This window comes from Dryobates pubescens, chromosome 20 (genome assembly GCF_014839835.1).
Source record: "Dryobates pubescens isolate bDryPub1 chromosome 20, bDryPub1.pri, whole genome shotgun sequence".
NCBI lineage: Eukaryota > Metazoa > Chordata > Aves > Piciformes > Picidae > Dryobates > Dryobates pubescens.
The window spans coordinates 3474275-3612495 of NC_071631.1; the positions used below are offsets into that span (position 1 = coordinate 3474275).

Consider the following 138221-nt stretch of genomic DNA (forward strand, 5'->3'; position numbering starts at 1 on the left):
TTCCTAGCAACAAGTGATAGGACAAGAGGAAATGGGCTCAAGTTGCACCAGGGCAGGTTTAGGTTGGACATTGGAAGAAGCTTCTTCACTGAAAGGGTTCTCAAAGGCTGGAACAGGCTGCCCAGGGAGGTGGTGGAATCCTCATCCCTAGAGGTGTTTCAAAGCCACAGAGTTGTGGTGCTGAGAGACGTGGTTTAGTACCAGCCTTGGCAGTGTTAGAGAATGCTTGGACTCAGTGATCTTAAAGGGCTTGTCCAACCACAATGATTCTATGGCTCTATGATGTGGTCTACAGGCAAGGAGCTGTGGTGGCTCTGAGGTGCTGTGGGAGTCAGCTCTGAGCTGTGGGTGGAAGAAGAGGAGCTGTGACCTGCTGTAGCTGTTCCCGTCCAGGGCTCAGGGGCTGTGTCTCGGTGCAGAGCAGAGCTGCTCCTCTCCCACAGCACCTCAGAGCTTTTGCTGACTGCAGGAAGGAGCTTTTGGGCATAGCATGGTGGGCCTGTGCCACGGAGCCATGGCAGGAAGGGGAAGGTGAGACAGGGAGGCTGGGAAAGGACTTGGCTGCGCTCAAGGAAAGGGCAAAATCAGAGCCTGGGAAACAGCCTCGGCTGGCCAGGCCAGGGGAGGGAGCAGACATCCCGGGGACTGCGGGGGACGAGCAGGGAGGACATGCCACTTGCTCTCCAGTGAGGCAGGGAGAGTGCCCCAGGGTGCCTGCACTGCTCCGGGATGGGACGCAGGAGCACGAATCCTCCGTGAGCCACCGCTGCTGCTCAGCCCAGCACTCTCCGGCTCCTATTCCTGTCCCGCCGGCGCTTCCCAGGCAGCAGCACATTGTTGGGATTCAATGGGAGGAAGGGTGGGATTACAGCACCGAGGCCTTAGCAGAAAGGCAACCAGGCTCTGGGAAGCAGCTTCACCCCTGCCCCAGCGCCTGCAGGGAACCACAGCCCCGCAGCACTGCTGGAGATGGGGACGGCCAGGAGACTCCAGACACACGGAAAGCAGCTGGGAATGCAGCTGGACCAGCAGGGCAGGGGCTGCCTAGCCAGGTGCCGGCAGCACCGGCACAGCCTCTCTTAGGGCTCAGTCCTTCCATTGCTTCCCCCAGCCGACACGGTGTGGGCCCAGGGGAGGAAACAGGGCAGCGAGGTCCTGACAAAGCCCAATTGTGCCCAGGCAGGCCTGGGAACGGGGATCAATGAGCTATAAACAGCCCCGGGAGCCGCTCCGGCGCGGGGCGAACAATGGCGGCTCCAAAGAGGCTTCCGAGCTGGGCCCTGGCTGGGGGAAGGGATGGAACCATTCCCACCCTGCCGCACAATAGGGAGCAGCCATGGCTCAGCATTGCCCCACAGCCAGGCTGGGAAAGCGAGGAGCTCGGGGGGTAGTGCCAGCATGCAGGGTGGTGGCATGGAAGGTGCTAGGCTGGGGCAGTCCTTGGCATCAGTCCAGGCTGGGGGATGATGAGATTGAGAGCAGCCCTGCAGAAAGGGACTTGGGGGTGCTGATGGACAAGCTGGACGTAAGCCAGCAACGGGCACTTGCAGCCCAGAAGGCAAATGGCATCCCAGGTGATTGCATGAGGGGGAAATGGTCTGAAACTGGAGCAGGGGAGATTAAGGTTGGACACCAGGAGGAAACTGCACAAGAGTGGTGAAGCACTGGAACAGGTTGCCAAGAGATGTGGTTGAAACCCCATCCCAAGGCCAGACTTGATGTAGTCCTGGGCAGCCTGATCTAATTGAAGGTGTCCCTGCTGACTACAGGGGATTGGACAAGCTGCCCTTTGAGGGTCCCTTCCAATCTGTGATTCTGCTGTGAACTCCAGTGCAGGAGGTGGCAGTGGGGCAGGGCTGGGACAGCCTTTCCATTACCCTGAGACTCCTCCTGCACCTTCTAACCCATCCCCACCTGCCCTCACCTCACAACGGCCAAGGCCAGCGAACTCCTGGTGGTGCCAGGCTGGAAGCCTGGGCACAGGGCAGAGATCCAGCCCGGGGACAGAGGGTCAGAAGGGAACAGAGCTGGGCAGTAAAGCTGTCAGGAGGGCAGGGGCTGGCTCTGAGGACACAGCCATGTGAAATGCTGCTCTGGCTGCTGAGCTCAGGGCTTCGCAGCAGCCACGACAGATTTATCGTCCCCAGCAGGGGAAGGCCAGGCCGGGGCAGCACCGAGGCCTCGCTCAGGCACCACGGGAAAAAACAACCCAGCAGGCAGCAATAACCCTGGCTGGGGGCCCAGCACCCTTACCTGCCCTGCTCCTCTCAGGGACTGCCCTTGCTGGGCTGGTGGTGACACTCAAAGCTGGAGGGGACACCAGCCACAGGTGCCCAGAGCTCGCTGCCAGTCTTTCCCATCACACCCAGCCCAGCACTACCACCCTGTCCCCTGGGACCCCACCCAGTGCTGCCACTGCCCTCCTTGTCCAGATAAGGGGGTGGAAGGGGCTGACGTGGCTGGGGGAGCTGGAAGGGAGGCACCACCACAGCACAGGCTGGGATTTGGGTGCCTCCCTCTCCTTCCTGCCCACTGTTGCCAGGCCCCAAGGTCAGTGTCTGACCAGGAACAACGACAGCATTTCTCCCGTGGCTGTTTCTTGAAAACACAGGCAGCAGAAACACAGCCAGGGCTGGGGCCAGGTGCTGATGCAGAAGACACAGAGCCCCAAGGACTGACAGAAGTTTATTCTGGCTGTTTCCACACAGGGCAGAGATGTCCCCACTCTCGCCACACCAGGCTAAAGCCACCACCATGCTCAGAGCTCTGTGACAGAAGCAGGACCAGGACTTCACCTCCCTCCATTCCCCTTCCTCCATCCCCCTTCCTCACTGTGAAGCCTGGGGATGATGCAGAGAAGGGTTCCCCAGAGACCTCCACCACTGTCCAGGGTCCCACAGGTGTAACACAGCAGAGTGGTCCTGGAGGTCACAAGGGGCCACAGGACAGCTGCCTGCAGGACATCAGGTCCTCCTGCTGCAGGTGGTCAGCCTGATCCTGCCCTCATATCACTCAGGTCCAAGTTTCTTCTGTCTTCACACCATGGAAGAAACCAAACCTAAAGAGACGTGGGTGGAACCAGGACATGAATGGTTTCATGGTTCAGGGGCTAGGACAGGCGGAGCTGATGAGTGTCAAACATGCTCCATCTCCAGAGCACAGCTCCCTGTCTGCTCTGCCACAAAACAGAGGTCTGGGTGCTGTCTTGAGTGCATCTGCAGGGTGAGAAAACTTTGACCTTTCAGAGGGCACTGGGAGGGTGAAGAGCAGCAATGGGCACAGCATATCGCCCAGGTACAGGAGGGAGGCTGGTGGATGATGTGCAAGTGACACAGGAGTCCACAGCCAGCTCCCAGCCCCAGGACAGTCGCTCCAGGGCACTTCTTTTGCCCAGACAATTTTATTAACTCTTTTCCGGGCGGTTTCTGTTCAGCACGGCCCGAGGGGCAAACTCAAGCTTGTCCTTCAGGCTCACCACCTTGGTCAGGTCCTTGCCCGCGATCTCCTGCAGCTTGCGGTCCTCCCGCTGCTCCGAGATGCTCTTCTCCTCCTCGGCCGCGGGCTGGGGGTCGCCGCGGAGGAACCACTCCAAGTGGTAGCCCACTAGCCCCACCACGAAGGCCACGGGGAAGGTGACGTACGGGGCCTTGGAACGCACGGCCGCCCAGACTACGGACCACATGGCGGCGGGGGGCTGCGCCCGGCAGGGGGCGAAAAGCGGCGGTCACAAGCCGTGCCCAGGCCCCCGCCGTGCCCAGGCCCCCGCCGTGCCCAGGCCCCCGCCGTGCCCAGGCCCCCGCCGTGCCCGAGGCCTGCGGGCTGGCAGCGCCGAGACGAGGCGCCGCCGGGCAAGGCCGCTGCGGACGGCAGCGCCCTGACCCACAAGGAGCCGGGACTCGCCTGGGCAGCGCCAGGACCCCCACCCGGCCCCCGGGGGGCTACCCCGCAGCCGGAGGCAGCCCCGGAGCCAGCCGCGGCCGCACTCCGCTCACCTGCGCCCGGCCGCCGCTTCCGCCGCCGTCGCCCCGCCCCTTCCGCTCAGCGCAGCCCAAGTGGAGCGCGGCCACGCGCGGCGGCGGCGCCGTGCGGCGGAGCGGTTCTGCCCCCTGGCGGACAGTGCGGAATCGGCGGCACTGGAGGAGTGGCGCCGGGATGATGCTGTCCCGTGGGGAGAAACCCACGGGAGAGAGAGACGGCGAGAGAAGCATGGGGAGAGCTGTGCAGGTACCCACGGGGAGACCCATGGGAGACACCCACAAGGAGATCCATGGGGACAGACACACGAGGAGACCTGGAGGCGAGACCCACAGGGAGACCTGTTGGGATAACCATGTGGAGAGAGACGCAGGAGGAGAGACCCCTGAGGAAAGATGCATGGGTAGATCCACACAGGAGGACGCCCGCGTGGAGATCCACAGGGAGAGTGTTGCGGGGAGAGACCCACAGTGATACTGACAAGAAAGAGCCATAGGGATCCCCATGGGAGGAGATCCACGGAGAGATCCGTGAGGACATCCTTGGCCAAGACCCACACAGAGACTTGCAGACAGCCCCCAGGCACTCCACAGAGAGCTCTGCTCCTTGCCCTAGTGAAAGCTCCTCTCCCACCCCACCTCCCACCCCTCCGACAGCCTCCTCCCGCCCCACGGACAGGAAGCGACAGCAGACGGGGGAAAGGCGAGCCCGGCACCAGCCGCGTCCCTGCGGGGGGGGGCCACTGGCCCGGAGTAACCAAAGTCATCTTTATTAACTGCGCTGATTCGTTACAATAAAAAGGGAGCCACGTGTCACGGTCACTGCACGGTGCTGGCCGGGGTGGGGGCCAGGGGGCCCCTTCCCAGGCACATCCCTAAATCCGAGGTGCGAGGGGGAGCAGGGTAGGAAAGGAGTTTGGGTGGCTGAGCAGACACTGCGATCCCAGAGGTGTTTAGCACCAACAGACCCCCTGCAGCAGGGGACCCCCCAGAGAGGCATCCTGCTGCTTGGCCCCAGCCCCCCTGCTACATGGGGGGCACAAGCTGGGCCCCTCCCCAGCTGCCTCTGATCCTGCTGCCCTGCCTAAGTGCCCTGGGCAAGGTTTGGCCCTGGATTTTGGGAGCTCCCTGGCACCCACTGGCCCTGCCTGGGGGGTGGCTGGTGATGCTGCATGGGGCTGCTGGTGCGGAGAGGTGGAGGACAGGGATGGGATCCCCCCCACCTCTGCCACTAAAAGGGATGCAGGGGTGATGACAGGATGCTTGGAGAGGCACTGGGAATGGGGATGGTGACAGGGATGGGGCAGATGCAGCCTCCTGCCTCGCCACACTGCTCTGCCCTGGAGGGGACCCATGGGGAACCCCCACCCTACTCCTGGATCTGTGCACAGCAATGGGGGAACTGAGCAGCACTCCACGGTGGTCCTTGTCCCCACAGGGCAATGAGCACACTAAAAGCCCTGTCTGGGGTGTCCCATTGCCACAGGACACTGGGAACTCAGGTAAAGGAGGTGAGTGACACCCCGCACCCACCCCCCCCTCCCCCCAGGGTGATGTCTAGCAGCCCTGCACACTCACAGAGCAGCTGCTGGCCATGTCTGTGCTCCCATCCCACCTGCCAGCACCAAGCCTGGCCCAGGACAGAGCCACTACAGTGTCTGGCATCACAGGTGCCAAGAGGCTGTGGCAGGTGTCCCCCCCACTACCACCTTGCTCACACACTGGGAAAGCAGCAAAGCATGGAGGGACCATCCCCCCCCCCATCCCGAGCTGCTGCCACGCTGCAGAGGTGCTCCCAGACTCCAGGCTGGCAGGAGGGAAGGACAGATGGATGGAGGGACAGACGGATGGGCTGAGCGGGAAGGGGAGAAGCGTGTCACGATGCTCCGTGTGAGGGAGGAGGGGTGGCTGGCTGTGACCAAGGCTTTCTGCTGCTCTGGTCTGTCCCAGCCAGAGCACTGCCCTGGTCACCTCGAGACTCTGGGTTATTCCTCGGGTTGTATTTATATCTTTATAGATGAAAAGGGGCCCTGGGGCACCCCGGCACCCGAGTCAGAAGCAGGTGTCGGCAGCACCAGGGACCCCCTTGTCCCCGCTGCACCTCAAAGCCTCGTGCAGGCAGGTCTGGGGGGTGGGAGCAGAGGACTCTGGCTGGGCTGAGGGTCCCATCCCCACTGCACAGTGGGGGATTGCACTGAGTACAGAGAGGTGGGGGGGGGGCCTGCCTGCAGCCCCTTCCCCTCCAGCAGGGCTGGGAGCTGAGGGTCACCTCTCTTTTAGTTGGGATGCAGGCTAAAAGGGGGGTGCAGAAGGTCTGGGGGGTGGGGGTGGGAAGGGGACACGGCCCCAAGGAGGACAGCGGGAGGGTGAGCCCCGGACCCTGGGAGAGGCTTGGCAGGGGCATGCGGGCAGGGGGGCAACGGGACAGGGCGGACCCGGGCTTGCGTTGACTTGCCGCCGGATCCACAAAAGGTCGAAGATAGAAAAGAGAGAAGCTGTGAGTGGGGCCAAGAGCTGCCCCAGGGTGTCCCCGCGGCCCCCCCATCACAGTGAGCTACGGCCGTGCCGTCCAGTCCGGGTAGAAAAGCGGAGGCTGCGGTCACAGCCGGGTCTGCGCCTCGGGGATGTAGATCTCGATGCTGTCGGCGCTCTCGGTGGCCGAGCTCTGACGGAAGGAGGCAGCTCGCTTGGCTGCCAGGAGCCGCTTGCGAGCCTCCTGCCGCTGCCGGTCCACCGAGTCCAGGGAGCGCTCCTTCACGGGGTGCACCTTGGAGCGCGGCGGCTTCTTTGGTATCGGGGGAGGCACCTTCTTCTCCTCCTGCACAGATAATCGTGGGATGGCTCAGGTTGGAAGGGACCTTAAAGAGCACCCAGTTCCAACAGGGACAGCTCTCACGGGACCAGGTTGCTCTAAGCCTTACTCAGCCTGGTCTTAAACACTTCTCTGGGCAATCTACTCCAGTGTCTGACCACTCTCATAGTAAAGAACTTCTTCCTAATCTAAATCTACCCAGCTCTAGCTTCAGACCATTGCCCCTCATCCTATCACCACAGACCCTTATCAAAAGTCCTTCCCCAGCTTTTCTGTAGCCTCCTTCAGGTACTGGAAGGCTGCTCTAAGGTCTCCCTGCAGCTTCTCTTCTCCAGACTGAACAGCCCCAACTGTCTCAGCCTGTCCCTGCAGGAGAGGTGCTTCAGCCCTTGGATCATCTTTGTGGCCCTCCTCTGGACCCTTTCCCACAGATCCATGTCCTTCTTATGTTGGGGGGTTCGGGGACCTTGCCCAGCCCTTCACAAGCTGCACTGCCCAGAACTGCCCAGCAAGGCAGCTGTGAGACCATTGCAAAGGAGCAGCCAGTTCTTTAACCTCATTTTTTCCATCTGTTTCTCAAGTGTTTGCTCAAAGCAGTTGCCATCAACAGCCCAGCAGCTATGGTTTGGATACAGGTGTGCTTGCGGAGGAGGAGTGAGGGAGAGGTGGCAGGGGATGAGTGCCAGCAGCAGAGCACTGCCCTTACCTTGGGCTCCACAATCTTCCACCCATTGGCCTTGAGCTCCTGGAGCTCTGCAAACTTCATGCTGACATCCTCAATGGAGAGCTGCAGGAGGTCCCAGAAGCCAGCCAGGTCTTGGAAGGTGGGCACGGGGAATGCATTGGGATCCTGTGGGGACAGCGTCATTCATGTCCATTCTGCTGGCCACACTGCCATCCCACCCCAGTGCTGCTGAGGGTCTCTGTCCAGCTGTCCCCTGGGCCATTACAAAGTCTGTTTTCCCTCCACTAAGGGTACAAGACCCCCCCACTCACCACGGCTGGCCCTGAGGCACTGCTGCCCAGCACTCACCATGTTCTGCTGGCAGAGGCGGTAAAACTGCTGCACCTTCTGGGACATGAGGAGCTGGGCACTGCCCACAGCGCTCCGGATCTTCTCCAGGACTGGTGAGAGGAGAGCAGACAGTCAGTAACTCCACAGGGCATGGATCCTCTCCTCCTCGGGGGCAGCAGAACAACCTCTGCAGCTTGGAATCTCCCCAGCCCATGAGACATCTCCTCCCTCCTCCAGACCCCGTGAGCACCAGAGGGTTTCTCATTGTTTTCTGCCTCCACACCACCTCCTCAGCCTTGGCAGGGGAGATGCTCCACAGTGGTTGCAAGGTGGGAGCACTGCAGGACTGTGGTTGTGTGTCCCCCAGTCCCTCCTGACGAAGGTAATGGGCATCAACTTGAACATAGGAAGTTCCATCTAAACGTGAGAAGGAACTTCTTTACTGTGAGGGTGGCAGAGCACTGGAACAGGCTACCCAGAGAAGAGGTAGAGTCTTTCTTTCTGGAGAATTTCAAGGCCCACCTGGACATGCTCCTAGGTGCCCCTGGAGACATTCAAAGTAAGACCTGATGTGGTCCTGAGCAGCCTGTTCTAGTTGGAGGTGTCCCTGCTGACTGCAGGTGGGTTGGGCAAGATGACTTTTGAGGGTCCCTTCCAACCTGATGCAGTCTGTGAATCTGTGATCTGCTTTAGGTGATCCTGCTCTGGCTGGGGCATTGGACTTGATGATCTTCCGAGGTGCCTTCCACCCCCTACCACTCTGTGGTTCTGTGAGTCTATGACCCTGCAACCCCCCCCCCGACTTACTCTCCTCCGGCAGGTCATAGTCCTCAGCCTCCCGCTCCATCTGCTGGCACCAGCCCTCCATCTTCTCCACCTCCGCCTGCAGCAGTTTGATGAACCATTCACCATCGCGGTGGCAAGGGGAGGCCCGGCCGGAGTCGGGGAGGCTGCGGGAGCCCCTCTCGATCCAGGCGTCCCTGCGGGGCACCTCCACCGTGTCATACTGCAGCTGGTAGTCCTCCCGGTACGCCCACTGCCCCTGCGTGTGCACCGTCTTGTAGACGGCGTACTGCCGGCCGGACTCGGGCTCCGAGGAGTGCCGCTGGAAGGGCCTCCCGAACTGCAGGGCTTTGTCCTCGGTGGCCACGGCCAGCCCGGTGAAGCCCTCCAGCTCCAGGTCCGCCTGCACGCCTGCCGTCACGCTGTTGGAGCGCTTGAAGCGCGCTCTCCTGCGGGGGGCGAGAGAGTGTGAGGACCCCAGCGGCCAGCAGGGACACCCCACTGGGTAGCATGGTGGGTACGGGCAGGGTGAGGGATGCCCAGGAGTAGGATGGGGAATGGATCCCAGAGCATTCGGGGACAGCCCTGAGCAGCCACAATCCTCCTGTCTCTCATCTCCTCTGCTCTTAGCCCGTTTCCATGGCTACCAGCGCTGGACCAAGGATGGAGAGGAGCACGAACCAGGGCTGCGTGGGCACAGATGCTGGAGCTCCCTTCCCTCAGGCCATGCAGGTCCCGGCACATGGCACTCCCACCCCAGCCAAAACATCATGTTCAGCTGCAGAGAAGCCTGAACATCTCATCTGATCCTTGTCTAGGCTCAAAGCCCAGCAGAGGAGACCCAAGCACAGGATGGGAGCAGGGAAGCCTCTTCCCTGGGCAGCCCGTTTGCAGCAGCAAGGTGCAAGGGCAAAGGGAAGGGAATCCTGCTTTGGGTTGTGGCCACCAGCCTGGGACAGGGATGGTGCTGAGCTCTGGGCATCTCAGCAAAAGGAGAGAGTGAAAAGATGCTGTGAGACAGCTGTGGCATGAGGAGCTCAGGGAGCCCTAGGGAAACCAATTCCCCCATGCAGTGAGCGTGGCAGGTCTCAGCCCAGCCCAGTTGTGTGGTACCTTTTGTCCTCCTCCACCTGCACTCCAATGGAATGGAACTCCCTCTGGCTCCTGCTCTCCGTATCCGAGTCAGAGATGGCCTCAACCTATTGAGGGACAAAGGGAGAGCACTGAAGGGTGGTCCCCAGGCACTGCATGGTGGCTCAGCACCACCCACACCTCTTGGGCAGGCTCAGAGCCAGCTTGGAGCACAGAAGGAGGAGCGATGCCCACCTGGACACCAATGGAGGGTCTCCACTTGCGCTGCCGAGCCAAGCTCCTCAGCTCCTCCCGCCCGGGGATGGCCTTGATGATGAGCGTGGAGGGCTTGGGAGCAGCCCGGGGCTGGACTGGAGGCAGGTCGAGGGTCACGGTGGTCACCTTGGCGCTCTCCAGGCTCTCAGCCGAGTTGCAGCGGGCAGCGGCGTCCTTGGACCAGGCGGGGCCGCGGGTGACCTCGCTGGGCAGGTAGCTCTCGTGTGCAGACTCGGTGCTGCTCTGCGCCGTGACGGAGATGAGGGGCTTGGCTTTGGTTCCTGGAGGGATGGGAGGTGGAGCTTTTCTGTAACTGAAGGCTGTGGTGGGAGAGGCGCAGGATGGAAAGGCAGGTGAAAACACAGACACTTGTGCATTTCCCCCCACCGACGGGAGCCCCAGGGGAATGGTGCCCACCTCCTCCCGCAGCACAGGGCCCAGGGTGTGTGCCTCAGCTGGCTGAGATCTGACATGGAGCTCAGAAAGGCCATCTGGCCAGTTTGTCCCCAGAAAGGGATGGAACCCTCCCCCAGATCTGCCCTGGCCACACCACTGCAGCACACAGCAGGGGGCAGAGATGGGGACAGAAGTGGAGAGAAGGAGGGAACGGCAAGTGGGTACTGGGGGCACAGAGCAGCCTCCTGACTAGGATGAACAGGATGCTCATGCCCTGTGCCAGGGCTGACCTCTGAGTGGGACTCATAGATCATAGATTCACAGAAGGGATATCATCTAGCTCCAACCCCCCTGCCAAGGACAGGGACACCTTCCACTAGCCCACATTGCTCAAGGCCTCATCCAACCTGGCCTTGAACATTTTCAGGGAGGGGGCATCCACAACCTCCCTGGGCAATCTGTTCCAGTGTCTCACCACCCTCACTGTAAATAATGTAAAGGGATGCTCATGACCTGAGCACAATGATATCACCCTGTACCAGGGACTGCCCAGGTGCAGGAGATGGTACAACATCAGCCCTTGGCAGTGCCCAAATGAACAGGGAGGGAGATGTGGGGAGGGAGATGTGGGCAGGAGGGTCCCTCCCGCAGCCGAGCCCCGACCACCCCTTGGGACTCACAAGTGCTGGGCTTCAGGATGCTGCTGGTGATGGGCTGCCCGGCAGGGGCCGACATGGAGAAGAGCGAGAGGCAGTCATCGTCCTGGGAGCAGCCTGCCTGGATGGCTCGCAAGTAGCTGTGGCTCCGCATGCGGAAGCAGCCGGGCAGGTCCAGAGCCTCCACAGCCTGTGACTCCACCTCGCCGAAAACCGACTCGCAGACGGCCTCGAACTGGTGGTTGAGCTCATCGTTGATCTGCGGAGAGCGGCGGGTGAGGCTGGGGGCGGTGAGCCGGGGCTGAGTGTGGGGCAGGAGACGCTCAGAGGAATATCCACCACCTGCCCTGCCCCAACCTGCCTCACGGTGCCCGTGAGACGGGAGCTCACCTGGCCGGTGGTGAAGGACCGCCCGTAGCTCTGTCCCCGCGGGAGCATTCGCGGTGGCGTGCAGCAGCTGGGACAGTTACAGATATATGAATCAGAATAGTGCCTACCTGCAAACCTAATGAGAGACAGGGGGAACAGAAGGGATCGCACCAAAAGCAACACATCCAAGCAGAGCATTGGGAAACGCAGCTGCAGCGATGCCCCTGCCAGCCACCGCTGCTGTCCCCTGCCAGCCACCGCTGCTGTCCCCTGCCAGCCACCCCTGCTGTCCCCTGCCAGCCACCGCTGCTGTCCCCTGCCAGCCACCCCTGCTGTCCCCTGCCAGCCACCGCTGCTGTCCCCTGCTGTCCCAGAATGCCAGGGTGGAAGGGACCCCAAAGATCACCTGCTCCAAGCTTTCTAGGTGATAGTGGAGTTGAAATCATCTGGCCCAGCCCCCTGTCAAGCTGAGCTTTACAATTGCCCACCATAGGGGAATTCACTGCTTCCCCTGGGAGAGGATTCCAATCCCTAACTGTTCTCATAGGAAAATATTTCATTCTGCATTCCAATGGGAATCTCCCCAGCAGTAACTTGTCCCCATCACTCTTTGATTTTTCCATGGGACTCCTCAAAAGTAGGGAGCATGCATCATCCTGATAGCCATCATCCCCACCTCCAACTGCCCCAAAATGCTGTCCTGGGGGGCATGGAGCCATCAACCAGGCCTGTCAGAAGGGTACACACTCACTTTGGGCACTGAGGATGGGCATGAGGAGCCAGCCTGCCCCCCACAGGCCTGGGATATGTCCCAGCTGCCTCCTTTTGAACGAGCCTCTTCTTCCCAGCCAATGCATGCAGCTGCAGCAGCAGTTTCCACCCCAAAGCCCAGCACAGCCGTGTCTGCACCCAACACCCCCCGCAAGCTACATCTCGGAGCAGGACTCGGTGCTGCCGCTCGGGGGAGCACGGCTGTGAGTGAGATCAATGCCGCTCATCCTCCTGGGGAGCCCCATGAGGCCGAGAGGTGCCAGCCCTTACTTGGTCCTGGCCTGGTCGGCGCTGGAGGAGCGGCGGTAGCTGTCTCGCCGCGTGGCCGCCCTGGGCAGTATCTTGGCGCTGATGTCCGAGTCAGCGCTGTCCTCATCGCCCATGGCCTTGATGTAGCTGCCGCTGCGCATCCGTCGGCAGGGGATCTCCCCGTCCTTGCCTGCTGGGTACCCGCTCCACTCGTCCTGCGGCACCTGCGGTGGGGGGCAAGCAGAGGAGGGCACAACAGTTAGGGTCCTGCGGTCAGGACACAGAGCTGAGCCCTGTGGCACCATCCAGCCTGAGCCTGCTGTGCATCCATGGCCCAAATACAGCATGTGTGCGCAGCCCAAGGCTGGTGCATGTGCTGGCACAGTTCCCCTGCCCTCCCCATGGTGCCCCACAGCTGCAAGGGCAGACCCTGGGAAAGGCCCTAAGCGCAGGAGAGCAGATCCCTTCTAGCAGCTACATCTCCCCATGCAAGGCCACTCCCAAGCCACAGGCAGTGCAGCTGCTCCCACCTTGCAGCCGCCCTGGCAGGCACGGCTGGGCCAAATCCCACCCATGCCAGCACAGCCGCTCGGCTGACGTAGCAGCTGCCGCTCTCGCTACGTGCTGCTGACGCCAGCACCACGGGGTCCTTACCAGGCTGTCGCAGGGGGACGGTGCCCCTCAGGCCCCATGGAGAGAGTGGGGGGCTGCCACCCTACTCTGAAGCCCCCCAGTACAGCAGAGAGGGTCCCTCACCACCCTTGTCCCGGGCCAGTGTGGCATTGCCACTCCCTGTCTCCTTCCCCCAGGAAAGGGAGAGCAGAGTTAATTAGTTTTTAATTGGAAGGAGGGTGACCTAGAAGGGAGCCTGGTGACGAGGCAGGCTGTGGCACCCAGCCAGGCACAAGAGGGATAAAAGCTGCAGGAGGGAGTGGGCGCAGAGCCACAGGCAGTCCCGAGCAGACAGAACCACTCTGACCCCAAACCCAGTGAGCATGGGATGGGAGATGGCAGGTAGGGCTGAGCACTGCTGGCAAGAAGACAACAGAGATCAGCGTGGGACCCAAGGGGAGAGCTTAGAAGCACTGGAGGCATGGAGCTGGAGCTTCACCACAGCACCTAGGATGGTCCCAGTCCCATGGCATCACCAGCTGGGGGCCCTGGCACAGCAGCCCCCTGCCCTTCCTGGCCCCTCACCTGCAGGTACTGGTACGCTCGGTCTTTGGCCTTTGCTTCCTGAAGCATCAAGGTCTTCTCAGTGCCGCCGGCACTGGGGTAGGCTTCACGCGCCTGGCTGACAGTCATGGTGTGCCAGGCGCTTCTCTTGAGCGTCTGGCCGTCCAGAGACATGGACATGCCAGCGCAGGCCAGGCATTTTCCTTCCCCGCCGCCCTTTAGGCTCTTCAAGGTCAAGTCTCTGAAGGCACTTTCGGGAGCGTCCACACAGTACTGGGTGCCCTGGTCGGCCGCGTGCCGGCCGGACACCATGTAGCTGCTGTCGCTGTCCAGGTTGTCATCGGAGCTCCACCAGCCCATCCCCTTGGAGCGGTGCCTGGAGTCCACCTTGCGCTCCTTGCTCTTGCTGCGCTTCCCGTGGCGGGACTGGTGGTGGTGATGGTGGTGGTGGTGGTGGTGGTGATGGTGGTAGCCGTCCCCACGGCCGTCCATCTTGGTGCCGTTGTAGTCCCTCTTGGCCGGCGCCTCCAGGGAGTGGGACTTGGCGAAGAGCTTCTGGACGGAGTGGACGAGGTGGCGGATGCGGCTGGGGCTCTCGCTGCGGGGCTCGGCGCCGCCGGCCCGGGGGTACTGCAGCGTGTGGAAGCCGTCGTGGTGCAGCGGCAGCTGCTTCTCGAACTGGTCCAGCAGCGTGGGGGGCAGGCGGTTGATCTTGCTGGCAGGGTGGGCAGTGGCCGCCATGCATTCGTCGCAGGAGTCGTAGGGATGCTGCTGCTGCGGCTGCTGCTGCTGGGCGTGGTGCATCCTCGGGAAGGTGCTGCTGGCGCTGGCGGAGGGCGGCTCGCTCAAGGGCCCAGCCGGGCACTCGCTGGCCGCGCCGGGGCTCCGGGCCGGGCAGTAGGGATGCTCCAGGGAACGCGGCTCGCTGGGGCTGAGGAGGAACGTGGGCTGAGCCTCGGGGCCGTAGCTGGCAGGATGCTGGCAGTCCTCTGGGATGCAGCGGCAGCGGTGGCCGGAGGAGGGCTGTGTCTGGCTACGCTCCCCATGGTAGCCCTTCATGGTGTCAGCACCCACCCCATAGCCTCGGCATCTTGCAGGGTTGTCCCTGCGGGCTCATCTGGGGGGACAAGGGCAGGCATGGTGTCACCTTCCCCTGCACTGGCAAAATGCTGGGGGAGGTCACAGAATCACAGATTGCAGAGGGTTGGAAGGGATCCTCAAAGGTCAGCTTGTTCAATGGCCCTGCAGTCAGCAGGGACACCTCCAGCTAGATCAGGCTGCCCAGGGCCACATTGAGTTTGACCTTGAAAGTCTCCAGGGATGGGGCCTCAACCATGCCTCTGGGCAACCTGTTCCAGCTCTTCACCACTCTCATTATGAACTTCCTCCTAATGTCCAACCTAAATCTACCCAGCTCTAGTTTCAAACCATTGCCTCCCATCCCACCACTACAACCCCTTCTAAACAGTCTGTCCCCAGCCTTTCTGTAGATCCCCTTCAGGCATTGAAATGCTGCTCTAAGGTCTCTGTGGAGCCTTCTTTTCTCCAGGCTGAACAGCTCTAACTCAGCCTGTCCTCAAAGGAGAGGTGCTCCAGCCCTCTAATCATCTTTGTGGCCCTCCTCTAGACCAGCTCCAGCAGGTCCATGTCATGTGTTGGGGGTGCCCTAGTTAGCACATTCCGATACTCAGTATGGGTTGGTTCCCATAGGACACATGCATTGTCCATTGGGAACCAACCAAGGGGGCTGGGAAGCTTCCAGGGCATAATCCAGCCCTGGCCAAGCCCCTGTGAAGCCAGGCTGGAGTGCCAGGAACCTGGCTCCCCATGAGGTGGGAGGGCACAACGTAAGGGCTGATGACCACCGGCTCAGCTGCTTGGAGTGGGCAGTGCTGAGGGGACAGCATCAAGGAGAAGGCACTGCCAGCAGCGATGCAGGCAGCACAGCGAGGGAGGACACGCTGCCATCATCAGAAACTTGTTTTCTTCTCCAACACCAAATATTATGAAGTGTTTCTCCATTAAACTGGTGCTGGCTGAGGTTTTTCAGCCGTCGCGATTCACAGAGCCGTTAATGAGCTGCTGCGGGGTGGCTGCGCTCTGATGTCTCCATCCAGCCCCATCCTCACCACAAGACTGCGGAGAGACACCCACAACCAGCCACCCCATCAGCCCCCCACGGCCCTGCCAGCCCCACGGATAGGCAGCCAGGCAGTGGAGATGGCCACACTGCCTGTGGGGAACCCCCATGCAGAAGCAGGGTGATGGATGGCATCAGGAAGCTGGGACGCCGGAGCTGCCTGTACCCATGGAGCTCTGTCATCCTTAAGGTCCCTCAAAGGCTCTGCCTTTGGTGTGACTCTAAATGAGGAAATTACTGATTCTCCAGGGTAGCTTGGCTAATTAACAGGCATCGTTAATGTTCTTGTTATCATACTCAGGCAGGTCTCTGAGACCAGCTGCAGGGAAAGGTGACCGTGGGACAGTCCCTGCAGAAGATGGGGTCTGTTGGAAATGACACCAGGATGGCTGAGGATGCATGGGAAGGTAGGGTCCACGTGCCCTGAGGAGCTCTGAGAGCAGAGAAGGGGTGGAGGACCCCAAAGGCCGTGGGGATGGGCAGCAGATGTGGTCATGGCAGTGCCCAGGGAATGCGTCTGCCCTAATCAGCCTCCATTGTCACCTTCCTTCCCAGATTCCAGGGCTGGACAGCTCCGTCCTGTGCTCCTGCCCCGCCCTCACAATCACACTTCTGCTCTAACGAGGCTGCTCTAATTGCTGCATCTTCTGCAAAGGACGCTGCAGCCAACCAAAGAAATGCCTGGCCCCTCCCGGGAGAGCTGCTGCGAGGAGCGGGCAGAGCAGCGGGGGAGGGGGCTGCCTCCCCTGCCCTGCCATCCAGCTGCCAGTAGGCAGCAGGACAGAGGGACGGACAGACGGATGAGCTCCCAGCCCCGGCTCTGCCTCCGTGGGCTGAGCTATCATCTCCTGCTCGGAGAGGGAAGCTCTCAGCTGATCCAAATATTGCTGCTGCGGCGGGAAGAAGGAGTCAAAACAGTTAAGCAGCCGTCAGCACCAGCCGGTCGCTGGCGCTCAGCAGGTGCAGGAATGAACAAAGCCCAGTGCCAGCGCCGTGCCAGCCAGGCAGCACTGCAGCTGTGGTGGAGAAGGGGCAATGGCAGAGGATGGGACCATGCCATGATGAAGAATTCATAGATTCCATCCCCTTGGAAGAGATCCTAAAAGGTTATCTTGTCCAACCCCCTGCTGCAGCCAGCAGAGACCTCCAACTTGAATGTCTCCAGGGGTGATGCCTCAAACACATTCCTGGGCAGCCTGTTCCAGTGTCTCACCACCCTCACTGTGAAGAGCTTCCTCCTAATGCCCAACCTAAATCTGCCCTGCTCCAGTTTCAAACCACTGCCCCTCATCCTATCCCCACAGGCCCTTCTAACCAGTCCCTCCCTACCCTTCCTGTAGGTCCCCTTCAGATATTGTTGTGTTGGGGTTCCCATAGCTGGACACAGTACTCCAGGTGAGGTCTCACTAGAGCAGAGTGGTACATCCCAGCCAGCATCAGCTCACCAAAGCCACACAGGTAGCTGCACCGTGTCCAGGAACCAGCCAGTCCCCCTGCAAGCATCCTGGGGATGGGGAAGGAGTGAGGACTGATCCTGTGGGACACAGTACCTTGAGCAGCCTGGTGTAGTGGGAGGTGTCCCTGCCCATGGGAAGGATGGGTTGGAACTACATCATTTTAAGGTCCCTTCCAACCCAAACCATTCTATAGTTACCACATCCCAGTAGGGCAGAGGGCAGGAGAAACCACTGAGGCCACCCCTGTCACCCATCCAGGGTGGGCAGGAGGAGGTGACTCAAGGGCTGATGGCCACAGCCAAGAGCTGGAGCTGTGTCCCACCGACAGCCACTCACACAGCAGCCACTCACCCAGCCACTCCTGGGGAAGGAGCGGGGGGGGCTGTGCCACCAAGCTGCAGACGCAAAACAGGGGGGAAAAAAACCCAGCTGGGCTGGATTTTGTGCCATTTAACACCAGGGTAATTACCACCAGTGGGAACCTACCGCCCACACAATTATGTGCTAGGATAAACTGGAAGAGCGTAATTACCATTACAAACAACTCACTTCTTGCCTTTATTGCACCCAAAGCCTGGAGAAACTCCCACCAGCAATTCCCCCACCACTACCTTACCTCTGACGTCTGCTCCCACCATGTCCCTCCCCACCATGAGGGTCAGCACAGGGAGGAGAGGTCCCAGCGCTGCCAGAATTCAGCCTTCTCTTTAATTTCCCAGAGGGGCACTTGACAGAAGCAGCTCTGCTTCCCAGCATCCACCCAGTGAGGTCTCTGCCTGAGCTGCAGGGACATGGGGTAGCCATGGCAAGAGACTGAACTCCCCTGGGACCTCCCAGTTATCCTCCAGCTCTGGAACCAGCAGCGAGGAGGTGAGAGGACAGCAAAATGCCGCCACAACATCCATGTGCATCAAACCACCTTGGCACAGGGCAAGGCTGGGGTTCCAACATTTCCACATCAAACCCTGAGAGCTGGGGTTGATGGCCCCACACCTCGGGGGTCCCAGCTCCCTGCCCTTCCCAAGCAGCCCCCACCACAGGCAGCAGGTGCCAGGGTCCCCCTGAAGCCCATGGGTGGCACTTACCGCCCAGCTCTCAGGGGGATGCTGTCCTCATGACCCCAGCCAGCAGCAGCTCCTCCACGCTGGGATTCCCAGGGGCAGCAGGCTCTGGGGGAGAGAGACATGAAAGGGGTGAAGCCCAGGGACGTACAGCAAGGGTGTTCCTCCCCCAGACCAGCCTGACCCAACGCCCTGTGGAGACTCCCAGCAGCCCATCCTTCTCTCCTCCCCCAAGGCCACCCCATAGGCAGCACGTCAGTGACAGGGACGGCTCTGCACAGCCACGGCCACGTGCTCCACCGAGCTGAGCCCCAAAACCAGCTCCAGCCCTCAGCCTCTTATGCAATTCCCTGCCAGCGGGCACCGGGGCCGGCCCAGCGGCCACCTCGCCATCCACTTTGATGTGCTCCAGATCCAGAGATCTCCTGCACAAAGCCTCCTCCTGCCACCAAGGCTCTCCAGCGCCAGCAGAGCAGAGACGCGAGCCCAGCCCGTTCTGCTCTGCAAATGAGCTCCAGGTTCTGCAGGCACGGGCCCTGCTGGGGACCTTTATGGCCGAGGATGAAAGCAGGAGAGAACAAATACTCAGCGTGAGAGCGGCCAGCACCGTGCAGAAGCTGGAGCTTGGGGCGGGGGGGGTGGAGTGGGAAGGGGTAAAGAATAAACCCAAGTGGTCTTCCCACTTTTAGAAGCTGAGCAAATCTGAGCTATGGTCATCAGGAGAAAATACAGATGGGATCCCACGCGGTCCTTCCCAGCCTGCTTTTAATCCACAGATTCACTGATGGAATCAGGTTGGAAGGGACCCTCAAAGGTCATCTTGCCCAGCCCCCCTGCAGTCAGCAGTGATACCTTCAACTAGATCAGGTTGCTCAGGGCTACATCAGGTCTGATCTTGAATGTCTCCAGGGACAGGCCCCTGAGCCACATCCCAGGGCACAACCTGTCATCTATTTACTTTTCCCCAGCTTGTTGGAAGTGAGGAGGATCGTAGAAAGCAAACAGTCTATTTTATTACTAATTGCTCTGTTATTTTATTAGCCTGTATTAGTAAAATTTACTCAGCCTGGGAAGGGAAAAAGAAAGAGAGAGAGAGAGAGAGAGAAATAATAATAATAATAAAAAGACAGAGAGGTTTAGTAAGAGCTTGCTTAATTTAGTACAGAATTCTGCACCGAGTCATTATTTTCTTGAAGCTGAATTAGCTGAAAGCAGCTCACCAAGGGTTCATTAGCTGTGTCAGGTAGGGAAGAGAGTGGTGTTAGACAAAGGTTCCATAGCAGGTAGGTAAGGGCTGGCCAGGGGAAGGAAAAGGGAAAGGGGAAGAAAGAGAAAAGGGAAAAGGGATGAGAAAGGGAGGAGAAGGCGATGAAGAGAGAAGGATAAGAAGGGGAACAAGAAGGGGAAAGGGAAGGGCATGGAGAGGAGATGGGGAAGAGGAAGGGAAAAGGGGGGAAAGGGAGGATGGGGGGGAAGGGAGAAAGGAGAGAAAGGGGGGAAAGGGGGGAAAAGGGGGGAATGGGGGGAATAGGGGGAAAAGGAGGGGAAAGGGGGGGAAAGGGGAAGGGGAAGCAGAAGCAGAGTGAGCAGGATGCAAATACTGCAGCAAATAGGCTTGATGCAATCAGGAAATCAAAGCCAGCTGCGGTTAGAAGCAAAGCAAGCAGGCTGCAGGCAGGCACTGCCCAGAGAAAGCTGTGAGGGGCAGGGACCAACTGGGCACTGCTGGAAACAAGGGATGAGGCAAGATTTTTAAAGAAATCATGAAGGACAAACAGCAGCTGAAGAATGGCAAATGTGAGCAGAGCAAGAAGTGTTTACCGAGGCTGCCGAGGGGGGCTGGCAGCATCGAGCTGCCCAGCATAGCCAGCACCCCGATGGAGCCAGGCTGAGGGATCCTGGTACCCTGATGTTGGGAGGTATCTCCCCTGGCTCAGCCTGCCCTGGCACATCCCTCTTTGCTGAGCATGGGCACTTCCTGGGCACCAAACCCAGGGTGCCCCAGGGCTCGAGCCGTCCCGCTCCATGTGCCAGGGCCTGGGGCTGGGCCGTTGGTCGGGAGGGGCAGGTAATTAGGGATGATTAATTTTGGCACCAGCCCTGCTGCCTGACAGTTCCTTCTCCGGGGCTGGGGAGAGCGAGCGTGAGAGGTGCTGCCTCTGCTGATGCAGCGGTTGGTGGGATGAAAAATCCTGCAATGCAGCACTGCTTCTTAATGAGCCATTTGTCTTTGAGTCTTCTTGACTCATTACCATGCCGGGAGAGGGATGGGAGTTGCCCCAAGTCCCCTTCTGAGCAATTACTCCCGGAGCAGAACGAGGAAATACGGCCGCCAGGCGCCCCAGCTGCCAGGGATCCCGGCACGGCCGCCGGCACCGGGACTCCCCCATGCAACGCAGCCAGGGGCCTCCAGCCGCTCTGCTGGGGGGGAACTGGGACCCTCTGTCCCGTACAGCACCTGCAGCCCAGCATCAGCTTGTCCCCGGAGCTGATTCCCAGGGCCATGTGCCCTGTTCCTGCGCTGCGATGTGAAAGGGAGCCTGAGCATCCCAGAGCTGCTAGGGGTAGGTGGTGGAGAAGGGAAGCTGGTGGAGAAGCAAACCTGATGCCCTGTCCCTGCGAAGCCCAAATGTGGATCTCAGGGGAACAGCCACTTCTTCACCAGCTCTGGACAAGTGGAGAGTGTCTGGGGCCAGCAGCCAGAAGCCACAATGAAATGGGCTGAGAAGGAAGGTGGTGGCACAGGGAAGGGGCTGTGCCAGCATCCCTGGGCAGGGCTGGCAGTGGGGAGCTGCCCCGAGGCACAGGCACCTCCAGCCTCCTCAGCCCCACAGCCATGCTCATCCTGCCCACAGGAGCCAGGATAGGGCACACAGGGAGCCAGCTGCCAGAGGTGGACCCCAGGAGCCAGAGCAGCAGGACCACAGCTGACTGGCTCAGGAGGGACCCCTGGGCCAGGTACAGCCACACTGACCCCAGCCCACAGCAGCTGGTGCAGGGTTGATGGGTACTGTGCCCATCACTTGCTATGCCCATGAGCAGCTTCGCTCCCACAGATGCACTCAACATCTGCCCACGCTGCCTGGGGCTGGCAACAGCTGGCACAGTCCCCAGTGCCCCTCCAGTGCTTGGTGGAAAGGGAAGACCCCAAGGACCCTGGCAGGACAGAGAGCTGATGCAAGAGCAATGCACCCCATGTTCATCTGCAGCAAAGGGGAGGGTCGAGCAGGGCCACCCCTCCGTGCCACACTCGCTCTGGGAGTGCTGCCCACATCCCCACTGGGCACCTCACTACAGCACCCAGTGGAACTCCAGGTAGCCAGTGGGCTCCAGGCATCTGCCAGGATTTAGACCTGCCAGAGGACCCTTTCCAGGCACATCTGAGGTCCATGGCAGCCCCTTCAGGTGCTGCCAGCTGTGCCAGGACCCCATTTCCCCTCCCTGAGCTGTGCCATTTCACCCTCTCCGCCCACATGCATCCCACTCCCTTGGCAGGATGGGCCATGCTGCCTGGGCTTAAAAAGCCACTTATTTCCACAGGGCCACAGGGTGTAATGACTTAAGCTGAGGATCACTCCAAAGCTGCTTTGGAGAGCTCAGGGCAGCTGCCTTTAGTGCTGAGCATGGCAGTTGTGACAGTTTCTGGCTGTCCCATCTCCACTGAGCCTCTGAGTGGCTTGGCCTCTCCATCCTGGCTCTGCTCCCACCAGGCACTCAGCCATGCCAGGGCTCTCATCTGCCACCAGTGTTTCTCTGTGCCCCACTTGCATGGAATCATAGAATTGTTTGGGCTGGAAAAGACCTCTAAGATCAAGTCCAGCACACAGCACTCCAACCTCAAGCACCACCCATCCCAAACCGTTCCTGTCACAACCCCAGCCTGCCCCGTGGCTCTCCCTGCAGTGGAGCTACAGGGAATGAGGTTTCCAAGCAGCAGGATGTGGGAATGGGAAGGAAGCAGAGACCTCAGTCTCTGTGCCAGCAGGGATGCTCCAGGCCACCGTGCCCTGTTCCCAGGATGCATCCCATCCTTGGAACCCCCCAGGGCCAGGGCTGGGCCAGGCCCAGCCAGCCTGGGGCATGGCAGCTCCCCAGCAGAGCAGCCAGCCTGCCACTTTAATGGATGAGCTTCATTTGCAAAGCTGATGAAAACCTAAATATTTAAATACATAATTCTGCACAATGCTCTTAGCCTGGCACAGGGGCAGAGCGAGGTGGGGTACATGGCTGGTGAGCTGAGGACACACAGGGGATGGGGAGGCACTCTGGAGGGACCACATCAGTCACCTGGGCACTGGCATGCCCATCACGTGGGGATGGTGCACACCCCTGACCTGGCAAGTTGGGTGCTCTGCCAGGGGTTGCTCTGCAGTGGGCACCAGGGTTTCGCTCTGCCACCAGCTTCCAAAGCATCCCATGGGGAGATGTGGGGAAAGGGGAGGATGGTTCAAGCCTGGGAGCTGCAAAGGGTGGTGGGATAGGGCCCTGTAGAGATTACAGCACCGACACTCCTGCTACATGAGCTTAGAGATAAAAGAGATTTGCAGGATTTAGCAGCAATACAAATTGAATATTTAATTATAGCTGCAGGGGAGGAGTGGGGGCTTGGCTCAGGGGCACGTGGAGGTGTGAGGGTGGTGGGCACAGGGGGTGTCCCTGCCTCCCAGGGAGGCGTTTCCAGCTCTCCAGGGAAAACCAATGCCAGGGCTGCTGCCAGGGGCCAGAGGGTCTGAGCAGTGCCATGCCAGTGGGACTGGGCACCCTCTGCCCAACCTGCCCCTAATCCCACCGGCCGCTTGCTGGCACACCATGTGTGGCACAGCCTCTGCTGCCATGTGGGAGCTCCCATGGGATCGTCCCTGGATGAACCACATGTGCAGCCCCAGCCCTGGATGATCCAGGGGGATCAGGAGGGGCCTTGGCTCCCCTCATGCTGCCTATGGGGCAGCTTGGAGCTGACGCTAGGCTGCTGCCTGCTTTGCCATGCTGCCTCTCTGCCCTGATGAGGTTGTTCTCATCAAGCCTGTCTCTGGACAAGGATGTTCCTGGATGAGGCCATTTGCTGGCTAAGCAGGGACTGTGCCAGGGAATGGTGCTGGAAGCAGAAAGATGAGCCAGGAGAGACAGCCCACACTGGACCTGGCCACCATCCGCAAGGCCAGATCAGGGGCAGGGGCCAGGCAGCAAGCTCCTCCTGCCAACCATGGGGACAGGGCTGCCAGATGGACTGAGTTCCATCACAGGAGTCCCCATGGTGCTACCTGGCCAGGTGCCTGTCCTGCCTCAGCACACCCCAGCCAGGATCCCCATGGTGCCACCAGGCCAGGTGCCTGTCCTGCCTCAGCACACCCCAGCCAGGATCCCCATGGTGCCACCAGGCCAGGTGCCTGTCCTGCCTCGGCACAGCCCAGCCAGCACCCCCATGGTGCCACCAGGCCAGGTGCCAGTCCAGCCTCAGCACACCCCAGCCAGCATCCCCATGGTGCCACCAGGCCAGGTGCCTGTCCTGCCTCAGCACACCCCAGCCAGGATCCCCATGGTGCCACCAGGCCAGGTGCCTGTCCTGCCTCGGCACAGCCCAGCCAGGATCCCCATGGTGCCACCAGGCCAGGTGCCTGTCCTGCCTCGGCACAGCCCAGCCAGGATCCCCATGGTGCCACCAGGCCAGGTGCCTGTCCTGCCTCAGCACACCCCAGCCAGGATCCCCATGGTGCCACCAGGCCAGGTGCCTGTCCTGCCTCAGCACAGCCCAGCCAGGATCCCCATGGTGCCACCAGGCCAGGTGCCAGTCCAGCCTCGGCACAGCCCAGCCAGCACCCCCATGGTGCCGCCGGGCCGGGTGCCCACCCTGCCTCAGCATCCCGTGGCTGGGCACGCGGCGCCGGCGCGGGTGCCAGCGCGGGGCGGGCTGGGGGAGGACAGCGGAAGATGAATGAGGGAGTCGGGAGGCTAATGGCATTGTCTGGAAAGTAGGTCGTGTGCTGAGCAAAAAGATATTTATATCAGAGCTCGTTCCTCCGCAGGAGCTCCTGAGCCGGGCACAGCCAGCACCACGAGCCTGTGATCGTGGCCCCAGCACCCCACAGGACCCCCTGCCCAGCTCCACACCTGGTTCTGCCATCCCGGGTGCCCACAGCCCCCCAGTCCCAGGGTGGCAGCACCAGCGGGGGCCCTGGGTGCACTGCCCAGGGGGTGGCAGTGCCAGAGGTGAGGTTGTACTGATGGAGCCAGAAGTGAGGCTATGCCACTGAGCTCAGGGTCAGAGAGCCACAGAGTCACAGCATGGCAGGGGTTGGAAGGGACCTCAGGAGATCACTGAGTCCAAGACCTAGAGAAGGTCACACAGGAGTACATCCAGGTGGCCTTGGAGTGTCTCCAGAGATGGAGTCTCCACCACCTCTCTGGGCAGCCTGTTCCAGTGCTCCATCACCCTCAGATTAAAAAGCTCCTCCTCATGTTTTGATGGAGCTTCTGATGTTCAGGTTTGTGCCTGTTAGCCTTTGTCCTGTCACCGAGCACCACTGAACAAAGCCTGGCCCCTTCCTCCTGACACCCACCCTTGAAGTATTTATAAGCATTGATGAGATCCCTCCTCAGGCTGCTCTCCTCCAGACTACAAAGACCCAATTCTTTCAGTCTTTTCTCAGCAGAGAGAGGTTTCACTCCCCTCAGCATCTTTGTAGCCCTTGGTGAGTCCATCCCTGTTCTTCCTAAGGGTGGAGAGACACTGGCACAGGCTGCCCAGGGAGGCCATGGATGTCCTCTCCCTGGAGGTGTTCAAGGCCAGACTGGGCCCAGCAACCTGGGCTGGTGGAAGATGTCCCTGCCCATGACAGGAGAGTTGGAAGCAGATGACCTTTAAGGTCCCTTCCAACCCAAACCATTGTATGATTCTTGAACCAGGTCCCCTCCCTCACACTTCCAACCCTCCCAGAGAAGCTCAGAAGTTGTCCCAACAAGCCCAGCCAGAGATGGCCTCTGCCACGAGGTTTTGTCCTCGACTCACCGAACTGCTTTGCTCGGAACAGACCATCAGATCACCAAGTCCAACCATCGACCTAACCCCACCGTGGCCATTAAACCATGTCCCAGATTGTCCCACGTGCCCCTCCACCCCAGTGCTGTGTTGCTCTGTCCCCATCCCTGTCCTCCACCCGGGCAGCCCCCCCAGCAGGGAGCAGGCTCCTTTCCCACAGTAGCTGCGCTGGCTGAATTTACAGCCTCGCTCAGGGTTATTAATAATAACGGCCTCCCTCTTGAGCAGGGCTTTCATCTGCCTCAGAGCCCTTTCCAGAGGACGTCTGCAGCATCATCACCATTTCAGTCTTGTTTCAGCAGGCAGGAGGCTGGGATGGAGAAGGCACAGCCATGCCCAGCGCCATGCCCAGCGCCAGGCGGAGGAGCTGAGCTACGCAGCCACAACTAAACGAAACAACCCAGGAAGCCTGGAAGGTGCTGCCCCGATGGGCTGCAGCCACCACGCTTGGGCTGGTGCCAGCTGTGCTGATTTACACCAATGGTGAGCCCAGGCTCCACTGTGCCAATAAATCCACTCCAGGCAGCAATAAACCAGCGCCACCGCCCCGGTGCCTCGCGGCGCTCCCACCGCGGTGAGGAACGGAAGGGGCAAGGTGCTGCCAACCCTGCTCACACCCTGTGCCAATAAATCCCAGTCCTGTGCCGGCAGGGACACCCCCCAGGGTGGAAATCCCTGGTGGAAACACAGCTGGAGGGGTGGGGGGGCAGCACCAGGCATCCATGGGAGATGCCAGCGAAAGAGATCTAGGAACAGGGCAGGGCAACAGCCCGTGGGTGGCCCTGGTCCTGTGCCAGCAGGGAGGCCTCCTGGGTGGAAATCCCTGGCGGGGGGAGCCATGGCTGGAGGGGTGTGTGGGTGGCACTGGGCATCCATGGGAGATGCCGGCGAAGGAGATCTAGGAACAGGGCAGCAGCCTGGGGATGTCCTCAGCACGCAGGACCCACAGCAGCCACGTGGGACTTAGGGACATCCCCAAGCCGTCCCCACGCGTGTGTGTCCCTGGCAGTGCCCACCCACCACCACCCCCTCCCCGGGCAGCACCACCGTCTCACCGCCGCGTGCCACAGCAGGGCTCTGCCGGCGGATTTATTCCCCTGCAAAAGTGCTTTGATCTGAAGTTATTTTTTGTTTACTAGCAACAAGGTATTGTAAATACATCTCTGCCGATAATTATAGAGCCTGGGCGCTCACCTTCATCTCCATAAACCATCAGATGCTACAATTTGCCTGATTTAATGAGATTGGAGGCTGATAAGCCGCTGAGGTAAGCTGGAAGCGTAGAGCAAGGGGGGGGTGGGGGTGGGGAGGAGGGAAATGATTGCAAATGTGCTAAAAAACCGCCTTCCTCCTCCTCCTCCTCCCCCTCCTGCTGCCACGTGCCCAAGCGAGGAGTGTTGTGCCCAAGCCCAGGGCCCCCTGCCCAGCTGCCCGGGTGGGCACCGGCTGCGCCGCAGCGGCTTCACGCCGGGATGGGCATTTAGGGCAAGGGCAGCTTTTTATACAATTTACCTCATTAAAACTCCAAGAGCTGAGAGCAGCACCGAGGCCTCACCAAGCTGCCACGGGGCTGTGGCCAGGGGCACTGCCTTGGCACACGCTGTACCCCGTGGGCCCCGTGCCGGGGAGGGCAGACAGCAAGGCACCGTGGCACCGGTGCCAGGCTGGGGCACCGGCAGGTCCATGTGCGTGGGTGCAAGCCCCTGTGCTGGCAGCGCTCGTGGCTGTGTGCCCGCAGAGGATGGGGTCCCAAGGGGGCTGCGAGGGCACTGCCCGGGGAGGGGCGCACACTGGCACCCTGCATGCATCTGCAGCCCTGCCTGACACCACCGGGCATGCCACGGATGAGCTGGGGGATGGGGGTCAGTGATCAAAGTGGAGTTGCACACCCAATGCCACCCACCTGCGTGGGCGTGGCCGTGCCCTCACCCTGCCCCTCCCCACACACGGGGGTCTGTGCAGTCCCAGGGTGCAGGTCCCTCTCCTGCAGCGCTGGGGGGGGCTGCCTGGAAAGCAGAAGGCTCCTCCCGGTACCGAGCACCGCCGTTTCCACAGCAACCTCAGAGGCCCTCAGCTAGCACCTCGCTGACGAACCTGTGCTGGCAGCGTTCCTGGGGGACACCAAGCCCTGTACCCCTGCCCATCACCCCGGCCTGAGACCGTGGCACCCATTCCCCCAACTCACCAGCCCTGGGCGGGTACTGGGGCTCACCCACAGCCCCCCCCCCTGCGCCATGACCCCCAAAGGGCACAGCACCCTCGTGCCAACTGGAACATGCACCCCAAAGCACCCCCAGACAGGTACAAGGAGCTGGCAGTGCCCTACAAACGTCAGGCTGACAGGTTAATTAACTTCCCTCTTCCTCAGGACATTATCAGATGGAAGGAGATGTCACCTGAGACTGTTAATTGGGCTAATTATTCCACTTTCAGATTTTAAATAATTAGTTACCGTTGTCTCCAGACTTACTTCCTTCATTTGCTGAAAAGGTCAAAGCGATTCCCAGCTCCTGAAACCCTCGAGACAGGGGTGGAGGGGCTGCAGTGGGGGCCCAAGCACACTAAGCCCCCCCTGCACCAGCTGGGGACACTGGGGGCAGCATGGTCCCCACCGCTGCTCTGGTGAGGACTCGCCTCCTGCTCACAATGGAGCTGGCTGGAGAGAGATGTCCCCTGCATTGACAGTGACAAGAGGAAACCAGGAGAGAGAAGGGGAGGTGACAGCAAGGGGTGAATGATGGGAGACCAGGAGAAGCCTTCCTCAGTCCCTTCTTGCCTCCCTACACCAAAAGGGTGACACCTGCTTCAGGCTGAGCCACAGCAAAGCCCCCCAGCAGTGCCCAGGCCCCCTGGGAACCTAAATCCTCCTATTCTGAGGTTGGACTCCCCAGGTGGAAATCTCAGACAGGCATTTCCAGCCATTCCCCTGCAGGATCTCCCAGCTGCTGGGCACCAAGAGACCTACCATTGCCACAGGGCACAGGGCAGGAGCGTGGGCAGCACCCACCCCCCAAAGGGTCATGGTGGCCCTGTATAGCCATGCCTGGTGTCCATGGGTACCCCACGGGATCCACCCACCACCCCATCTGAGCATGGGCAGAGAGGTGGGTGCCTGCCCAGGTGGCACATCTCTGGGCAGAAGGACAAGCAGAAGCAGCTCAGCCCCCAGCCTCCTCCTCCTCTCCAGGAACACCATGCTTCCTCCCAGCCTTGTCCCCGCTATTAATAGCCCTCACTGGCCTCCTCGGGATCCATTTGCATATTTGATTGCAATCCGGGGCGGGGCAGGGCCCTTCAATCAGCTGCTCCCGCAGCCTCATTTGCATGCGTTGACATTTTGTACCGGGAGCGCTGACACCGGTACCGTGCTCGGGGACGTGGCTCCAGGGGGGGTGGGGATGGCTGCAATGTCCCCAGTTATGGGCACACCACATCGCCCACCCCGTGCCCAGCAGAGTTAGCAGCACCCCTCCAGCCTGCCCCAAACCCGGCAAGGGTGTGATGGAGCCTTGGTGCCCTGCCCTGCTCTCCAACACTCGCAGCGCCCTGTCCCCGTCAGACCTGCCGGGCAGGACAATCAGCTGTGCCCGGCGGCCGGGAGGCTGTGCCCAGCCCGGCAGGCAGGGCGTTGGTGGCAGGCAAGGCCGTGACTTGGGTGCCTATCCCGCCAGCCTTGTCTGGAGCTGCTGCACATCAAAGGCCAAAGGCAGGCCGAGATGTCCCCAGGGCAGCAGGGAGGACCTCGAGCCCCACGGTGGCCGTGGGCACCCCCAGGAGGACTGAGGGGTTGGGCCATGCATGGGGCTGGGTGGGCAGCGCTGGGGGCGTCAGCACCATGGACAGCGTCCACTGCTCAGCACCATGGACACCACCAATGACGCCACTGCCACAGCCGCCGCGGCCACTGTCAGGGCCACTATGGCTACCACGGCCACCACAGCCACCAATGCCACCACTGCCACAGCCACCATGGCCCTCACCATGACCACTGCCACGGCAACAGTGAGCACCACAGCCACTATGGCCACAAGTGCCGTGGCTACTGTGGCCCCCACAGCCACCAGAGTCAGCACACGCCGCAGACACCCTCCTCGCAGCCCTGCCACCAGCTCCACTCACAGCCCCGGGCCAGGGATGCGCCAAGGCGGCGGCAGGAGGAGCAGATGCGTCCAGGAGATGTGTCCCAGGACGCCCTTGCTTGGCCCCCGGCTCTTGGAACCACTTGGCAGGGAAAAACAACCCAGGGTGAGGCGTGGGACTGAGCTAGAGGATGGCAGGGATCGGGAAGGGTTCTGCTACTTCCCCTGCTTCTGCCTCAGTTTCCCCTTCAAGAAACCTCAGCAGATAACACAGGTTCATCTCCTGGAGAGGCAAGGTGGTGAGGAAAAACCAGGGAGAGACACAGAGGGACCTGAGTGCCACCGTGACAGTGCCAAGAGTGAACCAAAGGCAGGCAGGGAGGGCTTGAGGCACAGATGTCGGCACTGGCTGTGCTGCTCCGTGGCAGGGAGACTGGCTGGCTGGCAGGTAGGTGGGGCTCCCGTGCTCCAGCCATGGGCCAGCACACTGTGACACCACAGAGGGTCTCTGTCCCCACACACAGAGGTGCAGCCCTCTCCTGCTCCCCTTGCTGCCATGGGATGCTTGGCTTGGCCACCCTGGTACTCAACTCCCTGCTCTGCTCTCAGGATGGCAGAGGGCAGGCAAATGAACGCCCACCCATGGGGGGCTCTAGTCAATGCCACCACATCCCCCAAGCTCTGAGCACATAGAAAAGCCTCTCCCACATGCAGCCACTCCCTTCTTGTCCCCACAGCCAGCTGTGGACCCCAGTGCTTGGGGACAGCCAATGAAGAGCTGGGCTGGGAGCAGCAAGGTCTCACCTGCCTCATTCAGAGCAAACAGCCACCATGGGACCTCTGTGTCCGCAGGGCTGAGCTCACCTTGTCCCTAAGGGTGAGCTCAGCACAGGCACAGACCAGCCTGTCACCTGTAGCGTGCACAGCCCCTGGCCCCCAGCCCCAGCAGACAGCCCCCGGCCCCGCACGGGGCTGCAGGGAAAGGGAGCAGAGACCTCTGTGCTGGGAGCTCCCAGTCCCGGCCGGGCGAGCTCCAAGGCTGTGCCCAGGCTTGTCTGGTCGAGGGCTGGCCGGGAGCCATCTGCTGCACACTGAAACGAGGAGGTAGCTGCCAGGGAGGAGGACTCAACCAGGAAAGGGTTAGGAGAGGCTCTGGCTGCCTGGGAGACCCTTGCTCTGTCCGGGCTGGGGGGACTCAGCTCCCCCTTCCAGTGCACCAGCACCGGTACCGCTGGGCACAAAGTGGGGGTCTCCTGGGAGGAGAGGCTCTGCGAGACATGAGCCCCCCTGCGCTCAGCCAAGCCCACTCCCCTCCCACCCAGCAGCCCCTTCTCCTGCCGCCACTCACCCTGCCGCTGCCGCTAAGCCATGAAGTTGCCCATCTGGGCTCGGCAGGAGCCGGAGGACGGAAAGCAGCGCGGCGCTGACCGGATTCGCTCTTTTCCTGCTAAATCCCCACGGGCTGCTCACGCCGCGGCCAGGCCACGCAGCGAGCGGCCACCGGCCCGGCCGGAGGCATCCCTGAGGTCACGGCCACCCAACGGCAGCCCGGCGACAGCCACGCTCCCAGCGCCTGGGCCACCGCCACCACGCCACCGGCACCCTTCCAGTCGACAAGAGGCGGTGGCGGAGCCGTCGCCCCCGCACGCTTCAGACACACCCACGCGCGCTCCCCGGCGCGCTCCAGCCACCCCCGCGCACCGCCACGCACCCCCGCCGAGGGGCTGCCCACGCCAGCTGCACCCGCGGGTGCCCACGCACCGCCCCGCTGCATTGCCCTGTGCCCACGGACGGGCAGGCAGACAAGCAGTCCTTGGCTGGACGGACAAACGGCCAGGCACACCGGGACAGACACACAGCTTAACACACCTGGACAGACAGCCCCACACGCCCCGAAGGACACACGCCTGCTCCCTACCACTGCATCCCCCTGCACCTGCACAGCCCCACAGCCACGTGCACACAGTTGCTCCTGCACTGCTGCAGCTCTGTGCACCCTGCACCCCCCTGTATCCACCCTGCACCCTCCTGCTCCCACCCTGCACCCCACTGCTTCCACCCTGCACCCTCCTGCTCCCACCCTGCACCCCACTGCTCCCACCCTGCACCCCCCTGTATCCACCCTGCACCCTCCTGCTCCCACACTGCACCCCACTGCTCCCACCTTGCACCATACTGATCCCACCCTGCACCCCACTGCTCTCACCCTGCACCCCACTCCTCCCACTCTTCACTCCCACTGTTCCCACCCTGCACCTTACTGATCCCACCCTGCACCCCACTGCTCTCACCCTGCACCCCACTCCTCCCACTCTTCACTCCCACTGTTCCCACCCTGCACCCCCCTGCTCCCACCCTGCACCCCCACTTCTCCCACCCTGCAGCACTCCCACACTCCCTACCCCTCACCACCATCCTCCACCCACCCACTCCTCTGCACCTCCCAGACACCTGCACACAGCCCTCACCCCTGTCAGCCCCCCATGCACCCTGACATCCCCACCCAAAGAGGTGGAGAATGGAGTCATGACACGGAGCACCAAGACCATCCCTTGGCTTGGCTGCACCAATGGCACCAAGACCACCAACCTGGAGTCCATGGACCAGCACAGGGGCTCACCCCAACTCACTAGCTGGGGATACTCCACCTGGCCAGGTCACCACCATAGCAGGGGACAGCCACATGCCAGACACGCAGCATTTCCCCAGTTAACCAGTTCACCATCCCCAAAACAAGTGGACACTGTCTCCAGTCCCACCACAGCCCCTACAGCCCCTTGGGGAGACAGAGAGCACCCCAGGCTGAGGCCACAGTGCCAGGGATGGGACACCAGCAGGTCCCCCAGCAGGCACCATGCTGGGACTTGGTACCTTCAGCTTTCACAACCCTCTGGCTCAGCAGCGGCACCCCCACACGCCCACGGCCAGGCTGTTCTCCCATCCACTCTGCCCACCAAAAACTTCAGCTAATTCCCAGCCAAGCAGCTCCCAGCCATGCCAGAGGATAGGGCCAGGCAGGCAGAGAGGCTCCTGCCACTGCCTGCCACACAATGCTGCCAGTTTTAGGCCAAACAGCCCCGTGGTGAAATGAGGAGCACTGGCAGCCACGCCACAAACATCTGCTCCTCCAATGGCATCGTGATTCACAGGCTATTAATTGGGGGTTGGCAGCACTGGGATGTGTTTGCATCCCCTGGCTTTGCTCAGAGCCACAACTCGCTGCCCACAAGGGCTGAGTGCCAAGCAAAGAGCCAAACCCAGCAACACACCAGCCATGCACTGGCTGCAGCAGAGCTGTGCCAGGATGGGTACACAGGGCACAGTGCCCAGCTCCTGCACCCACGGCCCGGCTCCACAAGACCAGCACAGAATGAACCCCAGGAGAACAGCAGCAACAGTGCTCTGGGCTTGCCAGAAGCAGCTGGCACTGTGGGCACAGCACCACTGGGCTCAGCACTGCTGGCACGTCACCATGGGCACAGGACTGCTGGGTTCAGCACTGCCAACACATCACCACCACACCACCCAGGCTGTGGTGGGGATGCCACCTGCTTTGGCTCCCACCCAGCTGCACGTGGCAAGGTCTGTGGGTGCTGCTGATGCCACTGCAAGCACACGGCTCCAACCAGCTCTAAGTCTCTGTAGGGCCTCCCGGATGCCTCTGTGAGTGGTGCTGAGCCGCTTGCTCCCTGGGGTGCTGGGGAAGCACGGAGTAGCGCCCTGCTCGGGCAGCACCAGACAAAGGCTGCCAAAGAAGCCTCCTCCAACGCCAGCCAAGAGAAATGTGAATCCAGAAAGCTGATTAGAAACCATGTCATGGCTCCTTCCCGCTCCAGCATTTGGGGAGGAGTGAGCCGGGCTGGGGCCGGGGGGGCACGTGGAAAATTTAATTAGGATTGAGGACAGGTTGGAGCAGCGCTGACATGGGAGCTGCAGGAGCACAGCTGCTGATGGGAGGGGGACACCAGGTGCCCGCAGCACACCCGGGGAAAGTACAAATTAATTCTCCTTAATCTGATGGGCACCGGCTCTGCGGCCACGTGCCACCACCAGGGTGGCAGAGGGCAGCCCGGCCTGCCCATGGCGGCTGTGCCGTCTCCATACTGCCCCGGGGCACTGGGCAGGGCAGGTGGAGCAGGAGGGCTCGATTCTGCCCAGCTTTGGGGAGGTGAGTGTGGGGTGCTGAACTCAGAGCCTAGGCTGCTCCTTGTCTCCTGGGGTTGTCCCCCAGTGCTGCTGCTTGTCTAGGGAGCAGGCACCGCAGGGCTATCAGCGGAGCCCTGATCCTGAGGCCACTCTGGCAGTACAAGCCTCACATGTGGCTCTGGGGGCCAGCAGAGCCCTGGGGCCACCCTGAGGAGTCCTGTGCAGGGTTGGCAGCGCCGGGCACCATTCTTCATAGAATCACAGAATTGTTTCAGTTGGAAAAGCCCTCTGAGATCATCCAGTCCAACCATCAACCCAACACCACCATGGCCACTACACCATGTCCCCAAGTGCCACGTTCACACTGTTCTTGAACACCTCCAGGGTGACTCCACCACCTCCCTGGGCAACCTACTCCCCATCCCCTTGCCTTCTGCTGGCACCTGCCATGCCCTTTGCCACTTGCACCATGGGGGTGTCCTCCCCTCTGTGAAGGGGACAGACTGCCATCTCCATCCGCCCCGTCAGCAGGACGTCCCCTGGACACATCAGAGGCGCACCCCCAGCCCTGCCCGCGCTGCCCCGGCCGCCGGCACGTCTCGGCTGCTATTCTTAGCTCTCCAGCGCTGCGCTCTCCCGCCAGTGGCACCGTATTTTACTATTATTGCTGCCTGCCAACATCTTGAAGCAGGCAGCCAGCATCCTGGTGGGGCTTCCACACCCCTGGTGACCTGTCATTCGGTCCCTGCCGGCTCCTGGTCTTCAACAGGCTATTTCAGGAAATCCAATTTCATGGGCAGAAGGAGCCCATCCACAGGTCCACCTCCCAGAGCCAGCTCCGGGCTCCTCGTCCTGCTGCTCAGATCCAGGTTTTAGCTTCTCCCGTCTTGGCAGTCGGGGCCAAGAGTCACCTTTGGCTCCAGATCCAAATTTCTGGCTGGGTGGGATCCAGGGTTTCAGAACAGCTTGTCAGAGAGACACGAGCATCTGCAAAACCTGGAGCTGGAGCCTCAGCCTCAGCACCAGCAGCACCAGGTGGGCACAGGACCACAGTACAGGATCTGATCCTGCCCTGATGGGTGGGCAGGCCCATGGAGACCCCCACACAAGTACAGCCACCAGCTCCACGGCTTCTGCACAGGCTCTGTGTCACACAGATCCTGGCACAGCTCTGCCTCTGAGCTAGTGATAGTGGGGGGCTGAAGGAAAGGCCCCCCCCAGGGACCCCCACCCTGGGCTCCCCAGTGCCCACTTCTCTCTCCCCATTCCTTGCCCAGACTGTTAGAACCAAGCCCAGCAGGAGCACTGGGAGGGCCAGGTGGTGCTCCTCCAGCCCACACCACACAAGCCCTGGCACTTAGGAGGGAGATTTGAGCACCAAGGGCTCAGCACCAACTCACCCAAGCTGGATGGGGCCCACCACGATTGTATCATCCCATTCCTTGCAGCAGGGATGCCTGGAGCTGGTCCTGGGGTCCAAGCTCAGTGGGGTATCAAAGTGGGGTATCAAAGGCAGCCCCAAATGTGGCTTGTGCCTGCACTGCCCTGTGTCAGTGCTGTCACCACCCCACAGCCAAAAGGCCCCTCTGGCTCAGGTGCTCCACACTCATATTTGTGGCTATTTCTCCCCTCCTTGCCCTGCCAGTGCTTGAGCAACGCTCTGCAAGGCTGACGTGTCCCCTTCCAGCCCCCTGAGCACAGCCCTGCCCATTCCTGGTGGCCATCCCCTGCTCCATGCCCCAGCAGATGGGGTCCTCGAGGGCCAGGAGCTGCAAACATGTGTGGGAGGACAGTGGAAGTGCAGGGGCAAGGAAAGGAGATGGATGGGAACCGACATCCATCTCCTAAAGGAGAATCTGCGCTGCCGGCCAGATCCTGCCCTCATTTACACCAAGGAGGCTGCCTCCTCCCAGCCTGGGCTGCCAGAGGGGCAGCTTGCACACAGCAGCCTGGCTCTGTCCCCTCCTGACTGCTTGGGGCGCAGGGAGCAGGCAAGGACCCTGCAGGCAGTGTGGCCCTGTGCCCCATGAGGGAGGTGACGTGCAGGGCTGGATGTCATGGGATGGAGGGGGACCAGTGGTCCCAGTGCCAACTTGCTCTGCAGGTTCAGCATAGGGTGGAGGGATCAGGCTGGTTCCCCCAACACCCAGCCATCCAGGAGGCAGAGGGTTACCAAAGGGGACAGACCCAGAGCCAGGCCCCCCAGAATCTGCCCTCCTTGCCGGCAAGCCTGGGCTGTGCCATGGAGCCTGGGTGCACGGCAACAGCCACAGCTCGGCTCAGGCTCTGCAGCAGCTCCCAGCACCTGCTGGCAGCCCCGGACCTGCACAAGCCTAGCCAGGACGTGGCCCCCGCACCTAGCACCAGCACCCCTTCTGCCCCCCAGCCTCGCGGGATGGTGAGAGGAGAGACTACCAGGCTGGGGAGGGGTCCTGGGCCTGCCAGACTCTGGCCTGAGCCCCCCGCAGCGGGATAGCAGCAGGCTGGCTGGTGTCACCTTCTTGGGTGGGGGGGCTGAGAGCTTCAACCCCCTCCCCAAAGCCTCACACAGCTGGAAGTGGGAAGTGCCCGCGGCCCTCTCCCGCACCCGCCGACGCGATGCCCCCAGCCATCTTGCCAGCTCCCCCGGCTTCCCCCAGCAGCAGCCCGCCGGCAATAGATGGTCCCCGGGACATGCGTCCCATCCCCCGGGATGGGGAGGAGGGGATTGTCCCGCAGGGCCCCAGCGCATCGTCGGGGACAACCCCACCGCTCTGGGCACCGCGGATCCCCCGAGACCGGAGCCCCCGCGCCCGCCCCGTGATGCCATCCCCGGGGGACGGCAGCATTGAGGCACCGACCACCCCCACTCCTCCCCACGACACCCCTCCGCCGGCTCTTACCCCGCTCCCGCCGCCTACATCCTCCAACCGCCGCCGGGCGGTTCCCCGACGGCCCGGTCCGGTTGGTACCGGAGGGGCTCAATTGGGCTCGGTCGGTCCCGGCTCGGCACCCCGCGGGTGGGAGCATGCGAGTGGCGGCGGCCCCGCAGTGCAGCGCCGATGGTCGCGGAGCGGCGTGGATCGGTGCGGAGGCGCCGCGGACCGGTGCGGATGGGCGCGGATCGGATTGGCGCGGATCGGATCGGTGCGGATCGGATCGGTGCGGATCGGTGCGGAGCCGCCGCGGCGCAGCCAAGACACGGCGGTGGATTTTCCCCGGGAGTCAGAGCGGGCGGCGGCAGCGCAAGATGGCTCCGGTGCGGCTCTGCCGCCGCCTCCCGGTACCCGGGACCCCCGGCGGGGAGCAGCCGGGACTGGGCTGGGAGGAGCAGGGACCAGGCAGCTGCCGCCGGCGGGGACCGGTGTGTGGGCTCTGCCCGGCCAGGATGGGCTAGCACCGGGATGGGTGGTACCCGCCCGTGGGCAGCCAGCTGGGGCACACTGGAACCCATCATCCACGCCTGCCCGTGGCAACCAGGGTACCAGGATAGCCGTGGGGTACTGGGACAGCCAGGGGCAGGGTGCAGCCCCCAGGGACCTAGCTTGCTGCCCATCCACTGAGCCCTTCATACCACACCCTGTAATTTGCTAATAATAATAACTATTATTATTATTATGGTATGCCCGGGTCAGAAGCTCAGCAGAACAATAACCTGGTTAACACCTCACTGTGTGCAGCTGCAGGAGCCGTACCATGGCATGTGCCCAGCCCTGGCACCATGCTGGCCTCAAAGCTACCTGCCATGCCACTTGCCAGGCCAAAGCAAAGGGGGACACAGCCCAGACAAGCACCTGAAGCAAGTTTTAAAGCAGCCAGGTCCTGGTGGTTTGTGTCCATGTCCCAGTCAAGTTGGCTGTGTTACCCAGCAGGATGGCCAGGGCTGGAGGACAGAAGTGGGCAGGGGAGCAGGGGGCAGCTGGAGAGCAGCACACTGTGGAGAGTGGGGCTGGACCCAGGCCCTGACCCCAGCACTGTGGCTCTGCGGAGCCACCTCCATCTTGGGGCACTTTGTTCAGCCACCACCTATGGCCACCACCACTGTTCCCCCTCTGCTCTTCCCCGGGACACTCCACCAGAACCACAGCTGGGGCAGCTCCCAGTCCTGGCATGCAGAGAGACCCCCAAAATCCCTGCTGCCCCCCCGGGGGCGGGTGAGCCCCAGCCCTCACTGAGCCCCACACTGCCGCCAGCAAAGCTGCTCCTGCTGCATGCAGGGCACAGAGCTCTGCCCACCTCCCTGAGCAGTTACATAAAAGGATTAAAATTTCATATGAACTTCAGAAGGGGAACAAGCAGGTGGTCGAGGAGGACTGGGCCAGGGCTGGGTGTAGAGCAGAGGCACCATCAGCTGTGTCCCAGTTCTGCTGAGATGTGGCACCATGGCACACAGAGACCAGCTCCATCCAGCCCAGCCCATGGGCACAGCTGCATCGAGTCAGAGCAAAGCACCTGGATGCCATGGGCACCCTGCTATCCTGCAAGCCCTTGCCAGGTTAACTGAGCTGTGGTGTCCCTGAGCCACAATGGCACACCCCAAGGCACACAGAGACTCTGACCCCTGAGGTCTGCCCTTACCCTGCAGTTTCCTCTTCCCACTGGCAGCTGGGCAGTGGTTAATAACCACCACCGACAGGCACAGCCATCCCATTACCACCCTGCCTGTGCTGTGCCAGCTGTCCCTGGGGCAGCCTATCTCCTCCTTCCCCATGCCACATGTCCTTCCCAGACACCTATGGGTTGGAGGGTGCCAGAGATCAGCCCTGTGCTGGGGTGGTGAAACCCTCAGTTAGGGGCAGCTGATGCACCCACCAGTGTCCCTGTGCCCCAGAGCCCATGAGGCTGCCACCATCCATCCATGGCTCCTGTCTGTGCAGTGCCAGGGAAGGAGGTTGTGGTGGCAGCAGGAAGGAGCCAGGGTTGGGAAAACACCATCCTCCCACGCTGCCACCCACGGCCCTGTGCCAGCTCTGCCGCCCACACATCATGCCAGGGCTCGTCGGGAAAGTGGGTGGCAGGCACAGGGCTGGCAGCTGCACTGTGCCCACCATGGCAGCCCATCTGTGGGCAGGGGATGGGTCAGGGGGAGCAGAGCCCAGCAGTCCCTGGTGCAGGATCTTCCCTGGAGAAGGATCCTGCTGCAGGGGGGTGGAGATGGGGTGCCAGGTGATGTCCCATGCCCAGCTTTGTCTCGGGGTGCAGGGGCAGCTGGCACTGGTGCCTGCCAGGAAAGAGATGGGGGAACCCTTTGGTTCATTAATTTTTAATCCTGACTGAGGCAGGAGGGATGAGGGTGTGAGACTGGGGCACGTTGCAGGGTGGGACTGGCCACAGGTCCCCCTTTCCACCCCTTCCCCCACCAGGCAGTTTGGCTCATGCCACGGGAGCCTTTCATCATGCATGTCCCCATGGGAAGGCGACCCCCAGGAGGGGACAGCAACCCCTGGGCATCCATCCCTGTCCTGTCTCACCGTGGCTCAGCCTCTGCCCTCCTGGTGCCTGTTTTCACAGGAGGGCAGGATCCATGCATGACCATAACCATAGGCAGAGCAGAACAGAGGTGGGAGGAAGAGGGGAGGGCTGCACGAAACCAGATCGCCCGGCAGGCTGCTCCCCATCCCCAGCCAGGTTCCAGGGACCCCATCCTGCTGGGACAGACACATCAGGGCAGCTAGGAATAGGGCCTCGGTGCCCACCCCACTATGAGGAGGCGAAGGAGGAGGTGCGGGCACCGGGCACGGCGGGGGCCGGCGGGGGCAGCGGGAGGCAGCGGCCGAGCTTGCGCAGGGTCCGTGCCAAGTCGGCGCGGAAGCGCCGGATGGAGAAGCAGTAGACAAGAGGGTCGAGGCAGCTGTTGAGGCTCAGCAGGGCCACGCTCAGTGCGTGCAGCACGTCCAGGGTGGCAGGGGGTCCGCAGGGTGGCACAGGAGGCTGGCTGCCCACCCAGGGGGCCAGCGTGAGGTGGTAGGGCGCCACACAGACCACAAAGACCAGCAACATGCCCAGCACCATGGCGCGCGCCTGCTGCCGGTGGGAGCCTGGCGAGGCAGCGGTGGGCACAGACAGAGCCCTGGCAATGGAGGCGTAGGTGCCCAGCACCACCAGGAAGGCAGCGCCAAAGAAGGCCACCATGGCGTAGGCGTAGAGCCGCTGGCGCCCGTGCTGCTCAAAGCAGGCGGTGGCACCGGCGCGGGCAGGAAAGGTCTGTTGGGCAGCCAGGGTGGGCACGGCACAGCCCAGCCCCAGCAGCCAGGCCACGGCACAGGCCAGCGCGGCTCCCCGGCGCCCCGTCAGCGGCAGCCGGCGCCGTGCCGCCCGCACCGCGCAGAACCGGTTGAAGCTGATGAGTGCCATGAAGGTGACGGCGCTGTAGGTCGCCAGGTAGTAGGCAGCCCCTGCCAGGCGGCAAGCGGCCTCGGAGAGCAGCCAGTCCCCCCCAGCCAGGTAGTAGGAGATCCAGAGGGGCAGGGTGAGGTTGAAGAGGATGTCGGCCAGCGTGAGGTTGATGAGGTAGATGCGGATGGCCTTCTTCACCTTGCCGTTCTGCAGGAAGACCAGCAGGGCCACCAGGTTGCCTGGCAGCCCCACACACAGCACCAGGCAGTAGACGGCGGGCACCAGCACGAACTGCACCGGGTCGTCGGGCACGCAGTCGTCAGGGTGCCCTGCTGGCAACAGCCCTGGCACCGAGAGGTTCATCCCAGACTCCTGCAAAGGTGAGGGGACAGTCAGTGGCACAGCCCCAAACAGCCTCCGGAGGACAGCAGAGGAACAGTGACCCGGGCAGGATGGCCTCTCCAGCTGGGCACCGGGGGCATCACCAGTGGGGATGCCATCATCTGCTAGAGGGGCTCAGCTTCCAACAGCTCCTCACAGGAGACAAGGAGCTCCAGGACCTCCTCCCAGCCCAGCCCCAGCCCTGTCCCCCCACACCACCCAGCCAGGGCTCCCTGGGGAGTGGCAGGCACAGCTGCACCACAGCCAAGGGGCAGAGCCGTGACCGGCAGCGCCCGGAGGTGCTGCACTGGCTCCAGCTGGCAGCTGTGGGGCTTAACACCACCCACACAGCCGCCTGCCTGCTGGGGCCACGCATCCCGGTCCTGCTCCCAGCACCCCAAATCCCCCCACCAGTACAGCCATGGAGAAGCCACCCATCAGCTCAGCATGCCCTGGAATGGAGAGACCTCAGGCATGGACAGAGAGGTACGAGCACCCTCTGCCCCCTAGCCCTGTTACAGGCAGGTTGCCACCCTGCTATTTGCTGGTCCTGGCCATGAAAACAACAGATTGTGCTGCAATGGCTGCATCCCTGGGCTGCAGCTCCTTCACCTCCCATCACTACCTGCCCACACCTCTCCAACAGCTCTGAGTCACCCAGAGGGTGTTTTCCAGTATGGCAGGGTTGGATGTGGCACACCCAGCACCAGGCTGAGAAACAGGGCATGAGCTGCCCTGGGAAGGGATTCAAGGCTCATCTTGGTGGGCTTCAATTCTTCAGAGTCAGCACAGACCCCCCCAAGGAGCCCCCAGCTCCCTCCATGTTCCCATTTTCCTTTGCCCTCCCCCATCCCTGTTTCCACAGGGGTTTCTTCATCTCACCCACATCAAGTGGGTCACTTACCCCACTGAGTCGGGCTGAACCAGCTGTGTCCTCTCTGGCTGCTCCTCACTGTCTGATCCAGCCAGGCTGGGGAAGGATTTAAGTGTGGGGGGAGGCAGGGGCCACCCGACCCACCCACCCTTCCCATCCCAAGCCCCCCGTGGGGGTTAGTGCCTGCAGGCAGCACCTGTGTGTGTATGTAATGGGGGATTCCCAGTTTGGAGCCACGCTAAGACCCCCTGCGCCGGCTGCCTGGGCTGGGGGCACGTGAGGGGGGCTGGGCAAGCTGCTGTCGGCACGGCTGGCCCCCCTCACATGCCCCCAGCCCCTTTTAGGACCATTTCCCAGGGCCCTTTACCCACCCACGCTGGGATGAAAGCAGTGGAGGGGTCAAGTTTCTGCACCCAGCAGCTGGAGAAAAAAGGGGGATGCCCTGAAAGGGATCAAAGCTGGAATCTGCCTCCTCTCAGCTCTGAGAGCTTTTGTTGGCTTCAAAGTTGGATTTAGGGGGAGCAGCTTCACAGGGTCACCCCCAAACTCTGTGAAAATCTGACTCACCGCTTTTGTATGGCCCTGCAATTTGTGCATGCTCCTTTGGTGGAAGGGGCTTCAGGTCCTGCTGGGGGTATGGGGGTGTAATATCTGCTCTGCTCACCCCAAGCTGGCCAGTCTCCCCCCACAGCCATCCCAGCCAACCTGCTGGGAGATGTGGCTTCAAATGTGACCTTTGGGTTCATCCTGGAGTGGACCACGTTGGCTGTGCCCATCTAGGGTGGCAGAGGGGTGCCTGTGGATTCAGGATCCCACTAGGGCGGGATCCCCAAAAAGCATATGGCTGCTTGGGAATTAATTTGGGGAGAGGTCATGCTGCCACTGCCACCCCCTGGGTGTGCAGCAAATGACCTGGCAACATTGCTGGGTGGTTCTGGGTAGCTCCCACCCCTACGTGGGCTTCCCCCACCATCTCTTTGCCTCCACATCAGCTGCTGCCAGCTTCTGCCTGTTCCCAGTCCTTGTCCTCCGCAGGCAACCAGGATGTCCAAGCCCATGATATCCCCTCAGCCCCCTGGGCTCAGCATTAGGGAGGCAGAAATGAAGAGGGAAAACAAAACATGAAAAACAAGAGGTTTTATTCCAAAATACAAAAGCCAGCAGGAGAGCAGAGCCAGCCCCAGCCCGGCTGAGCCCCAGGAAGAGCTGGTCACCTTGTGCAGGTTTAACAACGGAGCTGCCAGAGTGGTGGCAGTGCCACGGTGGTGCAGCAGCCCCAGCAGTCCCACAGCACCAGCCTGGGTCACACAGCGTGGGGACAACCAGCTCCAGGATCCCTGGCAGCAGCCGGAGAGGATACACCATGCAGCAGTCCCAGGTTACCTCACAGGGTACGATGCTGTCCTAGAAAATGCTGTAAGGGCATCTCCTCCTGACAGCTGAGCCAACCATCCTGCCGTGTGTCCGGCCACCCTTCCTGCCACCCTTCCACCCCAGCCACCCGTCCCGCCTCCTGTCACTCGAACTTGGGCTTTGAGGGGGGCCCATACCCACGGATGTTGAGGAGCAGCAGGAGGCCGAGGCAGAGGGTGGCAGGGGCACACATGGCCAGGGGCTCCCGCAGCACCAGCAGCGTGTAGATGGCACCTGGGTGAGGAGAAGAGCGTGGGAATGGCGGTCCCTGCCCAAGAGTCCCCCCAGGCTCCACACAGGGTGGCAGGTGCCCGCTCACTCTCACCGATCATGATGACACTGAGGATGAAATTGCTGATCTCCTGCAGGAGCTGGGGCCCGAACGCCAGCAGCAGCCCAGCCACCACCTCCACCCAGCCCACCACTGCCAGGTACTGGCCTGGCTCCGGCGTGAACCCCAAATCCTTCAGGGGAAAGACCTCGGCAAAGCGCACGAACTGCGACTGCTGGAAAGGCAGGAGGGGAGTGGAGCAGCTCTGAGCCCGGGGCTGGGGGGCACAGCCCCTCTGGTGGGATCTGCCCTGCTCAGCCCTGCATGCCAAGAGACAGCCCCATGCCTCAATGGGCTCAGCCACTGCTCACCCCAAAACAGTCAGCCCAGTACCCCAAGGGGCTCACCCCACCACCCCAGCCTGCTCACCCCCCGAACCCAAGGGCTCAGCCTTGCACCTCAGCACCCCAAGGTGCTCACCCCAGTAACCCAACCTGCTCCTCCCCACCCAAGGGCTCAGCCCCGCAGCCCCGGAACTCGGTGCCGCCCGCCCCACAGCCGAGCTCACCATGTGCCGGTGCAGGTCGGCCGAGAGCTGCTCCGTGAGCTTGACGGCGCCGGTCAGCAGGAAGAAGAGCCCGAGCAGGACACGCAGGACCCTGAATGCCGCCGCCATGGCGGGGGACGCGCGGCCGGGCGGGGCCGGGGGCGGGTCGGTTCAGCACGGCTCCGCTCGACTCCGATCCGGGCCCTGGCCTTGGCCCCGGTCCCGGCCCCGGCTGCCGCAGCAAAAGCAGAGACAGGGGTATCGCACAGCCATGGGGTGCTGCTGGGGCAGGGAGTGCTTAGATCAGCAGCGTCACCTCCCCAAACCCCTGAGGCTGCGATCTCCGCGCCCCGGCCGGCACCGTCCCCCCACCAAACGAGAGCTGGGGGGAGGGGGGAAATGTGTGTGGGGGGGAAAAAACAGACAAAAATCACAAACGCCACAGCTGGAGCTTCATGAGCGGGTCCAGCCCCGTGCCAGCACCCACGAAGGGTCACCGGCTCCGGGCGGCCACCGTGCGAGGGGCTGCCCAGACCCTGGCATAGGCAGGGGTGCAGGCAGGGCTGCCATCAGCTCCTCGGGCTCTGGCAGCTGCGGCGCAGCTTCTCTCCCGGCACTGGGGAGACTGCTTTGGGGTGACGGAGGCGGCTGCCGCCCTCCCCGCGCTCCCCGGGCCTGCGTCACCATCTGCGCCAGCGCCTGCCTCGGCCCCCGGCACACGGCCAGGCTCCGGAACGCGGCTGGCGAGCGGCAGGGCCCAGGGGAGCCGCGGCGGCACTGACGGCAGCAGCGGTAAGCTAAGCGGAAAGATTTTTGTTGATGCCAATAAAACATGAAGGAGCGGGAGCCGTGTCCCAGGCACGGGGGGCACCACCAGCTCGGATCAGCACCGACCCCAGCACAGCCGCGCAGCGTCACGGGTGTGCAGCACTGGAGCTATTTTTACCCCTGGCAACACATCGGTCCCCGGCTGTTCTGGGAGAGCTGCAGCTGAGGAGCTGCTTGCTGTAACTTGGATGATAAACAGCAACAGGCCAGGGGAGGTTACAGCCGTTCTTGTCTCAGATAACCCCCTGGGGGTTAAGAGGATTCAAACACAACCAAATCCTGCACAACGAATGGCAGCAACTCAGCTCCCTCACACCCACAGCACAGGGTCACGGCTTCAGTGCGCTGGTGGTACCGCATCTCAGCACCGCTCCCGGGTTTCTTGTTCCAGGGAGAACACACCCACCACAAGCATCATCTCTCAGCTAAAAAGAATTGCCTGGTTTTCAGCTCCCAAAGCATGCTCTTTCTCCCACAGCAGGTTTCACCCCCACTGCAGAGCTGAGGCGGCTCAGGGACAGGACAGAGGTTGAGGTTTTGGGCAAACAGATTGAAGTTCTGTTTGCCTTCAGGAGGCCAAGGCCAGGGCTGCTCCCTGACTCTCCCTCCGCCCCCACCCCAGGGTTTTTGCCTTTCTCCCAAACATTCCATCAGCTTCATTCCCTGCACAATCAGACCAGGGTTTGATTTGCAGGCAGTTGGAGCAGGTGAAGCTTATGAGCCTGTTGAACACTGGAAACACCTTCAGGTTGGAAACCTCACATAGGAAGCAGCCCATGCTGCCTCAGTGGAAAGGAGAATTTGAGGGGCAGGGGGAGCTGCATAAGCCTGCAGGTGGTGTGAAGACATCCTCCAAAACTCAGCCCCTAGAGTATGGCTGTGGAGGAACCACACAATCTTTTCTGGCTGGAGCCATTTCAGTATAGCCAATACCAGAGTGATGAAATCTGATTGAAATAGCTCAGCTACCCTGCACACAGCCATGTGATTGCATGAACAAGTGAAGAGCACACTCAGGAACTTTTCAGGCAGCACCAACCTCAGCTGAAGGCCCTTTGCAAGCCCCATGGCATGCAGAGTTCTGTGATCTAAACCACAGCAGAACACAGGATTGCAGGCCTCAGGTGCAAGTGTAGCTTAAGAGAATCACAGAACACACTGGCCTGGAAGGGATCTTCAGAAGCCATCTAGTCTAACACCCCCCTCTATTCACCCCCCCTGCAGTCAGCAGGCACAGCTCAGGAGGCTGCTCAGAGCCCAGTCAAGCCTGATCTTGACTCCCTCCAGGGAGACAGCCTCCACCATGTCCCCGGTCCAGTGTTTCACCACCCTCATGGTAAAGATGATCTAACATCCAATCTAAATGTGCCCTGCTCTAGCTCCAAACCACTGCCCCTTAAAAGAAACCCCAACCTTAGGGTCCTCAGCAGCTGCACTCAGAACTAATCACCTGAACCATAAGAGGAAGCCCACGGCACAATCCCATCAGGGAAACAAAAGGATGGTTCTGTGAACATCAGGTTTGTACTGGTCATGAGTGGTCCTCTCCAGAGCAGGATGCAATGACCCTTCTCACCCCTGTGCTCCATCTTTTGCGCCTCCTTGTATTGCCCTGCTCGTGTCAGTGTTCCTCAAACTCTGCACCACACCAGATGGCTTACCCACCCCAAGGCCACGCTGGAATAACACAGAGGCCTTTGTAAGAAAAAATAAATATTTTATTTAATTTTAGAAGCTGGATGCTCCTGGCTCCTCTTCACTGCATTCAGACTCCATCTTCCTCTGCAAGTACAAAGCACACTGATAGCAGGGGAGAGTAAAACCACCATCAGCCACCACACACGACACAGAGGGAGTCAGCCCAGCACAACAGGTCATGCACCTCAAGGCTTTCTTGGACCTTAAGTTCTCAGGTCAGACTTGAGGTTAAACAAACAACATTCACATTTCATCCACTTCGATGTCAGAGCCGAAATGACTTTGTTTTACTACTCTAGCAATGGTGCCACGGCCCAGCTGCTTCAGGAGTTCACCAGCTCACTCTCACTGCCCTCACGGGTTCGGTCGGGGCAGATCTACGCCGTTACTCACCCCTCAGCTCCTCAGTTTAGGTACTTTGGGTGGTGGTCCTCACAAGATTTTAAATATCTGCAGTTCCCCCTTGTAGTTTCAGTGGTAAATTAGAGGGAAAATTACATTAATTCCAGCTCCACAAGTCGGTTTCCCTAAATTTCTATTTGCCTGTGCTTTTCTAAGTGCTGATTTATAGTCCAGGTTGTTTTGAAAGTTCAATGTTCAGAAAAAACATTTCAGAAAAGCAGGTTTTTCAACAGCTTTCAGTTGAATTAACATCTAAGAAGCAGCTGCTCTATTGTTCCCCTTTCTCCTTGCTGACCATCACCCACCCCATTCATGGCTATTTCTCCTTTGACCACCTACAGCATTTAGAGGACAGTTTATTTGATGCTGCAGGGCTGAAAAGCTTCAAACAATGGTTCTATCTTGGCTCTACAAAAGAAAGATTCAACTGTTTTATATAACATTGAGATGAATCAAGGGCAAATTTCAGGCAGGAGCTGCACAATACATCACAGGATGATAGGCAACAGGCAGGACACCAACTACTTACTTGTCCACATGTTGTCCTGGTCCCTCCATATACCACTGGGCATCATGCTGGATGTGCTCACGCTCTGCTCCTGAGCTGGAAAAACATTCAGAAGTTCAACCCATGGAGATTTTGAGATCTTTTGTACAAACCCATAACTACAAAGGTGCTTTTAACCACCACTGTCAAGATATCACCAAAACCCAAAACAGAGCCTGGGTGCTGAACCCCACAGCAGGTTCAAGTTCTACCCTTTCACTCACACCAATTTCTCAAGCCACCAACCCAAAGGTGATTGAACATCAAGTGTCCAAGAAGCCTTTGTTATTTCCCCCATGCTCCAAACAAGATCAGAAGTTTTGCTTACTTCCCATGGATGAGCACTCCAGTTTCACTCAGCTTTCATCTTCACCTAAAGGATAACAACTGAAGTTATTAAGGTAATACACAAAAAAATCTGACCATTTCAAAACTAACTTAAAAATCAAGGTTTTAAGATACATGGACTGATTAGTTACAAGGTGTATGTGTGGGGGGAAATTTACAGATTATTCCAAAAGACTAAGTGGAAGAAATAAGGGGCAGAAATAGGCTAGCCTGAGCACTCATGAAGAGATGAAGAAATATGCAGGTAGTTGACTGCAGAACTGCACCTTGTCTGAGCACAAACCGTAACCACCAGTCTGATACAGTGAGGTTTGATGGCAGCCAGAGGTATACTATCCCTTATGTGAAGGCATTCACAATTTTGTCAAGCTACTTCAACTCTTTTCACCCTAATCTTGTCTCCTTTCCTCCCCTTCACAAAGGAGTGCAGTGTCCCTGACTCCTGTAGTCCTACAAGTGCTTCAAAAGCCAAAGGAAGACACTGGAGGTCAGCACTGTCAGTCACAGCTTTTGTTCTTAGCAAGGTTCTTTCCTTCTGAAGACCCACCCCACCCTTTTGCTGCAGCTAAGTCAAGGGTGAACTGCAATGGGCAGCAGCCAGGGGTGCAGTGTGAGGTTCTGTGCACACCTCTGGTAGGGAGACAAATCACACCATGGTCACAGTGTGATCTGACCAGGAGGGGCCAAGTTCAAAGTTTAGTCTCAGACCCGCCACCTGGGTTTTATCACGGCCCTCAGGAGCAGCAGAGTATGCACGTTTTGTTTTCTATGTCATAGCAACAAACACCATGCATAAGGGATACTATATCTTTGTGCATCCTTTTTAACACTCCAGATTCACTTATAGCCACACTTCTCCCAGCCCTCCCCAGTTAGCTCTTCAGTACTGGTGTTCAGAAGCAACATTTATAGAGATGGGGTATTCACAGACCACTGCGGGATTGCACAGCCAAGTCCTAACATGTCAATCATTATCTAGCAGCAATGACAGAGGTGGGAAAAGGCCAATCCTCCCTTTTTTTCCTTTTCCAGTAAGCAGCTATTTAACAGCCCCACTAGCTGGTATGAGGAGAAGAGAAAAAAATGTATCTGAAGCTAATTAGCTGATTCCAAACTTGCTAGGAAGTGGAAGAAGGCAAGTCATTAACCCAGAGCAGCATACTTTGAATGTATCCTTTCCAACATACTTAGCCTCATTTAACATAATGGAACAAGCCACTGGCCTTCCTGATCCTGTCACTGCAGCTGGCAATGATTAACAGAGACATGCAACCCCAGTACTGCTCGAGTCCTAAACTACTCACAGGCCTCAGTGTTTAGCTATGGGGAGAACTGCAAGCAAATCAACACTGTGTATGCTTAAATGTTACAGTAAAGCCCCCATCCACGCTGTGCTGGGCTCTCCTGACAGCACCAGTACCTGATCTGAGGGCCTAGCAGGTACGCAAATGTATTCTGACACCACACTTCTGAGCTTCAGGTAAGCTTTTGAGAAAAAGTATTTTTTCATAATACAGGGATAAAACCAAGATGAAACACAATGCAAGCACTTTAATGTCATTACTTGTACCCACTTGTTACAGACTGATTTAGAGCAGACATAGCTATTTGCTTTTAAAGTTAGCTACCACACCAAGTTTCATTACTGCAGACAGTCAGAGCTGGTATGAGACCCACGGTTCAGTCACAAATTGCTTGCTCCAAGAGTGTCAAAAAACTGCTAGGTTCAAGTATGTAGAACAAGGCAGATGTGCCAATAACCCCTCCACAACATTCCTGCAGGTCAAGTATCCGGAGCACACTGGAGTAACTAGTCAGGTCTGAGCACTGGGTTAGAGTTTACCACTGCAGTTTTGCTAGGTGACACCATGCAGGCTGCCACTGGTTTTGCTGCTGAAGCCCTAGTCACAGGTAAGAGTAAAGCCACCCCAAGAAGCCAAACTGACTTGTGACAGTGGTGTCACTGCTTGACTAGCTGGAGTTTGGCTACACTCACTGTGGTGTAACCCAAGACCTGCTGTTCTGATCTTAAGGTGCAGCTGCTGCTTCAGGCTTTCAATGGAACATAAGAAGATAATTAGAGCAGGGCAAGGCTCTCCAGCAGATCCTGCGTTCACCAGCAAGAATCGTGCCTGGAAGATGACACAGAAGGGTCCAAACATGACAGTAATACCAGAAATAAGAATGCAAAGCAGAACTTTGCAGAGCAAGGAGGGAAACACATTACACCACCTCTGAAACAAACTAAGCATCAGACAAGAGCTAGAGATCATGTGCTGAAAACAAGGGACCTTGAAATTCAGGTTGAAGAGCTAATGCAAAAGATCTGCAGATCAGCATGTCTGGATGTCTGGAAACATAAAGCATGTTAATAATCCTGAAACACTACATTCAGTGCTCCTAGTAATGAAGAGTTTAGAATTACATCCCCAAGACTGATGAAAAATGAAATTGAGCATTACACTACCAAGATGAGCCTATGATGCAGAAATACAGAACCTCACCACTGTCAATTAAAGGCAGAAGAATGCATTATGCTTGTCAGTCAAGGATTAAAATAGACAACTGGAATGTCCAATAAGCTCTGAGAAACTGCTCACAGGGATATTCAAGCACTCACGTGTTTGTCCTCAAAAAAAACAATACTCCCCACCAGTCTCCAAGCTGTCTGTATTAGCAGGCTGGGAGTGCACCCGAGGCCAGAGCAGTGATTCTAAAGCATTTCCTACCGAGCCAGGACCCTACAGAGGGATGTGCTGAGGATGGGCCACTGGGTCACTAGAGAGAGCATAAACAGTCCTTTTCTAGGTACTGACAGCACCTAGGTGACTAGTTGAGCTCAAGTCTAAGACCACATTCCCTCTTCCCCACAGAGCTCATCTAAGAATACCTCGGTTACATCAGAACTAAGAAAGCCACACAAGCCGAGTTGATATGCACAAAGGAATCGGGTCTGAAAACGCTCATCTGAGAACCACAGCCAGTTGCTTGTTGCCTCTGAACAAGACAAAGCTTCAAACCGAAAACCACGCGGCTTTGCTGCAAGCTCAACATATACAGGTATGGAGAGTGCTGCACTGTAATTCCACAGTCAGAAGTGTGATGTCAGAATACCCACAGGTATAAGATTACATAGAAAGTCACCAAGTTAGATGATATTGCTTGTTACCTACCTGTACGCAGTCGGCAATGAGAATCTTGGAGCAAGCAGGAATACTACATCCGGGTCCTAATGTCCATTGCCATTTGTGGGACTACGTTCCTCACAGTTATGAACTGCAGAAATGCTGGCTAAGTGCAGTTATGTAGCAGGCCACTAGTTTGGGGCTTTTTTAAAGTGTAAATTGCAGTCTCAAACTCCAGCAAAAACTTGCTGCCACAATAAATGGTTGCCAAGGAGAAGCCAAGATTTTTTTTTTTCCTACCACAAAAATACCACAAAATCTCAAAAGCAGTTGCAGTTTCTCATCAGCTGTTATGAATGATTAGTGTAATGTGTCTACACCAGAAGAGATTATTCTGTATTCATTCCTGAGAAAGCATGAAGATAGGTGTGTAATGATACCACTTTCTACATGCTGCAGTTTTTAGAGATCCCAGTGTCAAAATGGGCTCAATTTTGATAAAGCAAGCTAAATTGCAACAGCCAATGTCCTCCAAGTCCAGTACAAAAATGTGGTTATGTGATTCAGACCATCCAAAACCAGGTCTGACCAACAAAGCACCTCTCTAAACATGTTTATGTTTTGATTTTTTTTAAAAGCTTCAATTCTACCAATCTGATTTTAGATTTAAAAAAGAGAGTCCAAAACCTCCTAGGAACAGAGCAAAGGAACTTAACTTTCTCACCTCCCACATTTAGCAGCTTTAGCAGATTTTCAAGTTGACATGTTTGCCAGCTTTTAAAGACACCACCTTTAAAAGGTCTTGTGAAGAAGTTGGCTAGTTCATTGTATGCCTGTTTTAATACATCCAACTCAAAGCAGAACTTGTTTTAGAAGCTCTGCTTCTGCAGCTCCCAACAAAGCTAGATTTAACCCAACTTTCTGATGTTTTGAAAACTGCCAAATCTTGCAGGGTAGTTACTCAGCATGGTTTTGCAACTCAGCTATTTTTGATACCTAGCAACGGTAGCTTACGTACAAAACAGGGGGTACCAAAAGACAACCTCTGTAAGGTACAAGGACATCAGCATCCTTCACTCTTCCAAGTTACAGAACTACAAAAGAACATACTTTAGGATATGCACCAGCATCTCTTTAATAAAGAATGACATGTAATCTGAAAAATAAACTGAAAAAAATTAATTTAATGTTTAAAGTTCAGAATTCCCCATCTCAAGACACCGCCGACCTTTTGCGGGTGTCCCACGAACACCCTCCAGGAAACAAATGCATTCATTAACACTACTTCAATCAAGCAAATTGCATTGGTACTGCTCATTTTCAAACTAAGTGTCCAATACAAGTACTCCCAAATGCTTGGTCCACAGTTTGGGAACTGCCAATTGGGAATTTCCTCAATAGTAATTGATTGTGGTAGCATGTTAGCAACCCCCAAACTTTTCTGGGAGAGTTAAGAAGCCTTCAAGTGAGCAGAGCTGCTCTTTAATGCACTTCACACTCCCACCTCGGTGTTACCTGATAGCAGCTTCTCACAACATGCTACTTTTTCATGTAAGGAGTAACAGCACTTCCAGTGAGCACTTCAAGAGGGATCGTATCATCTGCACTCTCAAATACTGCAAAAATCTGATACTGAAGTTTTAACTCACAGAGAAAAAAAAAATAGCATAGAATTTAGAATTAGCCAATGCTTAGCACAAGGAATGGATAAAAAAAGATCTTTGGAAGATTAAAAAGCTACTCACAGAATGCTGGGTAGGTTGGGGAATGGTGTGAAGGTACAGCCAAAATAACTTTACCTACTTTTGTGCCAAGCAGGTTGATGTATCCTGCATTAACACCAAGGTATTTGACACTGGGAAGTCACGTTCCCAGCTTCTCTGGTACAATGTAATAAATAAGCAAAGAAACTACCTTAGCAATGAGTCCAGAATGCTTTGAGAGTCTTCTGGGGCTTAATGAAATGAACAGCAAGCTAACGAATTCAGCAAATCTTCTACAAAAGAACCTTAAAGGGAGTTTATTTGCACTGTGTAGTATTAACTATTAAACTCCAGATTCAGATACTACTTTTGAAGCATTATCTCCAAACATCAATAATAAAAGAGCGATAACCATCATGCAAGCAAGCTAATTTCTGTAGTTTACATAATTTGCCCACCAGCTACACGATTTAAAGGATAGTTCCTGCAGTCCTCATAATACAAATGATTGTATTCTGAACTAGGCAAATTAGTCCACCCAATTAGCATGAGGACATAAGCAAGTTAACTTTAAATCACTCCAGTAACACGTCTGGTCTTTTTGCCAAGCAATTTCAGGTACAATACGGAGCAAGGCCAGATCCTGTAATCGCAGAGAGCTTAAGAGCATATAAATATCACATTAACAATCCTTTAGTTCTGAAGTCAGCCAATACAAGTCATTCTATCATTTTGTCTTTTTTAAAGTAACCATTGCTAGACTTCTGCTTCAAGTCTTTGAAAGATTCCAAAGCAGTAACTGCCAAGGTGGTTACGTGCTACCATCCCACCACCCGTTATCCAGAGCTAAAAGAGGACATGTTACATACTGCACTGCTTGCAGCGTAGCTTCGGTTATTGTCTTACAGCACTTGCAAGATTTGCATTTACTTCCTTATTGCAGCACAATTAATGCTCAAAAAACCTGCACCTTACTGGAAAGTTTGGCTACTGTTTGGCCCAATCTTAGGCTAGAGGCATTCTGGGAAGAGATCTCTCTTCACTCCAGTTCCACACCCTGGTCTGGTTTGACCTCTGTTCAGGACTCTGGGTTTACTGCACAAGGTGTGGTATTAAAGCCTCGTACGTTTAACCACGAATGGCAAGAAGAGTTACTACATTTAGTTTTCTATTTATTTGAAGCACAGTAAAAAAAAGTTGGTACACTTTGGGAATTCAGTGGCACAAGGTACACTGCCATCAAGTTAGGGACGTTATACATCAAAAAAACAGCTAAATTTGTTTTGAAACACTGCATTACATAATTAAGTTGTACTCGCCCAAACAGACCACTTACAAATATTAGGTCAGTAAGTTTCTAACATCCATAAAAACGTAGCTTTCTTACTAAAATGCAAGAATTAAAAAGTTGGTGTCTAAACAAGACAGACAAAAAACAAACTGGAATGAAACTACAGGTCACATCTAAAATCGGGGCTTTTTGTTTGGGCCTTCATATTCTTCTCTCCCTCTACCATATCCTGTCGGTGTTCCAGGCCCCATTCCTCTAGGACCCTGGCCACCCACGGGCCCCGCACCTCCCTGCCCAAAGCGTTCAGGACGCTATTGGAACAGAATTAACAGTTCATTATAGGTAGTTGATGTCCATGTGTGTTAAGTATATATTTTTAGAAGGTTCCGTAGTCAAGGTTCGTCGATACAATCACCATTGAGCCGATCCACAGGTACCGGGAACATAGAAAGGAAAAAAGGGTAATTTAAAAATTAGTTTATTGTCATACATGCCTTGAGGTATGTTCCCACTTGATGCATTCTCATACATCTGTTACAAAGAACAGATCCTCCCTGCAGTGCTAGAAATGTAAGCATTAGTGCAGATGTGAATTCAAAACAACTTTTCCAAATGAGCTCTAGCAATTTTCAACCAAGTTAATGCAAACAGCTTGCAAACTTCTCACCTTTAGTGCAGGAAAAGCTTACAGATTACATCACTGTCATTTCCACGAGCCTAGCCAGAGAATGACTCTTCAGTTCGCTCAAGTATGAGCTGACATTCATCAAATGTCGTGGTAAACAGAATGCCTACTCACCAGTTAATGGCATGTGCTGCAATAGAGACCATGTGCTTTTCAAGATGGGTTAACAGACTAGGTCTGCTGACTAAACTGCAGAGGCCTTAGGCAGTAACCAAAACTGAGAGTGAGCACTACTGGATTGCAAGAAGAAAAAAAATAAGTGAAAAAAGCTAATGAGCAGTGATTTACCTAACCAACGCAATTGCTCGCTCAAAAGACTTGCATTTGTTAACATCCCACGGACCCCAGAGCTGCTGCTGCAGAATATGCAAAACTTCTTCCAAAAATTACAATTTATTCCCTTTCCAGTTGGAACTATGCACAGAGGGCTGTGTGCATCGAGTCAGTATCTCCCTTCCCACCCCACCTTCACCACAAGGCTCTTGGCAAACTCACAACTTCACAGCATTGAAAGGTTTCACACCAAGATGTAAAAGCTAAATCAGCCTGCAGTAAAGCAGAGGCTTCAGGTCTTTTTACTAGTACCTCTATAGTTGCATGTACTTTGTTCAGTTACTGTACCAGCAGGTGTGATCAGCATTCCATCTACAGAACTGCCATTATAAAGTCAAAGATAAGTTTTAAACTTTCATTTCAAGCAAGTTTTCCACTACCGAGTAACGGAACAGTGGTAAGTTGGTTGTTACAAAAGGTTATCTGCAACTGAAAATGCACACTTCAAGTTCTGGACTTCTGAAAAGTGTCAATCCTTCCAAGGAAGGAATTTCGGGAGGATTACCTAGGCTCTTTCTGCCTAGTTCATGGCAGCTTGAGTTTAATCTCCAGTTCTGCTTAAAAGTTATCATCAGCCCAGTAACTGTGGCAGCACTGTGTGGCAGAGCCCCGTCCTACGAAACTCAAGGCAGTTAAACCATCTTCCTGTCACACCTTCTGCACATTAGCACCTTTTCAAGTCTTACACAAGTTCAGCATGCACCTGTACCATGAGTTTCAGGAGAAAAACGTACACAGCACTCATCACAGACTGCCTGACTGTTCACAGGAAGCTTAGGAACTGCTTCAGTATCAGTGGATTATCTGGATACATAAAGGCCAGCGGCACTGTCTACTGAATCAATGATGCTTTGCAAAGTTATCATTCCAAACATACGGTTCCCAAAAAACCAGAAGGTACTTAAGCTACTATGGTAGCTCACCACATTAAGCCAGAGGCCTAAACCCACCCAAAAATCATTTAGTTCAGGTTGTGCTACAGAGCATACACCCTTTCAGGAGGGTGAAAGCACACTGGTATCACCACCTAAGCCAACAGATCTCCGTCCTACCCACTCAGCATTTCTTTAATCTACATCCGTGCTTGCTTCAGTGTGCTAACACCACGTGGGCTGGCAGCCCATTCACACATATAGTGTGCCAAAAATTGTGCAGTTTGGAAACATACCTCAGGACATGAGATATGCCATGGCTTTAACAAACTCCACCTCTATAGTCATGCCCACCACCGGAAAACAACAGGCTGTCATTCCTTTGTGAGATAGGAGCCCCAAAAGGGCTACAGTCAAGGATGGCTGGAAGATGCCTAAAGCTAAAAACCAGCATTTCTGCTCTTCTATGGCAAACATCAGCACACATCAGTGATATGCTGTTCACCATTCATTACTTAAGTTAATCTGCTGCTGAAAGGACACTAGCAGATTGTTGAATGAACAGCATACCCATCCCAACATGCATCCAATCCTACCTAGGCTTGGAAGGGCCAAAATAAATGCAACGTTACACACAAGAAAGGAGGACAAAAATCGCTCTTGTCCTCAAGTACAGAATATCAAATACTGAAGAACCACTAAAGGAGGTGTTTTATTGATGGAATTTGGCAGATTCTCTATGGAATTTGTTGCTTTAAAAAAAAATCCTTCCAAGCCTAACAGTGACGCAGAATTTCCCAAGTCCAATGAAGTCAGAGTTAATTGCAAATATGCTGAGGAGCACATTTGAACTCACAAACAACTTCCGACTGTGTAAGCTACCATAATGGTTAACTACTCTAGCACTACGTACTGCCACACTACTCTGTGTGTTAAACACCTGACAAGAGAGTCAGCAGTTAACAGTGACATTTACACAACCAACCGAACACTGGCAGAGAAACTCAATTCCCAACCACAACATTTCCCTTGTGCTAAACTAAAGCCACCACGGGATACGTTACCATGTCACTTCCCATCATAGAACCACTCATGGCTGCTTGGCCAACTCCTGGATTAGCTTCATAACCTATTCCGCCACCACCTCCCAGAGGTGGAAATTTCTGTGCTGCAGAAGCATAAGGATCTAAGGAAGAGAAATATATAATCATCTTCTGGCAATTTCTGAGTTAACCACATAAAGGATTTATGGAAAAAATTCTTTACCTCCCATGTTCATTGTGGTGGCACCACCCATCCTCATGTCTCTCTCCCTCTGCATGGAAGAAATGGCTTTCAGCACAGATAATTAACTACTCCAACCCATCCTTTCAGGAGGCAAAGCACATCTACAGCCAACTACTACCATGGCAACTATGCAAAGACATTGTGTAAGCTAACTTCAAGGAAGCAAAACACATCAATTAAACAACAGTCTGGGTTGGAAGGGACCCCAAAGATCATCTAGTTCCAACCCCCTGCCATGGGCAGAGACACCTACTACAACAGGTCACTCAAGGTCCCATCCAGCTTGGCTTTGAACATGCCCAAGTTTGGAGCCTCCACAACTTTTGTGGGCGACCTGCTCCAGTGCCTCACCACCCTCATGGTGAAGAGCTGCTTCACAATGTCTCACCACAATCCAACTTCCAGTTTGAAGACATTACCCCTTGTCCTATCACCACGTGGCTTTGTAAGAAGCCCCTCTCCATCTCTCCTGCAGCTCCCTTTAAGTACTGGAAGGCTGCCCTAAGGTCTCCCCAGAGTCTGCTCTTCTCCAGGCTGAACAATCCCAACTGTCTCAGCCTGTCCTCACAAGAGAGATGGCTCCAGCCCTCTGATCATCTTCATGGCAATCCTCTTGTTGAAAACACACCAAAATCTCAATAATGAAAGGACATCAAAGAAATCCTGCACACAGTAACACATCCATCAAAATAATGATGATTTCACTTACTGGATCCATGTAACCCATTCTACTATAATTCTCTTCCCTCTGTCTTCTCATCTGCTCTTCCATCTCCCGCTGACGTATCATCATCTCCTCCTCCCTCCTGCGACGCTCCTCCTCCTGCCTGATCATCCCAAAGCAGACAAACCTCAGCAGTGCAGCACAACCAACACTTCCCACCAACATCAGTCCCATAAGCAATGAATAATTACACTTGAGCAAAAAAAGAGATACTCTATGATGCTCAAAATACTCAAGGGAAAAAAACTTACACTGCAGTTCAATTTCTCAAATACGAGCTGAAGCAGCAGTGGTGTTTCTTGAAAAATAAAAACTTTCATATGTAAGTCAAATTAAAAAAAGCAAAGAACACTGAAACCCCCCCAGTGAAAGCCAAACCAACCTCAGCTGGATTTCCTTGCGCTTCTGCATCTCTTGATTGTGGAGCTCTTCCATGCGTCTCAGCTCTTCCTGACGCCTCATGAGGTCTGCGGAAGTGAAACTTGTCAGCTGCTATGTCACAAACCAGGGATTTAAACTCAGGTTTGGATCTGATCAACTTCATCTTCACTGTGGCAGGGATCTGCCTTCAGAGTGCCAATATTTCTTAATACTACTGCAGTTAATTAAAAGCTGGAAATCAATCAGTTGCTTTTTGAGCCTGCCATTCTCAAGTTAGCCATTAGAAGCATGAATTTATTCATTAAACAGCCATACACCTAAAGCAAAAAGACGACACAGAACTCAAAGCCAATTACCTTGACGCAGGAGGTTTGCCTGATGCTCATGATAAGCATCTTCCATCTCACTTTCAAGTTTGTCCTTGGCATCTTTCATGTTTTTTGCTACTTGCTCTCTCTGCTGCTTTTCCATTTCATCTAAAGATTTCCACCTCTGGGAATATTCAAATTCAAAACTGCCAGGCTGAGCAAAACGGGGAGGAGTCTCTCTCTCCCTGCAAGAAGGAAGATGGTTTCAGATAGGGGAAACTAGAGGTCAATAAAAGATCACAAGCAGAAGAGCAAAATTGTCAGGGAACATCAAAGACTCCTGAAGATACCACCTCATAATTATGAGAAAACTTGCTGTGACAGATGCTGGTAACAGCACAGCTTTTGACAGGCTTTAACAGCAGCATTTAATCCAAAAATTCTACAAGTACTGTAGCAAAAATGGAGACTTCTGCACTGTAATACCCAAGCAAATCTTCTCACTTACAGTTCTACTGCATGTTTTTCTTGTTCTGAACTTCTTCCTTAGACACTCCACTGCTGGCAACTGTCAGGCCTTTGCCCGAGCTGCTCAAAACAACAGCAAATGGAGAGATGGGTTTTTTCAGTGCTGACTTACCCCAAGCACTGTGTCTAATAGGCAAGGAAAAAAAAAAAATCTTCACTTTGTTTTTAAATACTTTTCAAAATGCCTGAGGGCCAACAGTTTATTTTGGCACCTAAGGAAACTGGAGTTTAAATTCAGTAGCTAATGGAGCAAAACTAGGGAAGTTCAAAAGCTTTTCATGCATTAGCAATGTGAAGTATTGCAACATTTTAGGAACGCTAGACTAAGCTATGCTGGTTTTGAGACACTTCCTCAAACCTGAAAGTTTCTGGATCAAAGCAAGTCATTTTGAACACTTTCTCACACAAACAAGACTGCCTGGATACTCCTTACAGTCATTTTCCTTATGTGAGAAAAGACAACACTTCTGCAAACAGGTTTAACACACAGATCCTAACCTAAACCTGCAACTTGGAAAAACACTCCTACATTCTCTTATCTACTCATATAGTGAGCAGCTTTGTAAAGCAAACCCATAAGCAACTGGTTTTTATCACAGAGTTAAAATGTTACTTATTTATCACTTCATATAAAAACTTCAGCTTGATACTTCCCTATGAAATCAGCATAAGATATGCCTGAAGTAAGACAACAGCTCCCAACAATAGGATGAGCAAACATTTGAAGGCTGATTTTCAAGGGTTTCTACACATACCAAACCCCATATGTTACTGGGCTGCTATTTTAGGCTTTGCTGTTTGGGATACAATGCAGAAAACTGCTTATGTAAAGCTTCACGAATACATTAAACTAACCCATGTTACATTACCTAAAGCAAAACTACTATCAGAACTCCCAAGAACAGAAAATACTCAGATTTCAGAGTCTGTTTCTGAAAAAACATTCCGTCTCCTTCAGAGCCCGGGGCAATCTACAGCATCTACACACTCTTTACACCAAAGGACAAATGCCTACTTTTGATACATCGGATTCTTCTGAGCAAGCTTTTCTGGAAGACCATCTTCATCATCCAATTGTTCCAACGGTTCCACAATAACTGGCCTAGGAGTGCTGAACAAAAAAATAAATACTGATTTTACTGCTGTATCAGAACTTCTATTCTAACAAACTAGAAGCCAACAATTCAGTTCAGCTTCTAAACTGAAACTCCAAAGCAGCAAGGTACTTACGTTGTCAACAAAAACACTCCCTCAGTACACCGTTCAAATGCTTTTCGTGCAGCTGGCTTTGATGCAAACTCAACAATGCCTTTTCCCGTAGATCTACCTCGATCATCTACAATCACAACAGCTCTTTCCACTGGACCGAACTGGGAAAAAGCCTCCTCCAATAACTCGTTGGACACATAGGGTGAAAGATTACGCACGGAAAGAGCAGCAGCATGTGTGGCAAACCGAACACGAAGCTGTCTGCCCCTCATGGGGGTATCGTCCAGTTCTGCCTTCGCAATTTCTGCAAGGGCTCTAGATTCCTGGGGAGAGTTTAAGATCCAGTTTTAGAAAACCGAGCATAAATAACTACTTCGTGAAAATTAAACGGATGGACGCACAGTACGAAAAAAGCCTACCAATTTAATGAATCCAAAGCCTTTTCCCTTGTTGATAAAAACCTCTCCTGGCTCCCCATATTTGGCGAACAGTCTTTTAAAGTCTTCGTCTGTTATATCAGCAGGCAAATTCCCAACAAACAAGCGGCAACGCTGAGTATAGGTCTTCTCCCCGGGTCGCCTCAGAAGGGAGAGGTTAGCTTTAAATCCCTACAAAGAAGCAGACCAGTTGGAGCCATCACTACGCGCAGGCCCCGCCGCCTGCCCCGCCAAGCCGCGGCCTTCTCCCGCCGGGAAGCCCGGAGCACCACCTCCAGCGAATACAAACCCACACTGCCACAGACCCCTCAGGCTGCAGTCAGGAGCTGCCTGGGCACCTAGGGAACACGCACATCATGTTTAGGTGCCCACGAGGCCGGTTCCGCCGCCCGTCACCGCCGATCTCCGCTCGGGCCTCTCCCAAGCCCCCCGCCCCCGCGCTCCTCCCCTCAAGATGGCGGCGAAGGCGCGCGGAGCCGCCGGGCCCGGCCGCAGCCGCCGCCATCTTGTGGCTCGGGGAGGGGGGAGGGCGTCATGACTCACCTCGTCCGAGAGTTTCTCGCCGCCGCTGCCGCCACCGGCCGAGCCTTGCTGAGAGGAGAGGCTCTGCTGTCCCTGGTGCTGCTGCTGCCCGCGGCCCCGTGGCTCTCCGCCCGGCCCGCCGCGGTGCCCCGGCCCGCCCTTGTGCGGCCCTCCGGGTCCCTGTTGAGGGCCGCCCGGTCCCTTGGGCCCGCCACCGGGAGATTGTCCTTGTCCTTTCTTAGGGCCGCCGGCGGGGGTGGGGCTGGGGCTCGGTTTGGGCTGCGGCTGCCCTCCAGGGCCAGAAGGAGTAGAAGAGGGCGTCGAGACCGGGGTCTGCTGTTGCTGCTGCTGCTGTCCTGCGGGCAGTGTGGACGGCGGAGGCGCTCCTGGACCGGCCTGGCTGGCGGCAGCTCCCGCCGTGGTAGAGGCAGATGAAGAGGACGAAGAAGGCGGAGCAGAGGTTGACACAGGTGGCTTCGGAGGCTCAGGCTTCGGGCCTCCACCCGGTGGGCCGCCCGGGCCCTGCGGGCCGCCCCCCATAGGGCCGCGATTCTGGCCCATGCCCATGCCGGGCGGTGGAGATCGGAAATCGTGGTTAGGGCCGCCACGGCCACCGCCGCCGCCACGCCGGTGGAAGCCGCCTCCACCGCCGCCACGGCTACGGAACCGATCCCGCGACATGGTGGTGGCGGAGGGAAAAGGAATTAAAGAGCTGCTCCGGCCGCAACTGCTGCTCCTCAGAGCCCGCTGCTTAAAATGGCGGCGAGCTGATCGGCCTCGCCGCCGCCTTTGTCCGTCCCTAATATAGTTTCCCCGCCCCCGGAAACCACCTTCTCCACCCCGCTAACCAACCACCGGCCTCACCGGCGATGACCGACAGGCGGTGCCACCAATAACATGTCCGTATTCCGCTAGCTCTTTGATCTCATTGGAAAGAAGTCTGCCCTCTGCCGATTGGCTCACTTGACCACCGACGTTAGCACGAGCTGATCCGTTAACCTCCCGTGTGCTGATAGGGCAATTTGATCGGCGGGAGGAGAAGTCACGAAAGGCTCTCGGCTTGCGATTGGCTACCCGGGACGTCAGTGGGACGAGAGCCCGCCAGCCGGCCGGGGTCGGCTCCGCGTCGCGCAGGCTGGGGCCCCGGTCGCGTCCCAACCCCCCGACTAGGGCAGGCCACTCCGACTGGCTGCCAGCTACGGGAGACCGCTCGGATGCGAAGGGAATCGAGTTGCAGGACCTCGTGGCAACTCCGCCGAGCAGACACAGCCTTCGCCTGGAAAAGATGTGAAACAAATCTTTTTGCCAATAAATACATTTGGCTACTTTAGCATGGCCGGCAGCATTTGCTTCTACTAAGAAAGCAAATTTGACGTAATGCTCATCCAAGGCTGGCAGTGGAAAGCCGGTTCCAACATGAGGGGTCACTTTTCCTCATCTCCCTTTGGTGCACAGGGAAGAGCCCAAATGAACCCTTGGAACAGCAACCCACGATCGTGCTCATCTCCTGACAAGAAAGTGGATGTCAGACCCCTCCAATGTAAACCAATTACTCCTAGCTCAAAAATAAAACAGCTGCGAAAACTCACACTGCGTTCCATAACCTAATACAGAAAACAAGCCAAAAGTACTTCCCATCTCTTTAACATCGTTTCCAGGGGTGTTGTGCTGGTGCCATGCTGCTGTGACAACAATACGGCATGTTTATACTTGCACTCCATGAGTCTCCATCCATCACCCTCCCAAGCTCCCACTGAGGTTTCACATTCGGTTTCGGGGCTGAAGAACCAAACCCCAAAGGAAATCCGAGCGAAAGCCACATATTTGCTCTATTTTGCACAGAAACTGTAACTGTGGCATTGTGAGAAAGTATTACCCAGTAAATCTCATCAACACATCCTGAAGCCCTGGGCAGCCAAAGGCTGACTTTGTTAGTAACAAAATTAATCTCTCTGGGGTGTTACATTTTTAACTAAAAATCTACCCTAAATGGATCTTTTTTCCCAACTCATCGCTGCCCTGGCTGCATGACTTCGACCACTTTTAAGCGCAGCAGAATGGAAGCCCCAAGTTGTTTTAAAATGGATTCTCTCCGAGATTCCAGCCCCTCTCTGCCAGCAGTAAATGTTTCTACCACGAGGTGTCTCAGAGGTTAAAGCTCTGGAAGAAGAAATTTGGGACCGCTTTTCAGTGCATGCAAACTGGAGCTGCCTCCCTCACACCTGGTTGTGTCTGTTGGGGAAACAAAAAATTCTGAGTGTGAAAGGGTTGGGTTTGCCTTTCAAGTGCCCTAACTAGAACTCAGCTGCGGTTTAGGCAGCTGTTAATTTTTAGCCTACTTTATGATAAATCAAGAGTGTAATTCTGCTCCCAGTTCTGCAAAAGTCTCTACCACTAGCTGAAGTCCACAAAGTAGCTTTGAATTTCCATGTTTTCTAGCAGAGGCTGGGATATGATGATCTATTTTGTGACTGCAGTATGGGCTTGAAATCAAAGAAACATCCATGTGGTTATGAGGACTTGAAACCAAAATGACCTCTGGTAAAGCTTATTTTGCAAATACTCACACTAGGCAGCTGTTGCTCTCCTACCAAAACAAACCCTGAGGAAGAAAGCTTGAGATGTTCTCCCCAGTATGTCCCACTGTCAATAAACACTGTGCCGGAGAGTGGAAACTCCTCCTGGCAATTGTGTAGCATTTGAAGCCTCTCTGAAATCATTTCTCCATACATCATCCTGATCCAGATTAGTACATACATAGAATCATAGAATCCTTTAGGCTGGAAAAACAAACTAAAACAAAACAAAGCAAAGCAAAATAAAACTTTCAAGATCACCAGACCCAACCCTATGAAGTCCACTACTAAACCATATCCCTCAACACCACAGCATTGAAACTCCTCCAGGGATGGGGACTCCAGTACTGCCATGGGCAGCCTGGACTCTTCCCTTTTGTGGAAGAAATCATTCCTAATGTCCAACCTAAATCTCCCATGGCACAACCTGAAGCATACATCAGTTTAGTTTAATGGGGGCTGTTGAGAGAAGCAAAAAAGGAGAACTAAAGCCCCTTCCCTCTTCTAAACTACCTATAGCCACTTAAAAGATAACACCAGGGTTATAACTACTGAAAATTTTTCATCCTGGATAACTGATGACTAATCTAAATTGAGCCATAGTAAGAAGCACTTCTCTTTTCTGAAGAGAAAAAGGCCAATGGTATCCTGGGGTGCATTAAGAGGAGTGTGTCCCGCAGATCGAGGGAGGTTCTCCTCCCCCTCTACTCTGCCCTAGAGAGGCCCCACCTGGAATATTGCATCCAGTTTCTGGGCTCCCCAGCTCAAGAGGAACAGGTATCTACTTGAGAGAGTCCAACAGAGGGCTACGAGGATGACAAAAGAACTGAAGCACTGCCTTATGAGGAAAGGCTAAGAGACCTGGGGCTGTTAGTCTGGAGAGGAGAAGACTGAGAGGGGATCTAATAAATGTCTATAAATATCTGAGGGCTGGGTGTCAGGAAGGAAGGGAGAGGGACAGGGACAGCCTATGTTCACTTGTGCCCTGGGATAGGACAAGAGGCAATGGATGGAAACTACAGCACAGCAAGTTCTATCTCAACATGAGGAAGAACTTCTTTACTGTAAGGGTCACAGAGCACTGGAACAGGCTGCCCAGAGAGGTTGTGGAGTGTCCTTCTCTGGAGACTTTCCAGCCCTGTCTGGATGCATTCCTGTGCAACCTGTGCTAGATTCTGCTCTGGCTGGGGGGTTGGACTTGAAGATCTCCAGGGGTTCCTTCCAACCCCTAACATCCAGTGATCCTGTGTAGCAAGCCTTGGAGGAGTATTTGAAAAAGGGAATGAGGCTGACACTGAGGCGTTTGAAGCTGCTGGCTGTCTCTGCTGCAGGGCATGGTCTTCAGGTGCGAGAGGCACGGATCTCAGCAGGGGGTTGATTTCCATCGTTTTTCCCTAAACCCTTTCCTCCTCCTCTAAACATAAATAAAAGGCTGGCAAGAAGAAATCTGCATTATCTCTATATTATTAATTGCAGATTGCAGGAGGGAAGAACGGCATGTGTCCAACTTGCTAATTAAGAGTAATTACCCCATGAGGTTCTCTAAGTGTCCCATGTACAAACAGTAAAATTGGATGAATCACAGTAATGTGCTCCACCGCTAAAGGAGCAATTAAATGTTGTGAGGAGGTGCTGTGTCTGCATTCCCTGGCCATCCCCTGGGCTGTTTTGACCTTGAGTGAAACAGTTTAATGGCTGTTTGTACAAATTCAAGCATGTCACAGAACCAGAGATGCTCAGGAATTTGAAAAATCAGGAAGCAAAAGGAGTGGACCAGGGGGATGAGAGCAGTGAGGCAGCCAGGAGGTACAGCCCAACTGCAGGCTCTGCTGGCTGGAACTGCAGGGAATTCTGTCAAATGGTTTCACAGTTCTAGAGTTCAAGATGGTTTCATGAATAACAGTGTCACCTTTTATGGAATAAGAAGCAAAATGCCTACAGCAACATCTGGTACATAAAACTGAGTGGCAGGGTGGAAGGAGTGGCTGATAGCTGCTGTAATGCACAGCAGAGCTCTCAGCAACTTTCTTGTGGCACTTGATCAGAGTTCTCTCCTTCCTGAACTGTTTTTACTCCCTCCTCAAGCATGGATTAAATCTGCTCTCCAAGAGGTTTTTCCTGTATACCATGACAAATATGCCTGTAGGCCACTTTTTAACCCAGCTGAGTGGAAGTGATGCAGGATCAGATAAGAGATTGCAGAGAGAGTCAAGCAAATGCAGAGCCTAGAAAGAGGGACAGAGAGGCTGATTTCTTTGCACAGAAACATCATTGATTTCAGCAGATAGAACCTTGATTCTTAGTGGAATAAAAGAGATGCAAATCAGGCTCCAGAGTCTGCAATAAAGGTAATGTTGGACATGCAGGGAAGTCTGCAATCTGAACACTGCTGACACTGCAACTCCACAGTTCTGCTGGAGACTCTGTTAAAGGCCAGGATTTCCCATTCCTAATGTCTCTGAACTAAGTTAAGTTCCTGAAATGTCTTAAGTTGCAGTAGCATCTGCTAGCATCCAAACTAGCAGCAAAGTCATAAAAGAGATTTCTTTCTGTGAAAGAAACATTCAGCAGACCAGAGAGGAAATGTAACAGGAAACTTCCCAAGACATATCCCCTCTTTTCCTTTTCCCTCTTCTCCCTACCCTTGCCATGATGGGCAAGGAAGATCACAGGGGGAAGCTCTAGCCTGTTTACAATTACTTTGCACTGCTTAGCAGATCCAAGAGCACTGCTTTACTCTTCAGTGGATTTTCTCACACTGCTTTGTGTTGTAGTGTGAAGAAGGCCTTGGTTGGTGAGATTAGATGGGTGGGACAAGCACTGGGCCTGAAAAAAGAATTGGTGGAATGGCTGAAACCAAGAAGGAAATGTTAGAGACAGCTACTACAACCTGAGAAGTGCAACTCCTTATCATTCATGCTCATGCAGCTCCCACTGCATTGTACCTGACCATCTAATTTCCTTTAACATGTTTAACTTCATAGCCTGAGATTGGGAAGTCCAGTGACTTGTCCAGGATCATGCAACACTGGAATGTGCTGCCCAGGGAGGTGGTGGAGTCACCATCACTGGAGGTGTTTAAGAAGAGAGTGGATGGGGTGCTTGGTGCCATGGTTTAGTTGATTAGTTAGTGGTGGGTGATAGGTTGGACTTGATGATCTTGAAGGTCTTTTCTAACCTGGTTAGTTCTGTTCTGTTCTATTCTATTCTATTCTAACACAGAGCAAGCAGAGAAGAGGAATCTGGTGTCTTGAGCACTGAAACAATTAGTCTTTCCCTCCCATGGCAGGCAGTCTTCTCCTCTCTCAGCAGTAGCTGTGTTCTGCCAGTGGGCAGAGATGCTTGTACACACCATGCGTGTCTGCTGCAGGCACACTCGAGCACATTTGAGTCTGGCTGCCAAGAGGCTCCAAGAGCCCTCTGCTTCCAGGGAAGTCAATTGGAGTTAAGGATGCTTACAGCACAGCTCTCACAACAAAGCCATCAATCTATACATTTCTTTGAGCTGTGGAGAGAAGCAAGATATGCATAACTAAACTTTATCCTGCTGCCCTGAAGTTAACAGCTTCCACTTCTGCCGTTAAGAGAATTTCAAACGTTGTTACTGACAATACATATGTGACAAGAATGGGAGGTGGGAGCTGCTAAAGAGAATCCTGTTCTTTGTTCTTACAACAGGTAAGTGCTCAACAGAAAACAGCAGCTTCCTGAAAACACCAACAGCTCTGAACTGCAGTTCTGGTTAATGTTTGGCTATGTGAAGAATGTAAGTGGGGCAGAAAGAGTGAGCAGCCTCACAATGCTGTATTTCATCAGGCTGCTATGAATGGCTTAAGCATTTGAAGAATGGAAATGTCTTCTTGATGTATTCTGTTGGGTTCTTTTTCCAAATCCACTGTTATGTCCCAAACATAAACTCACACAGAAAAGGAAACGTTGGAAACCTCCAGGAGAGGGAACATTGGAAACCTCCAGGAGCGGGAACATGAGAATCACACAAAAGATAACCATAAGATGGTCTGTAGTGAATTACAAAACCAAGTTCTCTTCTCCCTCTGAGTTTTGTGCTCCTGCCAGAGACTTTTGCACAATAGATTGCTATGTAGAAAAAGTAAGCTGCAAAAGTGCTGCAAGAAACAGTGGCTTGTGGATGCCATTTTAAGAGTTAAAAAGGATGGTGAGTCACTGAGGGTGGGTGGCATCAGCCATTTGCAGGACAGGACTAGGTGAATAAGCCTGGATACCACATCGGGCCATGCTGGTCACTCTCTTTAAATATTTCATGATGTCTGCAATTAAGTCCTTCCATCACTGTTGACTCTCTGATTTTAGACACCCAGTGGACCCTACCATTATCTGTGTCCTGAGCTTATTTCCCCATTTCCAAAGGGTTGGACAGGGACAAATTAAAACATTTTTTTCTTCTGTATTTATAACCAGATTCAGTTTGGGGATCTGAGAACTGCCATATCTGGTCTGCAAACCCCACCCCACCCCACCCCTCCGATGCCTGGCATGTTTGGAAACAAATGCCTGTGTTGTTCAGATGTGAAAAGAAGATGTAGAATAGATTTCTAATTATTGTAATTTAGAATAAAAGCATGATTGCACTGAACTTAAATCCTAGTCCAAAATTCATCTACACCCACAAATCCATCCAACTAGAAATTAACTTCAGCATTAATATTGGCTCATGCCCATTACAAAAAGACACTATTAATTATTGATGATGCCCGTCTTCCTCCCTAGCTGTTTACAGCTTTTCACCCTCCCAGTTCATGTGGATAGTGCAGCACACACAGCTAAATCCCTGAGAGGAGAGTGCCTGCTCCACTCTCGTGCTGCCTGCACGCAGGAAGACCTGCTCCTGGATGTTCTTATCAAGCGAAATACAGAGGGGCATTTGTCTGCACGAGCAGAGCTAGAATATTCTCTTTAGAGTTCAGCTTCCTCCTTTCATCCCACCCACCACCAGACACTTCCTGACATTTCTCCTGCAGGCAGAGCAAGGCAACTGCTGCCTTTTTTTTTTCCTCCTTCCTTTTGCAACGGCTGCTCCTTCAGTAATCTGTGGGTGGTGGGGGAAGGGGATATTATCTCAACAGCAAACACAGCCCAGCAAGTCTAGGACGTGAGGAGGAGTTTCAGGATGAAAATAGGCCTCTGCCAGCCCTCCTGCGTTTGTCTATCTATGACTAAGCAGGCTGGATGCACTGCTGTTTAAAACTTGGCTTTTCTCTTTCCTTCATCTTTGTTGTTTCCGAGCCTCCTGCTCCCCTTTGTCCTCGCAGCCCCGGGGACATCACAGATGCGGGCCCCTGACATCACCAGCGCCAGTGAAATGCAAATCTTGCCTGCAGAGCCAGCCCCGTGTTATGGGCAGACAAAGCCAGAGCAGCTCCAGAGCTTGGAGACAAACCTACCTCACTGCTGGCCCCCAGACTGCCTCTCCTCCCATTCTGCTCAGCCCCCAAGGGGAGAATCCACTAGCAATTGCTTTTCCACTGAAATATTCACTGGTTTTGTTTATGCCATTACAGCCTTGCCTTGGAAGCATTTGTAGTTCAGAGCCACCTAAAAGGAAGAGGTTTCAGCAGCTCCGCCTATCCCTGGGACAGAAAAGGCTGTGGCTGCTCAGCTCCTCCAGAGCTGTCACTACTGCTCCACTGGTGAGGTACCTCTGGCTGCGAGGGACAAGTAGGGAGGGTGGGAAATAAAGCTGCCAGGTTTTAGTTTGCCTAGACCAGACTCAACGTGGGTATAACATAGAACCCCAGAACTGGTTTGTTTGGAAAAGCTCTGTAACATCATCCAGTCCATTCTGTAACTCTGCCAAAGCTGGTGCTAAATCATGTCCCTCAGCACCATATCTCTTCATCTTCTAAACGCCTCCAGGGATGGGGATTCCACCACCACCCTGGGGACCCCATTGCAGTGTTGGAGAACCCTTTCAGTGAAGAAGTTTCTTCTAAGATCCAACATCAACCTCCCCTGATGCAACTTGAGGCCACTTCCTCTAATCCCAAAGTACACAACAGCCTGCCTTACAAAGCCTGTCCTATCTGGATGCTCACTGAGTTCACTGAGACCAAGATTATTCATTGTTGTTCATTTGTGTTTGGCCCCAAAGCCAGGCAGCAACACTGTAAGCACCTGCAACTGCAATTCTCTGCAGAGACTCTGTGCTGGAGTGCCTGGATCTCTGTTGATAGGGCTGGCAGGTTTTCTGGGTGATCTATATTCAGCTGTGCTCGCCCCTGGGGATGTGGAAAGATCATTCATCCAGCTCAGTGAACTGCAGTCTGCATCTGAAAGGAGTTTCATAGTTTCTTTTTTAAATGTCACTGGTTTATAGAGGAACAGTCTCATGCAGAATCGTGCAGCAGATTATCATATGGGCACTCCAGGGGTAAATTAAAGAGCCATTCAAAAACGATACCGTGGAACAATTTTATCTTATCCCTGCATAATCCAGGCATTTCTGTCTTTTTTAGCCCCCTAAGCACATATACAGTTCACTTTGAGTCAAAAGTCAGTCAGGTCTGAACAAGCTGGAAAGATTCTTGCTCTACTTCCCATGCCGTGTTCAGAGAATGGGCTGAGAGATGCCTCCGGAGCACACCAGGGTTGATCCAATCTTAAATCATAGAATGGTTTGGGTTGGAAGGTCATCCAGTTCCCACTCCCTGCCATGCACAGGGCACCTTCCACTGGACCAGGTTGCTCAAGGCCTCATCCAACCTGGCCTTCAACACCTCCAGGGAGGGGGCATTCATGACCTCCCTGGGCAACCTGTTCCAGCGCCTCACCAACCTCGCTGTAAAGACTTTCTAATATGAAGTTTAAATCTACCTTCTTCAAGCTTAAATCCATGACTATTTGTCTATTTATCTATCCATCTACCACTGCTTTCAGGTTTGGGACCACACATTTTGGTCAAAACTGTGTTTTCTATTAAAAAACCCACAAATGCTCCTGACCCACCAAAACCAGACCAACCCAAACTCTTGCAGAAGCTTCGTTTTGCCCGCTATGCGTGAGGTCATTGACTCCCAAGTTCAACAATACAGAAGCCACAATTGCTGTGTTTTCACTTAAGATTGTCCAAGTCTTTGCAGGATCTGATAATCTTAAGAGGTCTCTTCCAACCTCACTGATTCTATGAGAACTGTATATTTAATTATAGAATCAAATGGTCCACACTTACTGTCACCCTCTCGTCTGCCCACAGCAAACCTTCCATCAGGCACAGACTTTCAACAGCATATGGCTTACTATCATCTGTTTTAATGGCAGGATCTATTTCTGACAAAATATTTAGTTCAGTGGTCTGAAAGCATTTGCAGTTGCATGTTGAAAGTTCAAATATTTCCATCCACTCCCTAATTTACTCCTGACAACCATGGAATGAAATAAAGATGTTGGTTCCCCTCAGCATGCTTGAACAAGTTACACACAATTGCCATTTGGGAAAACTACGGACATTTACAATGCAGCCCTCCAAGAAGTTGCAGCAATTTAGTCAAGTCTTGGGACATTACTGGAAGTCTGGTGGTAGCTGAGGTTATTCTGAATGCCTCAGCATTTGGAGTTGTGATTGTAAGAAAATACAGGATTAATTAAACCAAGAAAACAAACAACTCTTCCCCTCCCCCCTAAACTTTCTAAGCTGCAGGCTGAAACTGTGATGGCAGTGCACTTTAATAGCTCAGAAATTATGGGGCAAGAAGAAAAAGCAAGTTTGTATCCTTAAGATCATAACTCATAAACCAACCTGGTCTTTTAAGGTCTTTTCCTTCTGAATATTTGGATTTGCAGCCTTGTTATTCATTGTTAGGTAATAAACATTTCTAAAAGGGCTATTGCCTCTTTTTTTCCTCGCTCTAATTTCTGCCTTCCTAGAAAATCCCAGTCAAAGAAATGTGCATTTTCAGTGTTCAGATGATGTGCACATGTGCAGCACATCTGTGCTGCTGCCCACATGCTCATGGGAGATCTCTGCCAGCCCAGAGGCCCTTTATGAACCACAGCCACGTGTCCTGACAACTCCTCAGGGCACCAGTGGCCGTGGCAGAGGGAACCCTGACATGTGGCAGCTCTCCATTTACACTAATCAGAATCTTTAGCTATTTCAACCACAACACCAATATAAACATTAAGTTTTTTCTTTTACTTATTTTATTGTTACTATTTTGTGTCAAAATATTCATTCTTCTCTCCTGGAGCTATCTAAGGATCATAGCACTTTTTGAGCCATTACTACACATCAAGCCCACAGTTTACCTCAAACATCTTTTGTCATTAAAAAAAATCCCAAATTCTTGATGAAATTCCACAAAATAATTCAGCAGCTAGACTAATTATATACTTAGGGATGAGGATTAACATGGGAGTGCAAAGCATTATTCCTAAGTGATTCAATTATTACATTAATTATTTCACTGTCAGTGCCATGCAGTCACCTTCAATGAGAGACTCAACAGAGTGTCCTAAATGGTTCTCACACTTTAGGCCAGTTGATTTTTGGCCCTGGTTGAGTTAGATAATGTTTGGACTTGATGATCATAGAGGTCCTTCCCAGCCATGGTGATCCTGTGAAGGACAGTGTTAACTTAAAGATTGCTTCAATCCCCACTGAAATGTGGCTGCTGCTTAGAGCCTGGATGGGGTGCTTGGTGCCATGGTTCAGTTGATTAGATGGTGTGGGGTGATAGGTTGGACTGGATGATCTCAAAGGTCTTTTCCAACCTGGTTAATTCTATTCTATTCAATACCACTTTTAAATTATGCAAATCAGGTAAAGTTAGGAAGCATCCATTTCTCTGGAAGACAAAGTTTTAATTAGCAGTTAGATTATTTAAGTAGTAAGGAGAGGGGAACACATTGTTCTTATGAACCACTCGTGGGTGCTGCTAATGTTTGACACTGTTCACAGTACAAAAAGGCAACAATCTGTATCTTACACACAGTTTCACTTCCCCCCCCTGCCCCAACAGGCCAGAGTCTTGATTACTAGAAAGCAGGGAAATGACAAGCAACATTACAAAGCTTTAAAGTTTTAACTTTGAAAGGTCAGGCTGATTTCTGTGGACAAAATATGTCCTCTCTCTCAGGTATTTCAGCTTAAACAGATATGCAAATCTTCATGGCATTAAGTTTTCAGCATCTGTGGAAACAACCCATATATGAACTTTTGATCAAGACCAGATGAGGGAAAATGTGGTCAAATAGAAACCATCCATTCCAACGTTAAAAAACATGGCTGGTTTACAGTTGTAGCAACAAATGTTAAATCAACTAAAAATAGACCAAAATTCCATAATGCTCCATTCATGAGTAATAATGCAGAGGCATAACAAACAAAAACCAGACAGCTCCATATTCTCAGGTTGATTCCAATAAAGGGAACAAGCCCAATGTCCTGCACATACTCCTGTGGTGCCCTCGAAACCACTGTGGTAGATTCAGCACAGGAAGAGCGAGCTTCAAGTCTTCATAGCACAAAATGAAAAGTGGGCTGAAAGGTGTGTTAAAATCTTTCATTGCTCTGGGTCAGGAACACAACTGCTTTGTTAAATTATGGTTTGTATTGTGTTGAGCATCCTGCTGAATAAATACATACCCTCTCCAACAGGAAGGCCTCGAGTCCAATGCATCAACTTCTGGAGCGTTCCAAAAGGGCCACACCACTGGATTCATCCCCTGAGGCAGCCTTGTCACAAGGCTGGGTGTCCAGGGGCAAACAGGATACTGGGGAGCATGGTGTGAACACGGCACCAGGGGGGTGTCACACCATGAGGCGGGTGCTGTAACCTCGTGGCAGAGGTGGCATCACCACATCAAGGCCTGAAGAAGTGAGGTGAGGCACAACCTGCCCACAGAACCACAGCGGGTCACCACCACCAGTCTCCACCACATACCAGGCCTGGCAGCCATGCCATAAGGCCACAAGCCTTGTGGCCACCGTAGTATCAGTCGAGGCCTGCCAGGTCGTGACACATCCTAGGTCGAACCTCACACCTCCTGCCCCAAGCCCGCCCAGGGGACGCCTTCTCTGGACCACCTCCAGCCCCCTGCCCCCACTTTGCCCTCGGCGCTCGGGGGCAAGCACTGGGCCTGGCCCTGAGGAGGCCGCACTGCGCCGGCGCGGAGCCGCGCGGGAGGCGGAGCCGCGCAGCCGTGCGCAGGCGCCTGGCGCATGCGCGCCGGAGCCCCGCGCTGGGCTTGTCGTTGCAGCTTTAAGAGGGTTCGCGGCCTGGCGGGTCCGACTGCCCCCCCCCCCCCCTTCCCTTGCCGCCCCGAGGGAGCCGCCGGACCCCCCGCGCCAGCCCCCTCCTGCCGCAGCACGGCGCGGGGTCGGCCTCGGCACCCCGCGGACCCTCCCCGCGGCGCCCCCCGAAGGAGGGGGGGAAGGCTGAGAGGGAGTGACCCCCGCGGCCCCTCGGCCCGGGCTGGGACAGCTGAGGGGGGGGCGCAACATGGCGGAGGCCAAGGAGGAGGGGCCCGGCCCCCGCGGCAGGGTGAGTGGGGGGCGCGAGGGGAGGTCAGAGGGGAGGGGTCAGGGGGTGGGATCAGGGCGGGAGGGGGCCGGGGCGGCCGCGGGGATGCGGCGTGCGAGGCCCCGCGGCTCCCGCCGCTGTCCAGGGCCCTAATGGGCAGTCCCGCTGGGCAAGGGGGGGGCCAGCAGCCAGAGCCGGTGTGCGAGATCCCCTTCCAGCCCGGGAACAGGCGGCCCCCCGCCGGTGCGCGGCTGCTGCCTGCTCGCTGCAGGCCGGTTAGCAGTGCTGTCCCCGCTGGCCTCCCAGCCATGCTGCCTCTCAAGGTTTCTTTAGTTTGTTCTTAGTTCTCCATAAGGTCTGTGCCCAGGCATCGTTATTGTAAGCATCTTGACATCAATAATAAACTAACAGCTAACTAGGATTCATCGTCACTGACTATCTCCTGGTTTAAAACACAATGTCCTTGCTGCTCTCTTTAGTTAATCTCAATTGTCCGTCTCAAACCATGGTCAGCCAAGATGGCAGTTTTCATCCAGTCTTAGGCACTCACGTTAATCCTGAGACTTGGCTCGGCATTGTCACAGCTTGGTCTGTAAGCACAGTGAAAATACTCGTCTACTTGGAAGAAATACTTCATCTTCTAAACAAATGGAAGGATATTTCTGGCCCACACCTTGTAGCCACTGAAGGAGAATAAGGTTTTAAGCAGTCCTCAAAATAATCTTAACAAGAAGTCATGTCCTTCCCTGCATGTATGCAACTTTCAAAGGAAAGCTTTCTGACAGGGGTGAGGTTAAATCACACTTAGAGTTGTGTGGAAGACTCCATTGTCCACATCAAGACTGAGTTGTCCAGTTCCCTATTCCCAAAGATGAAGAAGTTTTCCCATTCTCCACCACTGAGAAAGACAAGAACATGAGCTCAAGTCAATTCTGAAATCACTCCAAATACTCTTGAAGAGGTTAGCTCAAGCTTTCTCTTGCTTACTGACTGTTGGATCCCATCATTCCTTCCAAACATTCCAACTCACGTGGGCCTTCCCCTAAACAAGTCTTGGAGCAAGTTTTATGTAGTGAGTGTTCTTCAGGGTTCTCTCAGTGACTGACTGTTCAGATCATTTCCATCATCCATGTCACAAGTGTTGTAAGAGTATAAAAGCAGTGCTCTTGCACTTCACTCCTGGTTTTGCTCCTAACATTTATTCTACAATCAGCTCTTCACATAAGGTTTCTCCAGCAGAAAACACCTCATCCAGAGCATGTTAGTGGAATTGTTTGTGCTTTCCATGTCTGTCTGTGTTCTGCCTTTCCTCCTGTAATAGAAAGAAAATTGTGCTCCCACAGGGAGAGAAGAGGGAGTTGGGTAGAGTACACCTGAAAGGTTTGAGTTTTTTCATTGGTTGTCCAATGGAAGCATGGAAAAGAGATTGAGCAAGAGTCAATCTGGGAGAATAACTTGAGGTTAAAATAAACTCTGTGATTGGGAAGGTCCAGTGGAGTGTTTCATGAATGCTGTACATGTGAGGTGGTGATGAGCTAATCCTTGCATGCTGCTGATCCCAGGAGCATTTACTCTATTTCTAGAAGCTCATACCAGGCTGAAGCAAAAAACCACATGGCAGCTGAGTTGGAAAGAGGTGGAAATCTGCTGTCACCAGCTGCTCTTGAAAGGAAAAGGGAGACCAGTTTGAGTGTCATACTGGAGCTAACCTCATGACCTAGAATAGGTGACTTGTGTTGCCATACTCTCTTCCTTTGACTCTGGAAGTGCTGCTCAGAAATTTCAAGGGAAGTAAAACTTTTACAAGACAATAACTTTGCTTTGCAGAGCTGGTACTGATCCAAAACCTGCATGATGTGTTCTTACTGTACTTGTGATGTCTTCAGCTTTGGTTGCCACATTTGCTGTTTCAGATGTATCTGAAAAGTAGCTTGAAGTATTATTATAGGGCATACATGTACATTAGATAGTTTTAATGTTGGGGTTTTTTTTCCTCTCATACCCTTAAAGTTTTTAGTTAAAAAGGTATGATAATCAGTTGTCATTCTAACCAAAGCTGACTACATCAGATTTTTGGTAATTGAACCAAGACTTCAGTCTTACATTTGGTCTCTTTCCCTTTTGATAGCTGCTCCAGATTCAGAGAAAGATTTAAAGTCTTCTGAGAGCTTGGAGAGCCTCAAAAATCTGAGTCTTTGATCCAGAGTGAGCTCAGTTCTTAGATGTGAGAGCCATCAGGATTAGCAGTTATTGAAGACCCAATCCTTATGGTTCAGATTTTGCTGCCCACAGTGGTGGTCAGAAAGGCCAACCTCCCTGAGAGGGTGGTGCAGGAGAACACCAGCAAGGTGCAGGAATCCTGAACTCTTCTGCAGAGTTGCCTCTGTGGGTCGGCCTGCTGTGCCTGTGCTGAAACAGTTTGCAGTCTCACCTTGTGCTGTAGGTGAGAAGTACAGGACAAGGAGTTGGGGAAGGAGATTGTTTGCTTTGCTTTCTTAGCAGTGTAGAAATGAATGCTTTCTGATTGCAGTCACAGAATCATTTTGGTTGGAAAAGACCTCTAAGATCATCCAGTCCAACCGTTCTCTAACTCCTCCAAGTCTGGTGCTAAATCATGGCCCTCAGCACCACATCTCTGCATCTTTTAACCACCTCCAGGGATGGGGATTCTACCACCTCCCTGGGGAGCCTGTTGCAGGTTTGAGAACCCTTTCAGTGAAGAAGTTTCTTCTGATATCCAGCCTAAACCTCCCCTGGTACAGCTTGAGGTCAGTCTTTACTCTGGAAGCTATAGCTGTAGAAGAGTTACCCATTTGATCTCTGGGCACTTTCTGCCAAGAGATGGGAATCTCTGAAAGACCATTTGCCCAGTCCCAGGGCAGGAGGAGTTGCTGCTGCAGGAATCTCTTCATTTCCATTGCAAAGAGAGGAAACCTGAGTCACTAACTGAATAAACTAATGTTTATTTGTCTGAATGGAGGTGAGAAGAACCTGAGTCAGAATCAGCACAACTGTACAGAGTTAGTCCTCCAGGAGAAAATGTCTTCTGTTATTTTGAGTACCTTGTTTATCTGTTTTTGAATCTTGATAGTTGTTCAGTCTAAAAAGTGAATGGGAAGATTTGCTCTTTATTAAATGATGTTATTTGCTCAAGAAGGCTTTTATGAAACAGAGTTTAGTTAAGGCAGGCTGTTACTAAGTCTTTGTGATGCTTAATATTTCCTGCTAGGATGTGTTAAGTGCTCTATGAGAAAACACAGCTTTTTAGTGGTTTCTGTCAAAAATTTCTGTCTCAGATGGGTTGGTTACATATGCTTTGAGAAAGTTTGACTAGGGTAAGGCAAACTTCAGCTCCATCAATTATTTGCAGGCAGAAGGATCAGGCAGACCTGGGTCAGTGTTTTTAGTGGCGTGTTGTGATAGCTGTTGGTGTCCTTGCAGACGTGTGCTGTTTGTTCATGTAACAGGGCAGCTCTTGAGCCCTTGGTGAAGGAATCACAGGAGTTTTGCTGAGGGGCTTTGATCACATCACTAGAAGGTTTTTCTGCCTGTTTTTACAGCTGTTCAGACATTTCTTTCCAAAGAGCCTTGGAGCCTTGAATACTTGTAGCAATATCTGCAAAGAAAGTAGAAGGTCCTATTAAGCTGCCTCTTGTAACAACCACTTCTTACAGGAAAAGGTGGAAGCCAACCAGGGCAACAGCTACATATGGGACTGGAATTGTAGCCATCTTATAAAGAGGAAGTCTTTGGGAGAGCAGGAGAGAAGAATACCATAGAACTATACAGGAATGTGGAAGAAAAGTGGAACAGGCACAGCAGAAGCCTGAGTTAGGAAAGTACTTTGAAGAATAAAGTAGATCACGATTACTTTACTCTCTTTAAGGGCAGAAATAGTGAAATAGAGAGAAGAGAATATACAGTGAGGCTCTCCAGCCTTCACCACTGATTGTTGTTGGCACTGAACTCTCAGAAGAAGGGAAAAGACTTGCAGTACCTACTGGTAGATGAGATGATTCACCAAGTGTGGGCCCATTAACGTATAAACCATTCTGTGAGGGAGGGCTGATCAGCCCTGCTGTGTTTATCAACAAGCAGAAGGTGCTGCAGTTGTAAGTTCTCCTCATTTGCATGCAGAGCCATCTTGTAGGCTTCTTATTTGAGGCCAAATTATAATGAGGAGCAGACAACAGGTTTCCTACATGTTTAACTTTCTCTAAAGATTAATCTACAGAGGTGGGTGGTTTGGGTTTGGTTTTGGTTTTTTTTTTCCTATTGGTATCATAATTAGTAGCAAGCAATTACTGCATGGTTAATTGTGCTCTCAGGGGAGGCATTGAGTACAGGGATCTTTCCAAGGTTGTGGTGGTGGTCCTCCACCCCAAATTGTTACCCTCCTTGATTCTTAGTTGTATGATATTAACTGGCATCCCCTTAGAAGCCATGGTGATGGGTAGCTCTATTAATGAGCTACTCAGCTTCTGAATTAAATGGTATTAAGGGGATTGTGTGCTTTGCAGAATATAATCTCTAAATAGCTATACTTTTGAAAGCTTTGGCTCAAAGTATATGTTTGTTGTCTGAAAAGTGCTGTCTTTCTTGTGGGGTGCTCAATTGTGTACCTGAACTGAAAATACTTGGTTTGAAATAGTTACTTGCTGAGTATCACAGCAGAAACTTAAGGTCCTTAGGGTAATGGACCCTGCTCTGGTGTTAGTGATTTTTTTACATCCATGTAACTTCAGTACCTGAAGGAGACCTACAAGAAGGCTGGGGAGGGACATTTTGCAAGGGCTTGTGGTGATAGGGAGAGATGGAATGGATGGAAGCTGGAAGAGGGGAGATTCAGACTAGATACTAGAAAGACTTTCTTTCCAGTGAGGGTGGGGAAACACTGGAACAGGTTTCCCAGGGAGCTTGTGGATGCCTCTTCCCTGGAGGTGTTGAAGGCCAGGTTGGATGAGGCCTTGAGCAACCTGGGCTAGTGGAAGGTGTCCCTGCCCATGGCAAGGGGTTGGAACTAGGTGCTCTTTAAAGGTCCTTTCCAACCCAAACCATTCTATGAATCTGTGAAAATAGGAAATTTCCTGATTTCAGCTCCCTTTAGCGTAACCAAAATCCCAGCGGTTGCTTGTGGTGACTTAATCAGCAATTGGAAAGTTCAGTGTGTAGCCAGGGGTGAGGGTTTGAGGGGAGAAATTGCATAAAAAAATTAAATAAGCCTTTCTTGTGGATGTCTGGGTTTGTTTGCTTCAGGTGTGCTTTGTGTGTGTCTGCTAATTTACAAAGCCCACACGTCTGGCGGGCTTCAGATCAGCAGATCAAACCCTGGTGCCTCCGCAAAAAACACTGCAAGGTGAAACCTTCCCCCTGTGGGGCTGCTGTCTTTTCAAACCCTTGTAATTGTGGGTGGGATGGGAGGAGAGCTCTGATCCCCCTCTGGTTTTTGTCATTCAGAAAAAGTGAGGCATGCTCTTAACTTTGTGTGCGTTCGACAGGCTCCTCTCCATGGCCCCATGGAGCGCGCAGCTTGGGTGGCTGTGGAAACCGTAAGGTGGGCAGGGAGGGACTGTGTGTGGAATTGGACTGGGAATACTCAGAAAAATCAGGAATGGCAGAAAAAGGGGAAATGGCTCCCCAGGATTTCTGGTGAATCATTCAGAATTCTCAGACTGCAGAAAGGAAAAGGGCAGCAGCGTGAGCCTGGAGCTTCTTTCCTGAAACGTAAAAGTCAAAGATGCTTAAATGAGGTGCAAGGGAAAACCTTTTCATGAACAGAAAGCCTCGAGAGAGACTGAGAAATGCCTGTCTTTGTCTTTCTACACGTACAGAGGATTGTTTGGGACTTGCCATTAAAACCCCAGCCCTCCTAGTATCCGTTTAATTACCCCTAGACTAGGTCAAAATTAATCTTTCAGAGGCTTGAGTGTGCAGCAGGATGCAGCTTGCAGGAGCTGCCAGGCTCAGTCTGTCCCCCCCCCACACACACAGCCGTGCACCCCCATAAAGAGTGACCTGTGACCCCCCTGCCAGCAGACTCACGGGTGCCAGGCTCACGGCTGTCTGTCTGTTTGTCCATCTATTGTGGAGGTCCAGCCTGGAGCCGGGGCGGCTAGGGGGCTCTGCAGGCCCAGCTCCGCACACCCAGCTCTATGGCTCGCTTGACCCCGCCGGGTTCTCTTCCTGCCGCAGCCGTTCTTTTCCTGTAGCAGGTATCTGCAGCAGCCTGTCTCTTTGTTACCCTCTGCACTTCCCTCCCTAGGTGCTCCGAAGGTATGAATCCGTAGCTCTTGTCTGGGTTTTGAGGGGAAAAGCAGCCCTGGGAGAGCCCCGCTGCCGAATCCTGCTTGTACGGCAGAGTTTTGCCGTCGCGGAGGTGCAGCGCGGCTGGCTGGCTGCCTGCCTGGCATCCCTCCCAGGGATGCCATGTGGAAAAGGTCAGGGGATGCTTCCTGGGCACTGCACACCTGCTTCAAAAACATAGCAATTTAAGTGATGCTTTTATTTATTTCCTTCTTTTAAAACGGTGTCTTCCTTTTCAGTGCAATGATTCTGAAGTGGGAGGGTTAGGCTGTGTCTGGAGGGACAAGGAAACTACAGACAAGAAACTGAGAATCATCTCTCACTGGTTTGAATTGCAGCTTTCTTAACATCTGCTTCCTTTCCACAGTTTGCTCATGGATGCAGTAAAACCTAGGATCCAACTTCAAAAGGCTTGCTAGAAAGACAAGTGCCTGTGTATGTAAAGCTGTTGTTTGGGTTTTGTTGTTGGTGCTTTTTTTTAACATAAATTCTCTATTTTGCATAGAAAACAAGGTTGTAGCCTTAGGCAGCTTCTCTCCTGATACTGCACAAAAATCATCTATTCACTTTTTGGATTTGTGGATGCTGTGGCAACTTTAAATGCCATTGAAGTGTTTGAACAGGTTTTTAGTTGTTTCAAATGAGCATGTGGTATGAAAGTGTAAAGCCAGTGTCCTTCTGTCACTGCTCCAGGTGCTGAGGATGTGACACACCACTTGGGTCCAAAACATAACTGTAAAAAAATAAAATGGTGGCATACCTAGTGGAAGGATTTCTATTTAATAAAAGCAGTGCTGTCTTAATGTAAGGGGGAGTTAATTTCAATGAAACCACATTTCTTCCAGGGGTTCTCAATTTTTTTCATCACCATTTCTGTATGTTTGATTTGCTTATTTATGCCAACCTGAAAAGGCAGGGCATGGCTTTGTGTGCAGTGGTGGCTCATGAGGCAGACTCCCTAAGAAAGATGAATATAAAGCAGTTGATTTTGCTGATATCAGACTTAAGCTGTTCTGTCCTAAACTCTTAGGAAGTGCTCACTGCTTCAAAGAACTAAGTTATTTTTAGCACATCATTAGTTGTTGTTTTTTTTTCCTCTGGCAAGATATTAGACAAAGTGATAGAAGGAAAGTGTTTTAAAATATGATATTCTTCAGTTTTATTTTACAACTGCAAGTGTGTTTGGAGGACTGAGCAGAGGAGTTGAAGCCCAAAGTATTTTAACAGAAAACTTTCTGGTCCTGATACTTAATCTGGGGTATTGAGGTGCCTTTTCTGGGGTTTGTCAGAAAAGCAAGTTCCAGCTGGAGAATCAGTTCCATATTTGCCTCTCAAGAATCCTACTAAGTTATAGATTCATAGAATGGTTTAGGTTGGAAGGGACATTAAAGATCATTAGTTCCAGCCTCCCTGCCATGGGCTGGGACACCTTCCACTAGACCAGGTTGCTCAGAGCCTTGTTTCCTCCTGAGATGGCATTAAAGAAAACTGGAAGATAATTCAGGAGGGGAGTAGAGGTATTTGTAATTGAGCTTCAGGAAAAATAAAAGTGTATGAGCCCTCATTTCAGGGTACAGGCCAGTTATAGGCTGTTAGGGAATGAGTAATGTATTTGATATACCTCTATCTATATCTGTTTGTGTGTATATGGCTGCACACACAAGCATGCAAACACTTCCCCCTAGTTTCCTCTCTTTGGATTTACACCATGTGGGAGAGTGCTGGTGCAGTTCATCAGAAACTAGATGGTGGCTTAGATGAGACTAGATGTTAGACTAGACTTAGATGTTTGGTTTCTCAGATGCTGTTCCTGTGGAAGCTTTTGAGCACAGTCACAGATCTTCTGCTGTACCCTAAAGCCTTTTAAAGGAAGAAAATATATTCAAGATCACAGAGTCACAAAATGTTAGGGGTTGGAAAGGACTTCCAAAGATCATCTAGTCCAGCCCCAGATGATCTCTTATTTTGGTAGCTTCACAAAAGAAAGAGAAGAGAAGCAAAACAGGGTTTGCTTCAGGGTTTCTGAGGTTGACCTTGTGGTTGGGATTCCTTCCAGGTAGATTGTAAGTGTTTTGCAACTTGTCTGAAATATTTATGGTAGTCCCTAATGCACTCTTGCAGGTGGCCCCTGGTGCTGAAGTGCATGTTGTCATTTCTTTGACTGAAACAGTTAGAGAGACCCAGACTGCCAAAGGTATTTCTTTCCTAATCATCTGGGTTGGTCACCTACTATTGAAAAATTTGTTATCACCAGAGGAGGAGGAATCCCTGGGGTTTGGATGTGTAAGTTAACCAGGGTTGTGGTAGAACCTAGAATACTTCCCTACAGGTACTCTGGATCTCAAAAGTGTGCAAGAGCTGCTTTGATATCAAAACTGCTTCAAGAAAAGGATGATCAAACGCTTCACCTCAACTGGAAATTCTCACTCAACCAGCAAATTGTCTGAGACTTTTTTGGAGAAGAAAGAGCATTGCTGACAGGAAGCAAGAAAAAGGATCAAGGAAGGTCATCAGAGAGGAAAGGATCTAGGCTGTTGGTTTTACCTCTCAAGGCTTCATTCACACTCTGGTATTACTATCAAATAGCAACAAGTTGGGGTTTTTGTTCAGTAAAAACAGTGCAGCAGCTCTGTCCTTGTCCTCAGCATCTGCTATTAGTATGAAGTAGATCACATTTTATGGGGGTTAATTTTACACTGCTATGAACTTAGTTGACTGCAAGAGGCCTTCTAGGTCAACGTTAAACTTACATCTTTGGACACTCTCCTGGAATCACAGCAGCAGTGACAGAGCTGGGGCCTTACAAACCTTCCTGGAAGGTCTTCACTCACTCTTTTTGCTGTTTAGATAACTACAATGCATAGACTTGCATCAGCCATGTGCAGAAGTAGAACTTTAGGGTTTTCTTTTGATTCTGTATTTCCAGCTTTGATTGTCTGCTCAGACAAGCTGGGGAATTTTGATGTCAAATTGTTTTGCTATTGAAGATGCTGGACAGGTCCTCTCTATTCCACATGTGTCAGGTTAAGCTGAAGGAGCTAACTTTATAGACCTGCAAGTGATACTGGAAAGAGACTGCTGGCCTTTTTTTATGCCTTTTAGTTACCAAACTGATAGGTCCCATCACAGTCCTGTTGAATATTGGATTTATCAACTAAATGACTTGACTTAAATGAAATTAGAGATCATCCCTTTGCTATCAAATCCCATTACTTTCCTTAAGATGGCTTAAGAATTGAAGCGTGATCAGGATCTACCAGAAGAGAGAGTACAGAGCTGGAGACACAGTGAAAGGGGAGAGATGACTGAAATGAATTGCTGTTATTTTTCAGGCAGAAGGCAAGGATGCAAATGAGTTGGACATTCTAAAGGAGACTTTAATTATGCTGAGTGTGTGCTCTTCTTCAGACAGCATTCAAGCATGCCATCAACTTTAGTCTGTCAGAGAATGTTTAATGTAAACAGATGTTTAGAGTCATCTGCTGCTTCTTTGGTTAGGCTCCTACTGGCACTCGTGGTCTGGTAACTGTTAGGAAGTTAAGGATTACATTTTCCCGCTCCTGGAAAGGGAACATTCCCTGTAGGAGAGAGGAAACCTTTGGATCCGTGCAGCCCACGTCAGTGGGAGCTGTATCTGCTGCCAGTTTTCCGTTCCTAACCTTCAGAGGAAATGAAGATTATCAAAGAGGGCAGAATCTATGATCTTCAGCTGGTCCAGGCATCTCATGTAGAAGTGAAAATTCTGCCATTCCCTCCCTTCTCTCCTCCACTTTCTCTGTGAAGCAACATTAATCCTAAACTTCTATTGCGTGCTTTTCTCTGTGTACCTCTGAACCCATCAGGCAGAGTGTGACTTCTCGGCCATGTAACAGCCTTAGCTCATAGGACTTTGCTTGGGGCAAGAAAAGGAAGGAGATCCTTGGTGTTGGTTTTGATCAGATACTTTTTAGCAAAGTCCATGGCAGCTGACCAAGATAATGATCTAGTGCTTTCCTTTTTGCAGTTTGAAGATAAATCTGATGCGGTATTTGATATTACAGAACAATGTAAGTATTGTTATTTCTTTCTATAAGGCCATCATTTCACAAAGCATTTCTTACAAGTGTCACTGCTACTGGAGAAAAAACCTACTATCCTGCCCTTGTCCCTGCCCTTACTGCTCCTTCCCTCCCTGCATTGCCTTCTCCACGAGTGTTAGAAGTGAGATGAACTGTTCACGGGGTTTGGATTTTGTCTTTCTTGGCTTAGTTTTGCTCACTTCAGCTTCTGCTTCGCTCCGCAGTGAGTGGGGCAGAACTCGGTTGGGCCAGGAATGCTTGAAGTGTGGAAGGAATTGCAACATCAGGCAGATTAGCAGAAGACACACTGTTGTTTGTTACGCATCAAGTTGGTGATTTCTTTCCTGACTGTTTCTCTTTGGCTTATTGTTTTTTTCTCCCTAGATGAGGAGATCGTGGACGCAGAAATGGCTGAGGACGGTGACCGCAACTTAGGACCCGGCCTGGACAGCCTCGCGTACGGGATCCAGACTCGGACGGGATCTGAAAGCTCGCTGCTGGATGAAGAGGATGATTATTTCCTGAACTCTGAGGACCTTGCAGGCATACCTGTTGTTGGGAGCGACAACGAAGATGATCACAGTTTCCCTCCGAAAGTCAGTCTTTCCACGGCCATCCACGTCGAAGACCACCTGGAGGAGGGCAAGAGGGTCGCAGAGCATGACTTGGACAGTGAAAAAGAAATTCAGCTTCAGAATGCCATCCAGAAGGATCTGGCTTCGCCTTTTGAGCAGGGCCCTGTGTTTAAATCGCTCCGAAAAGATTTTAGCATAACCAGAGATAATGGCAAAGAGACTTTCTCAGCAAAGGACAAGAGTAGAGAAGGACATTTCCAAGAGCATGACAAACGGTTGGAAAAAATCCCTAAAGATATGGATTCTAGATTGAAAAGCAGTTTTCTTGACAAAGCAGGTAACTCTTGACATCGTAGACCTGGCTGCCCAGCACAGAGGAAGAAAGAGCTAGACAGAAATTAGCAGTAGGACTAATTAGGAAACATCCAGTCCTGTGGAAGAGAACATGCCTAGCTGCATGTAGGGAGGCTTCCAAGGAGCCCTGAGACACAACCAGCTCTGTGTTAGGACTGGGGTTTGCAGAAGGGTTTGGCAGCGCTAGGTGGGGGTTCTCATCCTCCACAGCTCGCTTCAGATCCTCACCATATCCTTTGTTGTGGTGATAAAACTAAACCCAGCTGGGTGGCAGTTCAAGGTTCCTTCTGTTTGGTTTGGGTTGGTTTTTTTCTTGCTGGTTTTTGTAGATGTTGGAACTCCACTAAAAAAAAACCACACAAAACAAACCAAGGTGAAGTTTAGGTTAAATTGATGGCCAGGAAGGATGGGTTTTTTGAGCCAAGTAGCAATTCTTCACTGATGAATATGTAAAGCATTTGATGGAATCATCACAAAAAGGCTTGCTAGGAATGCTCTTAGTGTCTGCAGGGAGTAAGTCAGAGAATAATCTGAGATCTGCTTTTCCTGGGAGACTGCTCTCCTTTTTCCTCAGATACTTGTGTCTTGGACTTTATCCAACCAGAAGATACCAGTGATCCATTTCTTATTTGAGTCTTGCTGCCCATACACTTGTTTTTGACTTCCCAAGCTCTGAAAGTTGCAGAGGAGCAGTGAATGAAGGAGTTAAGGATAACTAGGCTGCAGCATGATTTAATTTTATTCAGGAGAGGGTTGGAGAGAGGCTTGGCCACCAAGTGAGAGCCTCCTGGCTACTTGTGCATGTTCACAGCTCACAGTTCTGATATTCAAACATTGTTTAGTAGCAGCACCTTAAAAGTCAGTGCTTCCATGTTGTGCACAAATGATAGAGGAGCAAGACAGGGCTTTTGAAATGTCTCCTGACTTTTACCTTCAGGTAGAAATCAAGCAAATAACATTGCTGTGCTAAAGAAAATTGGGGCTACCTGCTGCTGCTGCAAGGTTGTCACTGAAAGCTGTGCAGCCTCAGGTGGAGTGCTCAGGAGTTCAGACAGCAATAGGCAGCATGCAAGATCTGGGAAAATCCTGAATGTTTTAAAGATAAATGCTCAACAAAAGCAGGAGCAGCTGTTTCCTGACAAGGAGGGGAAAGGCAAAAGACCAGAACAGCAAAGAAAAGGGTCAAAGTTGTTGCTCTGACAAATATTTTCTCATTTAAATGTCAAAACAGAGGAGACTTCAGAACCCACTGGGGTGTAGAAAAATTCTCTGTGAACAGCTCCCCTCTGAATTCTACAACCGTTGCAGTGGAATGGGAAAATAATGCCCCCCCAAAACGGTGTCAGCTCTCCTTAGGGATTAGCATCTTGTCTGCAGGGAGGAGAGAGGGAGGAGTTTCACCCTTCTGAGGTGCTGCCAGTCTGTGGGGTTGGGGCTCAGCGTGAGACTCTGGGTAGGTTTGAACGGAAATGCCTTGGAAACTGTATTCATTTCTATTTAATGTATATGTTTTCCTCAGTTCATAATCAAGTAGAAGAAACATTACGGACGCAGTTAGCGCCACAAACTCCAGAAACTAACTTCAGGGTAAGCTATAGATCTTTCAAACACTTTTGCAAGTGCAGCAGTATGCTGGAATAATTCAAAATACTTTTTTTGGTGTGGTTTTTTTGTTGGTTGGTTGGTTGGTTTTGGTATTAGAGTGTAAATTTGAGTGTCAAGAAAACTGATCTTCTGCCTCTTAGCCATCTTTGCTACTTAAACAGTGCATATAATGTCGTAAAGTTTTGCTGACACACCCCCCCTTTGGATTGAGGATTCCTTTGGTAGCCACTTTTCACGTTCAGCATGGTCTGACTGACTGGTGAGTCGAATCTAGACCTTGGATGCATCCATCTGACCTGCTGCCTTTTTTCCAGATGAGACAGGGAACAGCTCTATCAACAGGAGACACTGCCCCAACAGCTGAGTTGCCCCTGCTGACAGCCAACTTAGAGAGCTGGGTGGCTTCTGCTTTATCCAGAGGAGTGGAAAGGATTGGGGGTGGGATGGCAAGAGGGTGTCACAGGGAGGTAGAGGCAGCAGCCGCTGCCCATCATTTCTCCCACCTTCCAGTGGCAGGACCCATTTCTCTTGGTCTGCAGCAGAAACTCCCCTTGGCAGCAGCCCAACTCCTCATGGCAGATGCAGGAGGGTGAATTCTTTTTCATATTATTGTTTCAGGAGTCTAGCTACCTATTTTCTAGTAAGGAATCTATTGGACAAGAGCTGGGGAATTCCTTTGCACCAAATATTAGAATTAAGGAGGAGCCTTTGGATGACGAATATGATAAAGCTATGGCCCCACAGCAGGGACTATTAGACAAAATTAAAGATGAACCTGATAATTCTGAGGTAAGTTTCCCATTGCATTTCTCCCTTTGGTCTGACAGCTGACCGCATAAGCTGGCCACAAACCCAGCAGTTTCTTTGCTTTGGTGACCGAAATCTGACCTGAAGATCATAGCTTAGTGGAAGGACTTTTTGTCCCCTCCCCCGCTCCCCTCTTTAACACTACCATGAAACCCAACCCTCCCAACTTTTTGATGTCATGTTACCATGTGACCGAGAATGTTTGGCTTCTTTTTCTTTTCTTGGGGGGGGGGGTTCCAGACAAAGCAAAATACTTTCAGACTCCCATTAGGAAAGACACCAGGCCTCACTAGGAAATCAAATGCAACTGGGGATTTACTGGTTGCTTGGTGAGCAGTCCCAGGTAGAGATGTGTAGTTGAGATGGTGCTGTTCCTGCTGCTTCCCTCTCTTCGTGGTTATCTTTGTAACCACAGGGCTTTGTTGTCCTGTTCTTAGTTGAAATGAACACTTAGAAATCTTAACCTTAGCCAAATGTTGAAATGTAGACAGCAGCCAGGTCAGTTGAAGTGGCTTTCTCATTTGAGACTGACATTTTGATGGCAATACAGGAACTGCAAAATGGAGAAGGTCTGATCTGTGGATTGAGCAGTGTAGGGGCAAGGATGCTGCTCTCTTGGGCCCTGGCTTGCCAGGGAAATGATCTGTATGACAATTCCTATCCCCTCACTGCTAATATTTGGGTTCTGTGCCAGACTTTACAAACAATTAAAGGTGTGCAAAGCTTCCCAAGGTGATTCCTCCCACTTGCATCCACAGCAGAGTGCTGGTTGTTCTTCTGCAGGCATTAGCTTTTCTAGCACCATTCTGTGCACTGCTGCTGTACCTCCTCTTCTCTCTGGGCCTGGCTTCCCAACATGTTTTTTCCTTCCCTTCTCATAATAATCTTAGCTTAATGAAACACAGAAGCAACACCTAAGTATTTGAAACTATTCAGACTTCACTGCCCTTGCAATTTGTTCAGTGTCTGTGAGGCTCTTTGGGTTTGTTTTTTCCTGTGGTGTACAGAATGTCAAACCACATGGAGATTAGCTAAATCTGTCTGGTCTTTTGTCTTCTCAAGATGGCATCTGCTGTGGGGATTGGTGTGGAATGCAGTGTGAGACGTGTGTGGTTATCAAAGATCTTATTAACCAGTAAAAGTGAAGCCTTTGAGGAATGTCAATAGCAAATATTGTATTCTTCAAATTTATTATTTCCTGGAGTAAAATCCTGTACTTATCAACTCTGCCTGATACTGGAAGAGCATGAGAACTGGTGAAGGTTCATTTGGTTCTGCTTTAGGTGGGAGTTAATGTGGGCTTTGAGGTTGGTTTTTTTCATGCACTGTGAAAGCCAAGAGCCATTTCCTGCTGTAACCAATAGCTGGAGCTAAAGGTTCTTGGCTTTCAGCACTGTTACACTGCTGTGATGCTTGGTCATGCATAGCTGATGTCAGGATTTGCTTCCATTTCTCTTACTACTCTTGACTAAGGATAAAACTGCAGTTACAATGCTCTAAAAAAATCTATTTCTGCAAGTAATGTGGTTTGGATCTGTGGCACCAAAAACCCGCCGTGCTTTGAAACCTGGCTTCATGGCATGGGTCATGTCTGACCAGCAGGATGAGGGAGGTGATTCTTCCCTTCTGCCCTGCTCTTGTGAGACCTCACCAGGACTACTGCATCCAGTTCTGGTGCCCTTAGTAAAAGAGGGACATGGAGCTGCTGGAGCAGGGCCAGAGGAGACTACGAAGATGATCAGAGAAATGGAGAACCTCTGCTATGGGGACAGGCTGAGGGAGCTGGGGTTGTTCAGCCTGAAGAAGAGAAGGCTCTGGGAAGACCTTGGAGTGTCCTTCCAGTACCTAAAGGGAACCTGAAAGAAAGCTGGGGAGGGACTTTTTACAAGGTCTTGTAGTGATGGGATGAGGGGGAATAGCTTTGAGCTGGAAGAGGGGAGCTTTAGACTGGAGATTAAGAAGAAATTCTTTCCAGTGAGGGTGGAATGGGTTGTCCAGGGAGGTCATGGATGCTCCCTCCCTGGAGGTGTTCAAGGCCAGGTTGGATGAAGCTTTGAGCCACCTGGGCTAGTGAAAGGTGTCCCTGGCCATGGCAGGGAGGTTGGGACTGGATAATCTTTAAGGTCCTTTCCAACCCAAACCATTCTATGAATCTATGACATGGCCATACACAGCTTCTCTTCCTCAAGTGTTTCAGTCTGATGGTTCACATAGTGACTAAATACCATTGCCTGCTGTCCTGGGAGACCTGGTGAGAAAGTTTGGTTTTCTCAGTAGAGAAATTTTGAATTTTCCCACAGGAGTAAGAGTGGTGTGAGGTGTAAGCACGTGTGGAAGCTAGGTGTGGATGTTAGTGTGTGGGTTTAGGAGCTGCCTTAAGCTGAGGGAGCAGTTTGCTGCTGCTGGGAAGCAAGAGCTTAATTTTGCTTAGGGATTTTTTTGAATTGGCTTTACCTTGTAGCCAGACAGCAGCCCTGAGTTTAGCTCAGTCATAACATGACATCATGCCCTCACTCCTCTCAGATGACTGTAAGTAGGTTAAATCTTGCCATCTCTGTAGTTCCAGGAGATTATGGTTTTCAGCCTATTAAGATTTACATGTAGAGTGCTACAAGCTGCTTTAGGGTTCAGATTTCTCTGGAGAGCACAGGCATGGTGTCAGAGGATGAATAGCTGCTGTGGAGTAAACTGGTAATTTATAGTATGACAGCTATTCCTCCAGCAACTGTCTGGAGGGATTTGCTTGTCCTCTAGAAAGCATGAGGCCAGTCCCCGCCTCGCTGAAGCCAGGCTGAGCAGGGACTGTGCTGGCCTGGCTCTAGTGGTGTGCCAGCTTTGATCCTGCTGCAAACTGCCCCTTAGGCTCCTCCAAGGTGCATAACACCTGGCTAAGAACAGAATGCTTCTCACCATCCAGATCCCAGTTTCTGTTTCATAGAATCATGGAATTGTTTTGGTTGGAGAAGTCCTCTGAGATCATCCAGTCCAACCATCAGCCCAACACCACCATGGCCACTAAACCATGTCCCAGAGTGCCAGGGCCACAGGTTTCTCAAACACCTCCAGGGATGGTGGTTCCACCACTTCCCTAGGCAGCCTGTACCAATGCCTGACCACTCCTGCAGTCAATAAATAGTTCCTAATCTCTGACCTAAACCTCCCCTGGCACAATTTCAGGCCATTTCCTCTCATTCTGTTTCATTGTTATGGTCTGTGGCTGTGACAACAAAACTTGTTCATGGAGTAGGGGCATGGGTTGCAGAGCACTTCTGGATGGCAAGTCTGTGTGAGAGGAAAGCAGAGGTTTCTCTTAAGGTTTGGCTGAATTCTGAGGAGTCTTGGAGCACAGCTGGAAAGGGCAACACACCAGGGAGCCACTCTTTGCCCTTTCTACATGACAAGCCTTGGATGCAGTTTGCTGGGAACCTCTGAGTAGGTTCTCTGTGTGGTGCACATAGAGCAACCATCTCTAAGCCTGGCCTCTGCAGCAGGCTTAGGAGACTTGCTCTTCCTTAAGATTCAGTACAGCTTTGTGAAAGACTGGCAGTCATGTAACCTCTTACCACATGTGTGTGTTCTCCTTTTCCTCTCCTTTTGTTTTAGGAGTACGGCCAACAGCCAAAAACTCAGGAAGGGGAGCTGAAAATCAGTGCTGTGTTTTCAGTCACTGGCAATCCTCTTGGTAAGGAAAACAGGCATTGATTAACTTCATTTGACATTTATCCAAATAGATCACCTTGTGTCTTACAGTTTGTTCTGCATTTCCTTTCCTCTTCCTGACACCAAAAGATAAAAATGAAGAGAGGGACAATGAGATGCAACAAAAAAAAGAGAGAATGAGATGCAACAAAAAAGAGAATGAGATGCAACAAAAAAAAGAGAGAGAGAATGAGATGCAACAAAAAAAAGAGAGAGAGAATGAGATGCAACAAAAAAAAGAGAGAGAGAATGAGATGCAACAAAAAAGAGAGAATGAGATGCAACAAAAAAAAGAGAGAATGAGATGCAACAAAAAAAGAATGAGATGCAATAAAAAAGAGAGACAATGAGAAACAAAAGACAATGAGAGAAAAAAAGAGACAATGATAGGAAAAAAAGAGAGACAATGAGAAACAAAACCAAATAAAGAGACTATGAGATACAAAACCAAAAAGAGAGACTATGAGAAACAAACAAGAAAAGGGATTAGAGGGGGGGGGGGGGGGGGGGGGGGGGGAAAGAGACAATGAAATTCATAGGTTAAAAAATAATTGTAATTTTGAGGCAAAGGCAAATTGAATGTGAAAGAGACATTAAAAGTGCATTCTCAGCCTTAAGAGTAGCTGAAACTTTCTGCTATGCAGCAAAGCAGCCCAGGGTGTTTATTTCTGCCATTTAGTTTCTCCTTTAGCCCCTGACAACCCAAATAAAGTCATAAACGTTGTGCTTGCCCCCTGCACAGAAGTGAATTGTGTGGAACTCGCACATTGCACTCACTCTGTTTTCTCTGTCTGTCTGTGTGTGGTGTTGGTTTGGTTTCTTGTTTTTTTAGCTTCACATCTGTCAGGAGGTTTCCAGCCTGCTGTGGCATCCTCTGGCACGAGTAAAATGCTTCCTTCAGTTCCAAACATAGCTGTTCGGGTTTCCTGTTCTGGCTGTAGAAAGATCCTGCAGAAGGGGCAAACAGCCTACCAGAGGAAAGGCTCTACCCAGCTCTTCTGCTCCACACTGTGCCTCACTGGATACACTGTTCCAGTCTCTCGCCCACCAGCTTCTACCAAGAAAACCTGCTCAAGCTGCTCAAAGTAGGACAGTCTTTTAATTTGTTCTAGTAATGATTGATATTGCTCTTGTGAGACTTCATCTCCTCTACTGCATCCACTTCTGCTGTCCCCAGCATAAGAAGGACAGAAAACTGTTGGAGTGAGTCCAGAGGAGGCCATAAAGGTGATCCAAGGGTTGGAGTGGCTGTGAGGATTGGCTGAGAAAGCTGAGGGAGCCGGAGTTGTTCAGCCTAGAGAAGAGAAGGCTCCAGGACGACCTTAGAGCTGCCTTCTCATACCTGAAGGGATCCTACAGGAAGACTGCAGAGGGACTTTTCCTGAGGGTGTCTAAAAACAGGACAGGGGGGAATGGTTTGAAGCTGAAGGAGAATAGGGTTAGACTGGATCTTAGGAAGAAGTTCAAAATACATCACTGCTGCTTTTGGGAGGTGTAGAGAGATTAAATTCAGTAAGAATTGGTTTATTTTTTATAGGTAGTTGGGATTTCACCACCTGAATCAGTTACTTTCTGTCTAGGAGTAGTAAGGTGAGGTTGACTTACGTGAGCCACTTGGTAAAAAGAATTCTTTATGGAAGGTCCAGAACCTTGTAGCAAAGGTTCCACAGTCCTGTTAGAAACACAGGCCTGAACCTTCTGCTCTAAACCTCATTTTAATTGTTACCATTTTGTATTCATTTGTATTACTCTGTCCAAATTAGCAAAAGGAGACCTTTGTGACTTGTCTTTTTAAGGTGAAATGGCTTGAAGCAAATAAATAGCTTGAGGCAAATAAATAGCTTGAGGCCAATAAATAACCCGAGGCAAATAAATAACCTGAGGCAACTAACTAACTTTGCAGACTGATTGTGTGCTGCAATCTCTTTGTAGAGGAAAATTATTCATGTGTAGGATTTTTATGTTCAGAAAGCTCCTTTGCAAAAGGAATGCTGCTTTGTTCATCATTTCTTCACCACCAGATTTATTACTTTCAGTTCCACAAGGTCAACTGAACTTAAGCTTGAGACTACAATTAATTATTCTTTCCACTTGCTGTCAAAGTGTGAGGAGGCCTTGTAACAAAATTTAGCAGTCTGGGCTGTAATTTGTATTTATTCTGTTGAAAAATGGTTTGCCTCTGACAAGTGAGAAGGAGGAATCCTTCCAGCCATGGCAATTCTATTTTCTCCCTTTTTTTTTTTGGGGTGTTACTTAAGAGCTTTGAAACTTCTCTGTGAATGACTGCTTCAAAAGAGGGAATAAAGAGAAATGTCAGGTTGTTAAATCCAGCAATGAATAACTACAGAGAACTACAGATGGGAGATAAGAGATGGAAAGTTATGATTTACTCTGCTCTGGTGAGGCCCCACCTCAAATACTGCATCCTGCATGCTGGTGTCCCCAGCATAAGAAAGACACAGAGCTGTTGGAGGCCACAAAGATGATCAAAGGACTGGAGCACCTCTGCTGTGAGGATAGGCTGAGGGAGCTGGGATTGTTCAGCCTGGAGAAGAGAAGGCTCTGGGGGGACCTTAGAGCTGCCTTCCAGTATCCTGCAGGAAGGCTGCAGAGGGAATTACCATAAGGAGGGAGTCTTAGCAATAGGAGAACGGGGAATGGTTTGAAGCTGAGGGAGAGCAGGGTTGGACTGGATCTTAGGAAGAAGTTCTTCAGTAGGAGGATGGTGAGACTCTGGAATAGGTTGCCCAGGAAGGTTGTGGATGTCTTCTTCCTGGGGGTGTTCAAAGCCAGACTGGATGAGGCCATGAGCAACCAGTCTAGTGGAAGGTGTCCCTGTCCGTGGCAGGGAGGTTTGAACTAGGTGATCTTTAAGGTCCCTTCCTACCTAACCCATTCTATGATTCTAGTGAGACTAGAGAACTACATAGTGATCATAAATCACCACCTTTGCTTTTTCCCTACCCCATTATGATTGCTCTTTTCAGTACTAAAGGAAAATATTCCCCATATCCTGGTTTCTAATTTTACAGTTATTTTCTTTTAGTGAAGACTGCAAAACATTTCTCTTTGCCCAGTTCCTTTTGAAAGCTTTAATGGTGCAGCTTGATGCGTTTGTAGGCCACCCCTAAGTCCAGGTGCAAAATGCTTCACAAAAGATCCACTTGAGAATTAGACCTCTTAACTGCTTTCCTAAGAGGCAAAGGAAGAAAAAGAAAAGGGAAGTCAGATACTAAGATAAGCAAACAGAAAAGCTTTAAATTAAATGAATCTACCTCTTCTAGAGAACGTTTAGTCTGCAGAAAAAGAAGGGACAGCAGGTTGACATGAAACCAACCTTAATTATCTCTTTGCTTGGCTTTTTCCCCATAGAGACATTCTCAACCCAAAGGACGTAATCACTGCCCAGTTTGACAACACAAGCTCCAGTAAGGATTTCTGCAGCCAGTCTTGTCTTTCTACATATGAACTGAAAAGGAAACCTGTTGTTACAATTCACACCAACAGCATTTCAACCAAATGCAGCGTGTGCCAGAAGAACGCAGTGGTAATGGCAGACTTCTTTAGTCAAACTTCTTCTTCAGCTCAGGCCAGCTTGTTCTGTTAGAGATAAACATACAGGACTTGGGGGTGCTGGTGGGTGAGAAGCTGGGCATGAGCCAACCATGGGCACCTGCAGCCCAGAAGGCCAAAGGCAGCCTGGGTTGCATCAAAAGAAGTGTGGCCAGCAGGTCGAGTGAGGTGATGCTGCCCCTCTGCTCTGCTGAAGCCTCACCTGCAGTGCTGCGGCCAGCTATGGGACCCCTAACACAAGAGGGACATGGACCTGATGGGGATGGTCCAGGGGAGGCCACAAAGGTGTTCAGAAGACTGGAGCACCTCTCCTATGAAGGCAGGCTGAGAGAATTGGGGCTGTACAGCATGGAAAAGAGAAGACTTCAGGGAGACCTTAGAGCTCCATTTCAGCATCTGAAGGGGACCTGTAGGATGGCTGGGGATGGACTGTTTAGAAAGGCTTGTAATGGTGGGATCAGAGGCAATGGTTTGAAACTGGAGCAGGGGAGATTTGGATGAGGCATTAGGAAGAAGTTCTTTACAATGAAAGTGGTGAAATACTGGAAGAGGTTGCCCAGGGAGGTGGTTGAGGCCCTGTCGCTGGAGACATTCACGATCAGACTTGATGTGGCCCTGGGCAGCCTGCGCTAGTCGGCGATGTCTCTGCTGACTGCAGGGGGGTTGAACAAGATAACCTTTGAGGGTCCCTTCCAACCTGATTCAGTCTGTGAACCTAAACCCTTGTAACACATTCTTCCTTTTCTTCCAGATCAGGCATGAGGTGAACTACCAGAACGTGGTGCACAAGCTCTGCAGCGATGCCTGCTTCTCCAAGTTCCGCTCGGCTAACAACCTCACCATGAACTGCTGTGAGAACTGTGGAGGCTACTGCTACAGTGGCTCTGGCCAGTGCCACATGCTTCAGATAGAGGGACAGTCAAAAAAGTTCTGCAGCTCTTCATGTGTGACAGCATACAAGCAGGTGTGTTTTGGCAGTGCTAGAAGTGAGGTCTTTGATTAGATTTGGGGTGTTTATAGGAGCACCCAGTTTGTTAGTTGGTTGTTTCTGTTACTGTCTTGGCCCAAGATAACTCTTTTGGTCTTCTCCTGCTTAATCTGTTCCCACACACCCTGCTGTGTTTCCCTTCTCACTGAGCCAACTAACAGAATATTCTAGTGAGGGGGGAAACATTGTGGGTCTCTTCAGCAGCAACCCTCTGGGACTTATTTTAGCCTTTAAGATGTCCCCTCCTTGAGAATTCACCATTAAATTAATCACAGAATGGCTTAGGTTGGAGGGGACCTTAAAGATCCTCTACTCCAACCACCCTGCCAGAGCAGGGACATCTCTCAACTAGACTTGTAGCATTTGAATTAAGTGAGAGGAAAAGTAATAACTAGGTGATCATTTTGCTTTTAATTTTTAAACTCTGAATGTTTTCATTTTGACTCTTAAGAGAGCTGAGCTGAGAGAACTTTCATTTATTATAATAGCTCAGTTATTTTTGGCTGACTTATTTTAATGCAATTACTTGAGGGAAAATTGCCCTCTGAGAAAATAGTGTAACTCCATTTTGTGGCTTGACTGTGGTGTGCCCCATTATTCAAACCACTTAGGCCAAGAGAGGCCTAATGAGTTATAAAAAGAAAAGTCTGGTTTGAAGTATTTCATCCAGAAAATTACCTACAACATTAGTTGTCCTCAAACAAATCTGGAAATCAAATTATATAAGCTGGAAAGGAGAAGGATTTCGTGGTGCTTGTGCATCTCACATCCAAAGCTCAGGTGTATCTTGTGAGACCTCACCTCCAATACTGTGTCCAGTTCTGGTGTCTCCAGCATAAGGACACAGCTGTTGGGAGAGAGTCCAGAGGAGGTCACAAAGATGATCCAAGGGTTGGAGCACCTCTGCTATGAGGACAGAGTTAGGGAGCTGGGGGTGTTGAGCCTGGAGAAAAGACTCTAGGGTGACCATACAACTGCCTTCCAATATCTAAAGGGATCCTACAGGAAGGCTGCAAGAGGGACTTTTCATGAGGGTGTCTAGGAAAAGGGGGAATGGTTTGAAGCTGAAGGAGAGCAGGATTAGACTGGAGCTGAGGAAGAAGTTCTTCAGTAGGAGGGTGGTGAGACTCGGGAATAGGTTGCCCAGGGAGGCTGTGGCTGCCTCCTCCTTGGAGGTGTTCAAAGCCAGGTTGGATGAGGCCTTGAGCAGCCAAGTCTAGTTGAGAGGTGTCCCTGCCCATGGCAGGGGAGTTGGAACTAGATGATCTCTGAGGTCCCTTCCAGCCTAAGCCATTCTGCCTCTTCCTGAAAACACAGCGTGGTCAAAGTTTGGAAGGTTAAGACTCATCTATTTTCCTTGATTCTAAAGCAGCATTCAGCTCAATTGTCAAATGCATTCTGATAGTTTCTGAGATTTGTGGGTGTTTTAAAATCCCTAAAACCATTTATTCTGTCCTCCTGTGAAGATCTGGAAGAGCTGTTGACAGAACAAAGTGCATTTTTAAGACTTGTCAGAATAAAAAGATCTGGTTGCACTAGTTCTCAGACTTTCTTCCAAACTTAAAAGACCTTAAAAACTCTTCACTGTTGTGAACACAGAAAATGTGGCTAAGAAAGGTAGGCTGCTGTTTGTGCCTTTTAAAAGTAGTCTGGAGGCCACAGATAGACCACTGTGCTCACGACTGCGAGCTGCATCCCATCCCCCTTTTGCAACTAGATACCTCTTCAGGGAACCTGCTTCTCTGGGTCTTCTTGTCTCATCTGTGAAGCAAGAATGTTGCTCACATTCATTACTGATCCATCAAAAATCACAAGGAAAATGTTGCTCTTAGCAGAAGTGTTCAAGTTGGCTGATGGGAGGTGTTCAATATCTGCTCTTACAACTCCTAGTGCTGTTTGCACTCAGAAGCCTTTGCCCTGGCAGCCTGGGCACTGTTTGAACTAACCTGCAAAGACCACGCTTAGTGGAATGAGAGAGCGAGCCCCGAGTCTCAGGTGGTCAGAGAGGGAATGGTGGAACCCAAATGAGTATATTTGCATCCTGAATAATACAACTGTAAGCTAAATATTGTTTCCATTGCACTTGCAGTCTCTTTTAAACACATTTTTATGCGATTAATTTTCAGGTTAATAAAAATACTAAGTTTCAAATGAATGAAACTTGCATGTTTCCACAGAAGTCAGCTAAAATTACACCTTGTGCACTGTGTAAATCTTTGAGATCTACAGCTGAGATGATAGAGAGCACAAATAACTTGGGAAAAACTGAACTCTTTTGCTCTGTTAACTGCTTGTCAGCATATAAAGTAAAAATGGTTACTTCTTCAGGTAAGTTCATCCCTCTTACTCCTTTAGAAGCATAATTTCACATTGCTCATATCCAAACTTAATTTGTCTTGAAAGTTAAGGCTGATATTTCTTTTTTGGGGAGGGTGGGAAGTGGCTTGTGTCTTAAAATAGAGGTGCTAAGATGGGAACAAGAAAGCTGGGGAGGGACTTTTTCTGAGGGCTTGTAGTGACAGGACGAGAGGGAATGGATTGAAGCTTGAGGAGGGCAGATTGAGACTGGAAGAACCCTTTACAGTGAGGGTGGTGAGACCCTGCAACAGGTTTCCCAGGGAGGTTGTGGATGCCTCCTCTCTGGAGGTGTTCAAGGCCAGGTTGGATGAGGCCTTGAGCAACCTGGCCCTAGTGGGAGGTGTCCCTGCCCATGGCAAGGGGGTTGGAACCGCATGTTCTTTTAGGGCCCTTCCAACCCAAACCATTCTATGAACATAAGAAGTTTCTAGCATAGTTAAACCTAACTGGTGACAGTACAGTCAGTTCAGATTGATTTTTGGAGAGTTTAAGCATGGTAGTAAACCTTAACATCTATTTTCTGCTCCTACAAGTGCAGCTGGTGGGTTTTCCCACCCACTTCAGTGGCCATTTGCCCTACCACTGCTGTGACTTCTCTGCTCCTTTTCCTCCAGGCAGAGGTTATCTTCGTTACCTCTCCCTGATGTTGCATTCAGCAAGGCAAACATTCTCAGCTCTTTTTCTTGTAAACCAGAAAACTGCTTACTGACATCCTAGGGATACTGGGAGATTAATTAAAGGATTAATTAGGAAGAAGTTCTTCACCATGAGGGTGGTGAGACACTGGAACAGGTTGCCCAGGGAGGTGGTAGAAGCCTCATCCCTGGAGGTTTTTAAGGCCAGGCTGGATGTGGCTCTGAGCAACCTGCTCTAGTGTGAGGTGTGGTGACAGGTTGGACTCGATCTTTGAGGTCTCTTCCAACCTTTGTGATACTGTGTCCCTGTCCATGGCAGGGGGGTTGGAACTGGATGATCCTTGAGGTCCCTTCCAACCCTAACAATTCTATGATTCTGTGATCTGGCAAGCAGCAGGCACTGCAGCTGCAATGTCTGCTTCTGAACATGTGTGTGCACCTTGCCTTGGCATTCAGCTTCCCTGGTGGCTTTTGTTTCATTTGAGTGTGCACAGTGCAAAGTGACCTGCAACATGGCTTGGATTTTGCATAAATGGGTCCCCCCCCCCCCCCCTTCTCCTCCTCCTTCTTTTTCCCCTTTTCTTCTGTTTCACCCTCAGGTGTTCAAGTTCAGTGCAACAGCTGTAAAACTTCCTCAAACCCTCAGTACCACTTGGCCATGTCGGATGGGAGCATACGCAATTTTTGCAGCTACAATTGCGTAGTCGCTTTTCAGGTGCGGCCTCTTCAGATTTTACTTCTTAGCTGAGTAATAAAGGGGTGGTGGGAACCAACCTGGACTGGCAGGTGAAAGATGTGCTGCTGTAAAATAAATAGCCCCTTCCCTCAATTTGCTTTCCTGCAGAATCTGTTCAACAAGCCTGCAGGGATGAACTCCTCGGTGGTGCCTCTGTCGCAAGGTCAAGTCATTGTGAGCGTTCCCTCGGGCTCAACGGTATCGACCAGTGTCACCACCTCCACTGTGTCCCCCAGCTCCATGAGCAGCAGTTCAGCTGCAGCTGGTTTACAGAGGCTGGCTGCCCAGTCCCAGCAAGTCACTTTTGCCCGTCCTGTTGTCAAACTCAAGTGTCAGCACTGCAACAGATTGTTTGCGACCAAACCGGAGCTGCTTGACTACAAGGTAAGCAAGAGCAGAGCTTCCCAGGCTTTGATTTCTCAACAGAAACCCAAGAATCAGAGAATCATAGGATGTTAGGGGTTGAAAGGGACCTCTAGATACGAGCAAGTCCACAGGTTGTAGCATATATTTAATGTCACTACTGCTCTGTTGCTTGCTATGACCTGCTTTGAAGGAGTTCAAGGTCCCTTCCAGCCCAAACCATTCTATGATGTTAGGAAGAAGTTCTTCACCGTAAGAGTGGTGAGACACTGGAACAGGTTGCCCAGGGAGGGGGTGGAAGCCTCATCCCTGGAGGTTTTTAAGACAAGGCTGGATGTGGCTCTGAGCAGCCTGATCTAATGTGAGGCATCCCTGCCCATGGCAGGGGGCTTGGAACTAGATGATCCTTGAGGTCGCTTCCATCTCTGACAATTCTCTGAATCTATGAATTTGGAGCTGATTTTCACAGTATGGTAGGGATTGGAAGGGATGTCTGGAGATCACCAAGTCCAAGCCCCCTGCCAAGGCAGGTTCACCTAGAGAAGGTCACACAGGAACCCCTCCAGCTAGGTTTGGAATGTTTCCAGAGGTGGAGATTCCAGCACCTCTCTGGGCAGCCTGTTTCAGTGCTCTGCCACCCTTAAATTAAAGCAGTTACTCCTTTTGGCATCATGTAACCAATATCAAAATTAATACTAATATTGATTGTAACAACAGAAACAAAACTCCTTAACCTTATCATTGCCTGGCTAGATAAACACATTCCTGCTTCTTGGTCCTAGAGATGATCCTTTTAACTCCAGGACAAAGCACACTGACGAGAGCTTGCAGCAGAATATTGTGCTGTTACAGGGCTAAAGGAGGAGACTCGCTCGTGCTGTCTGTCACTGAGTTCCGGGGTCACAAATGCACTTGTGGGGTTTTATTAACAATTGACAACCTGGGATGTGAGACATGGGGACCAAAACATTCTGGCATGTGTTGCAGGGTAAGATGTTACAGTTCTGTGGGAAGACCTGCTGTGATGAATATAAGAAGAGGAGCAGCGTGATGGCAATGTGCGAATACTGCAAAATTGAGAAGATCATCAAGGAGACAGTGAGATTCTCAGGAGTAGATAAAACTTTCTGTAGTGAAGGTAAGAAAGGGCAAGGCTGTGGCTCAGACCAATCAAGGCAGAAATGCTTTGGCTTGAAGTTATTGGTGGTGCTAACCTGAGCATTTTAGGTTTGAAAACCGATTTTTAAGAAGAAAACTTAGTTCTCCCTTTACATTTTAATGCTAGGTGTCAACAAATGACTGCAGGCAGACCTAAATGCCAGAACTACAAGTGCCAAGCAAATGGCATTTTGATACTGATGGATGTTTTTGGTCTTTTCCTGGTTTCTCTTCTCTTTTAGGTTGTAAACTGCTCTATAAACATGACTTGGCTAAGCGCTGGGGAAACCACTGCAAAATGTGCAGTTACTGTTTACAGGCTTCCCCCAGACTGGTCCAGCATCACTTTGGGGGGAAGATGGAGGAGTTTTGCTCAGAGGACTGCATGTCTAAATTCACAGTTTTGTATTACCAGGTAAGCAATATTCTCACACAGCATCCTCTAGAATATGAATGCATCCCCAGAAGACCCTTTGGACACTAGGAGCTAAGGGAGCTGCCCATAGCTGTCCCCTGTGTCCCTGGAACGTATTGTCCACATGTGAGAGATGAGTAAATCCTTCTTAGCTTTTGAGTAGCAGTGTTCTCTGTAGAGAAAACCTCATATGGGTTGTGGGAAGACAGACACTGAATGTTCTGCTGCTTAGGGATGCACCCATAGAGATTTCTTAACCCTGTGTTTGCTCAGCAGGGTGCAGAGAGGGTTTTATGCACATCCTCTTTGTTGCTGTTTACAAGCGTGTTAAATTTCTCCCTCACTCTTCTTTTCCTAGATGGCAAAGTGTGATGGTTGTAAGAGGCAAGGTAAACTCAGTGAATCCATGAAATGGCAAGGGGAGATCAAGCATTTTTGCAATCTGCTTTGTATTCTGTTGTATTGTAATCAGCAAAGTGCTCCTGACCCTCCACCCACAAACAACACAGGTAAAACAGGCTGGGAATGGTGTTGCCTTTTGGTGTGCATGGTGGTGGATGTGAGCATTTATTTGGAAACCTGATGCAGTGAAATCAGGGTAGAGTTCAGTGAACTCTGATCTGCTCAGACCTCACCTGGAGTAGTGCATCCAGCTCCAGCTTCCTCCTCAGGCCCTCCTTCTTTGAGAAAGGACTCAACCCCTGTCATAGCAAATGTGGTGTCCCTTGCAAGCACCCCTGCTGCCCAGCCCACGGTTAACTCCAACAATGTTTTACAAGGTAAGATCAGCAGAATGCCTTCAGTTTTTAAGTCTCTGTTTCTGAGCATTTCTGGGGTCCCCAGCATGAAGGGGACATGGAACTACTGGAGCAGGTGCAGAGGAGGCCACAAAGATGATCACAGGGCTGGAGAACCTCCCCTACAGGGACAGGCTGAGAGAGTTGGGGCTCTTCAGCCTGGAGAAGAAAAAGCTCCAGGGAGACCTTAGAGCAGTGTTCCAGTACCTGAAGGGGGCTACAGGAGAGCTGGGAAGGGAGTTTTGACAGGCTTTTGTAGCGATAGGATGAGAGGCAATGGCTTATAGCTGGAAGAGGGGAGATTGAGACTGGAGATTAGGAAGAAATTCTTTACTCTGAGGATGGTAAGACACTGGAACAGGTTGCCCAGGGAGGTTGTGGATGCCCCTTCTTTGGAGGTGTTCAAGACAAGGTTGGATGAGGCCTTGAGCATCCTGGGCTAGTGAAAGGTGTCCCTGCCCATGGCAGAGGGTTGGAACAAAAGCCTCTTCCAACCCAAACCATTCTACGAGTCTATGCTCAGGACTCCTTCCCACTGAAGGCCACAACAAATTCTTCATTATCATAGAATCAACAAGATTGGAAAAGACCTGAAAGATCATCAAGTCCAACCTGTCACCCAAGACCTCATGACTACTAAACCATGGCACTAGGTGCTACGTCCAATCCCCTCTTGAACACCTCCAGGGACGGAGGTGCTTCATCCCTGCAACCATTCCAGGCTGTTTGGGACTCTGAGCAACCTGCTCTAGCTGCAGATGTCCCTTCAGAGGGGCTGGACTGGATGATGTTTAAAGGTCCTTTCCAACCCAAACCATTCTATGATACTATGACCTGGGAGCAGGAGACGACTTTACTAGCTGCCACTAGCAGGCATGTTGGACTAGCTGACCTTTAAAGGTCCCTTCCAACCTAAAGCATTCTGACTTTTAACAGTATATACATCTTCTACTGGGAGGCTTGCCCATTGCCCATGGAATGGGCTCAGTGTTAGATCTCTCTCTTACTTCAGACAATTTCAAACTTCTGCAGGTGTGAAATGAGAATTGCTTCATATACCAAACCTAAATTGGGATTTTACAGAAGATGAAACAAAAGCACTTGCTTTTCAGTCACTTCCCCAAAACAAACCCCCCATTTTGTTGGGCTAAGCTGTACTGATATCTATTGAAGACATGTGAGATCCCAGCCTGTCTCCTGTACTTGCTAGCACATAGCCAGGTAGGGGAGAATGATTTCTTCTGTGAAATGAAGATTAACAAGTGGTGAAATTAACAGACTTTTAATATATGCCCAGACTTCCATGTATGCACTTAAACCAGCCAGTTCTGTAGGCATATGAAGAAGTTTAACCCTTTCTCTGTCATGAAACGTTGATTCTTGAGCTCTCAATGCCAAGGTTGATGTGTGCTGGAGCTGTTTTCCTTGCTCATTACTTCAGCAGATGGAATGGGAAGGAGGGTGGGAATGAAGCCCAGAGGAGGTAGAACTGTGAGTTTCTTGTGGGGATGAAATGCAAAAGGAAGGCAGGCCCACAAAGACAGGAGGAGGAAGCAAAACAACAGGCAGAAATATCTCTGATGCTAAAGACAGGCAGAATCTCCCACTGAGTGATGCTGGCTGCAACAGAGAGGTACCTAACAAGGAGTATTGACTGAAAGCTTACGGTGTGCACCAGGGTTCAGCTCTTCAGCTTTGTGCACATCTGCTGCTCACATTGGTGGGAGCTGTTTTGCCTCATTCAGAGTAATAGGAGTAACTTTATACTTTCAGGCCATAACTATACCATGTGGTACTCCTGGTCTTGTCAGTAGATCTGGCTGTTAGGAAGGAGAGCACAATGCAGGGTGGATCTGCTTCTCCAGCAGCCTGCCTGCAGCTTCAGCTGAGGCAAGCACAACACCTTTGCAAAACTGAACTGCAGGCAAGCCCCTGAACTGGGGGCTGCCAGCACAATGGGGTGCCTCAGAAGAGTGGGGTTTTTGATGAAATGTGTTAATTCCAGGTGATGTAACAAATGCTGCAAACCTAAGGACTATGAGAGCCTCTTAAAATCCCCCTCATTCATTATTTGTCAGGATCTCAACTTTCTCCCATGCTCTGTATGTTTGATGCTGAGCATGGTGAGGCTTCCAGCCCTCTTGTCTCCTGAGTGCTGCTGTGATACACATCTGTTACAAGGAGAAAGCTGCTTTCATACCCTGGTGAACTCCTGATATGTGTCTGTGACTGGAACACAACTTAAATTTACTTGTGGGGGGGGCAGCTCCTATTGAAGCTGAAACACTACAGTTGGACACCTCCATGCCCTTCTCATGTAGCAGCCTTTTCCATGTGGACCCCAGTCAGGAGGGTGGGTGTTGTTTCAGAAACACTGGTTTATGAATTCTCATCTGGCTTATTTTACTTTTCTTCTGTTCACTTTGTCCAGCAAACCTTTCTACAGCACCAGCTTCCTCCTCAGGCCCTCCTTCTTTGAGAAAGGACTCAACCCCTGTCATAGCAAATGTGGTGTCCCTTGCAAGCACCCCTGCTGCCCAGCCCACGGTTAACTCCAACAATGTTTTACAAGGTAAGATCAGCAGAATGCCTTCAGTTTTTAAGTCTCTGTTTCTGAGCATTTCTGGGGTCCCCAGCATGAAGGGGACATGGAACTACTGGAGCAGGTGCAGAGGAGGCCACAAAGATGATCACAGGGCTGGAGAACCTCCCCTACAGGGACAGGCTGAGAGAGTTGGGGCTCTTCAGCCTGGAGAAGAAAAAGCTCCAGGGAGACCTTAGAGCAGTGTTCCAGTACCTGAAGGGGGCTACAGGAGAGCTGGGAAGGGAGTTTTGACAGGCTTTTGTAGCGATAGGATGAGAGGCAATGGCTTATAGCTGGAAGAGGGGAGATTGAGACTGGAGATTAGGAAGAAATTCTTTACTCTGAGGATGGTAAGACACTGGAACAGGTTGCCCAGGGAGGTTGTGGATGCCCCTTCTTTGGAGGTGTTCAAGACAAGGTTGGATGAGGCCTTGAGCATCCTGGGCTAGTGAAAGGTGTCCCTGCCCATGGCAGGGGGTTGGAACAAAAGCCTCTTCCAACCCAAACCATTCTACGAGTCTATGCTCAGGACTCCTTCCCACTGAAGGCCACAACAAATTCTTCATTATCATAGAATCAACAAGATTGGAAAAGACCTGAAAGATCATCAAGTCCAACCTGTCACCCAAGACCTCATGACTACTAAACCATGGCACTAGGTGCTACATCCAATCCCCTCTTGAACACCTCCAGGGACGGCGACTCCACCACCTCCCTATGCTTCATTTGAGTGCAGACAGCTTTGTCCTTCCTTCCCCTGGGTATAAATAATGACTTAAATTTATGTACCACATCCCAGGGAATGAGGTTTGGTGGAAATTCTTTTTCTTGACCTTGGCAGATAAGGGTTATGGTCCTTGCTGATAAGCACACAGGTTATTGTATGGTGTTTTTTCTCCCTTCACAGGTGCAGTCCCTACTGTGACAGCAAAAATAATAGGAGATGTAAGTTTTACAAGAGACTCTTTTACTCACTTTGGCCCAGATTGTATCAATAACAAGTAAAGTATCCAATAATTTTCCACAGTCATTTTGTAACTGCTTTTCCTGCTTGGGATTGGGATTTTAAATTCATCCAGGTGGCAGGTGCTTGATTCAAATGGACTGAATTTGTGTGGTAGAGACAAATCATCTCAGTGCTCTGCAGTCATCTTAACTGTGGGGAATGAAGAGCAGTTCAGTGAGATGCAAAAGCTTTTTTGTGTCCACTGGATTAAATGTTTGAAGGCAAAGCTTGCTTTAAGCTCTGGAGATGGTGGTTGTTCTCAAGCAGTTCATGGGTGCTTTCTGTACTTGAGGCTACCTTTTGTGCTGGAAGTGATGTCAGAACAACTGGCATGGGAGGAATGGGACCAGTGTGGGCTGCTGAGGCTAACATGACCAAGCTCTGACAGCTTAGCTTGCCCTCTGCACTCCCTGCTTGCTCAGTTGGTAGAGCATGAGACTCTTAATCTCAGGGTCATGGGTTCGTGCCGCGTGTTGGGCACCGCTTCTGTGGTTCTGGCATCTCAGGGTTTTTTTCCCTCCCTTCAATAAGCTCTTCTGCCTAACCAGGGGGCCACATGGCCTTTGTCCCCCCACCCTACTTCATCTTCCCAAAGCAGCTCCTGCTCCCTCTACACCATTACTGCACCCATCCCAGGGCCAGGGGCAAGGCTCTCAACCAGCCAAGCTACACACAGTGGAGCTCAGCCCCAGCCAGCACCCATGGATAACATTAAGAGTAGTCATCAATCCTGGTCCTAACAGCCGGGGGGCCACCAGGCCCCCCGGCCTTTGTTGTCACCACCACCATCACCCAGTGTGCACCAAGGGCACTCACCAGTGATGAGAGGAGGATCCTCCAGCCCGGATGGGCTCAGCTTGGGGCTTCTGCCTCTCCTGAGGGGCATTAAAAAGGGGAGTGGGTGGGGAGGGCAAAATGGCCACACCTGGGGTGGGAGGAGACTCCAACAGAGCCCAGGTGCTCTGGATTTGAGGAGAAAAAGGGGGAAATGGGATGGATGGGGTGGAAAGAGGGCAGATATGGTGGGGAAAAAGAGGATTTTAAAATAACTTTTCTTTTCCATGAATCCTTCATAATGCACAACTGCAGTTCATGGTTTGGTTTGCCTCCATGCAAAAAGAACAAACCCACCAATACTTCACAAAATAAAGCACAGTGGTGGCTATTGCAGTGAAACCTTTCCATCATTATCACTTTGCTTGGTGGGAAGATTCTGTGCTCTTCAGGTCAACAGAACAAGGTTTAACAAAACAACAAAAAAGTTCTGCAAGAGTGAATTTTTTCCCTGGATACCAGCAGGCAACACCAGGCTGATTGAGGGGACTGGAGCATGTGCCCTATGAGGAGGGGCTGAGAGCCCTGGGGCTTTTTAGTCTGGAGAGGAGAAGAATGAGAGGAGATCTAATAAATGTTTATAAATATCTGAGGGCTGGGGGTCAAGAGGGAGGGGACAGGCTCTGCTCAGATGCACCCTGGGATAGGACAAGGGGCAATGATTGTAAACTACAGCACAGGAGGTTCTACCTCAACATGAAGAGGAACTTCTTCACTGTGAGGATCACAGAGCACTGGAACAGGCTGTCCAGAGAGGTTGTGGAGTCTCCTCTTCTGTAGACTTTCAAGACCTATCTGGATGCATTCCTTTGTGACCTGTGCTGGATTCTGTGATCCTGCTCTGGCAGGGGGTTTGGACTCGATGATCTTTGAAGGTCCCTTCCAACCCCAAACATCCTATGATCCTATGATGGAGCTGTGGGGAGTCACTGTCACTGCTTATCTGTGAACACAGCTCCTATGTCCCTATTCCTGAGCTCTTTGGGGTGTGTGGTATACAGCTTGCAACTCTTAAAGCATGAAGATTTGATTGTGTAGCTCTCAGGTTCTGAAGAGTGACACCTTTGCTTTTAGCTGAAGTCACTTACGGATTAGAGTAGGAATTCTCCCTAAGGAAACAGATTCTGGTATTTGAATGCAGGACTAAAAATTACAGTTAGGACATGAAATTAGTAGAGGCACAAATAGTCTGTGTCTGTAATCAGGAAGTGATGCTGACACTGCCAGCATTTGTGTTCATTTTTGACATCTTTTCTGTGCTTTCACAGCAGTTTATTGAGGTTTTTGGGTATCTGGATCTGCCAGTCATCAAAAGTATCTCAATATAATTCTCCTTGGCTTTGCCATCAATAAGTTTCCAAGGTCAAAAGTCTGTAGAGATGATTTGACTACAAGATCCAAATATTCCTGCAGAGTTGTTAACAAAAAAAAAGAGTATTTTAAATGATGAAAATAGATGGAGGTGAGGAGCAGAAAGCACCAAATGCATTAGCAAGCTGCTTTTGCAGTAGTTATTAAATGATGATGTTTGGCATCCAGGGGAACTTGTAATTGTTCAACCTGCTGTAGTAGAGAAGTGACCTGACAGCACCTTTCAAAGCAGTACTGACCCTGCCCCATCTGTGTTTCTCCAAACAGGCTAGCACACAGACAGATGCCCTAAAGCTGCCATCATCCCAACCACCCAGGCTTCTGAAAAACAAAGCATTACTGTGCAAGCCAATCACACAGACCAAGGCCACCTCATGCAAACCTCACACACAAAACAAAGAATGCCAGACAGGTATGTAGCTAATCCCCTACCCCTCTTGCCTGGGTTGTACTTCAGAGAGCACTGCATGGTTTATGTCCTACAGGATGGTCTATTAATACATTTTTAAAGCCTTTGGTAGTTTTCAGATTGTTGTGTGGTAATTTCCAACGAGGAGTTAGCCTTAGAGAGGTAAAACATTTGTTGTTCTTTGCCATCTTGAAAGCAAATCCTGAGACTGGCTCTAACTCAGCTTTCTGCACTCATCTCAGCTATGGGGAATGCAGAGAGCGATGGAGGCAGCTTGTTTTCCTGACAAGTTGTGAGGTCTTTGCTCTCACAAGCCACAGGAGCAGACTCATTTTAATAAAGTGCAGGATTTTTCCAAGATGATTTTAATTCTCACTTGCCTTTAGCTATTGGATACAAAGAACCTCTGAAAACTAATTCCTTATTTCTAAGATCATTTCATTTAGATTCATATTTGCTCTGAGCTCCCTCTGTGGGAGGGCTGGGAGGAAACAGAAACACCTTGAAAGGCTATTTCATAGTCCAGGTTGCCACTGAAGAGTGCTTTTGTTAATGCAGAAGGAGCTTGGAGTATGCAGCCTTGGTGTAAACCTCTCCATGAGGAAGCTAAAGTTAAGTGGAAAGACTGCAGTAGTTTTTTTAGTGGTATCTTCTTATGGCCTTGTGGTTAGTTGTGGGATAATTGCAGTAACACAGCATTTACTTGCCTGCAGACCTTAGTATTTAATGCTTATTTCCCCTCTCTCCCCTTCCAGCATTAGTCATGCAGCCAGTGTTGTTTCTTTACAAACTGGAGTAGTAAAACAAGTGAAGGATGTCTGTGAGCCAAGGTGCAGCACTGTGCAACAAACAGAAGTCCAGACAATTATCATGGACACTCTGGAGTGTGCTGGATGGGCATGTGGGGAAATCATTTCTGGTTTGTTCTGTTTTTCATACAACAGAAGAAGAAGAAGAAGTTCCACCCAAAGTCATTGTGGTTCCTGTTCCTGTCCCAGTGTTTGTGCCAGTGCCCCTTCACCTCTACACTCAGTACACACCAGTTCCACTTGGGATGCCAGTACCTGTAAGTTGGACTTCAGTTCACTGGAGAAGTGCTTTCCAGTCTTGTTTCTGGACACACAGCAGTGTTCTTGGGTTTTGTGACTGGTCCTGCAAGGGGTTTTGAAGTCTTTGAAGTCAGGTTGTTCTGGGTTTTTTTCTTTATCACATCTTGGTTGGTGAAGCACTTCCACAAAGCTGCAGAAATGAAACAGCTTCTCCAGTCTGGAGTTATTTTGAGATCAAATTGAGTCTTTCTAAACTGTATGGAAGATAAAATGAGAGGGAACTCCTTTCTGTATCTGCTCTTTTTCTTCATCCCAAAGATACTACTAATATTTTCCACATGTTCCATAGGTACCAGTTCCCATGCTCTGCCCAACTACCCTGGAAAATGCTGATAAGGCCATGGAAACTATTCAGGATATCAAGGAAAAGATTCCCACAAGTCCATTTGAAGCTGATCTCCTTCAGATGGCAGAAATGATTGCAGAAGATGAGGAGAAAGAAAAAACACACTCTCATGGTGGTAGGTGGTGTTTCTAAATAGGAAACTAAAGGCAGTGAGCTGGAGGTCCTCTCACCATGGAAAACAGATGGAGAAGTAGCTGTAGGGCCTGGGTTTGCTGCTTCCCAAGCATACACACCAAGGGGAGTGGTCCTGTTGTCTTACCAACATTTATTTTCTACAGTGAAAGTGTTTGTGCAGGTGAAGTGCCAAGCCAGACTGGACTGTAATGCTTATGCCATGTCCTAGCAACTTTGATTCACTTACTCTTTTCAAATGAGGAGGCCTTTGGGGAATTCAGCTGAGCTGTGTATTTGGAGATTGTTTTGCCTCTGTGTGCAATATTCTGTTCTTTGTTTTGAAAACACATTTCCCTGGAAGATTAATTTTCTCTTCCTCCATAGTTGCCATCTCAGGTGCTGGCTCTAGTTGCACCTTCCTGAAGCTTTTGTGGTTTCACAGAGTCAGTGCTCAGCAGAGCTGTGCTTAGCATAGATCCCACCTCAGATACCGGGCACTGACAGTGGTTTGAAGGTCTTTGCTTTCCCTCTCCCTGATCCTAGGTGCTGATTTGACTTTTGTTGACAGTAACAGATTGCTAGAGGTAGTAATCTTCAGATCAGTACATCAGGCTTTGGCAGGAGTCAAAATCAAGAAGACAGAGCAGCTGCTTTACGAGAACATTATCCTGTCAGGTTGTTTGTGGAGGGTGCTGCAGGTTGGAATGTGTTGGATAGTGATCATCCCATGTAATAAAAGTGGAACAAGCTCAAAAGAAATGAACAAATACCAAATAGCTTACTTATGACTCAAACACAGAGGGGTGGAAACTTTTGGAATAGCAAAGCTGGGTTAGTTCTGCATTTCTGTTTCTCCCATAACAAGGCAGGAGGCTGTTAGGAGAGGTCTAGTTGGAGGAAAAGTGCCATGAAATGTTTCAGTATCGTGACCCAACACGTAGGTTTTGTGGTGTTCAGAGTGTTTTGTGCTGGTCCTGTGAGCTGTCAGCCACTTGCAGATACAATTTTCTTTCTCTTTCTAAAGGATCTCAAACATCTGAGCACGAACTCTTCCTGGACCCCAAGATATTTGAGAAAGGTCAGTTAGACTTAGTCTTGCAAATGGATTTTGATCCTGGTCTGTCTTTTCTTGCAAACTCCTCTGTCTGCCCTTTCCTGTAGCACATGGTGTGTCTGCTCACTCTTGTTACAGACCAAGGCAGCACTTACAGTGGTGATCTGGAGTCAGAAGCAGTGTCCACTCCTCATAGCTGGGAAGAGGAGTTAAACCACTACACCCTGCGATCAAACGCGCTGCCAGAACCAGATCCAGAGCTGAAGCAGTTCTCCAAAGGGGATGTGGAGCAGGACCTGGAGGCAGATTTTCCATCAGGTCAGTATAATGGGAAGGAAAATTCCATTGTTGTGTACAAGTGCACACAGTTTTCTGAGCAAGCATTGTCCCAGCAGCCTGCTTGTGCAGGGTTTTCACGTGGTCAGAGTGTGTGTTTAAAGCTGCAGTAGCACATCAGCTCTGCTAAAAAAATACTCTTTTTGAGATGCTACTGGTGTCTTTAAAGACAGCACTCTGTGGTGGAGTCAGCCCCCTGGAGGTGGCTAAAAGGCCACGTGGATGTGGTGCTGAGGGATGTGGTTTCATGGTGGTGGCTTAGCAGTGGTGGGATTGTGAGCTCTAGGTGAGTGGTTGGACTTGATTCGTAGAGTCATAGAATGGTTTGGGTTGGAAAAGACCTTAAAGGTCATCTAGTTCCAACCCCCTGCCATGGGTAGGGACACCTTCCACTAGAATAGGCTGCTCAAGGCCTCATCCAGCATGCCCTTGAACACCTCTATGGAGGGGACATCCCTGGAGGCAACCTGTTCCAGTCTCACCACTGAGAATTTCTTCCTAATCTCCAGTCTCACTCTCCCCTCCCCAGGCTTCAATCCATTCCCTCTCCTCCTATCACTACAAATCCTTTATTCTCAAAGGTCTGTTCCAACCTTAACTGTTCTATTATTCTGCAGAAGCCTTGGCAAGAGTAACAGGTAGCCTTTCTTGACTCTTGAATTTATCACTTCTGTGTCCCTAGGTATAATTCATGCAGGTGGTGCAGAAGAATCTAAGAGTAGCTGAATAAGTAGACCCACTGTTGGGGGGTCTGACAGTTGTCTCTCTTTATACAGAAATGACATCATTGCTTAGTTCAGAGATTCATAGAATGGCTTGGGTTGGAAGGGACCTAGATCCAACCCCCTGCCATGGGCAGGGACACTTTGCACTAGACCAGGCTGCTCAAAGCTTCAAATTCTTGAAATTATGAATTATTCAAAGGCAAAGCATTATTTGAGTGTCCAGATGTGATTGCCAAGTGTTAAGGTCTCCCATAGGATCTAAGTGACACTTCTACCTGGGCTGTTAAATCATGTAATTAAACTCTTAATGGTGTTGGTTTGACTTCAGACTCATTTGACCCTCTCAGCAAAGGACTGGGTTTGCATTCACGCTCACGAGCGAGACGGAGACATAGAGATGGCTTCCCACAGCCAAAGAGAAGGGTAAGGAAGGACTTGTGGAGCACCAGCTCCTTGCATTTCAACTCACAACATTCTGTGTCTGCTTGTACTCAATTAACTGCTCCAGGGTGACAAAAAAATTGCTGCTTCAGGGTGGAAATGAGAAGTCACTTTAACCACGCTGTGTGCTTTCTCCTGTTCTGCTGTAGGAGCTAAAATTTTTAGCTAGGGCAAATGCTCTGTTTAGGGAAGAATGTCTCTTAAATGTGTGCCATTTCAAAACTCTCCCCAAGAGATGTCTTTGAGTAGTGCCATAGCCCACGGGAAAGGAGGCCTTTCTGTGCAAATTGTATCACAGTGAGGATTGTTGGCATGCATTGCACCTTTTCTGTAAAGCATTCAGGTTTGTCCACATGCAGCAAATGCATGTGGGCTGTGTAGCCATGTCCACTCTACAGCCATTCAAAAATACAGCTATCCACTGTACAGCCATTCAAATAATTACACAGATATCCACTATATATCCATAAGTATATATAGGTCCATTAAGTATATATCCATTAAAAAAATACATATTTATCCACTAAATATATATGTGTGTATTTTAACATGGACATATATACATATACACACATAAAACTATATAATATACACATAAAAATACATGTCTATTAAGAAGATACAGATAGGGAGAGATACAGATAGAGATAGAGGGAGAGATACAGAGAGAGAGGGAGAGAGAGAGAAAGGGAGAGATAGAGATGGAGAGAGGGAGAGATAGAGAGAGAGGGAGAGATAGAGGGAGAGATACAGAGATACAGATGGAGGGAGAGGTACAGAGGGAGATACAGATAGAGATAGAGGGAGAGATACAGAGAAAGAGAGGGAGAGATATAGAGATAGAGGGAGAGATACAGAGAAAGAGATGGAGAGATACAGAGAAAGAGAGAGATACTGAGAGAGATAGAAAGAGAGATACAGATAGAGATAGATACAGAGGGAGATACAGATAGAGATACTGATAGAGATAGAGAGAGGGAGAGATACAGAGAGAGAGATAGAAAGAGAGATACAGATAGAGATAGACACAGAGAGAGATACAGATAGAGATACAGAGAGAGAGAGAGGGAGAGATCAATCTCTGTCATGAGAGTAGAATTTTACCATGTCAGCTTAATGACCTTTTGCTGTGAGATGAAGCTAAGCATCCAGAGATGAAGATTTTGCTAGCTCTTGATTTATTTTGGTTTCTTTCTTTGCCTGCAGGGCAGGAAGAAGTCTGTCGTTGCTGTAGAGCCCCGGAATCTGATGCAGGGCTCCTACCCAGGCTGCTCTGTTTCTGGGATGACCCTGAAGTATATGTATGGGGTAAATGCCTGGAAAAACTGGGTCCAATGGAAAAATGCACAGGAGGAACAAGGGGACCTGAAGTTTTCAGGTAATGTTTTCTCTCTCAGTGGAAACTTGGTTGAACTAAGAGCACTTGGTGTGATGTTGTTCAATTAAAAATCAGGATCAGATATTACTGAGTTTAAAATGTCCATAGGTGGAGGAAAGATTTGATGGAATACTGTCTTAAGGTATTATCCTGCTTTTAAAAACCATAGAAACATTCCATTCTGTATTACAGATTGCATTGGGTTGGAAGGGACCCTCAAAGATCATCTTGTCCAAGACCCCTGCAGTGAGCAGGGATGCCTCCATATTAATCTGTTGCCTATCAAAAGAGGCTTTAAAATGCCAGATGTCTTTTTAGATGTCTTTTTGACATTAAAAATGTTGAGGTTTAACCTCCCTTTTGCCTTCATTTGCATGCAGGAATTCTTCATTTGTAGTGGGGATGCTTTGTGCATCTGAGCTGTTAGCAGGCAGCAGGCAGCACTAACTTGGCTCCATCTCTCCCATCTGTAGAATAGAATGGAATGGAATGGAATGGAATGGAATGGAATGGAATGGAATGGAATGGAATGGAATGGAATGGAATGGAATGGAATGGAATGGAATAGAATAAACCAGGTTGGAAGAGACCTTCAAGATCATCGTGTCCAACCCATCATCCAACACCACCTAATCAACTAAACCATGCAACCAAGCATCCTGTCAACCTGTAACCTGTTAACCTGTAGTTAACACAGGTTGGAGATTAGGAGCAATATCTTGACTTCGAGAGTGGTCAAGCATGGGAACAGGCTGCCCAGGGAGCTGGTGGAGTCACCATCCCTGGAGGTGTTCGAGAAACCTGTGGCCATGGCACTTTGGGACATGGTTTAGCGGCCACGGTGGTGTTGGGTTGAAGGTTGGACTCAACAGTCTTGAAAGTCTCTTCCAACCAAAACAGTTCTCTGATTCTCTAAGATCTGATAGTCCTGCCTGTGTGAGGAGATTTAATCTGTTGGCTGAAATTCATTTTTTCTGGTCCTTTTCTTGGCCACAGTTCGTCCTGTGAAGCTCAAGGAGGACATCCTCTCATGCACTTTTGCTGAGCTGAGCTTTGGCTTGTGCCAGTTTATTCAAGAGGTGCGGAGACCAAACGGAGAAAAATATGATCCTGACAGCATCTTATACTTGTGCCTTGGAATTCAGCAGGTAAGTCAGGAATGAGGATATTGCTGTACAGGGCTTGCCCTGGTTGTTTGTGCTTTAGAGCCATTGTCCCATGTAGCTGCTTGGGTTTTGGAGAGGAGGCAAGAGTGTCGCTTTTCTGTGCTTCATTCTTCGCCTTGGTCCCCATGTTTGACTCATTGGTCTGGACCTTTTAATGGCCTCTCTCTTTTTATGATGAGAGACAGCAGGCTGCATTGTAATGGGGAGGAAAGTGGCATTCAGGGCTTAGGGGCTTCTACCTAGACACAGACCTTTGGATTTAATGCCTTTTGGATCCTTTTTCATCCATAAGAAAGATTTGTTCCTCAGAATATTAGAAATATGCTAATAGAATATTCTGTGATTTGCTTTATGGTGAAATGGTTTAGAACCTAAAAGAGTGACACAATGCTCTTCTAACACCCAAGTGTACATGGAAGAGGTTACCCACAGCAGAGACTGAGCTCCTTCAGTAGCTAGCCAGGGCCTGTGGTGTTGGCAATACCTAGGGAGAAAATAGAGTGGGAACTGTAGCGTTGTCATTAATAAATGCTAAGAGTAATGGTACTGAGCCCTTGCTACCTGCTCTGAGACAGCTGCAATACAAACCTAGGAGAATATAAAACTCAGTGCAAAACTCAGTGTTTTGTATGTTTCTCTCAGGGGCTTTCCATTTCAGACTAGCCAGCTTGTTCCTTTCCTTAAGCAAGTCATTTGGAGACAGGGAATCAAAAGCTCCTTCTGGTGTGGAATTACCTTCATTGGTTTGGGGTTTTTTTTCCTGTCAGTGCTTGGAAAAATGTAGAGTTAAAAGTCCAAGTGCCATGGGGAAGGTTTAGGAAGCAGCAGTTTTCTGCACATCCCAGTTTTGAATTATTTATTGATACTTATTTACTGATGCATGCTCCTGGCTTGTAGAAAACTTTTCTCATGTGCTGCTTGGCAAGAGTTGGAAGGGACTTTAACCCTGGTGCTGGAAATTGAGCTGTTTTAGCAGCTTACTGCTTGGCCTGTGTCTGTTGTCAGGAGCTATTAAGACCTTTACAACTGAAAACCACTCGATGACTCTTCTGCTTTTTATAGGCAGACTTCTTTGCAAGACTGTTTAACATTTAGAGGATGCTGAGTTTTCAGGAAACAGCTCTAGAGCTTGGAATCTTCCCAATCCCACCCAAAACCTCTCTTTTCCTACTGGGGGCATCCCCAGCCCCCCTGCAGCAAATTTGATTTGGTTGCCGACCGAAGATTCCAACCAAAGTGTTTCGGCCCGTAAGACACACTGAGACAGAAAGAAGGGAAAAGAATCTGATGTGTCCTGTATCTTCTCTGCAATGTTTTGTAATCACAAACTTCCTCTTTGTGTTTTTTTTTTCTCTTGTAGTACCTGTTTGAGAATGGTAGAATAGATAACATTTTTACCGAGCCCTATTCCAGGTTTATGATTGAACTTACAAAACTTTTGAAAATCTGGGAACCTACAATTCTTCCAAATGGTAGGACAATTCTTCTGTTTTGTGTAGCTGCATGACAAAACCCTATTCTTAAAGTAACATTTTTTCTCAGTGCCAGGAAGAAGAATGTGAGCTCGAGGCCATTCACATTAGTCTCCTCGTTCTCCACCATGTAACTGTTTGTGGTAGACTAGCCTCATGGATTTCATGTCTGTCTCTACCAGTCCCTCATTACACTTCAGCATTTCCCAGAATCCCAGCATGGTGAGGGGTTGAAAGGGACCTCTGGGAATCCTCTAATCCAACCTCCTGCTAAAGCAGAGGGCACCCAGAGCAGCTTGCCCATGATCACAAGGTCCAGGCAGGTTTTGAAAGACTCCAGAGAAGGAGACTCCACAACCTCTGGGCAGCCTGCTCTAGGCCTCCAGTACCCTCACAACAAAGAAGTTTTCCCTTGTCTATCTTTTCCTGCCTCTGATCAGTCTCTCAACTCCTTTGTAAGAAAGGCTTCCCATTCTGGTAGTCAACATGCCAGTTCTTCCCTTCCCTCAAGTTTTAGCTACTCCTTTTTTGAATAGAGGAGCCAGAATTGCAGCTAACATTCAAGGTGACTTACTGCAAATACCAGGTGCAGTGTAATTCCCTGCTAGCACTGGAAATACTCATGAGAAACCCAAGGATCACATTAGCAAATCATTGGACTCTCAACTCCACCATTTCAGGTTCTCCTCACCTCAGTCACTTCCAAATTAAGAATTCCCAAATTCTGTGGATATTTTCAATTGGTCTTCAGGTGTGGTCATGCAGTTTGTAAGGCTGGGCACCAGCTGCACTGGTAGTGCTTAAGATCTTTTTTGTCAGAGTATCAGCAAAACTTGAGTGATGTTGACAGCTCCATACATGGATCCAGGACTGGCTTTGCATTTAGAAGATGGAACCTTTTCTTTAATCCAGAAGTAATCCAATTATTTATTCAGAGAGTGATGGGGAGCTTTAAACAATAAAATCTCTTCCAAGCCCTCATACCTCCTCTTCCTAACTGACTTCCAATCCTCACAATGGGCTGTTTCTGTACCAAGATTTTGCAGTTTGAACTTAGGAATTCCACATTTTTGTTGCAGTTGGTTGACTGGAGTTTAATGCAGTGAAATCAGCGTTTAGTGAGATTCTGCTGGTGTCTGCAATCCTCCTTTCCATCCTTCTCTCCATTCTTTAGGTATTGGAAGGCCATGCTGCTCCACAGCTTGGTTCTCCATCTCCCCCTCTCTCTCCTGTTGCTGCATGCAGTGTTCTTTGTTTTATTAGAATTAAAATTGCTTGTAAGAGGTCTGAATTAGATCTGCTCTGTGGTTCATGATTAGAGAAGGTTAGCTGAAAGAGGACTCCAGTGCATCTCTGGTGAAAATCCACCTACTTAATTTGACTCATTTCTGCCTTCCCACCCTCCTCACATGTGATGGATGTGTTCAGTGCTTCAGGAAAATCCTGAAGGCCTGCTAGAATAGACCCAGCCTGGAAAAGCTCTTCCTTTGTAACTGAAGATGGGCACAGCCCTAAAACTGCATCAGTAACTCTCTTCTGTCTGTCTTTCCCCTTTCCCCATTGTCTCTCTAGGTTATATGTTCTCAAGAATTGAAGAGGAACACTTGTGGGAATGTAAACAGCTGGGTGCATATTCCCCTATTGTTTTATTGAACACTCTTCTGTTCTTCAACACCAAATATTTCCAACTCAAGAATGTCAGTGAGCACCTGAAGCTGTCCTTTGCCCACGTCATGAGGCGCACCCGCACGCTGAAGTACAACACCAAGATGACTTACTTACGGTTCTTCCCACCCTTCCAGAAGCAGGAGGTAGAGTCAGGTGAGTCCTTAATGATCATTTGCATTTTGCTAATTCATAGAAGCTTGGGTTGGAAGGGACCTTAAAGATCATCCAGTTCCAACCCCCTTGCCATGGGCAGGGACACCTTCCACTAGAGCAGGTTGTTCAAGGCCTCATCCAAGCTGGCCCTGAATACCTCCAGGGAAGAGGCATCCACAACCTCCCTGGGCAACCAGTTCCAAAGTCTCACCACTCTCATGCTGAAGAACTTCTTCCTCAGCTCCAGCCTAACCCTGCTCTCCCTCAGCTTCAAACTATTCCCCCTTGTCCTGTCTCTATACACCCTCATGAAAAGTCCCTTTGCAGCCTTCCTGTAGGATCCCTTCAGGTATTTATAAGAAAAATTACATCCTTCCTGGTTTTCTGCTAGATACTTACCTGTTAGATAGTTCTTGGTGATTCTCTAGAGGAGGGATAGGTTCTGGACAGTCTGTTGCCCATCCAGCAGACCAAACCAACTGACTCGCATGTGACAGACGATCAGTTCCAGCGGTGTGTTTGTGTGCGCTGCAAGCTCCCATCGCTGGCTGCAAGGAGAAGCAGCTAAGGCTTACTCTGCTGATTTTTCACTGAGCTTCTGTGATGCCATTTCTGTTTGTGCAGAGAAATTATCTGTAGGCAAAAGGAAACGCAGTGAAGAGGAGGAGATTGCAACAGCAGTGGAAATGGCTGAAAACACAGACAACCCCCTGCGCTGCCCCGTCCGGCTCTACGAGTTTTACCTCTCAAAATGGTGAGTGACACAGCTTGAGTTGTGGTCCGTGTGCAGGCTAGGACAGGCAGTTGGGCAAGGATCCCACTCAGACCTTTGATGCCTGTGCTGTGGGCCCCTTTCTCCAGCTTCTGGTCCCTCAGTGTGAATGCAACTATGCAGAGAGGACTTCCAGTGTGAGCACTGCTGATACCGTCTGCTGCTGGTGTTGAGAGTCCCAGAGAGATGTGTTCTTTGAAGGCCTGGTGACTCACCCACAGGGTGTAAATGTGGATGGGGGCATTACTGCCATGACCATGGCACTCTCAACTCCTTTAATTCCCTGCCATCATGGGGTTTTTTTGAGGAAAGGTAGGAAAAATGTGAATTAGGTGAACCTGCTGTTAGCTTTTGCCTGCTGAAAAGTGAGGTGGGCTTTTATTGAGGAGTTGGAGACTGTCTCGCAAGGACATAGAAATCATTTTGTCTCTCCTGTTTCTGTATAAACATGAGTTAGATCATTGAGCAGGTGGAATATGATGTTCTGCTCTCTTCAAAGAAAATACACAGGCAGAATGAAACAGCCTCTCATTAGTGTCGACTAAAACTCAGACAAATCACCCTCAGAAACACTCTTACTGAGCTTACTACAACAGGTCCCATTCCTTAGGCAGGGACATGCCCAGCAGCTCTTAGTCTTCCTCTTCTTAACCTTCCATGTCTTCACTTGCATATCATTAGAAGCTTTTAGCTGTCCTTGGGCTGGGAGAACATTCACAATCCTCATCATATATCATAGCTGAGCACCTGCAGCGGTGCAAGCAGCAGTAAAAAATTCACTTTGCTGTTTTAATGTGAATATTGCAAAGCCAGGTGGGAGGGATCCATGCTCTGGAGGGCTTTGTGTCTTCCTCCCAGAGCCTGGAAGCTGCCTCAGAGTCAGACAGGCAGTCTGGCAAGCCATAGGCTGCGCATAGGCTCAGCATTCTGCACCATGAGCAGGGAAGAGGGGATTTAGTTTTGCCAGCTCTGGAACATTGCCTGTGCCAAAGTGCACAGCAATTCTGGAATACTAGAACCTGTTGCATTCAGAGATGGAACATCAATCATATCAAGATGCCAGTACCATTAACTGGATGATGCTCTAATTGAAGGACCACATCTGTAAAGAAGCCACTCTTAATTTTGTTTCTTTACAAGCAGCTAATGCTAAGTGACTCAGGAACAGCTTAACTGCTCCTTAAGGTGAAGAAGGGTGAAAGCAAATCACTAACAAAAGATCCGAATGATTCTCTTCAAATCACAGAATCAGACTGGCTTGGGTTGGAAGGGACCTTAAAGATCATCTAGTTCCAACCCCCCTGCCATGGGCAGGGACACCTACTAGACCAGGTTGCTCAAAGCCCCATCCAGGCTTGGAGCCTCTACAGCCTCTTCCAGTGCCTCACTGTCCTCATGGGGAAGGATTTCCTTCTAATGTCTCATCTCAATCCAGTTTCTTCCAGTCTGAAGCCATTACCCCTTGTTCTGTCACTACAGGCCTTTAGAAACTGTCCCTCCCCAACTCTCCTGTAGACCCCATCAGGTACTGGAAGGCTGCTTTAAGGTCTCCTCAGAGCCTTCTTTTCTCCAGGCTGAACAGAATCACAGAATCAACCAGGTTGGAAGAGACCTTCAAGATCATCAAGTCCAACCAATCACTCAAGCCTAACCAATCAACTAGACCATGGCACTAAGTGCCTCATCCAGGCTTTCCTTAAACAGCCCCAACTCTTTTAGCCTGCCTTTATAGGAGGGTGCTGCAGCCCTCCGATCATCGTCATGGCCTCCTCTGAACCCGTGGCACGTGTTCTCCTCTCTGTAATTTCCTTTGCTGTCTCTCCTTGATGTTTTGGTGAGCAGGACCACTAATGCTGCCTTCTGCTAACAGCCTCTTCCTCTCTTTACCTCGACAGCTCTGAGAGTGTGAAGCAGAGAAGTGATGTGTTCTACCTTCAGCCCGAGCGCGCCTGTGTCCCCAACAGCCCCATGTGGTATTCCACACTGCCAATAGACCCAGGAACCTTGGACATCATGTTAACAAGGATTCTAATGGTGAGGGAGGTACATGAAGAACTTGCCAAAGTCAAATCAGAGGACTCTGATATTGAGTTGTCAGACTAACTGAAGTGTGGGGTATTTTTTTCCTTTGAATACACATCAGAAGCACCAAACTGTGAATACATCCAGCCTTTGGAAAATGTGTATCAAAACAGCAGCAACAAAAAAGCCAAGATAATGTCACTTACAGGCGTATTTTGAACCACAGTGGATGTACAAACCTGAACTGGAAGGAAACAAGCTGTGTAAGCTGCAAAAAAAACAACCCAACAACCCACCACCACCCAAGCAAACCAACCCAACGTCCTGTGGCACCGATAAATCCTCTGAACAAAGTGAAGATGAACTTAACCTCTTTGAGTGGTGCATCAAATCCTTTCTCTGTTGAGGACCCTTTTTTTTTTTAAAAAAAAAAAAAGAAAAGTTGTGAGATGTTTTTAAGGAGAATGGTTGTGTGTAAAACCTACCATAACACTGTTGGGCACGGAGAGCTAGACTGTGGCTCAGGTGGCTTCTCAGCCCGGTGTGGCTGGCAGACCTCGCTGCCAAAGAGCAACGTGGAGATTCTAGAGCTCTTCACGAGGACAGGAGAGGAAGTGATGGCACTTAGACAGACACCTTCTGTTGTAAACACACACACACACACACACACACACACACACATACCTGATTTGATAAGCTTTTGGAAACTGGGATCCCGTGCTGGGCAGGCAGAAGCTGCTGTCTGAATGGACAATGTCTGGTGGCTGTTCGGTGGCCACCGCGACGCCAGAATCTAGCTCTCGGTCCGGGCTGATCCCAGCTCCAGCTCTGCTTGGGCCTGGAGGTGGAAGAGGTGCTGTAGGTCACACTTCAGAGCAATCATGTGGTGAGCATTTCTGGGGTATGTTCAGGACAGTGGCTGTCCTGGGCTCTGTGCAGAGAATCCCTTTCCTAGCCCAGTAGCTCTGCAGTCTGTTGATATAACCTAGCAAATACTGTGGTGCGCGGAAATCTGTTCTCCCTTAAGGCAGCTTTTCCTTTCTCCTCTCTCCCTACCCTTCTTTTTGGGTTATTTTATAAGGCAAATCCAGAGGGCCCCTGGCATTTCAAATGAACGAGATGTGCACTCTTGGTTCTTTTCTCTTTCCACCTTTGCAATGTGCTCAGTGTTGTGCAAAGGATGCAGTATTAACTTCTGACACCAGAACTGTGGTAGCAAATTGCCAGCTGTGTTGTTTTTTGTTCCCAACCCCACCCAAAGAGATTTTAGCCCTAGTGCTGGAAATGGAAAGAGACTGTTTGAAGGCTTGGCTGTTCCTGTGTCTTTTTTATGGAGAGAAAAGCTCCCCACGTTGTGTTTAGAGGACAGGACGTTATCAGGTACTGTCTGCATCTCCATGTTCTCAAGCTATAGATGTGTGTTCCAGATGGCCAGTGGTCACAAATTCATTGGAAACCCAAGCTTCTTTTTAAGGAGTTTTAAGAACTGTCTGGTTTTTAACCTAGCTCTGGTCAGTTATCCATCTGCTGTAACAGGGGGCTGAGATTTGATCTTGTCACTAAAACTTCCAAGGGATGAATCCACAGCCTTGAATTATAATTCCTTTTCTTTTCATTTCCTTTTTCTTTTATCTTGGTTTTGTTTTGTTTTGTTTTGTTTGGGGCTTTTGTTTTGGTTTTGGTTTGGGGGTTGTTTTGGTTTGGGTTTTAATTATTTTTTTTTTAGCAGTAACTAAAGTAATTTAACAAAAATAAAATCAGAAAGTAGCCTCTTGACGTTGTGTACTCAGTAGTCCTGTCCCTGCCTGTAACAGATTCCACTGATGTATTTTTTAATACAGAAAAACTTATGTGAAAAGTAAAACCTGCCCCTGATTCTGTCTGATCAAAGCCCATCTGTGTCTGTGATTTCTGCTCAAACCCTGCCTTCCTCCACCTCCTGGCCCTGCCAGCGCCCTCCCCGAGGCTCAGGGATGCTGCTCCTGCTGCAGGGGTTATGTGTTCTGTGTGCCCCAAACCCGGCCCCTCCCCGTAGCTGCAGCAAAGAGGGAGACAGCAAGCACTGCCTTGTGGGTTGGGATGGCTGATGGAATGGTTCAGGGAAAATCACATCGCTCTGGAGAGAGCAGTGTGGAGCTCGGAGGGGAGAAGGGAAGCCTGAGCTGTGTCTGCTGCACACAGGTGTGCCCAGAAGCTCAGTGTCAGGAGGAGAGGGAAATGATCCAGGAAGTTCTGCATTTCCTGGACATCCCCATCCTGGATGTCCCCTCCCAGGAGGTGTTCAAAGCCGGGCTGGATGAGGCCTTGAGCAACCTGGGCTAGTGGGAGGTGTCTCTGCCCACGGCAGAGGGGTTGGAAGTGGATGATCTTTATCCAACCCATTCCGTGATTCTTTGAATCCCCTGCAAGAATGCAGCTGCCTGTGCCTGCTCCTTCCCTGACTGCCTGGGAAGAAGCAGGGCAGCAGTCAGGAGAAGCTGTTGGCAGGGTGGGCATTGTCTACAAATAAAACCACATCCAAATTTTCCCTTCATAGAGGTGAAGAGAAATCTCCCCAAGGAGTAGCAGGCTGTGTTTGTGTCACCTGAGGAGTCTGCTCATTCTTCCTTCTCTGCAGATCCTCGCTCTTGTCTGTGGACACTTTCACATGATTGTTTTTTCCCCAGGTACTTGGAAGGAGGGATATTTGCCTTTGCTCTTCCCTGAGCAGAGGAACTCAAATCACTGTAAACTTGACTGGCTGAAAGCAAAGTTGCTGAACGTTGTGCTAACTCCTTTTACTTGGTGTCTCTGAGAGGAGAAAGGTTCCAGTGCAGTTCAGGGACAGTAATTAGCAAACTCAAGTGGTTTCAGTTTCAATTTCTCTGGTCAGGTCCCTCCTGCTTGGACACTTAGTCAGTGGGTGTGGGTCTGGGGTGTGCCAGGGCCTTATCACATCTCTCCTGCTGAAGTTACGCTGATTTACAAAATGGATTATCTGGAAGGATTAAAATTATTGATGGGTCATGCCCAGAGTATCAAAGTTCAGCACCAGCACACTGATAAACCCACCTCAGTAGATTGCTGACCCTGCAGTGCTGCTTAGTCCTTGAAATGTTCTTTTAAGGAGAAAAATCCTGCTGTAGTCTCAGTGGGAACAGAGGAAAAACCAAGATGAGCGTGAGAAAGAAAAGTAGCAGGTGGTGCTTCCTGCTAGCAGGGTTCAGTAGCTTCTCTTTTGGGTTTTGCTTTGTGAGGAAACTATTTTGCATGTGCCAGAAAGGACAGGCAACAGCAGAGTGGGTGGTGGCAGAGGAGCCAGGCAGGGTGCTGGGAAGGGCTTTGGGCAGGTGAGTGATTGCACACAGCAAGAAGCTCACGTCTTGAAGTGTCTAGGCTTCATCTTCTCACATTCAAAGCATCTCAGTGGGGATGCTGTTAAGAAAAGTTAGTCAATGTGGGTCACAAGTGGGACCAGCTCAGAGAACCTGCATTCAAAAGAATCGCAGTGCCTGTGCCTGGTGTGCCAGCTCCTGGCTCCTGGCACATGGCAAACCTGAGGCAGCCTTTTGGGTCTTTGTTTTCATCTAGAGCAGCTGCTGCCATGGAGGTCATGAGTGCTGAGCTGCTGGCAGCAGTGCTAGCTCTGGTGCAGGGAGAGCTGCAGAGCTGTGGGACGGATTTTTAGAACCACAGAGGCTCCAAGTCACTCAAAACATCTTTGATTCTTCCAGTCACACAACTTAAACTTCCATTGGCCATAGCACCCACCAAGCAAAAGGTTTTTCAGCAGAGTCTTTAATAAAGACAGCTGGGAGAGGAAGAGGGAATTTAGTACAATTCAAGTGTCAGGCCACAACAAAGCATCATGCAGCACATCTGAGAATGCATCTCAAGTGCACAACCATAATGAACACAGGTTGGGTCCAGCTTCCCTGGGGGTCAGGCTCTTGGACTGAACTAGCTGTGGCCTGTGGGTCACAGCTGACCAGAGCCACACCAACACACAGCACTCCTAGGGTCTTGGCTCTACAAGTTTTGGACTTTTTACTCGTTTTTCTACGTATTTATATAACACAACAAGCCAGAACCATGTGAAAAGGTCCTTCGGACCAGCTGGGAGCCAGGCAGCTCCCAGAGAAGGGGGCGGGTGGTGACATTGGGCATTGTCCCCAGCTAAGCAAATTGACTCGGCAGGCAGCCCAGGGTGCAGGGTACACATCACATCCCTACTGTTGTATCAGTGAAGCCTCATGGTTAGTCCCTTGCCAATGTGTACCTTGGGTGTACCCAGCTGTAAATTGGCCAAGCCTTTTCCTACCTCGTTTGGGCATTATGAGGCTAAATTCTGTAGGATGCTTTGCAGCCCCCCACCCCCCGATGAAAGGTGCTATACAACTGCAAAGTGTTACTTCAAAAGATTTAAAACAGGTCACCAGTGCATCATAACCTTTATTGAAATCAAAGAAAAACAGAGAGAAAAGACTTTTTCTTATATGAGAATTTATAGAGTTCAATGTATGGTATTCATAAGTGAATTATTGAGACCCCCAAAATAGTTTTGGTTTGAATCGTTATCTGTATCCTGGAAAAGTGATTAAAAAAACCTTTAACCTTAATCAGTAGTGAGTGCATCCTCATTTCCTGCACCATGGTCCAGCCTGAAGTTCAAAAAGCAGAATCTCATAGATGGGGTTTTTTTAAGGGGGGGAGGGGGTGTCTCCGTGGGCTTCCCAGCTCCTGCAGCGCTGCCTGGCAGGAACCTGGCACTCAGGAACGTTCCTGGGTTTGCTCGGGTTCATCAGCTGGACTTGGCTACTTCTTGGGCTTCTTGTCTCCTGCAGAGACAGAAAGAGGGAGTGATGCCCCTGGAGCATTGATGCTGCCTGCTGAGGGATGAGAAACTTGAGGCTCAGGAACCATGTGGCCCTCCTCCTGGATCACCATGTGGCCCATATCCTGGGGAGAAGCAACATGAGGAGGAGCCATCCCGAGGAGGAGCACCATCAGGCTGCTCACCAGCAGACCTCCCCTCTGCCAGGCCAGCAGAATCTTCTGGTGTCTGACTGGATTTCTCACCTCGAGGTTTAGGTGTTGATGCTGCACCGACAGCACCACCGACTGTTCCCAGGGCAGATGCCAGCCCAACTTGGGTGGCAGTAGAGAAACCTGCAGCTCCTGCAATGACAGAAAGGAGTTGGTACCCCAGGAGCATCAACACTGCCTGCTGAGGGACTGAGCCCTGGGCACAGACAACCAAGGCCTTGTCCTGGGGAGCGACAACCAAGGATCTCTCTGGACTGTGCCAGGGAGCTGGCCAGGGGACAGGCCCCCCCCTGTGGGGATGAGCCCAGCACAGCTCACTCCCTGACATCCTTACTCACCCACTGACTGCAGGATGGACACCAGGCTGCCAGCAGCCACTCCTCCACCATTGGCTATGGCAGCTGCAGACATCATCTTGGCAGCGATGGAGCCAGCAGCAATGCCAGATGCTGTAAATCCCAGTGCAAAGATGCCCGCTGGGATGCCAAACAGTGCCAATCCTGCCAGCAGCACACCATGATGTTAGAGTGTTCTATGTGACCCACATCTCCCCCTGCCACCACAGCACCGGACCTGGCCTCCCAGCAAGGTCACAGGTGTCAGAGCAGGGAGTGAGGGATGTGGGGGGCAGCGTGGGGAACCCCATGCTGGGGGGGAAGAGCAGAGGTGTGCAGGGCTGCAGCGAGGGCAGCTGCAGACACGATGCCAGGCACAGCCCAGTGCTGCCCCTCCTTCAAAGCACCTCCCAAAGTCCCTCAGACCAACCCCACTGCCATCCTGAGACCGGCACCAGGCAGTGAACCTACACCAGACTCACCTACTCCAACAGCAGCTCCAATGACTCCTCCTGTGACTTTACTCATCCCTAGGAAGGAAAAGGGCAGGCAGGAAGGATTCACTCAGGCAAGGCCAGGCAGCCAGTGCCAGCTCGGGCACCCAGTGCCAGGCAGGGCAGGGGTGGTGGCCAGCGGCAGCTTGCCCTGCCCAGCAGTGTCCTTGGTTTCAGCCACGCCCAGCCCCTGCAGCCCCAATGGGAGGGGTCCTGCTGCTGCTGGCCAGGAGGAGAGAGCAGAAGGGGAGCACCCGAGGGTGCCCACTGCCCTGCCTGCCCATGGCCACCCCCTGACGTTTCTTGCCTTCCCACTCACCTCGTTGCCCACCGTGTGGCACATCTCCTGGATCACCGTGTGGCCCAGCTCCTGGATCACGGCGTGGCCCAGCTCCTGGATCACCATGTGGCCCAGCTCCTGGATCACGGTGTGGCCCAGCTCCTGGATCACGGTGTGGCCCAGCTCCTGGATCACGGCGTGGCCCAGCTCCTGGATCACCATGTGGCCCAGCTCCTGGATCACCGTGTGGCCCAGCTCCTGGATCACGGCGTGGCCCAGCTCCTGGATCACCATGTGGCCCAGCTCCTGGATCACGGTGTGGCCCAGCTCCTGGATCACCATGTGGCCCAGCTCCTGGATCACGGTGTGGCCCAGCTCCTGGATCACGGTGTGGCCCAGCTCCTGGATCACCGTGTGGCCCAGCTCCTGGATCACCGTGTGGCCCAGCTCCTGGATCACGGCGTGGCCCAGCTCCTGGATCACGGCGTGGCCCAGCTCCTGGATCACCATGTGGCCCAGCTCCTGGATCACCGTGTGGCCCAGCTCCTGGATCACGGTGTGGCCCAGCTCCTGGATCACGGTGTGGCCCAGCTCCTGGATCACCGTGTGGCCCAGCTCCTGGATCACCATGTGGCACATCTCCTGGATCACCATGTGGCCCAGCTCCTGGATCACCGTGTGGCCCAGCTCCTGGATCACCATGTGGCACATCTCCTGGATCACCGTGTGGCCCAGCTCCTGGATCACCGTGTGGCACATCTCCTGGATCACCGTGTGGCCCAGCTCCTGGATCACCATGTGGCACATCTCCTGGATCACCGTGTGGCCCAGCTCCTGGATCACGGCGTGGCCCAGCTCCTGGATCACGGCGTGGCCCAGCTCCTGGATCACCATGTGGCCCAGCTCCTGGATCACCGTGTGGCCCAGCTCCTGGATCACCATGTGGCACATCTCCTGGATCACCATGTGGCCCAGCTCCTGGATCACCGTGTGGCCCAGCTCCTGGATCACCGTGTGGCCCAGCTCCTGGATCACGGCGTGGCCCAGCTCCTGGATCACGGCGTGGCCCAGCTCCTGGATCACCATGTGGCACATCTCCTGGATCACCGTGTGGCCCAGCTCCTGGATCACGGCGTGGCCCAGCTCCTGGATCACGGTGTGGCCCAGCTCCTGGATCACCATGTGGCACATCTCCTGGATCACGGCGTGGCCCAGCTCCTGGATCACGGCGTGGCCCAGCTCCTGGATCACCGTGTGGGCCAGCTCCTGGATCACCGTGTGGCCCAGCTCCTGGATCACGGCGTGGCCCAGCTCCTGGATCACCATGTGGCCCAGCTCCTGGATCACCGTGTGGCCCAGCTCCTGGATCACGGCGTGGCCCAGCTCCTGGATCACCATGTGGCACATCTCCTGGATCACCGTGTGGCCCATCTCCTGGATCACGGCGTGGCCCAGCTCCTGGATCACGGTGTGGCCCAGCTCCTGGATCACCATGTGGCACATCTCCTGGATCACGGCGTGGCCCAGCTCCTGGATCACCATGTGGCACATCTCCTGGATCACGGCGTGGCCCAGCTCCTGGATCACCGTGTTGCTCCTCTTCCTCCTCCTCATGCTGCTCTTCTTCCTCCTCCTCATGCTGCTCCTCTTTCTCCTCATGAGGCTGCATGTTTCCCTGCACGCTGTGCTGCCTGTTCTGACTGCCGGGCTGTGCTGACTCAGCAAATATTTCAGAGCAGTGGGGACCTCTTCTGCCAAGGAAGAGGTGCCCCAGCCCCAGCCCAGCCCCAGCAGGGAGCTCTTATTTCCTGGGGCAGTACCCAAAGAGGACCCCCCTGAGAAGGAGCACCCCATGGAGGAGCACCATCAGGCTGCTCACCAGCAGACCTCCCCTCTGCCAGGCCAGCCCTGCCAGCAGGCCTGCATCATATACCCCAAAGCAGGTGGAACCCTGAGGGTCACTGCTCCCATGGCCACCCCAGTCCCTCCCATGCTGCTGGTACCACCCACAGAGGCCAAAACAGGGAGTGCACTGTGGTAACCCCATGGGCACTGTGCAACCTGGGGCCAGGAGCATCAGCTTACCCATGCTGGGCTGGAATGGGGGCAGCCACTGCAGCAGGGTCTGCTCTGAGGCTGGTCCTTCAGGGAGCAAGAACAAGAGATTCTTAAGCCAAGGATGCTGGGGGTGGTGAGTGGAACCCTTGAGGCCTCAATCTCCCCTTGCCAGGATGCCCCCTCCCAGCCTACCCTGCCCCCAAAGTCCCTCCAGCCACCCCACTGCAGACCCCTCGTTTCTTCTCAGCCCAGCAAGGTCAGCTGCCCCACACTTTGGTCCCTCCCCTCAGAAAAGGGGTGCTGTCCCCAACACCCAGTGCCACCAACCTGTCAGTTTGCTGCCGACCAGGAGCTCAGGTCCAGGGGAGCACACTTGACACTGGTGGCAGAAGTGAGCTCTGACCTGCTCACATCTGCAAGTCACCGTTTGGCTTTCATTGGTCCATGCTCCCGGTCGGGATTTAACCCTTGGTGTGTCGGTTCTGCTGGAGCCAGGCCTCCTGCTGCCCCATCTCATCATCCCCACTCAGAGCATCACTACACAGAGGCAGAGGGCTGCATTTGCCAGTGCCCACCCAGAGCATCACAACATGGAGCAGGAGGCAGAGAGCTGTGTTTGAGCATCTTTATTTCAGGGGTCAGATGAAGCAGAAGGGGAGAGGGGGAGTGGGCCAGTTGTCACAGGAGAGATGTAGCAGGTTACAGACAGGGTCCAGGTTTCGGGGTCATGGCAGACATCAGTGAGGGTCCCAGTGTGGATCCAGGGCGTCACTGCCGTGCAAATTCAGCCTCAAAACTTGCCTTAAATTTGAAGCCTCCTGGCCCTGAGGGAGAGGAGAACAAATCAGTCCAAATTCCCCAGCCCGGGCATTATGCTCCCATTGTCTGGGAGAGCATCCTGAGGAAGAGCACCCCAAGGAGGAGCACCCCAAAGAGGAGCACCTTCAGGTTGCTCGCCATCAGATATCCCTGCAGCCAGGCCAGCACAGCCAGCAGGGCTGCATCAAACACCCCAAAATGGTCCCTGCTCCCACGACCACCCCAGTCCCTCTCCATGCTGCTGGCACCACTGAGGGACACCAAAACAGGGGGTGCACTGCAGTCACCCCATGGGCACCTGGGGACCCACCAGGGTCCTTCATAAATTCTTTACCTGATTTGGCTGAGGAATAGAACATGGCCGCAGCGACCACAACCACACAGAGTCCTGCACCCAAGAACAGCAGTGGTTACAGCCCAAAGGCACAGGTGAGTAGCCAGGAAGAAAGCCCCACAGCCCCAGCTGGCATCTCGGTCACACAAGTCCCCCACCCTCCACACTTGGCTGCATGCAGGCAGAGCTCTGGGACAGCCCAAAGCAGAGCAGGTGGTGCCCTCTCACCCCCCGCCCCCCAGCCGGGTCCCTCACATGGGTTTCCCGGGAGAGGGCCAGGGGCAGTGTTTTGGGGAGGGGGCAGCACCTGGCGGGAGGGGGTCTGTGGGAAAGGGTCTGTGTGGGTGCAAAGCCCCAGGCAGTGATTTATTTCCTTGTGCCATCACCAACCCCCGTGCCAGCCAGGGCCTTACCCACGATCAGGAGCGCTCCGAGGAGAAAAGCGAAGACTAAGGAGAGAGGGAGAGGAGTTAGACACAGGGCAAGAGCAGGGCTCAGACACTGCCCTCAATCTGGGCAGCACTGCCAGGGATGTTTCACACGCTGCCCTCACCCCCACACCCCTCCTGCCCTCTACCACGAATAATTCAACGAGATGGACAACAGCAACTGTGCCAAAGGAGAGAGGGAAAGCAGTTAGACACAGGGCAAGAGCAGGGCTCAGCTGCTACCCTCATTCAGGGCATCCCCTGCCCTCACCCCCACACCCCTCCTGCCCGCTCCAGCAGCCTGGGCCCCTTCCCAGTACCATCCCAGCCCCTCACAGCAGCAGCTCCGTGGCTCTCAGCTTCTCCAAGCTGCCAGGAAGTGAATCCCTGGTGGCACAGCCCTGAGCTCCATCCCACAAGAAGCCTGAGCCCCCTGTGCCTTCCCTCAAAAGCACCAGGAGCTTTGCCCTGTGCCCAGGAACCACTCTCCACTGTGCCCTGCACTGCTGCAGGACCCCAGACCCCATCAGCTTACCCATGCTGCGCTGCAAGGGGGGCAGCTGCTGGAGGAAGACCTGAGCAGGGGCTGCTCTGAGCCTGGTCCTTCAGGGAGCAAGAACAAGAGATTCTTATGCCAAGGGTGCTGTGGGCAGTGAGCTGGGGCCGTGGAGATCTGCTCTCCTGCACAGGCACCAGCACCCAACCCTCTCCCCACCCCAGCAGGCCCCTGAGCCTGTGATTCTTGCCAGCCCAGCAGGCAAGTGAGCAATCCCCTGCTTTTGTCCCCAACACCCATGCTGAGACCCCAACAAACACCCTGAGCCACCAACCTTGCTGGCTGCTGAGAAACAACAGCTCAGTGCTGCTGCAATGCTGCTGGAATGCTGCTGAAGTCCGGGGGGCGGACTCGGGGCAGGGTGTAAGGGAAGATGGTGTTAAATCAGCAGATTTCCGAGAAACTCTTTTGCTTTCACTTTCCTGACCTCTTGGCCACCTTGGCGTTGACCCTTGCTGTGCCTGCTGGTTCTGCTCACAGAAGGAAGGTGCTGGGCAGTGGGGCTGGGGCTCTTCCCACCCCTGGCGTCGGGGCTCAGGGCTCACCCAACAGGGAGTCCTCTCCCCTCTGCCCCCCTCATGGGCACAGAGGCTGTGGTGGCTTCCCCATGTGCAGTGAGAGTGACACAGAGCTCATAACAAACCCACCCCCAGCCCAGGCAGCGTCTCAGTGCTGCAGGGGCAGAGGGGGCAGGATGGGCAATGCTGACAGGCTGCGGCTGGCCCTGCAGCCCCACGAATCCTGAGGTGCTTGGCCGCTTCCTGGGCCCCAACCACACTCCCACCACAGCAGCACCAATCCTGACAACCACCACCACGAGACCACAGCCTGCAAAGCACTTTTATTGATTGTGATCCATTTTGGCCTCAAGCAGATTCAGAGCTCTTCAGAGAGCGGCCAAGTCACTGAAGGGACTGTGGGGACTTCCCAGCTCCTGCCTCGCTGTCCGGCAGAAACCTGGGCTCAGGAATGTTCTTGCCTTCACTCAGGTTCATCATCTGGAGTCATCTGCTTCTTGAATCACTTTCCCCTTGCAAAGACAGACAAAGGCTTGATGACCCAAGAGCATTGGTGCTGCCTGCTGAGAGACTGAGCACAGGGCAGGGACAGACAAGGACCTCTCTGGACTGTGCCAGGGAACTGGCCTGGACCCTTCTGTTGTCCCTTTCTGGTTCTGGCCAGCGCTGCCACCCCATGCAGGCCTTGTTTTGAGCACAGAACCCAACATAGCCCTGCATGGTGAGCCCAGCACAGCTCAGCTCCCTGCTCTCCCCACTCAGACTGCTTCAGCACAACTCTGCCCTCGACCCACGGGCACCCATGGCAGCCAATGACTGCTGCTGACTGTGACTTAATCAACACTTAGGGCACCAGTGACCAACAGGACAACAAGTAGTGCCAGCAGGACGCTATGGTGTTAGGGTCGTCTCTGTGACCCACATCTCCCCCTGCCACCAGAGCACTGGATCTGGCCTCCCAGCAGGGCCAGAGGCAGCACAGAGAACCCCGTGCTGGGGGGAAGGGCAGAGGGGTGCAGGGCTGCAGCAGGAGAGATGATGCCAGCCACAGCCCAGAGCTGCCCCCTCCCTCACAGCACCACCTGGTGGAGATGACTCCAGGTAAAAGTTTCTGGTCACAATGTTATTGGCAATAAAAGACCATAAAAAGCAAGCAAAGCAAGCAAAGAAGCGGCCGGGCTTGCGAGGGTGCCAAGTGTCACCCCACAGCACTTTCACAGCACCTTTCTTCAGCTTGTACAGCTACATCATCCACATAAACAAACTTATGCTAAGTAGAAGGCAGGCATATGATAATGAGCTCTCAGAAGAGGTGATCAGATCCCTGCTGATGTGCACTCTGCGTGGTAAGGCTCCTCCCGAGGCTCAGTCATCCGGGCTTCTTACCTAAAGAAAACAAACTCCTAGCTCTGGATAGCGCTGGGTGTTCATCTGAATACAGCTTCTCCTCAGCCTTGGTGTCTCCAATTAGCCAAACACACAGTCTAAGTCTGTCAAATATGCAGCTTTCCCTTCATCCTCAAAACAGGCTCTTGCAAGCTTCTGACCCCTGGTCTTAGTGCGCTCTGAATCTCACACTTTTAACACAAATCACTGCTATATTCATCACACCACCCATAGAACTTGCAGCCCACTCCCACCTTTTCCAGGTCTCCACTGCCAGCTTGGGCTGCCACCGGACATCAAACACCAGACTCTCAGCTGTTCTACCTACAGCTCAGATGGCTCCAGCAGTGACTTTTTCCTTCATAAGAGAGCTGTCAGGAGGGGAGGCAGGAGGGCTGGCATTGAAGTTTTGCTCAGGTGAGGCTGAGCAACTGGTGCCAGGCAGGTCGAGGGCAGTGGGGCTGGCAGCAGCTCCCCCAGGCCCTGCATCTCTTCTGCATTGAGAGAAGAGGGGAGAAGAGCCACATGCAGGCTGCTCACTGCCCACGGGTGCCCTACCTGCTTACCTCCTCCTCCTACCTGCCAACTGCTTATCTTCCTGCGTGTCCTGCTGCCCCTCTTCCTCCTTCCTATCCTACTCATCATCTTTTCTGCCATGCTTCTTGTGCTGCTGCCTGCCCTACCTCCAGTGCCCTGAAGACCCAGAAGAGGCATACCTCTCATCACGGTAGTGTCCTCCTTCTTCTGACTTGCCACGTCTCTTCTTTGGTTCCCTCGATATATATCCAACCACAACGACAGCAGCTGTGCAAAGGAGATGGAGGGTGGTCAGTCACAGGGTAATGGCAGGGCTCAGCTGCTGCCCTCAGGCAGGGCAGCCCTGCCAGGGCTGCTCCACCCCCTGCCCGCACTCCCAGACGCCTCCTGCCCACTGTGCCCAGGCAGCCAAACCCTCAGCCCCAGCTGGCATCTCAGTCACACAAGTCCTCCACCCTCAACACTTGGCTGCATGCAGGCAGAGCTCTGGGACAGCCCAAAGGAGAAGAGATGGTCCTGGGGCAACCCCCCCCCCCCAGCTGGGTCCTGTGCTTGGGCAGGGGCAGTGTTTTGGGGAGGGGGCAGCACCCTGCAGAAGCACAAAGCCCCAAACAGTGATTCAGTTCCCGGTGCCATCAGCCATCCCTGTGCCAGCCAGGGACTTACCGGCAGCTACCGTGAAAAACACGAATGGGACAACAGGAACTGTGCCAAAGGAGAGAGGGAAAGCAGTTAGACACAGGGCAAGAGCAGGGCTCAGCTGCTACCCTCATTCAGGGCATCCCCTGCCCTCACCCCCACACCCCTCCTGCCCGCTCCAGCAGCCTGGGCCCCTTCCCAGTACCATCCCAGCACCTCACAGCAGCAGCTCCATGGCTCTCAGCTTCTCCAAGCTGCCAGGAAGTGAATCCCTGGTGGCACAGCCCTGAGCTCCATCCCACAAGAAGCCTGAGCCCCCTGTGCCTTCCCTCAAAAGCACCAGGAGCTTTGCCCTATGCCCAGGAGCCACTCTCCACTGTGCCCTGCACTGCTGCAGGGCCCCGGACCCCATCAGCTTACCCATGCTGGGCTGCAAGGGGGGCAGCGGCTGGAGCAAGAGCTGTGCAGGGGCTGCTCTGAGCCTGGTCCTTCAGGGAGCAAGAACAAGAGATTCTTATGCCAAGGGTGCTGTGGGCAGTGAGCTGGAGCCGTGCAGATGTGAGCTCCTGCACCAGCACCAGCATCCAACCCCCACCCACCCCATCCTGCCCCCCAGCACCCCCCAGCCCCACCGCAATTCAGACCACCCCTGAGCCTGTGGTTCTTGCCAGCCCAGCAGGCAAGTGAGCAATCCCCTGCTTTTGTCCCCAACACCCATGCTGAGACCCCAACAAACACCCTGAGCCACCAACCTTGCTGGCTGCTGAGAAACAACAGCTCAGTGCTGCTGCAATGCTGCCGGAATGCTGCTGAAGTCCGGGGGGCGGACTCGGGGCGGGGTGTAAGGGAAGATGGTGTTAAATCAGCAGATTTCCGAGAAACTCTTTTGCTTTCACTTTCCTGACCTCTTGGCCACCTTGGCGTTGACCCTTGCTGTGCCTGCTGGTTCTGCTCACAGAAGGAAGGTGCTGGGCAGTGGGGCTGGGGCTCTTCCCACCCCTGGCGTCGGGGCTCAGGGCTCACCCAACAGGGAGTCCTCTCCCCTCTGCCCCCCTCATGGGCACAGAGGCTGTGGTGGCTTCCCCATGTGCAGTGAGAGTGACACAGAGCTCATAACAAACCCACCCCCAGCCCAGGCAGCGTCTCAGTGCTGCAGGGGCAGAGGGGGCAGGATGGGCAATGCTGACAGGCTGCGGCTGGCCCTGCAGCCCCACGAATCCTGAGGTGCTTGGCCGCTTCCTGGGCCCCAACCACACTCCCACCACAGCAGCACCAATCCTGACAACCACCACCACGAGACCACAGCCTGCAAAGCACTTTTATTGATTGTGATCCATTTTGGCCTCAAGCAGATTCAGAGCTCTTCAGAGAGCGGCCAAGTCACTGAAGGGGCTGTGGGGACTTCCCAGCTCCTGCCTCGCTGTCCGGCAGAAACCTGGGCTCAGGAATGTTCTTGCCTTCACTCAGGTTCATCATCTGGAGTCATCTGCTTCTTGAATCACTTTCCCCTTGCAAAGACAGAGGCTTGATGACCCAAGAGCATTGGTGCTGCCTGCTGAGAGACTGAGCACAGGGCAGGGACAGACAAGGACCTCTCTGGACTGTGCCAGGGAACTGGCCTGGACCCTTCTGTTCTTCCTGTCTGGTTCTGGCCAGCGCTGCCACCCCATGCAGGCCTTGTTTTGAGCACAGAACCCAACATAGCCCTGCATGGTGAGCCCAGCACAGCTCAGCTCCCTGCTCGCCCCACTCAGACTGCTTCAGCACAGCTGTGCCCTCGACCCACGGGCACCCATGGCAGCCAATGACTGCTGCTGACGGTGACTTAATCAACACTTAGGGCACCAGAGACCAACAGGACAACAAGTAGTGCCAGTCCTGCCAGCAGGACGCTATGGTGTTAGGGTCGTCTCTGTGACCCACATCTCCCCCTGCCACCAGAGCACTGGATCTGGCCTCCCAGCAGGGCCAGAGGCAGCACAGAGAACCCCGTGCTGGGGGGAAGGGCAGAGGGGTGCAGGGCTGCAGCAGGAGAGATGATGCCAGCCACAGCCCAGAGCTGCCCCCTCCCTCACAGCACCACCTGGTGGAGATGACTCCAGGTAAAAGTTTCTGGTCACAATGTTATTGGCAATAAAAGACCATAAAAAGCAAGCAAAGCAAGCAAAGAAGCGGCCGGGCTTGCGAGGGTGCCAAGTGTCACCCCACAGCACTTTCACAGCACCTTTCTTCAGCTTGTACAGCTACATCATCCACATAAACAAACTTATGCTAAGTAGAAGGCAGGCATATGATAATGAGCTCTCAGAAGAGGTGATCAGATCCCTGCTGATGTGCACTCTGCGTGGTAAGGCTCCTCCCGAGGCTCAGTCATCCGGGCTTCTTACCTAAAGAAAACAAACTCCTAGCTCTGGATAGCGCTGGGTGTTCATCTGAATACAGCTTCTCCTCAGCCTTGGTGTCTCCAATTAGCCAAACACACAGTCTAAGTCTGTCAAATATGCAGCTTTCCCTTCATCCTCAAAACAGGCTCTTGCAAGCTTCTGACCCCTGGTCTTAGTGCGCTCTGAATCTCACACTTTTAACACAAATCACTGCTATATTCATCACACCACCCATAGAACTTGCAGCCCACTCCCACCTTTTCCAGGTCTCCACTGCCAGCTTGGGCTGCCACCGGACATCAAACACCAGACTCTCAGCTGTTCTACCTACAGCTCAGATGGCTCCAGCAGTGACTTTTTCTTTCATAAGAGAGCTGTCAGGAGGGGAGGCAGGAGGGCTGGCATTGAAGTTTTGCTCAGGTGAGGCTGAGCAACTGGTGCCAGGCAGGTCGAGGGCAGTGGGGCTGGCAGCAGCTCCCCCATGCCCTGCATCTCTTCTGCATTGAGAGAAGAGGGGAGAAGAGCCACATGCAGGCTGCTCACTGCCCACGGGTGCCCTACCTGCTTACCTCCTCCTCCTACCTGCCAACTGCTTATCTTCCTGCGTGTCCTGCTGCCCCTCTTCCTCCTTCCTATCCTACTCATCATCTTTTCTGCCATGCTTCTTGTGCTGCTGCCTGCCCTACCTCCAGTGCCCTGAAGACCCAGAAGAGGCATACCTCTCATCACGGTAGTGTCCTCCTTCTTCTGACTTGCCACGTCTCTTCTTTGGTTCCCTCGATATATATCCAACCACAACGACAGCAGCTGTGCAAAGGAGATGGAGGGTGGTCAGTCACAGGGTAATGGCAGGGCTCAGCTGCTGCCCTCAGGCAGGGCAGCCCTGCCAGGGCTGCTCCACCCCCTGCCCGCACTCCCAGACGCCTCCTGCCCACTGTGCCCAGGCAGCCAAACCCTCAGCCCCAGCTGGCATCTCAGTCACACAAGTCCTCCACCCTCAACACTTGGCTGCATGCAGGCAGAGCTCTGGGACAGCCCAAAGCAGAAGAGATGGTCCTGGGGCAACCCCCCCCCCCAGCTGGGTCCTGTGCTTGGGCAGGGGCAGTGTTTTGGGGAGGGGGCAGCACCCTGCAGAAGCACACAGCCCCAAACAGTGATTCAGTTCCCGGTGCCATCAGCCATCCCTGTGCCAGCCAGGGACTTACCGGCAGCTACCGTGAAAAACACGAATGGGACAACAGGAACTGTGCCAAAGGAGAGAGGGAAAGCAGTTAGACACAGGGCAAGAGCAGGGCTCAGCTGCTACCCTCATTCAGGGCATCCCCTGCCCTCACCCCCACACCCCTCCTGCCCGCTCCAGCAGCCTGGGCCCCTTCCCAGTACCATCCCAGCACCTCACAGCAGCAGCTCCATGGCTCTCAGCTTCTCCAAGCTGCCAGGAAGTGAATCCCTGGTGGCACAGCCCTGAGCTCC

General features: G+C 52.1%; 6 protein-coding genes across 22 annotated transcripts; 1 reads left to right on the top strand and 5 right to left on the bottom strand.

The window, feature by feature from the left end:
• Positions 1 to 2935: 2935 nt before the first annotated feature.
• On the bottom strand, positions 2936 to 4032 carry SMIM12 (small integral membrane protein 12). Of its 2 annotated transcripts, none has more exons than XM_054170740.1 (2): positions 3993 to 4032; positions 2936 to 3694 (listed from the first exon to the last, which is right to left on the bottom strand). In XM_054170740.1, exon 2 carries the CDS (start codon positions 3680 to 3682, stop codon positions 3404 to 3406), a length of 279 nt encoding a protein of 92 aa, XP_054026715.1. In that variant the 5' UTR covers positions 3683 to 3694; positions 3993 to 4032; the 3' UTR covers positions 2936 to 3403. The 2 variants fall into 2 exon arrangements, with proteins under 2 accessions (XP_054026715.1, XP_009906711.2); XM_009908409.2 differs by lacking the exon at positions 3993 to 4032 and having other exon boundaries at positions 2936 to 3058; positions 3479 to 3960.
• Positions 4033 to 5524: 1492 nt separating this feature from the next.
• Positions 5525 to 14660, bottom strand: DLGAP3 (DLG associated protein 3). 4 transcript variants are annotated; one of them, XM_054170859.1, is made up of 10 exons: positions 13570 to 14660; positions 12394 to 12596; positions 11374 to 11440; positions 11008 to 11242; positions 9911 to 10251; positions 9698 to 9783; positions 8609 to 9033; positions 7820 to 7911; positions 7493 to 7636; positions 5525 to 6792 (listed from the first exon to the last, which is right to left on the bottom strand). In XM_054170859.1, exons 1-10 carry the CDS (start codon positions 14605 to 14607, stop codon positions 6574 to 6576), a joined length of 2850 nt encoding a protein of 949 aa, XP_054026834.1. In that variant the 5' UTR covers positions 14608 to 14660; the 3' UTR covers positions 5525 to 6573. The 4 variants fall into 4 exon arrangements, with proteins under 4 accessions (XP_054026834.1, XP_054026833.1, XP_054026832.1 ...); XM_054170858.1 differs by having other exon boundaries at positions 11008 to 11284; XM_054170857.1 differs by having other exon boundaries at positions 11374 to 11488.
• Positions 14661 to 39146: 24486 nt separating this feature from the next.
• On the bottom strand, positions 39147 to 40145 carry LOC104307432 (platelet-activating factor receptor-like). The gene has a single exon (XM_009908493.2). It carries the CDS (start codon positions 40143 to 40145, stop codon positions 39147 to 39149), a length of 999 nt encoding a protein of 332 aa, XP_009906795.2.
• Positions 40146 to 42167: 2022 nt separating this feature from the next.
• Positions 42168 to 43666, bottom strand: TMEM35B (transmembrane protein 35B). The gene is made up of 3 exons (XM_054170746.1): positions 43290 to 43666; positions 42776 to 42956; positions 42168 to 42684 (listed from the first exon to the last, which is right to left on the bottom strand). The coding sequence occupies exons 1-3, from the start codon at positions 43395 to 43397 to the stop codon at positions 42554 to 42556; spliced, it is 420 nt and encodes a 139-aa protein (XP_054026721.1). The 5' UTR covers positions 43398 to 43666; the 3' UTR covers positions 42168 to 42553.
• Positions 43667 to 45798: 2132 nt separating this feature from the next.
• SFPQ (splicing factor proline and glutamine rich) lies at positions 45799 to 61301 on the bottom strand. 9 transcript variants are annotated; one of them, XR_008462761.1, is made up of 13 exons: positions 60518 to 61299; positions 59957 to 60145; positions 59559 to 59860; positions 59344 to 59439; positions 57849 to 58045; positions 57494 to 57578; positions 57097 to 57214; positions 56367 to 56415; positions 56165 to 56286; positions 47072 to 53521; positions 46726 to 46800; positions 46188 to 46256; positions 45802 to 45878 (listed from the first exon to the last, which is right to left on the bottom strand). XR_008462761.1 is itself a non-coding variant. In XM_054171036.1 (11 exons), exons 1-10 carry the CDS (start codon positions 61175 to 61177, stop codon positions 47096 to 47098), a joined length of 1839 nt encoding a protein of 612 aa, XP_054027011.1. In that variant the 5' UTR covers positions 61178 to 61299; the 3' UTR covers positions 45890 to 46800; positions 47072 to 47095. The 9 variants fall into 9 exon arrangements, 2 of the variants coding, with proteins under 2 accessions (XP_054027011.1, XP_054027012.1); XR_008462764.1 differs by lacking the exon at positions 46188 to 46256 and having other exon boundaries at positions 45799 to 45878; positions 47072 to 47116; XR_008462759.1 differs by lacking the exon at positions 46188 to 46256 and having other exon boundaries at positions 45799 to 45878.
• Positions 61302 to 73395: 12094 nt separating this feature from the next.
• ZMYM4 (zinc finger MYM-type containing 4) lies at positions 73396 to 121625 on the top strand. 5 transcript variants are annotated; one of them, XM_054170317.1, is made up of 30 exons: positions 80265 to 80309; positions 81996 to 82068; positions 83878 to 83920; positions 84317 to 84844; positions 86381 to 86448; positions 87085 to 87255; positions 90877 to 90955; positions 91805 to 92057; positions 94345 to 94519; positions 95297 to 95509; positions 97660 to 97861; positions 99126 to 99241; positions 99371 to 99646; positions 100613 to 100763; positions 101026 to 101198; positions 101557 to 101707; positions 104427 to 104567; positions 105487 to 105524; positions 108058 to 108202; positions 109144 to 109265; positions 109598 to 109769; positions 110793 to 110846; positions 110961 to 111140; positions 112212 to 112306; positions 113531 to 113702; positions 114699 to 114850; positions 116229 to 116340; positions 117913 to 118161; positions 118786 to 118915; positions 120829 to 121625. In XM_054170317.1, exons 4-30 carry the CDS (start codon positions 84340 to 84342, stop codon positions 121034 to 121036), a joined length of 4503 nt encoding a protein of 1500 aa, XP_054026292.1. In that variant the 5' UTR covers positions 80265 to 80309; positions 81996 to 82068; positions 83878 to 83920; positions 84317 to 84339; the 3' UTR covers positions 121037 to 121625. The 5 variants fall into 5 exon arrangements, with proteins under 5 accessions (XP_054026290.1, XP_054026291.1, XP_054026293.1 ...); XM_054170315.1 differs by lacking the exons at positions 80265 to 80309; positions 81996 to 82068 and adding an exon at positions 73396 to 73592; XM_054170316.1 differs by lacking the exons at positions 80265 to 80309; positions 81996 to 82068 and adding an exon at positions 73396 to 73592 and having other exon boundaries at positions 97711 to 97861.
• Positions 121626 to 138221: the final 16596 nt, after the last annotated feature.

What these genes read in the sequence shown, in the direction of transcription:
- SMIM12 (XM_054170740.1), bottom strand. Translation starts at nt 3,682, where the DNA reads ATGTGGTCCGTAGTCTGGGCGGCCGTGCGTTCCAAGGCCCCGTACGTC.
- DLGAP3 (XM_054170855.1), bottom strand. Translation starts at nt 14,607, where the DNA reads ATGAAGGGCTACCATGGGGAGCGTAGCCAGACACAGCCCTCCTCCGGC. An exon ending in GAGCGTACCAGTACCTGCAG is followed by an intron (nt 12,597 to 13,569) that starts GTGAGGGGCCAG and finishes CCCCCACCGCAG; the next exon opens with GTGCCGCAGGACGAGTGGAG. An exon ending in GACCCTCCATTGGTGTCCAG is followed by an intron (nt 9,784 to 9,910) that starts GTGGGCATCGCT and finishes GTCCCTCAATAG; the next exon opens with GTTGAGGCCATCTCTGACTC.
- LOC104307432 (XM_009908493.2), bottom strand. Translation starts at nt 40,145, where the DNA reads ATGAACCTCTCGGTGCCAGGGCTGTTGCCAGCAGGGCACCCTGACGAC.
- TMEM35B (XM_054170746.1), bottom strand. Translation starts at nt 43,397, where the DNA reads ATGGCGGCGGCATTCAGGGTCCTGCGTGTCCTGCTCGGGCTCTTCTTC. An exon ending in CCGACCTGCACCGGCACATG is followed by an intron (nt 42,957 to 43,289) that starts GTGAGCTCGGCT and finishes CTGCCTTTCCAG; the next exon opens with CAGTCGCAGTTCGTGCGCTT. An exon ending in CCTCAGTGTCATCATGATCG is followed by an intron (nt 42,685 to 42,775) that starts GTGAGAGTGAGC and finishes CTCCTCACCCAG; the next exon opens with GTGCCATCTACACGCTGCTG.
- SFPQ (XM_054171036.1), bottom strand. Translation starts at nt 61,177, where the DNA reads ATGTCGCGGGATCGGTTCCGTAGCCGTGGCGGCGGTGGAGGCGGCTTC. An exon ending in GCGAGAAACTCTCGGACGAG is followed by an intron (nt 60,146 to 60,517) that starts GTGAGTCATGAC and finishes GCTTCTTTGTAG; the next exon opens with GGATTTAAAGCTAACCTCTC. An exon ending in CTATGATGGGAAGTGACATG is followed by an intron (nt 47,117 to 56,164) that starts GTAACGTATCCC and finishes GTTATCCTTTAG; the next exon opens with GTGAAGATGAAAGCTGAGTG.
- ZMYM4 (XM_054170315.1), top strand. Translation starts at nt 73,551, where the DNA reads ATGGCGGAGGCCAAGGAGGAGGGGCCCGGCCCCCGCGGCAGG. An exon ending in CTCCAGAAACTAACTTCAGG is followed by an intron (nt 86,449 to 87,084) that starts GTAAGCTATAGA and finishes TTATTGTTTCAG; the next exon opens with GAGTCTAGCTACCTATTTTC. An exon ending in AGTCACTGGCAATCCTCTTG is followed by an intron (nt 90,956 to 91,804) that starts GTAAGGAAAACA and finishes TTGTTTTTTTAG; the next exon opens with CTTCACATCTGTCAGGAGGT.